The sequence below is a fragment of the Gadus macrocephalus genome, chromosome 4 (genome assembly GCF_031168955.1).
Source record: "Gadus macrocephalus chromosome 4, ASM3116895v1".
NCBI classification, from domain to species: domain Eukaryota; kingdom Metazoa; phylum Chordata; class Actinopteri; order Gadiformes; family Gadidae; genus Gadus; species Gadus macrocephalus.
The window spans coordinates 14,671,534-14,801,871 of record NC_082385.1 but is presented as its reverse complement, the minus strand read 5'-3'; the positions used below and the strand labels follow the sequence as shown (position 1 = coordinate 14,801,871).

The window sequence follows — 130,338 nt, the reverse complement described above, 5'->3', positions numbered from 1 at the left end:
TGTATACACACACATATTTAGACAAGGACTCGAGCCACTGCCTATAGCCCAGATATGTTCCCACTGTCTTCATTCCAGCTGCTTTGAGGAGAGACTGGGCGGGTGTGGGTGGTGGAGGAGAGTGTGTGTGTGTGTGTGTGTGTGCGGGGGGGGGGGTACACACTCATGGTGGTCCGCCCCACACGGCCCCACACTGTGTGGTTTGTGCCCTACATCTGATAGCTGTGGTGCTCAGCTGAAGCTGTGGAGCGCAAACCCTCCGCAGAGTCCCGGGCCGTCCCCACCAGCGACCAGTCTGGAGACCCCCGGCCTGGGAGTGTTTACCGGGCCGTGTGGCGCAACGCACACTCGCTGTCAAAGTGGTTCCCATGCACAGACCTGGAGAGATGTCCCTCAATTGCTAGGAAAGAAGAATAGTCTAGAAGCTAATAGGAAAGGGAGACGTTCGTATCAGAGGCAAATAACAGTGAACAAATGGCGTTTGCTGTAATTGTGTTGTGCTTTATTTAGATTTGACCTGATACCTCTGCACAGATGTGGTTTGTTTCATTGGCACGTTTATCCACGTTTAAGGTAAGTGAGCAGTAAACGTTGAATAGCTGCGGTCATTTATCTGCACAGTTTGGGTTTAAAAGCGAATTCCACGGGCCTTACCACATAATTCATTTTTTTTTTGGGGGGGGGGGGGGTGGAAATGAATGAATTGCCTTTGGGACAGAAGGTTTTTCAATGTCCACAACGATGATCGCTATCAGATTACAAAAGTACTAACTTTTTGGCCGATAAGTGACAAGGCTGTGAGATTCATTCAGCATCGATGGGGAATTATTGTCAAGCCCACACATACCACATCTTATTGCTTTTTATGGGCCTGGCTGTGGTGAGATCCTGCTCACAGAGGAACACTGCGCGCTCCAATACACCATCGCCTTTTTTATGGTTTCTATGGAATAACCTGACCGATACAGCAGCACGCAGGACAGACGGAGCGGGTGGAAGTAGTTTTTAAGTGTGATCCCTTCGCACACTTTCACACACTGCAGAAAGAGTCTTGGGATACTTTATCCTCCCCATGTAAGTCTCTCTTCTGCCCGGCCCGGCAGTAGCTATCATCCATCTCACCCCATCATCGCTCGCACAGCCAGGAGGTCACAAGAGATGTCATCGTAAATTCAACCGTGGGGGGGGGGGGGGCCTACTCCAAGGTCTCGCCACTGGTAGGGGGAACAGTCCAGATTATTGATTCCTGTGATGGTAATGTGTTCATAATGTGTCATAAGTTGTTCATAATGGGTTTATAATGTGTAAACATATCATCCCATGGAACAAACACGTGACACAGACACAAGCAACACGTAATCATTCATGCCCACATGCACACAAACGACCACACACACACACACAAACACACACATGCGCTCACATGCACATTCAGACACACCCACGACCACGCACACACAGATTTACTGCAATCACACGAGGAAATAGACACGTACTTGAGGGCAAATCTGAAACCCTCTCCTGATCAATAAAACCCATGAGTTATGTTTAAGTATACTTTCATACAACAATTCCTATTACTTTTTGGAGGGCTTAAGTTTAAGTGCACGCTTCCAAAAAGCACTTCAAAAGAGGTCTTTATTGAAAGGACATGCCGGAGAGACTGTTTTTACATATCAAACACGGGGGAAACGGTGGTTAAAGACTTGCTGACAGGCTAATACGCATTGTCGTCTTGAAAGGATGAATTGATAAAATGAGTGTGGTGCGTTTACTTGTCAGCCATGCTGTTTGGATTTAACTTTGATGCGCCCTGTTTATTCCCCTTGCTAAAAAGGGCTGACGTTACTCTGATTCTGATCATTAATTTGAAGTAGGCCTCACCCTCAAGGCCCATCTCTCTCTCTCTCTCTCTCTCTCTCTCTCTCTCTCTCTCTCTCTCTCTCTCTCGGTCTCTTGCTCTCTCTTTCTCTTGCTCTCTCTTTCTCTTCCTTCTCTCTCTCTCTCTCTCTCTCTCTCTCTCTCTCTCTCTCTCTCTCTCTCTCTCTCTCTCTCTCGGTCTCTTGCTCTCTCTTTCTCTTGCTCTCTCTTTCTCTTGCTTCTCTCTCTCTCTCTCTCTCTCTCTCTCTCTCTCTCTCTCTCTCTCTCTCTCTCTCTCTATATATATATGGATATATGGATATGGATATATGTTATATTTTATTCTTAATATTTATTTATTTATTTATTTGTGTATTTGTGTATGTATATCTGGAGTTCGTGACAAAAATAATTTCCCTCTGGGATTATTAAAGTATTTATCTATCTATCTATCTATCTATCTCTCTCTCTCTCTCTCTCTCTCTCTCACACACACAAACAGAAAGAGAAGGAAAGTAGAAGCGTTTTTATGAATGATGTTTCATGAATTTGTTCTCAATTGAAGATGTATTTCAGATAATCATGCATGTCATGCAGCATAGCAACATGCACGTGTTCACACACATGTGTGCATGTTTGTGTGTGTGTTAAGCGATATCATAATCTGCATGGACAATTTGAGAGACAGTGAGTTTAAAACTGACTACAATATGCTGAAATCACACTCGCTGAAATCGTACAGTTGTCATGGTCTGACTCTGTGCTTATGTTGTTCAGTGTTCGTTCTCCACCTGTCCATCAGATGTCCTCAGACCTTTCCCCTCACTTCACATATCCTCCCTGCAATCACTTCATTTTCCTCACCTGTGTGTCTTTGACACAATCCTCCACCTGCCCCTCATTCCCTGATCAGTCTTTTTTACTACCAGTTCGTGGAATGTGATCTTTGATTTCCTTTATTAAAAGCTGTTACATTGTTACATTCCCCAGTAGTCTGGTCTGGTCTGCATTTGGTTCCCATCTCTTTTTGTTCCTGCTGCCCCACCAGCACTGGTCGTGACAACAGTAACAGACAGATGCTGAATCCCAAGCATTCAGTGTTTTTGTTAGCTTCAAGACTTTCATACTCTCACCAACAACGAAAATACATCAAAATAAACAAACAAAAGGAATGTTTGTCAGAGAATCTGTCTTTGTCTCTGTGGTGTGGGCTGGGGGGGGGGGGGGGGGGGTACATGATTTCAAAGCAACACAAATGAAACCTTAAACGTGAGCAAAGCTGACTAAACAAGCGCTCCCAGGTGGCTAATAGGGCCGGGACCCGCGGTAGGCCTGGATCACACACACACACACCGTGTCCTTCCTGATGTGGAGCTCGCTACCATCTGCTAATTATTACACTGCGAGGATCTCCTGTTTGTGGACCATCCCCCCCCCCCTCGACCTGAGACGCCATGACACCAGGTCACCAGACCTGTTGTGTTTAGTGAGTTACGCTACAAACTGCTCTCACACACACACACACAGTTTACCTCACCCCGTGTTCCCCATGCTTCTGACTAATCCAACTTAGCTTGTAACCACCTATCACAAAGTTTCCCATACAAAGGTACTGTCCTCCATCGTCCTCCTGTGAGGCAGATAGCAAGATAGCGATAGCGAGGTTATCCAGCGCTAATCCCGCCAAAGCAGATATATAACGCTATGGGATCCAACCAGAGGGGCAGACAAAGACCTCCTCACAAAAATCCAACCCACGTGCAATCATCATTACAACCATGCCATCCCTTATCTTATTCACAAGGCACACTGCCTTAGACTTAGTGAAGCCATGCCCGGGCCGGGGATAGAGGGACTCCCAGGTCCCGGGGTGTAAGAGGTGAGGGGTTGGAGGTCCTGCTGGGAGCTGTGGGTGGCAAGCGATGGCAGCCCCCTGTTAGCACTTAATGAGGGTCGAACTGACACACAGCTCTACCCCCCCCCCCCCCCCCCCCCCCCCCCCAGCCCGATCCACCGACGCAATTTGTTGGGCTAATCACTCAATAGTCCCCTTGACAAGAGAGGGGAGATTACAAGCCAGACCTCAGTCTGTTGGACAATGGAGACCTACCATGTAATGTCTCCACTGAAGGCTGGAGAGTGAAAGGGGGCTGATGGTTGTGGTGGCGGGGTTGGTGGGTCATGCCATGGGAGTTAGGCATCAGGAGTGAGGAGGAGAATGGAGACAGGGGGGGATGAGACACACAGTCCTGAATGGGGGGGACAATGCAGGGATGAGAAGGGGAAGGTTGAGCGAGTGGAACGTGGACTTAGGCCTAAAGAGAGAGACTCTCTGTATCGGTCAGCTGGTGACCTCAACAACATACACACCATGGCTTTAGAGGGTGGTCCTTGTCCTTGTCTAAAAAGGACGAGTAGGGTGCGTGCTTGATTGCAAAGATCAAAGCGGTTCAACTGAATTGAGGGCTGATGCCGTGTGTGTTGTGATCAGTGTTTTGTGTTTATTGTGTGTGTCCTTGTCTTTGTGTGCTAATGTGTGTGCGTGCGTGCATGCTTGTGTGCGTGTGTCTGGCAAATAAGCTACTTCTTGAGAAATTCTGTACGTTAGGAACGATTTTAAACAGGAATATATGTTATATATATATATAATACCATATAAAAAAGTCTAAATTTAAAATTATATCATATTCAAAAATGACAAAATTATATTATTAACCATGATGTTCCCAGATCATGAGCCATCGTCGTTTGAGTAGTTTGCCTCCTTCTCCATCACTAAACTTTTGGACGGATCTCATTGTCAGCACATGGAAAACCCTGCTCTTATTGCGACAGACGGACGCAGTTCCAGTGGTTTCACCGACATTAATGAGTTTTACAGGAACCATATATATATATATATATATACTTATTATACATGTGTGTGAATAGGGCATATGAAACAGACCGATCAATCCAGTACCATGGTGGTCCACCACACAATGTACATGACATTTACAGAGCCCTTAAATAATGATCAAATAAGGGGCCTTTCCCACCTTGAGTCCTATGCTATATGTCATTCCTTAACTTTTCCAATCTGCTTTCCTGTCCCCCTCTTCGGTCTCCAGTCCATAAAGGCCACAAAAAAAACATAAAAAAAAAGAAATGATCAAATATGGGTTCTTTGGGTGATGGGGTCAGCGCCAGAATCAGGAAAAGGAAAGGAGCTGGTCTGGGATTCCACTCTGACACCGTGTTCAGTTCTGTACAAGTAGAAAACAAGACACAGTCGCTTGGTTTGGAGATGTCTTTCTCCTCTCCTCGAGAGATGCACACTGCAGCATCTGTCTGTGATATTGATTGTCAAAATGTATGGAAACTGAAATGAAAAGGAGTTGACATCATTTTTTTTTGTTTCAAAAGAAAAGGAAAAGCCTGGTTCTTCAAAAACCGCGAGGGTCAGTTATTAAAGTGGGGCCCAGGCGCGGAGCCATCGATGAGGCCCGACTGTAAATGTTTGCAGCAAAACATCCACAGTTGGTTTGGTTTACTCCAGCGCGAGGGTCCACTTCCTTCCTTTTTTTCATATCTGCGTTTCTGTCTTCTGTCGCCAACCGACAGTTTTCTTGTCAACAACTTGAGAGTTCTTTGATACCGCCGGGTTTTCACTGTGCCAAAACGCCTCATGGTCTCTGCTCTGAGTTCTGTGAGGAGGACGAGGAGATGGTTTTCATGTCCTTAAAGCGTGATTTCCTCTCTGAATGCAAAGACCACCGGAGATCTTGGCTTTAATCAATGCTTCAAAACAATTATAACGCCAGGGAGCATTCCAACACGCATCGCTGATACATTTACCACTGTCACATTCGCTGGTGTGTGTATGTGTGTGTGTGTGTGTGTGTGTGTGTGTGTGTGTGTGTGTGTGTGTGTGTGTGTGTGTTTGTGTGTGTGTGAGCATGTGTTTGTGTGCTTTTATGTTTAATATGTATTTGTGTGTGTGTGTGTGTGTGTGTGTGTGTGTGCGTGTGTGTGTGTGTGTGTGTGTGTGTGTGTGTGTGTGTGTGTGTGTGTGTGTGTATGTGTGTGTGTGTGTGTGTGTGTGTGTGTGTGTGTGTGTGTGTGTGTGTGTGTGTGTGTGTGTTTGTGTGTGTGTGTGTGTGTGTGTGTGTGTGTGTGAGCATGTGTTTGTGTGCTTTTATGTTTAATATGTATTTGTGTGTGTGTGTGTGTGTGTGTGTGTGTGTGTGTGTGTGTGTGTGTGTGTGTGTGTGTGTGTGTGTGTGTGTGTGTGTGTATGTGTGTGTGTGTGTGTGTGTGTGTGTGTGTGTGTGTGTGTGTGTGTGTGTGTGTGTGTGTGTGTGTGTGTGTGTGTGTGAGTGTGTGTGTGTGTGTGTGTGAGCATGTGTTTGTGTGCTTCTATGTTTAATATGTATTTGTGTGTGTGTGTGTGTGTGTGTATGTGTGTGTGTGTGTGTGTGTGTGTGTGTGTGTGTGTGTGTGTGTGTGTGTGTGTGTGTGTGTGTGTGTGTGTGTGTGTGTGGTGTGTGTGCATGCGTGCATATGCATGTAAGTATCGTGTGTGCGCATGTGAGGTGTGTTTGTGTGCATGCGCATGTGCTGTATGTGTGTTGTATGTGTGTGTGTGTGTGTATGTGGGCATGCGTGCATATGCATGCGCCTTTGTGCGCATGTGCAGTGTGTGTGTGTGTGTGTGTGTGTGTGTGTGTGTGTGTGTGTGTGTGTGTGTGTGTGTGCGCCTGTGTACCGTGTGTGTGTGTGTGTGTTGTTTGTGTCTTGCTTGCCTGTGTGCTTGCAAGTGAGTGAGAATGCAAGTGTATTTGTCAGTTTGGAAGTTATTGATGACTTATTACTTCTGGAGTCACCTGGTGGTCATGTGTTATAAATGTCAGTGTTTCTCTGTCAGAGTTCACATCTAAAGTGACCTCTCAGAGATATCTGTCAGCAGGTTCTCCTGTTCAGAGGGAGATGGCAGTGGAGCAGGGAAGCAACACTGTGCTAAATAAGTCGTTTTTAACGTACATTAATAATAATTCAGTTAGTGTGTATTTACACACATGCATATATACATGCATATACACACACATTTATAAGTAAGTACATACATACATACATACATACATACATACACACACACAAGTACATACATGCACACATAAGTACATGCATACATATGTACGTACATACATGCATATAAACATAACCACACATAAGTCTGTGTGTACATATATAGGAACATGCATACACAGTCCTGCCATCAACACATATAATCTCTTATGAGCCCATTGAGAGCGGGGTCTCGGGGGTTAATTCAGCCATCACTCCATGTTTGAATCAACTCCTGACTCACATTGAGATGAAAGCCGGGCCGGTCCGAACTGAGGCCCGCCTCCGGACCCCAAGCCCGATGATCCCGGCCGACTGGAGCGGATTACTGCGTGTTCGTCTGGTCGGACCTCCGTCGCGATGGGGAAACTGAAAAGAAAAACAATAATTAGAGATAATTGCTTGTGTCCAAACACAAGCATTAAAGCCCCCCCTTGCCCCCCCCCCCCTCTCTCTCTCTCTCTCTCCCCTCTCTCCCCCCCAAGTCTCTTTTGGTAGTTTGTGAGGTGGAATGAAAAAGACACCCCCCTGTTTTGACAGCTGGGCAGGCGGACATAATTTGTGACAGCTGAACTGAGACGTCTTTAACCCACGGGGGAGAGATAGAGAAACAGAGAGAGAGAGGGAGAGAGACCCACGGGGGAGAGATAGAGAAACAGAGAGAGAGAGGGAGAGAGAGAGAGAGAGAGAGAGAGAGAGGGGGGGGGGGGAGAGAGAGAGAGAGAGAGAGAGAGAGAGAAAGAAAGAGAGCGACAGGGGAGAGGGAGAAAGAGAGAGAGAAGGAGAGAGGAAGAAGGAGATCTAAAGACGAGATCTTCCCTTCAAGAAAATAAAGAGATGTGTGGAAAGTAAGACCAGGAGGGGGGTGAGGGGTGCGTGGAGGGGGGAGAAATGAGGGAGGGGGGGGGGGGGGGGGGTATTTAGATGAGGCGATTGTAACACAGTGCTAAAGGGGAGGGGATTTCTCTGGAAAAGATGAGGAGGGGAATAAAACTAAAAGGGGAACAGTATTAGTCACACACCAGGAAGCTTTAAAGAGAGGGTCTGGAATGGAGCGATCGGCGGTGATCTGCATAGTGAGCGACTCCACGTGGAATGTGTGTCACTGAAGACGCTGGGACGTCACAGCTCCACTGACCGTGGTGTCATGCCCGCTTTGACACATTGGGTTAATTTGCTGCTCCCTGCCAGTGACCCTTGAACTCAAGGGGGACCTGAGGTCAAACTAAACTCAGAGTGAGGCAGCCAAAATCATGTCAGTCTCGGGAGCCGGGGGTCAAGGGTCGGCGCTGCGACTCTCGGTATATAGGCCAAAAAACCAGGACCATATGTGGACGGAAACACATTTGAGACAAAAATAACTCGTGATTTTCCGTCTTGGTTGCGGAGCGGACCCTTTCCCACCTCTCCACCCAGCGAGGGTTTGGACGACCCACCGCAGACATTCTGCCCTAATTCAATAAAGTCCTAAATACCACCGGAAAAAGCAAATTGACACAAGGTTGGCTGCCTGCCATTTAAATTGTCAGTGACAGACGTTTTCCCAGCGGTAATAAATGAACACAAACATAGGATATATTTTTCCAAAATCCCGCTCCCAAATTCTCTTATGTTTACTTTTCGAACTTGCTCCTAATTTCTGTGCGTGTGAAATGTTATACTTACTGTTGTATCTACTGACGGGGAGGGGAGGAAACTAGGGAAGGCAAGGAACAGTTCTTTTGGGGGGTCCTTTGGGGGTGGGGTCCCTCAGTAGATGCCTGTCTTCTATTAATCCATCATAGAAGATCCTTTTCTCCGCAGCGAGCGATGCATTACTTGTTATCTGATAAACAGACGCAAAGCAATTCATGTTTGGCCACTGTTTGTGTGTTTGTGCTAACTAAAGTGCACTTTAGCAGGCTTTGAAACAATTTAACACTCGATTTATGATCTATCATAACTCATTTGTAATTAAAATAATGTGTGCATTCATTAATAAATAAACATTCAAATGTATTATTTTGAATAATTTCATAACTAAATAAAGAATAAATAATTAAATAAATACATTAATTAAATAATTAATAACTTATTTAATGTATTAATAATCCAGCAAACATTTTTTTACGGATAATGTTCTGGTGTATCCAGAACAAAATGTCAACCAAGGTATCTGTTCCAAGATTGCCTGTTCAAAGAGCTTGTCTATTATCATACATAGGGGATGTGAGAGGTGGGCATAAATCTTTCCCATGCAAAATTTCTTGACTGGGGTGGTAATATGGTTATTTGCTAGTTCTTTTATTTTTTCCCAATGAATTTTTTGTTACTGAGAAACCTCTATGTTATTTATTAGATGTAATTACCATATTTTTTAATTATTATATTCCTATGTTATTAATAAGTTATTAACAATAAAGTATATACATTTTTGGCATATTACTTAAAACAAAAATGGTGTTAAAAATATTTCCCACACTATTAACCTTATATGTAAACAGAAAGTATGATGTTGTCCAGTCCATCGAAACTATACGGTTTTGACGAACGTATAGACGGCATAAACCGTGTGTCACTACACATATCTGAGAATGTGTGTGTGTGTGTGTGTGTGTGTGTGTGTGTGTGTGTGTGTGTGTGTGTGTGTGTGTGTGTGTGTGTGTGTGTGTGTGTGTGTGTGTGTGTGTGTGTGTGTGTGTGTGTGTGTGTGTGTGTGTGTGTGTGATTGTGTGCGTGTGTGTATGTTTGTCAGTGCGTGCATGTGTTTCATATACAGTGTGTATAGATACACGTGAGAGTGTGTGCGTTTCTGTGTGTGTGTGTGTGTGTGTGTGTGTGTGTGTGTGTGTGTGTGTGTGTGTGTGTGTGTGTGTGTGTGTGTGTGTGTGTGTGTGTGTGTGTGTGTGTGCGTGGCGCGCGCACCTGCGCGCGCCATGCTTACGTGCGTGCATGTGTTTTCTGGTGTTATTCGAGTCTGTAGCCCAGCTCCATATGAGGACGGCTATGTAAATGGGGCATTATGCTGTGCAGGCCTGCAAATAATTTCCTGTGGACTGACTATTTATCAGATCCGCTTGAGGTTAAGTCTCGATGCTCTTCACACAGACCTGGCGCGTGTGTTGTGCGACTGCGTAGCCCGGAGGGGAAAACTACAAAGTCCAAAAGAAAAGATATGCCGAATTGGTTGTTACGCTGTCTTTGCTTTTTATTGGTTGGAAAGGATTTACTTAATAAATAATCAATGCTTGTTTATCGAATTTGACCAAACAAAACATGTGATGTGCGCCTGCGTGTGATGTCGAGGCGGGTGTTTCTCTGCGTCTACGCGGGTGTTTCTCTGCATACGCGCGTGTTTCTTTGCGTCTACAGGGGGGTTTCTCTGTGCCTACGCGGGTGTTGCTCTGTGTCAAGAAACAACGGGTGTGTCTGACTTAATCGTGACTCACAACAACAAACCATACCTTCTGAAACGCTGACCTGAGCTTGCTGGGTGGTTCCACGACTGGCAAGGCTAACTAAAAACGGCAAACATGCTAGAACAACAGGAAGATAATTCAGGTTTGATTGGTCGCATGTGTTCTTCATAAACCACAAAGTTTCCCTCTGCCTCCAGCGTGTCTCCCTGCCTGCAAACACGGACGCCATGTTGTTCCCGTCCACGCTCCCCGTCGTTACGCTGACACACGGAGCAAGTGACGCGCTGGAGGAGCTTTTCCCCTCTTTAAATTGTTGATACCTAATCACACAGTGCAAAATACTAATTCATATGACTTTCATATGATCTAATTTAGAGATGCAGGATTAATATCGAATAAATCCCACGATCACATCTTGTTAAATATTGTTACCTGTGCAATAATGGAGTAGATTTATTTATCGGTCTATTACATGTGACAGTGCAAGCATAAAAACAGCATGATAATACACTCTCCATATAGCGGAGGCCTGCCGGACACGCACGCACGCACACACACACACACACACACACACACACACACACACACACACACACACACACACACACACACACACACACACACACACACACACACACACACGCACACACACACACACACACACACACACACACACACACAAAGGAAGTGGCAATGGGACATGTTGAGGAAGTTAACTATTAATTATGTATTTATTTATTTACATGTCATTATTACGTATTTATTCAATTGTAATCATTTATTTGTTTATTGAAAAACTAGCAAGCCTGCATCACAACTAGTAAAGTATGTCTATGTTTACATTTCGGCCTAACGTGCAATCTTCAAGATGTAGCCTAGACTAGATAGCAATCATTAAAATAAAACTTCATGATATATTTCACGGTAAGGAATTAGGCTACTTAAAAGTCGGGAAAGACAACAACTTTGGAAAAAAAAAGTGATCTGGAGAAGTTTTCCCACCACGGAATAATCACAGGGCCTTGGAGAGCTCTGAGTTCTTCACTCCTCGCCGGGAAATATTATGAAAGTGCCGCAAACTCTCCCAAATGTCAAAACAAGTATTAAAGTAAAGAATCAGCCACGTCGACCACACGTCTTTCACTGTGCAGCAGGCCTACAATCCATCAGACCTATCAAATGCCTTTATTTACTCCTATTGACCACATCTCTATCCAGACGAACTGCAAATGAGGGGTAGGACACATTACAGCTTTTGAAACAAGACAAAATGTTTGGAGAAAATATGGCCAGAAATATTGTCGAATAGGCGTAGGGGGTTAAACTATCAAGTGAATAACTAAGGTGCTACACAATTAGGCCTGCACATTATTACAATAAAACAGTCTCCATAAACTTAGCCTATTCTTGATCATACTGAAAAGTAATTTTAAATCAAGGTTATAATTAAACGGTTATGCCTGCTGTGCTGTAAATATGTTGTGAATGATAAATAATAACTTTATTTGTAGGTTATTTTTAGGCTATTGTTATCATAGTTATCATTGTAATAAAATAAAAAAATAAAAAAATGATAATAAAAAAATAATGCAATTATTATTATTGTAATAATAATAATAATGTTAATGATTATAATAATTATAATTATTATTATTTGATGGATAAATAATGTGGCTAACTTCCTCAAAGTTAAGGCCTACATAAGGAGCCGGAGAACAAGTCAATTCCTCCGTCGTTCTGCCCCCGTGTGGTGAAGAAACACTCGAGCCTGCTGGAGAAAAAACTAAGAAGCAGCCCTCGCCATGTGTCAATTATTTTTATTCTTAGACAGCCATATTCCCCACACACTCACACGAGTCAGGCGATGGGCCAATTCAGCCCAGTTTGGGTGAACTAAATCCGATTCTTATGAGAGAAGATAATGTAAGGCAAAAATATGAATAATATATAAAATACAATGAAAGCCAAAAAGAGAAACCCACGATTAATTACAAAGTTTATCATTATTAAGTACCAGCCTACATTATTATTCGTAGGCCTATAACATTTCTGTATCATTACATGTGGCCATTGGATGCTGATGTGGGTTAGGTAAAAAAAGTAAACAGCATATTATTTTGTATTCACGTTCTATTTCCATACATTCCTCAAAATTTTGTAATTTCTTCGCACACCCACTGCACATCTCCAGAGGCAGGGTGCCAAGCCAAACAGGGTGTCACGCTCTAGTTTATGGGCGCGCAGCCTCAGGAACACTTCAGGATCATTTCAACATGTGCCTCCATAAACAGCAGACAAATGGTCAACATTACCTCCCCCCAAGGTGCAAATACTTCCCTCCTCGTCTGCGCATGAGATGAAACTCATTAATTTCAGTGATTTATTCCACAAACACAAGCAGGAGAAGCTCAATCACAACCTAACCTAACGGACTGTCAATCAGTGAAGAACACAAAAAAGGCAGACACAGGTCGCAATTGTGAACTGAAGACACAGACGAGCAGCTGGGACAGAACAAGACTATAGTGTTGGTGCCTCTGTATTTATGAACCAGGCCCTGCGTACAGGCGTCGTTGTGGTTATGCAGGGGGGTAGATGTCTTCGTATGCAGGTGGAGGAGGAGAGCAGGTGGAGCTGTTGTCTTCGTCTTTCTCCTCCCCCTGCTGTCCATCCAGAACTCTGTAACAAGCGTTAGTAACATATGTACACGTTAGTATGTTACTATTAAAAAAAGATAGCGGCAATATTGCAGAAATATGAACTGTGTAGTCCTCTATGTCTGTTTAAATCGTTTCTTATTTTTTAATTCAACTGTGTTCCAGTGGGCCTATTCTTTGAGTCATCATAGTTTAGTAAACAGATCTGTTTACCCATGGAGCCTCAAATTTGATTAACTATTAACTTTGGCTGGATTATATGACCTACCCATCATTGTATCTTAGACGAGGTGCTCCTGTGTTCCACTCCAGAGTTTCTACTTCAGTTTTAAACTCTATCTTAATAACAAGCAGGGACGCGCTTCATTCAACTTCGTCTCTCGCATCGAATACTCTCAAGTATCCGACAAAACATTCAGCAGACGCAGAGGCAGTAAAACAAACTATGAAGCTCAGACGCTGTTCGCTCCCCAGAAACCTGAAGTAACATTGACATCGGAGCGTCTCCCCCCCCCGACACAAAACAGGGGTCGTTCTCCTCCAGCGCTCACCTGCTCCTCGCTGGTCTCGTTAGCGCACGGCCACGGCCGAGCGGGAAGCCGTCCTCTGAGGTGAAGGCGGCGTTCTCCACGGGGAACAGGTGGTGGAAGCAAGGCGGGGGTGGGCCCCTGTCGCCCACTGGGTGCAGCTGGCGGTGCCGGTAGAGCTGGTGGTGGTGCTGCTGCTGCTGCTGCGGCGGCGGCGGCGGGGCCAGGGAGTCGTACGGCGGGGGGCTGAACTGTGCCGCGCAGTGGAACACCACGGGGGGTTGGACGCCGTTGAACACAAAGGAGAGCTCCGCCGCTCCTCTGTGCTCCGCCGCCGCCTCCTCCTCCTCCGCCCTCTCTCCGGTGAGCCGGTGCGGCAGGCAGGGGAACATCCGGAAGCTGCACGTGCGGATCAGCATGAAGACCCCCCCGGCGGAGAGCATGATGGGCCCCAGGAGACTCTCCCACTCCAGGGGGTGGTCGCCCCCTCCCTCTCCAGGTCGCTCCAGACAGCCCGTGATGGTGAACACGGAGCCCATCAGACACAGGAATACCCCCAGCAGCAGAAAGACGCCCCTCGTCTTCTCGCCAACCAGCCCGGTGTGCGGACAGCCCGTCAAGGTGGTAGGGCCGGTCTCCATTACCCCCTCACCCACCCACCCCCCTTCCCCCAAGGCCGCCAGAGTCCTGCGAACCCCCAGAAGCCCCTTGGGTCTTCGCGGGATGAGGTGCACTTGCTAGATTGCTGCTGCTGCTGTGTGTGTGTGTGTGTGTGTGTGTGTGTGTGTGTGTGTGTGTGTGTGTGTGTGTGTGTGTGTGTGTGTGTGTGTGTGTGTGTGTGTGTGTGTGTGTGTGTGTGTGTGTGTCTGAGAAAGTGAGTATAATGAAACAGAGCATGAATTCCTAACTGCTCAGGAAACTAACTGCTACTCTGTGTCTGTCCGTCGGTCGGTCTGGTCGGTCTGTCTGACGGTCGGTCGGTCGCACAAAGTGACAACGCAGAATGTCCTGATGGCGTGTTTTTATAAGTTAGACTCTAACTGAAGTGCCAGGTTATAGGTTAACTCATTCAGCCATTGAACTGCTTGAGGTTTGTTGAGAACTCATGCCGACATGGGAATCAACATTCAGTGTCACGGTCAACCGTAGACGTAGACGTTTGTTGTACTATTGATGTCATTGTTTATTCTGTTGCTGGGTTTGAAGTGACATTGCAACACAAGGATAAGAATGCAGCATCACGATAGCACAGCACAGCTCACTTATCAAAGTCACACACTGGATCCTATGAACGACATCGATAAAATGCTATGAAAACATCACTTTGAGACGGTGCCGAGGGGAACTCGAGGGGCGTGCTGAAAGAGAAACGGGCCCGGGAACACTTGTCTGCTCACACGGACCAAGGGGTCTGTGTGGATCCAAACATGTCAGACATGGCTTCACACGGACACCCACGTGGCCAGCCACAGTGCGGTATGCATAAGTTATAACCTATGACTTACATAAGTTATAACCCACCGCCGCGTGCTGCGCTGAGTGAACAATGCATAGCAGGAGCAGGGAGAGCTGCAGCGGATCACGCTATAACGTGCTCTGGACAGAGCCGCTGGCGCCGCGCAGCACGCAGGCCTGCAGACCGCTCTGATTGGCCGAGCCAGCAGGAAGTCAAATCAGGATGCAAATCAGGATATCGGTACCGTTCTATAATCTAAATGTGGTACAGTGAACTGCAAGAAACGAGTATGAGTATAGTATAGTAGGATAAGGAGCATAAATACCTACCTCATACTAGTAAATACCTAATAATTCTTACCGATAATGTGTATGATACCGTTTTAGGTTATTTCAATTCAATCACTCAAACCCATGCATAGAGCCACGTTGTTTTTATCAATAGTAGTCATAGTATTGTTTCCTTTATGTTGTAGTTCACACTAGATGACTAGTCGGTCATGTGTGGTCTCAATAATACCATTCAACTATAGTTTTCACCTTTGTCCCTCACATTTTTTTACACATTTTTCTTGAATCAGGTTACAGGGTGTTAGGTTAAGGATTCTATGTGTTTATATATCCTTTTATTACACATTCAGTCCCTATGGCTTCACAGGTCCACACACACACACACACACACACACACACACACACACACACACACACACACACACACACACACACACACACACACACACACACACACACACACACACACACACACACACACACACCACACACACAGACTGACAACCACAAAAGCACACACGGGCACACACAAACAGAGACACACACACACACACACACACACTCTCACAAACACACACACACACACACACACACACACACACACACACACACAAACACACACACACGCACACGCACACACACACACACACACACACACACACACACACACACACACACAACCGATATCCATAAATGTATGGCAGTAGAATACACTTCAATAATGTATATTCTATGTGTATTTATGAAGGTATATGTATCTGAGCATAGCAGACATAACATGGTAGTAGAACAAAAACAGAAATAAGTAAACATGGACAAATATGAGATAATTACTACTATTAGTAGTAATAGGACTAATAGTACTGCATGGCATATTTTTTTTACTAATACTGACGGATGCTTTGATCCATTCATAGCAATCTAGCAGCTTTAAAGTGATACTCGATATTACACAATTACGGTGAGAGTTATCTCAATATGTTAACGTTGTTTAGCCAACCATTCAAGATAGGATTATTGCCCTTTTTCCCCTATATATTCTTACTGGCCTTACTGAAATGAAAGGACGCCTTTTTTTCTTTCAAATGTCTTCCGTGTGTGTCAAGCACAAGGAGCAGGGCAGTCTGAGGTACAGCCAGCCATATAAAGAAACCTTTGATTATGAATTGTTCACTTCAAATGCAAACATGTTTTCAGTGGACTGTCATATCACCCTGCTGTTATCTCAGTGGAAAGTTGCCATTCTGTCCCTAAACGCACACCTAAAAATCACATGGGCCACAGGTCCACCAATAGAACATATTTTTTTATGGAAAGGAAAACAAAAGTTTGTTAATTATCAAACACACATCATTTGCCCATGACCTTTACCTCAGCACCATCTGCTTTCAAATTAAAATGCTTTAAATGAATTACCAAAGGGAATTCCATGAGTGAATAGATAGGATACTCTAGATATAATACTCTTACTATTGGTAATCCTTTAATCCTATTTAAGTAGATAGGTTTGATCTGTTTACCAAACAGATAGCTTATCATGATTATATCTTATCGTAATGATTCCCTCTGCATTTGCTTTTGATTCATGAAAGGTTAATTTAGAAGGTTCAAAAGTGTGTTTACAAGTGAAAAGACAGTGAATTAGTAAAAATGTTGCCTCAATTCTCATGACAAACTTTTGTTTAAAGGTTAATTATTAAAAAAAATACTATTTTGTAGCACTTATAAATAAGGGTACATTAATTAACCACTAATAAGCATTAGTCTATGCAGTAATAAGCATTATCATTGCATTAGCATAGGGGTAGGGTTAGTTGTAACACTCTAGGAATAGGGTGAGGCCTAGGTTATGGTCATTAAATAATCTAAAACTGATCGGAGAAGGGTGTCAGATTCATGTTAACTATTGACATTTTCACTTTTATCGATATTAAGTGCCTATTACAAATTAATAACGCCAATTATCTTTTGTTCATTTGAGATTTACTGATGTGAATTTTTAATGAGGGGGGGGGGATTGAGAGGAGAGGGGGCAATAAACACAATGATCGCAGACACACACACACACACACACACACACACACTGAAGCTCTCAGTGACAGATCGCCTGTGACGTGACTCTGTGATGGTGGCACGAAGGGGTCCGCTCCTGTTCCCGGGGCGGAGAGGCTGAGCACTAGTGAACGTGCACACTCATCATCACCCTCTCTGTATCCTCCCAGCACTGCATCTCAACACCTTCACTTAGAAAGAAGATCTACTTCCATCGTAACTCTTTAAGGTTAATGTTAAAGGGTTGCAATCTACTTTCCTTCACCTTAAAAGTGAAAATAACCTACCCTTAAAATGTAAAAAACAAATAATTGAACTCTGTATTTCAACAGTGGATTATCACCTCCACTTAAAACCTAAATTAAATTATTAAGTAAATCAAGTAACTCAAGTTATATCCTATAACAATATCTTAACACTTCCACTTAAACTGGAATCTAGTCATATCTTCATTTTATCTTATAAGGGATATCCTTTAACTGTCCCATGACCCTTTAATTGAACAATGGCATTGTCTCACTGTGTGTTTAGACTATCATAACCCTTTCACTCAAAATGGTATCTATAAAATGTCTCTGAACACTGAAACTGTGAAAACAACAACTACAACATCAATGTATGTAGGATAATGTATGTATCTGTTCTTTCAACTTCTACGACACCAAAGTACCACAGAGCAACTGTTTCATGGTATTGGCAGATGGTTTAGGCTTTCAACTTTCTGGCTTTGGGTGAAACGCAGACCGCTGAATGTGTTGGGTTTACGAGAATGGTCTTCCTACACACCAGGGGTCATAGAGACCCTTTAATGAGTGAACGAGTCCAGCCCTAGCTAACGCAACTACTGCTGATATTACACAATGTGACACCATGGACACGGATTAGAGTATTATGGTCTGTGGGAAGGGCAGGAGGTCAACTTTAGCACGGTGACAAACGACCATTGACACCTCACACACAAAAAAAAACAGGAAAACAGGACATTTATGGATTGTTATATTAGGTGTTTAACTAAAAACAAGCATGTAGTTCACATAAAGTTGAGCAGCATCTCGTTACTCGCAGACAAGTTACAAACTGGTTATCCCTACTGGAGCTGAAGAACAACAGCGCCTCAGACAGTCCTAAACTGTCACACAGGACATACTTTAGAGGCAATTGGAAAATAGGGAATATTCCCTGGACCAGATCCGACTTGCTCTGAGTTTGAGTAATTCCAAAGAGGTCTTTTGGGCTTTGTATGGGAGCGGGAGAGGAGAAGGAATGGAATCCATATTAATGCAATAAACCTACAACATCCTTGTTGACTCAGATGGTTTTCCACGTGTATGAGAGTGGAGATCAAAAAGGGCACATCAATTACCCAACGTCCATAAATGTTACTGATGTTGTGAGAGCTCTCTTGGATTCTAGAATAACTCAAGTCTAGGGCACCGCTGGGCCTCAGGATAAACACATACGTGATGGTGGACAGTAGCGGCCAACAGCGCCTCTCCCTCTCGCTACCCCCCCCCCCCCCCACACACACACACATTCTGCTCTCTCTCTCTCCCTCCCTCCCTCTCTCTCTCTCTCCCCCCCCGCCCCTCTGGGACGTTTCAGTCTCTCTCTCTCTACTCCAGGACGTTTCAGTCTCTCTCTCTACTCCAGGACGTTTCAGTCTCTCTCTCTACTCCAGGACGTTTCAGTCTCTCTCTCTCTACTCCAGGACGTTTCAGTCTCTCTCTCTCTACTCCAGGACGTTTCAGTCTCTCTCTCTACTCCAGGACGTTTCAGTCTCTCTCTCTCTACTCCAGGACGTTTCAGTCTCTCTCTCTCTACTCCAGGACGTTTCAGTCTCTCTCTCTCTACTCCAGGACGTTTCAGTCTCTCTCTCACACACATGGCTTTCGCTGGCTGAACTGTTGTTTTGATTCAGCACTGTATAATAAACCCTTAGGAAAAACTGACAAACCTGACTGAGTTCCCGCACAGGGATTAATAAAGTCTTTCTTATCATCTTCCTTGCCACAGTATATTATTTAATGGATTTATCTTTGGATGTGTGCACTACAAATATTTATCTACTTTTTATAAGTTGTTATTCCTTATAAAAAGCACTTTTTTTTGCTGATTTGTCATTTCTAATATCAAATTCTATAATGGCCTGATTATGTTATTTATATAATAACAATATTTTTGCACTTTTATATAATAAAAAAAAATTGCTGCAAAGGCTTGAAATCTGAGAAAATTAAGTACAATGAATCGAAAATATTCAACCATAGTGAAAACAATAAATTAATTAATACAATTATAACAGCAACACCCACACTCTTCAAGGCTTGTCGGGCAGAGTAGAACCGCTCTGCAGTCGGAGCAGTCCTCATACAAAACCATCTGCCACTGTTTGTTTTCAGCCTGGATTTGGGTATAAACACCCTGGGATCTGGATAGGGCCCTGCCAGAGGGACTGAGCCTGTGACTTCTGGCTATTATGGCATTAACGGCTAAAGTATCACAGGGGATAAAGGTAAAGTATTACAGTGGTTAAAGGGACGGTATCACAGTGGTTAAAGGGATGGTACCACAGAGGTTAAAGATAATGTATAACTGTGGTTAAACGGATGGTATTACAGATCAAAAGTAAAGTATCCAAGAGGTTGAAGGTACAGTATCACAGAAGGACATTAACCTATTCAAATATATAGCTTTATCTGAAAGGCGAGGGAGTTTAATGCGAATTGTAATAATGCAAATGTCCCATCATTCCTATACTTTTGTATAATAATACGGGTTGCAATACACTACATGTAGGAAAGCCTATTCAATCTGCATATTACAATTTGACTATAAGATAAATCATAATACAGAGTAAAAATTGCTATGTGGCATAGCCCTTCAGAATGTGAGGCAGTAATCCATCCATTGATATATCAAGTTATTTCTGCTAGCTGTTTCAGTTTCACAGCCTTTGTACTGTTAACGAACGTCTGACAGTATGCCATCCATGGTCAATATATTAACAGCAATACATTTAATCACACAATCATTCCCTGCAAAGTTCCCACACATCTTTGCTTACCAATAAAAAAAGACACAGAAGACATGTAAAGTAGTCATATTCATATATTTGTATATATTCATATATTACACATTTAATACAGGCACAATGAAATTAAATCATAGACATGAGTGGCTGATATAGCTTTAAAAATGTCCATTTCATGAGAATCATGTACACAATTTTGCTTTTCTTTTTAAACTCTTATTTTACTAAAACATATAAACAAAGGAAAAGTGTGAAAGTGACAGAAACGAAAGCCTCGACGATTATCCGTTTTTACGATTTCTGCAGAGACAGCAAGAACCAGCTTGCCAAGATCAACTGCAACTGAAAAAGTTGTGTTTCTTTTTTTCTTAAAGGGACGGTCTATTCTAAAGCATTCGGATCCATGGCAGACTTTGACTTTGACACAACACCCCTGTGTACTTGTGCTCAAACGAGGACAGACGATTTGAGATATACTGTATTTGAAACGGAATGCTCCACACACTGTATGTAGATCTCGGTTTTAGAAAACAATAATACTATGATATTTAAAAGCATGAAAAATAAAGAAATATTAATCTCATTATGTATCAATGCGCCCTTATACGTACAACCATGCTTGAGGATATCAAGCGTATCAATAGCCATCCAAAAATAAATCATTAGTGAATAGTTTCTAAGGAAGATGAATCACAAGAGATAAGTTGCGGGTTAATTCGTCAGTGTATCAGACAAAGGTAGCGATATGAATGATAGCACTTTGAAATTAATCCACCGTCCATTCCAACAGGGGAGATGACACCTTGATCCGTAGCAATCCCAGCCTCAAGGGGTCATTAAAAGCCACATTTTGTATGCAACGACAAGAAAATAAATCACATTTCAGGGTAAAAAAAAGCATACTTGGGAAAACCTTAAAATCACAACAGCCAACCCGGCAAGGTGAGAGGTGTTTTTTGGGGGGTTTGTGCGTTTCTTCCTTGAAGTCGGATTGTTGTTTTGTTTTCAGCCACATCGATTACAATTGAAATCCCAACGCGGTTTACAACGATATCTGTGCCCCACGAGCAACCTTTGAATATTTCTTTGCGGCAGTCATTTTTTGATAAGGCATTTATGATGCTACTGCGCCTCCCGCAGCCCCCCCTGGACCGCGGGGTGAGGAGGGGTCGAGGCCTGCGAACGATTACCAATTAAAAAAGAGGACTTATAAAAGACTTCAATAAAAAATAAACAAAAACATTGGTGAAGACAAACGTGTCTTATTGGCCGATTGGACGACAAGACTGGGGGTTGTATAAACTGGAGGCGTTTTCCCTTTCTCATCCTGATCAAGGAGTATAAAATGACTAGCCCACGACGACAGGCCCTCTGCTCATGCGCTGTGCTTTGGCACGCAAACGACGGAAGGAAGGCGAGATTCAGGAACGTTTCTCCGTACGTTTTGGCGGGCACGCGATGACACTGTTTTGAATCTGCTAAAAAATGTACTTGAAAAAGACACTTGTTTCATGCAAAAAACTAATTGTTCCATTTACCTTGCTGCCGTTTTATAATAAAAGGGGCTTATTTAAAATACGTCTACCTGGACTACACGGAAACTTACATTTATACGAAACGTAATACGGGCATGTTTAAGAACTTGTGCTAGCCCTCCGAAGACCCGGTTAGTAACAGTGTTGAGGATTAGCCCTGTTGATATCCCCATGGATACGGAGAAAAAAGATGCATAAAGCTGAATCATCAAAGCACAAACGAGGACAGACATCGGTAGGCACTGGATGTTTCTTGTTTTTTTGCGTTCCTTTTTTGTCATTAAAGCAATTTAAAATCTTAGATGCCCACGACTTCAAACTGAGGGTGTGCCCTGGCATGTTCTGAGAGACTCTGAGAGGATTTATAGTGTTTCAGCGATCATTTGTCTTCATTGTTTCATTGCACGTGACCATAAAGAGAGTAGAGAGAGGAGGGGAGAACAGGAACCCAACCTGAGCACGGGTTGGGCTGAGGCTCGCAGCACATACTATTCAGTGCATCTATTTACAGTGGAAAGGGCAGAGAAGCATAAAGTAGGTGTTCCTCTTCCTCAGAAAACATTGGTTTTATACATTCCTCATAGAAAAGAGAGGGGAGGGGGGAAAGAGGGTATTCAAAAATTGGCCGGAAAGATTGGTTAGTGCACATTTTTCTTTGCTTTTTTTGTTTTCGTGATTTCATATAATATAGTTTTATTTTTTTACCTAATCCATAAAATTGTTTGTACAAAAAAAGTGATTTGATCAGAGAGCGTGACACCTGTACAGTTCCTGAAGGCTCGTCCCAGTATTCATACTCTGGTTCACTTTCTATTAAATAGTGTATAGTACTCAGTGCTGCCTCTTTACTGTAGTGAAACTTTCGGTTCCGAGGAAAAAAAAGGAGGGATAAAGAGAGCGCGCTCAGGTGTTCCGACTGCAGCGGGAGGCAGATCCAGAACGTCCAGGGAGGTCGTCAGGGCAACCCTCAGCATTCTAGAGAAGCTTCCAATCAACAGTCAGCCATGTAGCGTCCTGTGGAAGCGAGACGTAGGATCAGATGATCACGCACAGCTCCTTCGACGACGTTAGATGACATCTGAACATTGTCTTGGTATATTGGCGGGTTGATACCAAAATGATATATAAAACAAAATAAATTCAGATAAAATAAAAACTGGGCCTCATCGCTGTGACCTCCTGAGAACAAACTTTGCCTTTTCCATGCTAATGCTAACACACTTATGCGCTAACACGACACGGTCTTAACACACAGACACATACTTACGTGCCGTATGTTATGAGCACGTTAGCATGCTAACGGTGTATAGCATGCAGGTGCGTGTTAGTGCGTTGGCATTAGCATGGTCAACTCAGCATAAGCACATGTCTAAAAAATATATAGTCGTTACCATACAATCCTGTTAAATGTTTTACTCCTTCATTTCGAGGAGAGGGAGCGGGCGGCCGTACGTACCCGTGGCAAACCTCTTCTTGGTGAGGGACAGCCGGTAGCCAGGCCCCTGCAGCTCCATGTCCACCCCCGACAGGGTGCTGCCCTCGTTCATGAACTGCACCGCCAGGGTGGCCGGCGTGGACGGCCCGCTGGACAGCTCGAACTTAGCCCTGAGAGAGCCCGCGCCTGGGGCACCACACACACGCGCGCGCACACACAAACACACACACACACACACACACACACACACACACACACACACACACACACACACACACACACACACACACACACACACACACACACACACACACACACACAACAGTAAAACATAAATAACCCTAAATAACAAAGATCTGAACGCAGGACAGAGAAAAAAAACGTCAACAGATCCAACAGAGCAGTCGTTGCCGTCAACACTGTCATGTTTGCGGTAGATGTGGCGGGGGAGGAAGGGAATCCCCCAGAGCGGACGCCGAGGACACACACACGTGACGTTACCTTCGTTGTCGCTCTTGTCCGAGATGTCGCTCAGCTTCCACAGGAACTTTTTCTGCTCTGCATTCCTGAAGGGGCGGAAACAAAAGACACACAAAAAAAAACCTCTGTTATTCCTGAGGTTTTAATTCACTCCCTCTCATCCACGGTGACATGGCTATTTGTGCATTTGTGTTTTCCAAATGTATGACGTATTTGGTGACACTCCCCGACAGGCGACGCAACACAGCGTGCCGACCCGGGTCTGAGCGGTAACGTTCGCCGAAGCGTCGCCGCGACGACCCCATGCGAAAGCAGGAGGCTCGGTCTCACCAGATGCCGTGGGGCAGCGCCTGCATGCTGGTCACGCCCCCGTCCACGGGCACCAGGATCTGGACGTTGGCCAGGGAGCCCGGGCCGGACATGGGCTCCGGGTTGAAGCGGTAGTCCAGGCAGAGGTCCGTGGTGCCGGCCGCGCACTTCCAGTACACCGCCAGGTTGAGCGGCGTGGACTGGATGCCGCTGGAGTGCACCTGGTCAAACGCGCACACGCACACATACAATACAAGCTAGCGTTAAGGCCAGATCTCAAGCGCCGCTTCATATTGGTAGCAGGAAAATCTATATAATGATATTTATTTAATGAATGAAGCACTTTTTCAAAGACTATTTTTGACACGAAATAGACTTGAAGAGTGTGGGCACTGTTCTAATGTATCAGGAGCATATTGCTTACAGCAGTCGCCATCATTATGATGTCTACCATTATTTTAAAGCTAATTTCATGTTGCCTATTCATTTCCTTGTTTATTTGTATTTATTTAGTATTGCTGTTTTGGATCAGACTTCTCGCAGATGTACAAAGGTGCTCATATAAGACAATGTTAGCTGTGTTGATGAACCCCTGGGTAACGGAGCTGAATGGTGTATTCTGGGGTGTAGCTCCACAGACCTGGTATTTCAAGATGTCCACGTTGTAGTACGAGGCGGTGGGGTTCTGCTCGGCGGCCTTCCTAAGGTAGGACATCAGCGCCGGCATGTTGAACCAGAAGTCCTTGGAGTTGGAGTCACTCTGAGAGGCGTCGCTACACACACACACACACACACACACACACACACACACACAGGAACAGAGTCACACATACACACAGCGATCAAAGGCTCAATTATTCATCAGGCCCTCTTGGCTTTCAGTGTAAAGCTCCAACAGCTTGGAAAGAATGACCGGGCACGTAACCGAGCGGCCCATTAAATCACCACCCCTTTAATTCAATTAGTCAGGCCATGAGGCCTTGGAATAACACACAGAGAGAGCGAGAGAGAGCGAGAGCGAGAGCGAGAGCGAGAGCGAGAGAGAGAGCGAGAGCGAGAGCGAGAGACAAAATAAATCATCTTGAGTATTTGATCTGGTCCACAAAATAAATTATCAAAAACCTTTGTAAGACTTACTACCTAACTACCTTGTTAGCCAAAACAAATGTCTCTGGTCTATTCGTCTTAACACTTATGAGAGAAAAAACCTGAGGCCAAAAACGGGCAGTCTGTATTGATTTAGATGACTGGGAATACGGGATACTGACGATTTTTTTTTTTTCTTCGGTTGAGGAATAACTGTTATTCCACTGTGGCTGACAGAGGCTGGGATTAGCCGTGTTAAAACCAAACCGCCGTTATTAGAAGCGGGTGTTTGGAAAATGTTTTTTTTGTATTCCACATTCCTGTATGGAGGATCCTCAGGCAGTACGGGGTTATGAATGTTGATGAACGCTACAACCTAGCGGCTAAGCCTACGATGACAGAGATGCTAATTTACCTTCCCCATGTCAACACTGACTCAACATTCATGTCATCTGATGCCTCATTGTAACACCGAGCCAGCTGCGCAGGCAAATTAAAACAGTGCTACGTTCAAGTTTCACATTCAACACAACATTGTCCTGGAAAAACACTACAGAGTTATGGGTCCATGGGGAGAATTTATTGCGTTGCGCTGCATGTATGATGAACAGTATAGCGTTGTGCTTACATTTGTTTTCTGAAAGACTTCAATGGTGTAAATTATACTGCCCAAACCTGGTTCAAGTTCAACATCATGAGACAAATTCAACCTAGTCCTGATCGCATGGATTAAAGATAGGGTTGGCAATCCAGCCAGAGTAAGATATCATCTGAAAGTATGAAGCCGGAAGAAATCCCATCTTCCATCCAGGCCCCCCGCCGGAACCACTACCCCAGAACACAGGACTAGCTCGCTAGCTTTAGCAGTAGGTCTGTTGAAGACTAGTCATGCACAATGAGTGCTGAAGGAAATTCAGCTAAAAACATTTCAGTTTTTGTTTTGTCAGAGCATTAGATGTATTGATCGCTGTCGGGTGTAAAGAGCACTTCACAAGATCGGATAAAAATAATGCTTCTAGAAAAAACGGCCTACCCTAGCCGTGTGACGTGTCAACGTCTACAGCCCTCAGGAAGCCCCGCCTACCTGTGACACGTCAACGTCTACAGCCCTCAGGAAGCCCCGCCTACCTGTGACACGTCAACGCCTACAGCCCTCAGGAAGCCCCGCCTACCTGTGACACGTCAACGTCTACAGCCCTCAGGAAGCCCCGCCTACCTGTGCAGCAGCTGCTGGTTGGGCAGCACCTGTTCCAGACGGCTGGTGTTCTTCAGCCTGAAGGTGAGCACGGCGGGGGAGGGGTTGGAGGTGAACACCTTGATGATGCCCATGGGGAAGGACAGCGTCATGTCCCCCGTGATCTTCACGATGCACCTGCAACACAAGACCGAGGCGTGAACCCCCGACCCGTGGGAGAGACGAGGGGCAGGGGGCGGTGGCGCTTGGGGTTCTCGACCCGCAGGGTGGTCATACGGGCTGACACAGAACACATCGTTGTTCAATGATCTGTGTTGTCAATGGTAACCCAAGGGGCCTACTGTGCAAACCGCAAGTGGCAGCATAAGATTATATTATATTGGCCACCATTAAGACACCCACAGGGAATGTTAGGACAAATGTTCAGATAAGGGTTTATTGTCAAACGTATCAGAAGTGTTGTTTTAGTCCAGAACTTACTGAAGTAGCATTAAGTCCGTTAGGGTCCACAACCTCAAACGAGAGTGTCAACCCCCTGCTTTAAACTTAATTTGTATAAACATGCCTTTATCCATGGCACCGTGCTATCGTACCACGAGTGCGTGCCTTACAGCACGGCGGGGCCCCCGGTGGGAGTCAAACCCCTAACCCGGGCAGTGTTACCGCCATGCTCCGGCCGTGGAGCGCGATGGGGCCAACCTGCCGCATGCCTCCCAACGCTGGGCTTATTCAGATATGTTCCATTCGCTCTGCCCCCCTCCCCCCACCCGCACCACCACCACCACCATCACTACCCTTACAAAAATAACATCTTTCGCTTTTTCCACGTCGGCAATTGAGCAGCAGTTAACCAATAAAAAGAGTGCATGTTTTCTCGGCATGGCCTTTTAATGTGCCCCATGTGGGCCGTCCCCCAACTGAGGAACGGTGTCAGACTCACACAAATCTTCTACGCATTCCATGCATGCAACCGAGGGGCACACACACACACACACACACGCACACACATAAGCACTCAAACACATACATACGCAAAGACACATAATCGCTCACACAGACACACACACACAAGTGCTCTCACTCACACACAAGTGCTCACACACACACACAAGTGCTCACACACACACACACACACACACACACACAAGTGCTCACACACACACACACACACACACACACACACACACACACACACACACACACACACACACACACACACACACACACACACACACACACACACACACACACACACACACACACAAAAAAGGTTTTGCCCACATGTCAGCATTCCTAATAGGACTCTCCGAGCCTCTTTGAAACAGGAATAACTGAAAATGACGTGCAATTTGTCAACAGCTCGCCAACGTTTTGGGGGGGTTTCAAGACCGCTGGCATGCGACATACTTGCTGGGGTCTGCTCCTTTGAAGTAGGCGTTGACGGACTCTGTGAACGCAACGGCGATGGGCAATGCATCGTGGGACGCCAGCGTAATGGGACTGGGGCCGCGGGACGTTCCTGGAGTGAGAAAAATGTAAACACGTGTGTTATTGTTCTGCTGATGTGGTCAGGATTAGGTTATGGTGCAGGAGCTACATGAGTCGAAGAGCCTGCTCGGTTTCACAGGGCGGCTGAAAATCGTGCAAAGAACCTTTATTCAATTCATATATTTGTTATTATTTATGTTTAGTTTTTCTTTTACTCATTCGAACACGTCAGTCCTTCAGTATGAAACTTTTCAATACAAGAACAAACAAAACAAATAAGACTTATAAGAAAAGATACAACAACAAAAGTGTTTGCATCCAGTAGAGCTTAAATCCATTAATAAGTGCTTTAGTCCATTCAATACAGTATTGTATGGTTCATCAAAAATAAAAGCATATCAAACAGTTATCACACATCCATAACAATAATACAATAAACAATCTAATGACAATCAACATAGAACATGGATTAGATATAGAGCTACAGATGCAGATAACTTTATTGATCCAGGACCAGGAGGAGATGATGTTAGAAAGTCACACAAACGTTAAACAGACACTTCGATGAGTTCAGGTAGAGGAGTGCCCACTTAACTGGTGAGTCACATGACACAGTTTCACCCAGCGGGTAAGACAGACGGCCGGCACGAGTGTTAGTCGACGAGAGCAACGCGGGGGGTGCAACGACTGTGATTAAACACCCAGAATAGATGCAAAACCTAGAAGGTATCACCTCCTTTTGGGTGTTTTACACTATCAACGTTTTGGGAATTCCTGTACGATGTTATGCTTTGAGTCTATAAGGAACAGTGTATGACAAGGCCTTGATTTCATTATTGTTTTGTACTTGAAGAAAGAAACTGGTATTGGATTTAAAAATATATAATTAACATTTTTGGAGGATTGGAATGCCTACTTAGTGAAGTACTGTGTAAGTCGTTACACCCCCCGGTTAAGATGAGCCCTTCTCTATACGGAGCGCACCCCTACCTGCAGGCGTCTCAGAGCGCTTCTCATAGGTGGGCAGCTTGGCTATGAAATCATCATCCTCTTTACCAGCCAAAGTAATGAACAAAGCATAAACACAATGAATGAGCATGAGAGTGAGAGGGAGAGTGAGAGAGCGAGAGAGAGAGACAAAGCAAAACCGAAGAAGCGATGAAATGTACTCGTGGAGATGACTGAGAAGATGAAGATGAAGACATTGCTTGGTTTAGCATGGCACTGCTTCTCTGGTGAAAGGGTTAGGGTTTGCAACCAGTGGTTGTAAATGGTTAAGCCCTAGGGTCAGGGTGAGGGGTCAGGATCAGGGTTGGGGGTCACGGTCAGGGTCAGGAGGCGGGGCCAGACTCACTCTGGAAGGCGGGGAGGGGAGGGAGGAGCTGCTCTGGCTCCAAAGAAGAGAGGGCCAGGGGATAGAGAGGCTCAGGTCCTGAAACAAGCGCAGAGGAGGAGGTCAGAGGTCCCCATGGGGAGGAGATCAGAGATGGAGGAGGAGGGGTGGAGGAGGAATAAAGGGGTCTTGCAGTGGGAAAAGGTAGGGTTTAGGGCAGTGTAGAGTCTAAAATAGAAACAACAATAACTTTGGAACAAGAGTAAATAAAGAAGGAAACATTTTGATGAAAGGATGAAAAGCACGGCATGAAAGAGCAAGGGCGGCAGACCAGATCAATCTGGACAGCTTCATTCCGCCAAGTGTATGTGTGTCTACGAGTATGCGTGGGCGTGTCCGTGTACGTGCGTGTCCGTGTATGTGTATTTGTGTGTGTGTGTGTGTATATGTGTGTTTGTGTATACGTGCAGGGGTGTATGTGTGTGTGTGTGGGTGTGTGCTGTGCACGTCTGCGTATGTGTGCAAGAGTGTGTTTAGCTGCATGTGTACGTTTATGTCTGTGTGCACGGGACACGTGTGTGTGTGTGTGTGTGTGTGTGTGTGTGTGTGTGTGTGTGTGTGTGTGTGTGTGTGTGTGTGTGTGTGTGTGTGTGTGTGTGTGTGTGTGTGTGTGTGACTCACCGACGGTGGGCGTGTTGCTGGCGCTCATGGAGGCGTTGGAGGACAGCGAGGAGGAGCTCTCGGCCCGGGCCAGGGGGGCCGGGGAGGGCGGGCTGGCCCCGGCCGTCTTGGGGGGGCTGAAGGGTCGGACCTGCCGGGGGTACGGGTCAATCAGCGCCGCTCAGACCTCAACGCCAACTCAGGCGCTTCAACGGCGAGTCAGCCATTGGACGGCTTTTAATCCAAAGCAACATTTCTTTATAGATATTAAAGGTACCATATGTAAAAAGAATAGTTTTGAAATGTGCACTGAAACACATCTGCCAACTTGACGCTAGCTCTAAGGCTACAGGGAACCATATTAATTACTCTGACTCTGCACATAAAGCTCATGTTATGTTTTCATAGTGAGCGTGGGGGCTGGGGTCTGGAGAGAGGAGGGAGACGGCTGTTTTCTACTCAAATAAACGTTCCTTTCTCGAGGATGCCTACTAATGTCGCCATCTCGTTCATTTGGGTTCTCTACTTACAATTACTGTGTATAATTATATGAACAATATATAATGCTATAGATTCATATTCATGTATCAATGTATATTGATAATAAATGAATGCATATTTTTTTATTCATTTCATAAAGATGACTTATTTACATGTACAAAACTTTCACCATTGGCCCAGGGCCGAGGGATTTGAATCAACAACCTCTCTTATAGGGGGTTCAAATGGTCCCTGGGTACAAGAGCACCCCATCCCATCGCGTTGCCCTGCTTACGATCTCATTGATCCCGCTGAGTTTCCCGGTGGGCAGCTTGGGTCTGGACGAGGGTCTGGGGGGGGGCACCAGGGCCCCAGCCGTCAGCGGGGTGGTGGGTCTGGCGAGGGCCGGCCCTGGGAGGAGAGGGAGGAGCGGGGGGTCAGTACGTAGAGAGTAGGAGGGAGAGGCTGGAGGAACAGAGTCAGAGGAAACCACAGCAGGCGTGAGGAGTCAACGCACTCAGGGCATTCACCAAACAAACTGAAACACATGCTTACGTGGCACACACACAAAAACGTAATCATAACGCAATCGCATGAACAACATTAGGAAAAAACTGAAAATAAACACCAGAAAAACAAAAGGAAATCGATAAGTACGTGTTGCAGGAGTGAAACAATACATAATAAAACGAATGTAAGAACGTGACAACTCAACCCAAAACAAAATAAAACAAGCAAATGAGAAACCCATTGAAAACACAACTCAGAGTGCAGTCCGACGCTCAGGCAGGCATACATCTATCAGAACCAGTGTTACCGGCGCTCAGCGGCCCGGCCGGCGCCACGCCCACAGACGCTTGGCTTTTATTGGTCACAGGCGCGGACGGCGACACGTCCCGGACCGGGGGTTTGTCGGCGCCGCCGGCGGCCATCTTGCAGTCGTACGAGCCGTCGGCTGCGCTGTCGGACAGGAAGCGCTTGGCCCGCCCCCCACCGCCGCCGCCGCCGCCGCCACTCCACTGGGGCTGTCCGTCGCTGAAGGCCATCCACCGGCTCTGGGACCAGGACAGCGCAGAGAGGGCGTCGCCGCCGGCGGTGCGGGGCGGCGGGGGCCCGGCGGCCGGGTCGGGGTCGGTGTCGGGGTCGAGGAGGAGGGGGAGGAGCGGCGGGAGCAGGTCCCCGGGGGTGTGGGAGGTGATGGGGGCGCTGCGGGCCCGGGCCGCCAGGGGCCTGGCCCCGGCTCCGATGGGGATCTCCGGGGAGCCCAGCGAGGAGGTGGGGGACGAGGAGAAGGATGAGGAGCAAGGCTCCAGGGGCCGGCTCTCAGTGGGAGGAGGGGGAGAGGGCCGGAGCGCCACTGATAGGAGGAGGGTGGAACAGAGCGAGGTTTAAAGGGAGGAGAACGCAGAACCAGCAGAGCAAAGCGGTCAACACTTGATGAGGTGGAGTAAAGCCAACACACGGGAGCTCAACACCTTTGGATCGTGAAACGTTCAAATGCAATCATAGAGGAATCAGTTGAACGTCAGACAAAACTGTGATTTGATTGGATGCTGAAGAGGTCAGCGTCAATGGGGTCAAAGTTTCAATTGTTTGAACTTTGAGTACAGCGTCCAATGGGAGGATCAGAGCTGTCTGCTATGATCTGACTCATCGCGTGTTGACCGTTACACTCTTCAAAAGGCACAGAATGTACGAATCCTTTGCTGCAATGTCAAACATCAATTAAGTAGCAGCGGTTCTTTGAAAAAGCACTTTCATGTTAGTTTGTTAAGACGTCGAGCGTTTTTAAATCTGCAATCCAAAAAAGATTAACTGCAGCATCATCTCTTGCCACTCAGTTGTTGGCGTAAGGATGTTATTTATCAGTCATCAAATACAATCAATTATGGGTCCACTCCAAATCCAATTAAATGGTTTTCTTAAGCAAATCATTGGTTGGGGTACGCAAGTCAATGAATACTCAGGGAAAAGTGCTGTCAGTTCAGTTGGTTCATCAAAACTGACATGTCAATCAAACAATCAATTCTGAGAGCAGTGTTCATCAAGATGGACCACTAATCAACACACACACACACACACACACACACACACACACACACACACACACACACACACACACACACACACACACACACACACACACACACACACACACACACACACACACACACACACACACACACACACACCATCTATCCAGTAGCAACACAGATAAACTGTCATCAATGTGTGTAATCCCATTATAGTTAGTTTTAAACCTGCACTATGTAACTTTATGTAACTACTGCAGCTATTTACTCCATAAAACATATCTGATGAAGAAATGTTCTGAAGAATAAAATGTGCCCTTCCATGAGTCAGTCAATCCAGGGTTTAGCGACAACTGAATCCACTAAAGGCTTCTAATGAGAAACGTACATAGTGCAGCTTTAATATAAAGTATTAACTAATGTTATTCAATAAAAGTATAAATAGCAACAAATCAAAAGTTGGAAATTCGATAATGCGATAACATGCATCAAACACTTTTATGCTCCTACATGTACCAAACATACTGATTGTACCTGGTGCATCTGGCAGAAAGACCTCTAAGTCATTCATCAGATGGGAAGGGGATGAAGAGATTTGGCAGAATATAGAGGCAAGGTCTGTCAAAGACAGATAGATAGAGAAGATACAGCGTCAGAAAAAACGGAATCACAAATCACAAAATGAAAACGGAAAGTAACTTAAAACAAAAATCCAAAACAAAAAACATAATTTAAAGGTGCACATTGGTGCACACGATGGTGCCATTTCAACCTTTAATGGTCCTCTGGCGGAAACACACACACACACACACACACACACACACACACACACACACACACACACACACACACACACACACACACACACACACACACACACACACACACACACACACACACACACACACACACTCCATCTATCCAGTAGCAACACAGATAAACTGTCATCAATGTGTGTAATCCCATTATAGTTAGTTTTAAACCTGCACTATGTAACTTTATGTAACTACTGCAGCTATTTACTCCATAAAACATATCTGATGAAGAAATGTTCTGAAGAATAAAATGTGCCCTTCCATGAGTCAGTCAATCCAGGGTTTAGCGACAACTGAATCCACTAAAGGCTTCTAATGAGAAACGTACATAGTGCAGCTTTAATATAAAGTATTAACTAATGTTATTCAATAAAAGTGTAAATAGCAACAAATCAAAAGTTGGAAATTCGATAATGCGATAACATGCATCAAACACTTTTATGCTCCTACATGTACCAAACATACTGATTGTACCTGGTGCATCTGGCAGAAAGACCTCTAAGTCATTCATCAGATGGGAAGGGGATGAAGAGATTTGGCAGAATATAGAGGCAAGGTCTGTCAAAGACAGATAGATAGAGAAGATACAGCGTCAGAAAAAACGGAATCACAAATCACAAAATGAAAACGGAAAGTAACTTAAAACAAAAATCCAAAACAAAAAACATAATTTAAAGGTGCACATTGGTGCACACGATGGTGCCATTTCAACCTTTAATGGTCCTCTGGCGGAAACACACACACACACACACACACACACACACACACACACACACACACACACACACACACACACACACACACACACACACACACACACACACACACACACACACACACACGCCTTCACAGCTGGCCATCAGACGCTGCAATTGGTGCCAATTAACAGGGGATTACGACTCACCCAGGAGATGGGTCAATGCTAACACAACTCTGTTTAAACAGACATTGGAGTCACGTGTGCATAAAGTCACGCTAACTAGCTTCCATGCTAACTCTGCTATATGGCCAATGTAGAAACATGGCTTCCACATGCTAATAAGAAGTAGTTTTCTTTCAACAAGGAAAATAAACACCTGCTGTTCACCACAGTCCGGTCATCTGTAACGTAACGCGTCATAACCTGTAAAAAACTCTTTCACAAGATGGTGGCCACCGCCACCAGTTAGAATTCCCTCAAGTCAAGTGTTTTAGTTGGCTTTCAGGGGTCAGCAGCCTCATTCGGCCAAACATTAGAGGAGAGGCTTCCAACTGAGTCGATAGGAAAAAGAGGGGGGGGGGGGGAAGAGAGAGAGAGAGAGAGAGAGAGAGAGAGAGAGAGAGAGAGAGAGAGAGAGAGATATAATGGAGCATGGACAGAGTGGGTGGAGGGGGGTGGCGGAGGCGGTGAGCAACGGAGAGTGAAAACGACAGAGTAAACAGTCGTAAAACATCGCTAACGGCCCCGCAGAGCACGACCCCCTTGAACGCCAGACGTTCAGGTTTCACCACATTCTCATCTTCCACATAAAGTACGACCTCACGGGGATAACACACACCGCAAAGTCAGCCGGAGAACACCAGCGCTTCACAAGAAATAGGAAATCGCTTCTTAGGGCCAACACACCATTTAAACCAGTGGTCATGGAGTCGTCACTGGAGAACCGACGGAGGTTACCTGCTGATGAAGACACAGAGGAAGAGGAGCCGGCCAGGGTGGGGCTGAAGGGGTCCAGGGACAGCAGGTCATTGTTGGTCAGTTTGCTAAAACGCAGACAGATAAAGGAGGTGGATGAGAGGGACTGCGGTCATCTGAGGCTGGTGTTGCACCACAGTGCTGCTGGTCTGGTCGCCACACATATACTCACTCGTTAAAGGACGCTGCCGTTCTGTTTTTCGACAGCTCATCGCCTACAGAATAAGGCGTAAATACATAATTAGATGATGAAAATCGAAAATATAACAAATCTACAAAAAAAACAGTTAGATGGGGAAAAGCCACATTTGTTATAAAGTTCAGTGTTTTTTCTACACAACTCAAAGTTGCACTATTAGAAATCATACGAAAATGTGGTAAATGTGATAGGGTTAGCTACCACATTTGGTATAATTTTGAGGTTTAAAGGTAGAATTGTTTTTGACTGATATACAGGTAGCCGGTGGATTAGATACAACCCATTTTAGGCTTGCTTTGAGCAACTTTTATAGTTCAATCCCTTCTGTTCAAAGTTATTTGGAATGATAATGTTTAAAGCATAAAAGCCTTCCACGCACGACTCGCTCAGAAACCAAGGGGTTCTGTGCACAACCATTGCGGCAAAATGGCCACGCAGTCTGGAGCCGTGGATGGGATGTATTACCATTACCAAAATCACACGTCATTCCAAATGTTGACCAAAAGTGTTGGCGGTGGAGGTAAATAGCGTTTAAAGTTCTTCCATTAGCATACTTTTGATTTATTTGTTGCTAGTTTGCTAGTACCAGAGTTATGGAACGAGGCGGGAATAGTCGGAGCACCCGCAGAAACCCAACCCGAGTATCAGAATCACTAAACAACAAGGTGTAGCAGCGAAGCACCGGGAGATAGCATGTTAGAAGGGGTTAGCTGATTGGGTTTTCTGTTGTTCAGTAAAACGCACCTAGCGTCAATGAAAGGAGACTCACTAGAGAAGACATACTCACCGGGGACCTGAGGCTTAGAGCTTAACGAAGACATTCTCGAGACCCCTAAGCGTACATAGAGTGTGAATCTACCGGCGCCATTAAGGGACATTCATCAACTGCACAAATAAACAACGTTGGTTTAGTGTTCCCTGAATTGTCTTTTTTCCAGTAAGGAAAACGGAACTGCCTGGTAGAATCAAATATGATTTGTTTTTCCTTAAAATTTTATTTAATTGTATTAACAAATCAATTTTTAACATCAGTGGGAGATAGATAGACTGCATATCTTGGGCTCAACCAAAACGTATCTGAAATGAAGCGTTGGAAAACACACATGGCAGTAGACAGCCTTCAGTTACACATCTATACAAAAATGTTGCATTCAAAATAGCTTGAGTTGGGAAGAGGTGATTTTAGCTTAAATTTGTGGCGATTCCCTCTTTTTCCCCAAAGCCGACTCAATGAAGAACAGCTGGGGCCGAGATAGATATGTCTGAAGAGTCCCATGCTCAACCCCCTTAACAACGCTTGACATCACGCACGCACGAACAAAGATCTGAGAAAATCACTCACTGGATTGGTTCCTCCGCATCTGACCCTAAAGAAAACACAAAGACAGAGAAGAGCCTGGATTAATCACAGCCAAGACAAATTGGAAACCGCATCTTTAACACCGTACTCCTTTTGGGGGCGTCTCAGAGAGAATAGCCAAATATAGCAAGTCTTTCTTTTCACATATTGATATATATACCAGGGAACAGGACCGTCTAGTCATTAGGGTGACTCCCTGCTGAAAGGTTCTGGGTTCGAATCCCCAACGGTGGCATGGTACCGTTAGGCAGCCTTTAGCAAAGTGTCTATAACTCCTACCTGCTTATTAAGGACACCCAGAAAGTACATCACAAAATCACTGCGAGTCGCTTTGAATAAAAGCATCTGCTCCATGAGTAAAGACCAATAAAGCACACGAAAAGTGACTAAAACAACAGGTAAAGTACATGGCCAGAACAACTGTGCACTACATCAAGTATTTCCACCAAGTATGCAGTGTTATTTACTCGTGTATGGCGGTGCGTCAGGCTTCCCGTGTTATGGTTCATTCTGAATATCTCCACAGGGACGACGTTCGGCGATACGTTATGAGACAAATGAGAGTCCGAAAGGGGAACCATACATCTCCCCCCATCCCCAGTGGCTGACACTACACGTTTCCCGCTTCGGAACAAGCAAAAAAGATAAAAAAAAGAAGCCGACATAAATCTCAGGTAAACTCTGGGCTCACACATACCAGACGTTAAACCGAGGCTGAAGAATTCATCAGCCCATGTTCCTGACCTCCACTCGCCCATCCGTCACCGGGAGCAACGAGAGGAGGGCAAGGGGCCCTTCACACACTTCACCCAGGCCCCCAGTGCCGAGCGGGCCCCGGGACATAGATCCAACAAGTCTAACCCCCCGCGCACACGCACACGCACACACACACACACACGTACAGGCTACCGGCCCATTGCATGTATATTCACTCCATCAATTTCAATAAAGAACTCATTCCCACAAGGAGGTGAAGGAGAGGGAGAGAGAGAGAGAGAGACAGTGAGAGAGACAGGGGGGAGAGAGTGAGAGAGAGACACACACACACAGGGAGGGAGGGAAAGAGAAACAAAACATTTTTTGTTAGCTAAAGTGCTAAAACCGGCGCTTAACTTCTGCAAGCTCAATGTTGCGTCCCACGGGCGGAAAATGGGTCAATTACAGCTCTCACACACACACACACACACACACACACACACACACACACACACACACACACACACACACACACACACACACACACACACACACACACACACACACACACACTTCAATAAAGGCACTCCATGGAGGGGAACAGAGTTACTAGGAAAAGACAATACAGATGAAAATGAAAACTGGAGAGAAAATATAAAGGAGGACAAAGTCTCCATAATTTCCACCAGATGATGCAAAACTCGTCATCACCTAGACTACAAGTTTAAACATTTACCCCACAAGACTTCTTTTGAACTTTTAAATCAGAAAACGGTGCCTCAAAAGTCTGGGGACAGTTTAAAAAGGAAGACAGATATTATTTGCCAAATGTATTCCATTTTTCTCATTTTTTTTAATTATGGGTGTCAAACACTGAGAAAGAGAACGCAAGAGAGAGAGTGGGGGAGCATAAGAGAGAGAGAAAGTGACAGAGATCAATGGACAGAGAGAGTGAGAGAGACAGAGACTGAGATACAGAAAGAGAGGTAAAGAAAGCTGAAGCGAATGCAAGCGTTATTGAATGAAAAAGAGGAGACAGACAGAAAGCCTTTGTGCAGCACTCGTAATTTACAATTCACTTTATTTGTACCTCCTCTTATAGTACTTTGCTATCTTCCCTTTCTTTATTTTTTAAACTGCCTTGCCAATGGCAATGTCTATTTTCCACGTCAATAGAGCTCTTTTGAACTGAAGGCAGAGTGGTCCCGGGCCGGTGGGTTCATGCACAGTGCAGCAGCGGTGGTTGTAGTAAAGGTCCTGCTCAGCACACAACCTCTCCTCTCACAAACTCCAGTGTGTTTGCACCCGCTCTGCGGCGGCGTTAAACTTTAATGGCGGGGGGGCTATTTTTACAGACCATCAAAGAGCGATTCACAGATCGAGCGAGAGGCGATGGTCTGAATGGGGAAGCCCGCTCCAACCATGATGTCATTCATGCCTCTGGATACCCAGGGTTCGCTTCCTATAGGCCGCTTTAAACCAACGGCGGCCTCCCATTGGCCGGGATTCCACTCCGCTTTCCTCTTGTGGTTTTCCTTTTTAACTACCAAGCCCAAAGAAATGCACGCCTACGATAAGTACTATTTACAATTTTAAAATATGTAACACAAGAAAATCCCTAACCCTTGCCACAACACAACACAATGTTATCCTTCCACAATCTAAATAAACGCAACTCGGTTAGAAATGTGTTTTAAAAATAATAATTATTGTCATTTAATTCTAACGGTGGAAAGATAAAAACCCTACCAACGTGTGAGAGAGAGCTGGAGCCTGATCAGCTCCAGGAGGAACAGACTAACTAACGTCGCCCCCTAGTGTTGCAGACATGCCGCAACAGACTGACACTACTCAGTCAGCCCCCCCCCCCCCCCCCCCCGACTCCCTGAGACCCCAGCGGGGGACTACGTACCAGGGCGGAGGGCGATAGGACGATGCTCCCGATGGAGGCCTTGAGCTCGTCGATGGCGGCGCCCTGCGGCCCGGCGGCGGCCTGTACCGGTTTGATCTCCACGCGGAACTTCCTGGGCTCGTCCTCGTCGTCAGAGTCGCTCGACGAGTAGAACGAGTTCTCTTTGGCATGTGGAGGGGAGGGTCAAGGTCCGGCACCACACACCTCACACGTTGACACACGTTAACACTGGGTTGGACTCCTGTGTGCTCGTCTATGGGGGTGCCAGCGTGTGTCTATGATATACCGTTTAGCCATCTGGCAGGTGTCTTCCCATTGGAAACATCTAGGACTCAAGCTAGCACGGGACGTAAAGCACCTCACTGTGTGCTTGAAGGTACACTGAAAAGTCCTCCAGGCCTTACTGAAGTAACCATTGGTTTCTTGATGTTTTTAGTTTGTCAATAAGCAGACTCTTCTCTAGCCACTAACGCGCCGCTTTAACGCGTGTAACGCGTCTACGCGCCTACACCAATGGTTCCCTATGCAAAAATGCAGATTTTCAACGCCAACGCGTGTGCAGTGTGGCCTTACCTTTATCTTAAGGGGGTCAGGGGTCTTGCTCAGAAGGCTATGTGTCCATAGGGGGATAGAACCAAGATCCTATCTGCTGGGCGTCAGACGACCTGTAGTCACTGCACTACAACGCCCCTAAGATGTGTTTATGTGTTCATCTCTGTATAAATATAATACTGAGGCTAACTACGGGACAGAAAGGATATCATTTTCATTGGCTTCTGGTCTGATGCAGAATCCCTCTGCATCCACCTGGGGAACGTTCTGGAAAATAAAACACGTAAACGACCTTTAGGGGAACACAAAGTGACTGACATGTATGCTGGGTTACGAAGGGTTAATGATATCGAGTTATTTAGTATATAGATATATATATCTCTCCTTACAGCATTTTGGATGTCGATGGCTCCATAGTAGCCAGGGGGGGCTCCGTTCGCAGTATTCTAGCAATACAAACACACACACAAGCATCAATATATTCATACTTTTATAGTAAGATATGCAAATGGAATGATATGATTTATGTAATCATAAGAAGTATATTTAAATAGGATTATGTAACATAATATAATTATAATAATAATCCCATCCATCTTGTAGTGTGATAAAGAAAGAACAAATTGGAAAGGGAATGTCCAAAATGTAATCTGAAAATATTTGAAAAAACTCACTGCAGCTTCGACTTCCGTGGATTCCCTGGAGGAGGACAAGAGACACATGATAAGAAACATAACCCTATGATTATAGTGAAGAGAGAGCGAGAGCGAGAGAGCGAGAGAGCGAGAGAGCGAGAGAGCGAGAGAGCGAGAGAGAGCGAGAGAGGAGCCACTCACATGGAATCTGTGTCCTTGTCTTTCCGCCGGCCTGGAATGGCAAACGTTTTCCTCTTCCTGGGTTTGGCACCTGAAACGAACACCACACGAAGTGAGAGAGGGACAGAGAAGGTGTGAATTGGTCTGTGAATGTTATTTAATTCAGATAGGACATGACACGACACAGAGACAAAGACAGGAAGTCACCTTCAGTGGCGACGGCTGCGTTGCATTCCTCAAACTCAATGGAACCTGGTGGACACACACACACACACACACACACACACACACACACACACACACACACACACACACACACACACACACACACACACACACACACACACACACACACACACACACACACACACACACACCAAAGATGTTATCGTTTATGCTCAATGTCAAACATTTGTATACGTTCTACAATTTTATATTGTCGGTACAATCCCTTAGAGCCCAAAACACACGGCCATGTCCGGAGGGAGAGAGACATTTTGCAAATTTTTTTGTGTTATTAATCAACTTGAGCCACCAGGAAGTGAGATACGTGCATCCCAGTTCCCAGTGTTTCTTTGACCCCCTCTCCATCTAGGAGGACCGCCTGCCCCGTCAAGAAGACTGTGTGGAGGAGACACGGACACGAGCTGCCCCGTGAGAACCCTCACTGCACCAGCATACCAGATCTCACACACACACACACACAGACAAAAAAACACTCATTCAAACACACACGCAAACCCCGATACAAACATTCACGGTCACACGCGCACGCACAAACAAACACACGCACACATGATCAAACACACACACTTGTGGTGTGCCACCCCAGACAGGGCGGATCTGGGAGGGCAGACGAGGTCAGCAGCTCCGTCGACCGGGGGTCTGGGGGCCATTAGCCGTCACATCCTCCCGGGGACAACACTAACCATAACAGAGCATGCCAGGCTCTTTTACTGAAAACACACACACACACACACACACACACACACACACACACACACACACACACACACACACACACACACACACACACACACACACACACACACACACACACACACACACACACACACGGGGGGGGGGGGGGGGGGGGGAAAGGAAACCCAATATCTCAAAGGACAGGGGCCACACAACTAGCGTTGTGTTGACAGACCTACTAAAAGGGAATTCAAGAACTGGCAGGACACTTCATTACTAGAAGACAGAGCAGCTGATGTTACGGAGACCCCACAGTGTGGGCCGCGGGCCCCAGCAGTAAGGACCAGGAGGCCCCCCGACAGTGGTGGCTGTGGGGCCCAAGCAGTGCGGACCGCGGGGCCCCTGCGGTGCCAAGCAGTCCCTAGTCTCACAACTCAGACGCTAGATAAATATCTCAAATCAAATCTGGGGGAACAGGGCGTTGCGCTTTCTTTCGCTTCCTATTTGTTTCGACCAATCGTGTTGCGGGAGGCGAGGGTCTGTAAGCAAGGCATTGGCTAGAAGCCTCTTCCGAAGCTTGATCCACTCGCGTGGATGAGATTCTCTTGGGGTGGAGCACCTCGTAATGAAACAGGAAACAAGGGGTAACTCTCCCCATTTCAGTTTGTGGTTCCCAGCCCAGGCTCTGAGCCAGAGGTTCTGCTATAGCGTGGTACTGGATCTGAGCTGGTCCCTAACGCAGGTGGTAAGGCTTTGCACCTGGGCTTCATGAACCTACACAAGGTCCTGACGGCCTCTGAGTCGTCTCACCGAGGAAGAGACAACAGGAGACGATGCAGATGTTCCGTAAGTGAGTAAACAACGTGGACTCATTTCCTCTCGGTCTCACGGCGGGCCCCTCTTCATAACGCGCGGAACAGAGGAATAGTGACACGCACAAACATCTGTAAACATGTGGGCGAGGGCAAGACACACACACACTCACACAAAGACCAGGGCATGTAATCCGTGTTTGATTTAGACTATAAATAAACCTAACTAACGTGATTGAACTGCGATACATCTCACGCTTGAAATGCCTTTGAGTTTGTCTCTGCAAACAAGTACAGAGGACTCTCTGTGGAAGACGGCACACACATGCAGGGGCTGCTTGGCTTGCACACGCACACCCTCCACACAGGGGAAACCATGGGCATGACACGCAATGACCTCACACGCTAACCAACCACGTCTATGGGCTGGGGGGAGGGTGTCTGTCTGTCTGTCTGTCTGTCTGTGCTTGTGTCTGTGTGCACGTGCATGTGTGTATGGAAGAGAACAGGTACAAATGGCTGAGTAATTAAATAAGAGTGATGGGAGGAATACAGACAGACAGACAGAGGAACAAGAGATGCAGCAGAGACAGAGACCCACAGAGTGAGGCCATTGGAAAATGAAGGGAGAGATGGAGCGAGAGGAGGGGCTGCAGAAGATAGAGACATGTTGTTGTTGTTTGCGTGCCTGTGTGTGTTTACTATTTTGGTTGAATTTCATATGCCTCACATGGCCCTGGCACTGGGGGAGTAGTGGACGGGGAGGAGAGCCTGCGTGTCTGGCCCAGCGCCAGTTGATAGCTCAGCTGGACTCTCTCTCTCTCTCTCTCTCTCTCTCTCTCTCTCTCTCTCTCTCTCTCTCTCTCTCTCTCTCTCTCTCTCTCTCTCTCTCTCTCTCTCTCTCTCTCTCTCTCTCTCTCTCTCTCTCTCTCTCTCTCTCTCTCTCTCTCTCTCTCTCTCTCTCTCTCTCTCTCTCTCTCTCTCTCTCTCTCTCTCTCTCTCTCTCTCTCTCTAAAGTGCTCTGACTAGGACAGTGACCGGAGACAACATTCATGTTGTGTGAAATGAGTCGGCGACAGGTTATTTAGCTTTTGTCCGACTGTCCAGTTGAGCGTGTGTGTATGCATGTGTCGCAGTGCTCTAAAAACGATTCTCTTGATTACTGGGGCGAGACAAAGCTGAGCCCTCTCTCCCCCCCCCCCCCCCTGTGGGTGTGTGTAGGGTACTTGTGTCAAGTCAATTGTATTTGCAAAGCCCTTAATCACAGTTCCAGTCTCAAAAGGTTTTACCGGCCATATCTAATTATGACACCCCTCTAACCCTAGCACCCCAGGAGGCAAGACCCTTAATTAACAAGGAACAAATCTGGAGAGGGAATGCAGAGTGGGGATGACTGTATAAAAAACACTGTGTTGTAGCTGTCAGAGTAGGCTCACAGCAACCAACTGTTTTTCTGCCTTTGCATATCGAAATAAAAAAAGCATGAATAATATTAATAATATGCATGTAAAAAAAATATATATATATTTTATATATAATGTTATTTTGTCTGTTACATGCTGCGTCCGATTATAACTTGGATGTCGAAAAATATCTTATAAAACTATAACAAAAACACCAAACATTTTATAAGATTTAAACTTAGTATGCTTTCAGAACAATCAGCATACCAATACTGTGGTTGGTTAAACCAATTACCTTAATCAACGTTTATGTTAGTGTGAGCGTCCATGTTTTCCGACTAAATAGCTTGAACGCACGATATGACGCCCGAACAGAACCGAACGCAGCATCACGTGGGTTTATTAAGATCCTATCGTTTTGGTTTTATTTGTAGTGTGTTGTGTTGTAGTGTGTTGTGCTGTAGTGGGTTGTGCTGTAGTGGGTTGTGTTGTAGTGGGTTGTGTTGTGTTGTAGTGTGTTGTGAACCCGGTGCGTTACCTGGCCGCTCCTTGCCGGTGCCCTTGCTCTCGGCCAGCTTCTGGACCAGGCCCTCCAGCGACGTGTTCTCCATGTTCCCCACAAACTCGGTGTGGACCTGCAACACAGAGCCATGAGGGAACCCAGCGTTTAGAATTAAGAATTAAGGTTAGAGAAGCAAACAGGGAACGGATATAATTACAGAATTGTCATCCATTTATCAGTCGTCAATTCAATCAAAATTGTGGACCAAGTGGAGAGCGTATTTATATTTTGTTCCATTCATTACCAACAGGATTGATAAAAGCAAAGAAGACAAACCACCCCCATACACACTCATTCAACAAACAAATGCCGAGTGACTAATGCGGCGAAGCTGGTTCTGTCCGATACCGTCCCCCCCTTTGTTCTTCTCTCTCACAGAAGAACACGGATGGGACTAGCTCCTTGTGTGTTGATTGAGTAGTTGTTGTTGTTGTAGTAGATTTAGTTGTTGTTGTTGTAGTAGTAGTATTAGTAGTGGTAACAGTAGCAGTAGCAGTAGTAGTACTCGTACTAGTAGTAATAGTAGCAGTAGGAGTAGGAGTAGTCGAAGTAGCAGTAGGAAGAGTAGCACTAGTATTAGGCCCCATGGTCTGTCTTGGTGCTCTTCGGGTGCTGCCCTGCAGGCAGGGAGTGGTGTGTTTGTGTGCGTGCGTGCTTCTTTGTTAAAGGAAGTGCATGCGGGGGGCCGTGTGTGTATCCAAGGGTTAAGGGGGCGGCGACGGCATCACGAGCGCCATATGACGATGACGCGCGGTTCCATTAAGCCATTTTGATGTGCGTGATGCTGCCAGCAAACAGGGAGGCTGAGCGACTGTATCACACACACACACACACACACACACACACACACACACACACACACACACACACACACACACACACACACACACACACACACACACACACACACACACACACACACACACACACACACACACAGGTCCCTTCCCCCCAGGCACTGTCGTGAGGTCTTGTGCATTAGCCTCCTCTGCCCCTGGAAGGAGATGTTTGGGGGAGGGGGGGGGGGGGGTTGTGTGTGTGTGTGTGTGTGTGTGTGTTAAGTGAGTGAGAAAGATACACAGAGAGGGAGAGAGAGAGGGAGAGAGGGAGAGATAGAGAGGGAGTGAAAGAGAGCGAGAGGGAAAGAGAGCGTAAGAGTCAGTGAGTGTGTGTGAGGGTGTTTGTGTGTGTGTGTGTGTGTGGCCCGTGCCTGTGTGTGTAGCGTGTTCCAGCCCGACACCACACGCGATCACGCTAGGTGCCATTAGGGTGGTCGCGGCTGATGATGTAATCAACCTGCGTGCCTCTGTCCAACGCATCACAACACAACCTGCGCCTTCTTCCGTGTGTAAAGTGCACACACACAACACGCATGCATCCCCTGACCGGTTAAACGATCCACACTATAAATATATATTCCCTGGCGACACAACAAACACAAACAGAACAGGCCAGAGTTGATATCCGAGATATATATTATGATTATTTCTTTATGTATTTCTGTCTTTTGTCTTGGAGATACTTAATGAACTTAAGAATCAGAAAATGTTCATTATTATTTAATACATATTCAGGTATATATGAGGACCTATTTTGGGATGTATACGATTTTATGTGATTTCTTATGGGTTGACCAACTATTCTCCAGTTTTCTATTCGGCAAAGATCACAAATAATACTCTGCACATGAACTGTTCATGACATCGCACCTTCCCGGCCAGCCTAGCGACTGACAGAACGAAAGTGAGTTCATGTCTCCCTCTATGGACAGGAGTGGTGTAAGAGTGTGGTCAGAGGTCAGCACAGGGACTCATTATGGACCGAAAACAAGAAATGTGGATGAGAATATATATATATATCATACTTTTATTTATTTATTTATTTATTTATATATATATATATATATATATATATATATATATATAAATAAATAAATAAAAGTATGACTTTGGGATTCAACCCAAATTAAAGGAAATGCAATTGAAAATTTTGCTTGTGTTCTTCCATTAACAATCCAGCGTTCTCACTGAGAGGATTGCTCTGTGTTTCAGCCATAACTGCATATCGTTTGGCCTCGGGAGTTGTTGTTGAAAAACCCTGGAATTCATTGCCGGCGTGGGGCGGAGTTTACACCAGGGCCCAGGAACCTGAATGGAGGGCTTCCTGGAGTCTCATTAAGCCATTAGGGAGATCAAAGAGACGCTAATTGACGCCAAGTGGCGTGAACCTGTCGCCTCGGACGTGGTGTCACGCGCATGTCAGTGCGTGTGTGCGTGCGTGTGCATATGCGCGTACTCATCCGTTTGTGTGTGCGCATGTGTGTGCCGTGTGTGTGGTTGCGTGTGCTCACCTCTCCTATCTGGACGTGTGTCTCTTCGACGGACTGGGAGTACGACTGGATGATCTCCTTCATGTGCAGGACGTGGCTCTCCTCGATGTCCTGGAATTTCTGTGAAAAAAATAAACCAGTCGGTGAAGTGTTTCAGTTAACCCCGGGCCGCCGCAGAAAAATTAGGTTAAAAACGATAAAAAACAAGAGGAAGCCTAACTTCCTCAACATGTCCCATTGCCACTTCCTCTGTGTGTGTGTGTGTGTGTGTGTGTGTGTGTGTGTGTGTGTGTGTGTGTGTGTGTGTGTGTGTGTGTGTGTGTGTGTGTGTGTGTGTGTGTGTGTGTGTGTGTGTGTGTGTGTGTGTGTTCTGGGTGGTCTAGAGACGAAGACACACACGCAACACGGATCCACAACACCAGGGGCCAATTAACTGTTGTGGCGGTTGTGCAGTATGGAGGGGAGAGAGAACGAGAGAGAGGAGGGGAGAGAGAACGAGAGAGAGACGGGGAGAGAGACGGGGAGAGAGACGGGGAGAGAGACGGGGAGAGAGACGGGGAGAGAGAGAGAGAGACGGGGAGAGAGAGAGAGAGACGGGGACAGAGAGACAGAGACAGAGAGGAATCCCTCTGGAAGGAGCACACGAGTCTGAGAGGCTACAGTGTGTTCCCTCCACTCTCCTCTCTGGTCTGGTGAACCCCAACCAGAATGACCATCAATCAGAATCCTAGAGCGGAACATCACAGGGCACTGAGCCTCTTGGGCTGGGAGCACACGCACATAGAAAGACAAGACACACACCCGCAGACAGAAACACACACAAAGACAGAGGCACGCACACACGTCACACCGCACACACAGAACACACCCATACACAGACAGAACACACATGCAGATGTGCGCGGGTCGTCAGCCAGCAACATGTGTGTCGTGTTTACACAGTTAGTCAACGGCTGAGATCTGGGGAAGGGGGCCGCGATGCTGGGCTTATGCTAGCCCTATTGCTAGCCCTATGCTGGCCCTATGGCTAGGCCCTATGCTAGCCCTATTGCTAGCCCTATGCTGGCCCTATGGCTAGGCCCTATGCTAGCCCTATGCTGGCCCTATGCTAGCCCTATGCTGACCCTATGGCTAGGCCCTATGCTAGCCCTATGGCTAGGCCCTATACCTGCCTTATGCTGGCCCTATAGCTAGGCCCTATGGCTAGCCCTATGCCTGCCTTATGCTGGCCCTATGGCTAGGCCCTATGCTAGCCCTATGCCTGCCTTATACTGGCCCTATGGCTAGGCCCTATGGCTAGGCCCTATGGCTAGGCCCTATGCTGGCCCTATGCCTGCCTTATGCTGGCCCTCTTGTTTGGCCCTCTCAGGGATAAAAACCAAAGCGTTAAGTGGAACCATGACTTCTGGGTCTGGGTCTGCAGCCACTCTAGGAGGATATGGATCCTGAATTCTGTTGATCTGAGTTCAATTTGGAGTTTATCTAATCAGCGCCGTCAGATGGACCCAATCACAGCTTGCCACAACAATTCAGAGGAAAGACGGGGCAGGAAACCCCAAACAAAAACAAAAACACAATCTGGAGCTGTTACAGAGCTCGGAATGCAACACACACACACACACACACACACACACACACACACACACACACACACACACACACACACACACACACACACACACACACACACACACACACACACACACACACACACACACACACACACACACACACACACACAATGAATCAGAGGAGCAGACACACAGAATAACAGCACTTGGGACCACTGTTTACAAAAAGCTCTGTTTAACACTGAGCAGAAAACTCATGACAACCAGGTGTGGCTGCAGAACGCCTTCCTGGTAGACGCACGCACCCCTCCTCCACATGTGGCCAGACGGGGCACGCTGGACTCATTACCTGGGCCGTTTCCGCCATCTTCTGTTCGAATTCCGACTTGGCCGTGGCGTACTTCTCCACGTAGGACTTGTACGTCTCGGTGGCTTTCTTGGCCTTCACCCCGGCCTGCGGCGTCACAGAGAGAGTACGGTTACACGCTGGCTGCTGCGCTACACACAGACCCCCTGGGGACCGGAGCCCAGGGCTCGGGTTACTCGGGGGCCGCCAGGGGCCTGCGGTCGGTGACGGTACAGAGCTCCTGCTTCAGATGCCGTGTGTGTGTGTGTGTGTGTGTGTGTGAGCGTGTGTGCGTGTGTACACTAATGTGCATGTGTAATTGCGCACATGTCATTTTTGTGTGTGCATGTGCGCACACACTGTGTTTTATGTGTGTGAGAAAGTTCATGTGTGTGTGTGCGCATGTGTGTTTTTGTGTGTATAAAGTGACCAATTCCACACGTGTGTGTGCATGTGTTTAATGTGTGTGAGCAAGTTCATGTTTTTGTCTGTCTGTCTGTCTGTCTGTCTGTCTGTCTGTCTGTCTGTCTGTCTGTCTGTCTCTTTGTGTGTGTGTGTGTGTGTGTGTGTGTGTGTGTGTGTGTGTGTGTGTGTGTGTGTGTGTGTGTGTGTGTGTGTGTGTGTGTGTGTGTGTGTGTGTGTGTGTGTGCGCTCCCACCTTGTCCACCTCCCTCTGCGTGGCGCCCTCCTTGCGGAGCCGCTCCTGTTCCACCGTCTTGGCGTTGTACGCCTCCTTGGACTTGGTGAGCGCCTGGGAGGTGGTTTGGATGTTCTGGACCGCCTCCAGTGTGGACGCCACCTCCTCCTTGGTCTGCACACGCACGCAGGGAGACACACACACAACCACACGTATGTACAGACAGAAAGACACACACACACACACACACACACACACACACACACACACACACACACACACACACACACACACACACACACACACACACACACACACACACACACACACACACACACACACACACACACACACACTGATCAGTGTCAGATGAAATGTTGACATTTCATACTTCTATTGTTTCGTTACTTCCCTGATGCGATGGGTTTCCCTTTTACTCTACGTCCTACATTTTTTATTAACTCAATCGCTAGTTGTGGGCCCCCATACCAGCTTTTAGCCGGTGCATACGCAGGGCCTGGCGGAGACAGAGTCCTGGGTCTCCACGGAGCCTCTCCGTTCAAAGCAGGGGTTGATGAAGCTGACAGTGGATGCCCTCTTCCCTCCCTGCTTTTTACAGTTCACAGGTTTTACAGTCTTCCACAGTTATAGTAACGTAGTTATATTTCCGTTTCATGTCTTCTCATGTACAAGGTGGCGTCACTGGCGTGCGCCGTGCCTCTTACGGGTTCATTAAAACACTCCCGCTCGGTAAACAACGTGGGAGGCTCTCTGCAAACAAGAGGTCTCTCTCTGGTTCCCCTGGACGGTACCTTCTTGTGGGCCTTGGCCTGGTCGTCCACGTACTTCTGCACCTCCTTGATGAGCTCCTGCAGCTTCCTCACCAGCTCCAGGTGGCAGGCGGCCAGCTTCTCCGTGGAGCTCCGGAACACGTCCCACACCGGGGCGAACGTCCTGCAACAAGGGAGGGGGAGACAACAGGGATACGCGCAGCGTCAGTATGGGGGAGAGCCGGTCAGGGGAGCAGCGCTCGATACAAACCCATGAATCAATGTACAGCAGGTGAGGGGTGGCGCAACGTTCACTCACCCAAGTGGAGAGAAGTTGCCTGCAGACTTGGCGAGTTTGGTGACCGACCGCGCGTACGCCTCCTCGATCGCACTCCTAGGACAGAAGGACATGAGGTTAGTTATCATTCGAGGAGAAGATGGTGTCATTTATACTAAATAGGGCAGAGATTAAGCTTAAAGTTGAAGCAAAACAAGGCAACAATATTGGTTTAGGTAAACACAGACAACATCAATGTTCAACCACACAGCTTTCTAATGTCTGTGCCCTGTAGCGTGGCATTGCCATTATCCAATTGTTTTGCTATTGGACGGATCAATTTTCCTCTGCATGCTTTTGTATTAAATTCATACAATAAAAGGTTGGTCTGTGGGTGGGTGGTACTGCATATCCTTTTCGTTTTTGGCCAGGGCGTGGCAGAACAACCATAACACAATCAAACACACACAAGAGGCACATGTACACAAAGACACACTAATAAAGCAACCCTGAACAAACTTTAAAACACACACAATACACAACAAATATAGGCATGCATGCAATGACTACAGTGCTTTTATATAAATCAAACAAATGCATTCTGCAAATGGTAGGGAGTTATTATACATTCATGTTTTAAGGTTTTCTTTTGTTGTTCTACTGCAAGGTTTAGTGGTCGAGGTTTATTAAGTAAGTGCACGTACACGTGTTGTCCACTAGAGGGGGTCATCGTTCTTCGGGATGGATATGCAGTCGGAATCGCGGAAAGCGCTGCCGAGTGGTCAAAGATAGCCTACAAGTCCTACTCTAATTATAGCGACTATAGTATTCCATCCATCCTAGCTAACCATTACCGCAATGTGCTGTAGTGCAAACATTCATATGGACAGACATCCTAAAGATGCCGCGGTGGTGAACGGCTGCGTGCTGTACTCAGAATGTAGGAGAGCATGTGTGTGAGGCCTGGAGGCAGATAAGAGAGAGACAGGGACTTTACTGCTCCCCGGGGAGGAATTCAATTGTTCCAGCAGCAGTGCACGTCAATAGCAAAGTGCAGACATAATAATAAACAAATTGGGAAAAGGGGTAAAGTGACAATAAAATAACCATCAACCATGTAAACATCCTGCAGATGAGGTTATCCTGCGTCTGTCTCTCTGTATGTCTGTCTGTCTGCCCATCTGTCTGTCTGCCCATATTTCTGTCTGTCTGTCTGCTCGTCTGTGTATCTGCATGTTCGGCTGTCTCTGCCTGTCTGTAAAAATGCATTGCACAATCCAGTATGTGGCAATCCTTACAGTAACAGTCAAATTCTCAAAGTTTGTTGCAGTGTCATTTTCTTATTTGTATTTCTTCCCCCATTTGAACCAAGGGAGGTAGGCTAACCACAAGTAACGCCATAATGGGTTTGAAGAAGACATCTGCTTAAAGCTACAGTCTGCAATTTGGAGGAACCAGCTAGAAGAAGCTAGAATCGGAAAGTATCCAACCGAAAGATATCCCACCCCTCCGTTCAGGCCCCCCCAAACAACCCCCTAAAACACGTGACTAGCTCGCTAGCTTTAGCAATGCGTCTGCCTGGCCATGTGGAAGACTCTGTTCATGGGCAATGAGTGTAGGGGCACAGGCAGCCAGGCCTGTGTCAGCTACAGGGAAGTATTTTTATTTTATTTTTTAACAATTGATTCATTAATTGCTCTCAGAAGTCCAAAACATCGGACAAAAAATGCTTCTAAAATATATTTCCTACCCCAGATTTAAAAAATGTACATCTTCCAACAGCAAGACGGATAGGTTATATAACAAACAAACATTGTTTCTATAATCAGAAGCCCTTGTCTCACCTCTCCCTGATGAAGTCTGTCAGCTCCTTGGATGATATTTGGCCATGTTTCATGTTGTGGTAGAGCACGTCAAATCCATTGTTTTTTTCGCCCTGCATTTCAAAACATAACAATTGCAAAGAAAGAAATGACCTTTAGTTAGACTGCAGAGTAAATGACACATAATCAAACCCCTAGGGCCTCATGCACTAGGGGACATGTTCTGAGAGCCAGGTTGTAGTCTACTGTGTGGTGGTGGAGCACTGCATTAAATGGAAAAGGGTTTATTTATGAATTCACTTCAGATCAAAAAAGTTGAAACAGAGAAGAAATAACAATCTTTATTCACAGGAACAACCTGGCAAAACCTTTACAGTCAAAATTCCTAATTATCTCATTGTTTTATTAGGCTTAAGGAATACACATCTTGGGTTAAGATATTCTTTCACAAGGAGAGATATTCACACACACACACACACACACACACACACACACACACACACACACACACACACACACACACACACACACACACACACACACACACACACACACACACACACACACACACACACACACAGCGAGAGAGAGCGAGAGAACATGAGAGCAAGAGAGAGACAGAGAGAAGAAGAGAGAGTGCAGAAGAAGATCTAAAGAAGAAATCTTCCCTTTTAGAAAATAAAAAGATGTGTGAGGGAGAAACAGGTGAACAGCATTACCGTGAGGTATGCGTGATGTTCTGTATAGGTAGGGCTCTCCTTTCTAAAACCAGGACGGCCACGTTAGGGTTACTCAACCAGATTCTTTAACACCAAATTCCTGATCAGCCTACAAAACGGTCTATAGCGCTTACAATGCTAGAGCGAGGAAAATATACAAGATATCAACTTTGCCAAATATTCAATATGTGACATGAGGCTCGTGATAGTCCTATCTTTACTAGTTGACTCTACTAACACTGGTTCATCAGAGGACCATTAATTAGTGTTATGAGCCACACCTGTAACTTTGCCCAATGATGAAGCCTATGTGAATAGGGCCAATATACTCGTATACATTCAGACTCAGTACAACTAGGTCCAACATGAAAGTGACCTCGGTGAACCCATCCATGTGCGTGTGCCGAAGCATTATTTCTGTCCGCTAGCCATGGGTCTTCCCTTTCTCATGTGACCGCCACACACAGATTTCCTGGTTCCTGGAGCAAGAACCAAGTCAGCGTTTTGCACACACACACACACACACACACACACACACACACACACACACACACACACACACACACACACACACACACACACACACACACACACACACACACACACACACACACACACACACACACACACACACACACACTCTCTATGGCCAGATCCGTGTCCCTATTTCACTTTCCCGCAAAATGACTTCCTGGTCAATACATCAGCTGAAATGATGCTGGGTGGAGGAGCAGCCCTTGAGTTGTTCGTGCTGTTCAACACAGTATGTAGTGTTAGGAGCCGTGTGTTGCTGTGGAGAGCAGAGCGGAGGAGAGCGCTCAGTGCATGCTTCACATCACCGCTCTGACCACAACACCAGAGTCTCGGTTTAACCCCGCGACTTCCGTCTTCATTTGAAAACATATGGGTGGCAGCCTGCGCATGCCGTGCATACCGGGAGGGTCCTGGCGGGCCCGTGGAGGCAGGGGTGGGGCTGTAATGACGTGGCCAGCAGTCTGGCCCAGAAGGCTCTCCACACACCTATACGGTACGATCACAACGTAAGTCAGACCACCTCAGGATGTGGTCTAGCTTGTCGGACCGCAGTCTGAGCCAGATCAGATCTGGAACTTTCCAGACCTGAAAGTCGCCTCTTCCTGGCGTGATCGGACGCTGAGAGTCAAGTACAAGTGCGACGAGGCCTGCGCTGTACCGACATATTTACAAAGCAAATAGAGGAAGAGAAAACACAGAGAGCCGCTGGTCTGGGAACATCTGATTGACTCACATTATGTTCAACCTCAGCAAACACACCAGCCGCGTTTCCAAATTGAGCGAGAGCTTTCTATTCGTATTAATTTAAAAAGTCCCCTTCGGTGGCACCGAACACAGAATGATCCTATGCTCTGGGTCTCATTGATCGGGCTGACACAGAGGTCCACGTTGCACAACATCAGTGCATGATTTGCTCAAACACAGCGAAAACCATTTTTTCGGGGTCCACAAAACAGGGAAGTTGGGAGAACAAACTGTGCAACAGGAAGCAACTCTGGTTCTCCACAAAGAGAAGTGGTGTGTTTATGGAACGTGATATGAAAGAATTCAAAGAGAAAATGCCAAAGAAAGACAGGAAACAGACAGAGGGAGTTGTACAGGTAACTATACAATGGACGCCACTGTGGCTCCAACTCCTGATTAATGCATGTGAACCAAAAAACTTGAAGAGACGTTCAAATGGTTAAACTATTTTTAAGTGTTCTATGTATCCCTTTAAACATTGTTATCCTTGCGCCTGATTGGCTTAGAGTCAAAGTTGACTTAGAAGGCATGCGATAATAGGTAACCTATTCGCTCCCTTGTTCGTCAATAAGTCCACCACTACCTCTATAGGCTTACCTCAAGTGCTCCACAGATTAAGAAGTTAGAAGTTAAACCAAAATGCCACACATTTCTGGTGGAACTATGCTGCTCCCTCTCCCTCAACAGGCTCAGGGTGGGTGCTTGTTAATGGGGTTTGACACATCAACGCTACGTGAAATGCAGATGTAGCTAGCAACCACATAAATCTAAGAGGGACTTGTTGTCTTATCTCCGAGCCAGACCTTATAGATTAAGAATACACAAAGTGTGAGCTCATAACTTCTCTGTTCACTAAACTGAGTATCGGCTGTTTCAAATAGTGTTGCCGACGGCAACGACAGTATTTAGCTCTGGTATGACTGAGGCCGGATTCTGGCAGTACAGCATTCAGATTCAGAAAAGTTTATCGCAGTGTGGTGGCTATCTAGCAATAGATGTCATTGATTAATATAATGTGTAGTGTATGCTGAGGAATATTATTGATATGATCAAAGTATGATTTATGATCAAAGTTATTTTCCTTTTGATCAGTGATTGAATCTATATAAGGAACTAGACGTGCGTGTATATAACAGCATTACTTATTTATAATATATAATACTAACAAAATACTAACAAAATACTAAACAAACTTATTGTCTGTCTGTCTGTGTATGTGTCGCCAGAACACGGTTTATTAAACCCCGCATTCTGCCAGTAGATACAGCCTGGAGATTGGGTGGTGACAGACTGTAGTGGATGGGAATAGCAGTGCGTCGCGTGTTGACTCTGGTGACTAAGATAGTACCCATCCTGGCTGCTCCAAATAGGTACCCTTAAAAAGAAAGATGTGTAAATACGTCTGTAACAGTATCAGGCATGACTTTGTGTTGGCAGTAGCTATAGCAGCTCATAAAGGCTGATAATACCATGGTACATTTTTGATCGTCAAGACAAATAGCTCTTGTTTGACATACTATGAGCCAGAAAATACTGTTGAAATGGGCAAAACCCAATCAGACAATAGACAGGCAGGCTAGTAGGCTAGTATGCCAGGAAGACACAGGGGGTTGTGCTGTATAAGGCCACGCCGTGACGGTTACATATTCTTCCCAACAACGGGCACCCATCTGAGTGCCCGTGGGGGGCCCGGTTAACAGTTCATGCTCCGGGACAATGTAGCCACCACACCAGAGAGCTAAAGACAATGGAGTGTCTGAAAATGTATGATGATTGAGTCCACTAAAGTGGCAAGCAGATTATGCTGTTAGACTTCAGATCCATAATATAGCTGTGCCGAGATACTCAAGACATTCAGCTTGATATCTAAAACTACAAATGGCCTCCTCCTTGATGATACACCCAGAACAACAAGAAGATTACAGAGGGCTAATTCATTGAGAAGAACAGCTTCCCCAGTCACCCCATTCCTCCAGGAACAGAATGTAAACAGTGGCTTAGCGTAGCGGCCTAGCATAGACCGGAGGCCTCGGGAGTGGAACTCCCCTGCCCCGGACCCAAAGAACAACGCAGCCCGGGTGACCTCACTGGGCCCGGCCCGGGTGACCTCACCAGGCCCACGGGGTCCTCCTGGGACCAGGCGTGGGAACAAATCTTCCATCACTTGTCACCACCAAGGGTCTCCAGGAGTTGAGGCACTGCGACAACGCGTGTCAGCATGCACTGAGGATATTAGGGCCCGACCGATATTGATTTTTGAGTGCCGATGCCGATGCCGATTATTTTCAGAGAAAAATTACGATTACGATTTAATCGGCCGATTAAAAAAGACGGTCTATAGGTGCGATGTAACATGGTAGCGGTTTCACCCTTTATTCAGTGTAAGCGGTTATTAAATATTCCCAAAACGACTCTACGAAATGCATTTTAAATCAGAAGAAAACAGTACTAAACGATAGTTCAAAATAAATGTGCAGAGATCATGACGCTTACGTCATTATTTTAATGGTCATAATTTCTGTGTGTGAGCTTTTTTTATGCATTGAAATTGTTTTGTAATTCAATGGTTACACATAAGCCTATCAACAGAAAGGCTTAGTATTTTCCAAAAAGGCATATATGTAATGTAATAGTATATGCATTATCATTCCTTATCTAAACCAAATCAATACTTAGGAATCTTTAAGCCTAACCTATGACTACCGGCTAGGTTAGGTTGGAACAAGGTTCCACTGAAAGAGCGATCATTTGTTGACATAGTCAGTCAATGCAAACATCATCTAAGAACTCTAAGAAGAAGATCATAGGGTTTCAGAAATCACATCTTAGCCCCGGGGACCACCCACTCTAAGTGAAAGAAATCTCAAAACTGTGTGTGTGTACACAGTGTTATAGAGCCCCTTTTTAAGAATACAATAAGCCTGAGAACCTATTAGACCCCCCCCCCCCCCCCCCCACACGCACGCACACAAAATCTACCTTGCCCTGGGGTTGTAAACAAAGAACGTTTACTTATGAAAACCATCTAATTGCCTAAAACATGCTGGAGGCTAACAGAGTTATCCAAACAGAAGCCCATCAATGGTTCTGTTAATAGCTAGCAAGTGGGCTGGCTAATTACTGCAATTAACAGAATTGTGGATTTGAGATTCTGAGTTTAGCATCACACACACACACACATACGTGTCCTGTGAAAAGGAGTTCAACCATAACAATTAACACCTTACAGGGACCTAGAATAAGGAAACAAGAGGAAGTTAGTAAATAAAAACCCGCCCCCCTTCAAGTCTTGGCCCATAGCACAGACTAGAGATAGGGAAGTGTTGACCGATGTTGTTATGATGCAACCTGAGGCAGAGCTGTGGTTTACAACTTGTTCTGCAAGGTCCTTGTCTACAAAGCCATGAATCTCTTTGTTGCCAGCGGACATTTGACTTGCTGCCATCCAGCAACACACAAAGACAAGTTCACGATACTACCAGACCACTGCACCACACTGTGTTTCTGTACCCCATTACTGATTCCATAACTGATTGTTATTCAGCTGGAGAATGCTGCTTGTGCAAATGGACATATCCACAACATGGCAACATATGACTGCTCTTAAAGGCCTCATGGAGAGTAGGGAGGAAGAAGTATAACTTGTCTGAATCTGAAATGTAGTAGAAAAATAGAAACAGGCTACTATAGGACCACACTAGCTTGCAATGGTTCCATTCTTCATCTTGGTCTGAGCAAGCGTCTTAACGCACCCTAGCAGTCTAACGGAGTGTGTTTGGCTAAACATTAGACAAATGGGATATGCAAAGTTAAGGAAATGAGATGGAATGGAATCTCTAGAAGCCACGGTGTGTGTGAGAGAGAGAAAGCCAGAGTGAGTGAGTGAGTGTGTGTGTGACTGTGTGGCCGCGTGTGCTGCATCGCATCTTAAATACACAGCTGATCCTTGCTGTCACTGGATTCGCTTGTGGCTCATTTCGGGGCACAAAGGGCGGATTGAGGGATGGAAGGGGTTGTCTGCCCCCACACCCCCTCCCATTGACTTATTGATCGAAAGATAGAACGTTAAATAATCACACCACGGTCAATGGGAAACGGTTACTTTCAGAACTAATCATCAAATGTATGTCACTCTCGCCTACCAACTTTAATTTGAGGTTAATTTCAATGTGAATTTGACCGTTCATTCCCACATAAAGCGTTCATGCATCTGGAACGATTGTTGTGAAAGGACTACAATTACACTACCATGTCAACAATCATACAAGACGGGTGGTTTAAAACACGGACAGAGTTTACCCTTATACAGCCAACCCTACCAGTTAGTGCTGAAACTAGGGTACCTCGGGGACAATGCAAAGAAGAGTGATTTCAATATGTTTATAGGCCCACACACCACACACATTTAGAAGGCTACTGGGATTGTAATGGTTTAGCTTGCAGGGGCCTAATTGTAAGCTTAAGGATGTCAGATTGGTTGAACTCACTCACTAACTGTTACTCACTTGCCTGTCATGAATTTCAGGAAGGAACGCTATGCAAATTACTGAATGGTATCACCTTGACGTCCCAGCCCTAATTAGTCCAAGGCCTAGTCTATATGGTTTTCACCAACAAGCCCATGGATTCATATTTGGACAAATAAATGTAAGACAGGATGGGTCTGGTCTGTGTGGTGTTTGTATACCATGCAGTATTATATAGTAATATAACAACCAATACAGCAATGCATAGTAACTAAACATGGCACCACTGCAGTTATATCAATGGCAGTGCCTAAGAAGCCATAGTAAGATTTAACCCTCGCTGAAAAAAAAACTAACAACTGCTGTTAACGTTAAGCACGTATTGGTCACAAAATATATCAAAATCAATTTGACCAGAAATAACATCAAGCTCCGTTTTCCTTTTCAAATAAGCGTTGATAACATATTTTGACGTATATGTTGACCTTCTACATTCTAACAAACGATGATAATGATAAGTATTAAATGAAGATAATGGACATGGAGAGTTTCAGCATCACAATATTGCCATACAGTGTTATTAATGTGTAATAATTACATCTCTAATATAGTAACCACGGTCTACTCTTTTTGTTAAAACTATTCTTCAACTTGTTCAACATCTGGCCTCTCACTAAAACTTTGTTGCGGAAGAATATGACGTGTACGGCAAGAGCTGACCGACAAGGAAGACGTCCAATGGTATTTAAGGACAGGGTCCTCCACATTCCAGTCCGCTCCGTCACAGCCAATCGGAGCAGTCGGTAGTGGTTCCTTGAACTCCCAAGTTAGATTGGTTTACAAAGGCCCAATCCCGGGGCGGCAATATAGATCTCCAAAATTAGCACTTATTAACGGTCTAAAACCCGGCGTTCAATAATATACCACGGTTTGGACCATGCCGTATTTAAGCACCGGTGTACCGTCCAATATCGTTCATTCTTGTATAATTTGAATAATAAGCGAGCTCACAACACAGGGGTAGTATGGGGTTTAAACCCTGTAATAATAGCGTTACTTACCCAGAAACTCTCCAGGAAGTAGGGCGTTATCATCTTGTCTTATCCCCCTTGACCGGGCCACTTTAATGGTGCGAATTCAAACCGTAGGGACGTGATTTCTCCGCCGTCCTACCCCGTTCCTGTTGTGCCGTTTCACTGCTCTCCTCCAGCCTTCCTCTGCCTTCAGACCAGACTCCACCTCCGTGTGTTTTCTACTTCCCAACCTCACACACGCACGCACACACACACACACACACACACACACACACACACACACATACATACACGCACACGCACCGTGAGAGTTGGGTTTGAAACAGCGCTACCAATGGCACATTTAAATACATAATAGAATATCACTGTTGTAGGCGGAAGCTACGGTTTGAATTTGCTTTATTTGTTGTGGTAACTCGTATCGATGATTTATTTTCCATTTGGGTAACTTTCCAAGGAATCAGGGCTTTTACTTTGAAACTAGAGAAGTACTTTTACTTTGAAACAAAGTAGCTGTATGCAGTTGATCAGAGTAACGTGTAGGCCATGCGCTGTCATTGGGTTTGTGATCGGGCAGCAAATTAGGAGGCCGACCAAACGTGACCGGTCTACTCCCTGCGGGAAACGATTCGTATGCATGCAAAGCATTTGATATTATGCCGACAAATCAATTGTATTAATTGAATACCCCCGTGTGTTTGTGTGTGTCGTTCATTTCCTTATTCACTTTTTTTCAATTAATACAATCTCCAATTTTTGTTACCTATCCAATAGTAACATTCTAGGCTAGATATATTGTTGTCAGACAATTCTTGCAGATATATACAGTGGATACAAAGGTCCACAGCTACCGGTAGCTAAAATAACTACCGTTGGTTATTTTTTTGTGATGTCATTAATACTGATATAACTTTTCTCCTTATTGAAGTAATTGTTTCCATTGAATCATTAAACACCTTGCAGTTATTTTAATCAAATCTTTAGAAAACACGTTTGTTGTGTTCTGAGGATAGGCTTACCCAAAACATTATTTTTAATTAGCTGTTAAATTGAATATAAACAAAAACGGACAGAAACAATGTAAACAATTTATTCTGAACAATGTAAAGATTCAAGCAATGGTAACCAGTCACACCCACTTGATCATTGTACAAATATTGTTACAAAAATTACTACAGTACAATATAGATTCTTTGCATGATCCAAAATATTTGGTGGCCCCAGTAGTACTAATTTTACTTTATAATTCAGCAGCTTATCAAAAAAAATGCATAACAAGTTTATTGAAATGAAATGCCTCTAATATTAGCAAAAAGATGAAGGCTAAATGGATTTCCAAGGCTAAATGGCCATCAAAAGTGAGGAGAATAAGGAACAGACATTCAATATTATTGGTTGTCGCTTTACAAAATACATTTAATAAAGCTCTTGAGTAAAAATTCTAATTTGGAAACTATACTACTTTCATGGCAAGCTCTTATTTCGTGACGTTTTTCTTCTAGTTACTTTAACTAAAGGACTCTTTATCCCCTGCAAATACATTTCTATTGACACCGTCCATGGCTATGATCTCTCATGGCAGTGTGTACACATCGCTCTGAATTACAATCACTGTGTGAAAATACATTTGTGCAAGTTACCTTTTATTTTTCTACATCAGTTCTCCCCACTGATGACCATTCATTTGTTGAACAACCTACTGTTTCCTATCGCTCCATTCCAGAGGCTGGTAAATCTCATTTTGTAAAAGATGGACAAGGCAGACATGGAGTGCAGGGGGGGTGGGGGGGGGGGGGGGGTGGGAGAGACCCCAAAACACTAAACGCAAATCAAACAATCGACTCAGACAACCTGAGGTTTACGAAAACACTGAATTCAAGTCGTGTTACAAAACTACAATGCATAGCAGCAGTCAATTCACAAATGCAGCCCATTAGAGACAGTTTGTTTCGGTGTCTCAGAGACCAACACAGGGCTTATACCAGGCCAAGGTGTATATGTTTGTTTTCAAATGCAAAGACAGCTGGAATGTGACACAGACTACACATTTACTTCCGGGTAGATGCAACACAATGTGGCAACAACAAAAAAGGTATAAGTGTTTACCTACATCTGCCTCCACTATATTCCATGATGTGATACATACTGAATGGACGATTCCTTTAAAATCTAACATCTGGGATTTTCGATTGCACAACAACATCAGTTCAATATATATAATATATGTTAAGTATGTATACCAAGTTGTCCAAATAATTTATATCGAAAAAGAATGGCTAAACAATTAGTAACAAGTATGGGAATAAAAGTTTTGCAGAAAAAAAACAATTGTATTATGTGTGTACATTGCCGCAAAACTATACTTAGGCTAAGTAGTGCTATAGTTGCTATTGAAGTGCTTGGCATTTAAAACACAAAGTAAAAAATACTGCAATTATTACTCTGACCTGCAGAGAGAGAGAGAGAGAGAGTGTGTGTGGAAAAAGAAGGTTGTAAAACATAAAATGTGCTCCCTAATCATTTCAAAACATCATGGAATACGTTCAGGCTGTGACATGAAACAAAAATAAACAGACAAAAGCAACAACAATATTATGTAGTTTCACAGTATTTAAAAGGACGCAGAGAAGCAGAATACACCAGCGCTCTCAATAGGATTAAATCTCATTAAAAAAAACTTTTAAAAATACCAGTGTTGAAATAAACCAATGCTGAGCAAGGCCATAATATACCTTTTATACAGTTTCCTATATAGAATTAAAGCCCCCCACCTCCCTGTCTTGATTATATTCCCCTATGGGAAGGGGGCCACCAACATGTTAGGGATCAGCTACTCCACAACACCCAACCACAAGCACTCGAAACAGTTCACAATCATCCTCAAGACCATGCTTTAAGAAAAGCTACCAGAAAAACTAAACATAAATCAGAATTAACCGTTTTTAAAGAACCCCTCAGTACCCTTAAAGATAAACATTTAATTGACGTCGATATGAAGTTCCCTAGGTTTGAACAGCCAACTGATTACACACCTCACAAAGAAAGACACGACTAGCTTTCGTGGTTTGTATGGAGATAAGGAGATGAATAGGTGAACACGGAAGCATGACATCATCCATCTTCACCCCCCAAAGGCTCGGATGTCAGCAACAGCTGATGAATGCACAGAGCTGCGTTACGTGGCGTTTAAATGTCACGACACAGGCCCACATCCCACCGCCAATAAAGAGGAGTTAGCTGGGAAGCCAAAACATCTAGAGCCGTGGGCCTGGCCCAATGCTAGAAGGTCAAGCCATCGAGATCAGATCACCGTTTGTTGTTTGGTATACCCGCTCATGGTAGACTACAGTAGTCACTCTCTGCTAGAAGACAAAGAAAACTTAAAGAGTACCCGGCTTAAAAAAAAAAAAAAAACGTTGACCAATGACCAATCAAATTCAACACACAAACACAGCACTCTTTTGCCGGGCAAATTCTGTTATGATGCAAGCATGCTGTCAAACTGAGAAAAGACAATCGTATTCTCACAAGAGACAAAGAACATCGACAGCTTCTGCCCTGGTGACCAATGGGAACCTGTTATTACTCCTTCAATCATTAGAGATTATTAGAAAAAAACTCAGTAACCACTAAAGATGGCAGGCTGTTGGGACCTCAGATATTCAGAAGGTTTGAGTTTCACTAGGACACCACCGTTGGTAGACGGGTTAATTTAAGGATCAGCTACATGATCTGATTCACGGCAGGTCCAGGATTATTGACTCTAATTTAAACGAGCTATTTCCCCGTTGTAAAGAACCCTCTACTCGAGTAGTAGGACTCACCAACACTGTAACATCGATTACCTTATCTTAGATTGGTCTTTTTATATACGTTTTAAACCCTAAACAACACTTGTATTTAATACCCAAGTAATAATGAAGGCAGGTAAAAAAGAAAAAGAAAAAAAAGTTATTATCCTAAACGCGTCATTGGTTGACTGCTGAGATGAGACGCAAGTTTTCCTCCCGTGATTTAAGTTGTGCAGCCATTTATTTTTCCTCCATTCCGCGTATGCTCGCGGTGCATGGAATACGGCGGACCTCCCCATTCCTCCCTCCCTGTCCATGTGGCTATGAGGGGGCCCTCTCTCCCCACCCTGTCCCTCCCTCCCTCCAACCCTCCCAGCAGGCAGACCCTACCCCCTAATGCAAAGGGCAATGTGTTCCCTGGATGAAAGAGGCTCCCTACAACGTCTCCAGATAGTGATTGACCTGTAGAAGGAAAACACAAAACAAGGACTCAAAATGGAGAAAAAGAAAAGTATTCAATAAATAAATCAAAAAGGAAATATTTGAGGAAATGAATAAATCAAAACAACATTTCTCGAATTCTAGCTAGGTTTAGGTTCTCTGAACGAGACGAAGATATGAGGTAGCCGAAACTGGAATGATGAATGAAAACAAGGTCACAGGACGCACTGACCCGACTGACTGGGCCCTGGGCTCGTGAGCGCTACACGCCATAGAGGGTGGACAGGCGCTCCTTCAGAGGAGCAGGGAACTGATCCGAGAACCGCTGCCAGTTCTCCTCTCCAACCTGGTTCCTGAAGCCGTGCAGGATCTGAAACCACAGGAGAAAGGAGGTTAACGGGGCTTCAAATTAACGTTAAGTTGCAAAATAAGCCTCACGGTTGATGTTAAAAACAGTTGCATTTTTTGTTTGTTTGAAATGTGGCTTAAAACACCCTCTGTGATATACATTCCAACTTTCCAGCAGCGTAGAAAAATCTCAGGTAACTTTTGAGAGATGGGAAAGATTTAGAGGGTTGAGGAGCAGAGTTTGAAGATGTTCAGTGAAACATTTGCTTAGCAAATGTAAATGTTGTTCCTTCAAGTCTGATCATGACCCAAAATAATTCAAATCATGTGTATAAGATTGCAAAAAAAATAATGACTTTTTTTTACCTTACAAAACATGTCCCGTAGATCCTCCTTCGGATTTACCCAGGATGCAACTGCATCACAAAAGAATATAAAATCCTAGAGGTGGAAAAAAAAAAACAGGGTGTGGGGGAAGGGGGAATCGAAAGAGATGGGGAGGCGGAATTGAAGTAGCACACGATTTGGGATCATCTCATTGCTATGTACTCATGAGTTCTAGAACATTAGAGTTCCAGAACTTAAGAGTTCTAGAACTCCAGCGTTCTAGAGCTCTAAAACCTTAGAACACTAGAACTTTAGAGCACTAGCCCTCCATCATTGGCGAGCCACTCACCTGCACTACACCTCCGGGGTTTACACTTATCATGGTGCAGATTCCCCGGAACGCAGAGTCTTTTTCCTCATTGTCTCTTATGTTCCGTAGAGACGTGCACCTGGGATAGGGAATACCTCTTTTAAAAACACCACACACATAAACAGAGCAATACTTTCAGGAGACAAAAATTAACCAAAAGCGTGTTCGATTTTTAAATCAATTAAAAAAAATAAAATCTTTAAATGTAACATATCACCAATTTATACTTTCTATCCGTAATCCTGAAAAATACTGCTTTGTTTAAGAGTCTTAAGCATTATTCTTAACCTTATCTTAAGTTAAAATGAACTTCAAGCAAAAATATCAAACATTCTTGGAGATAATAAAAATATGCTTTTGCTCTTAAAATAATGAATAAGGTAGAAATGTAAGCATACACATCGAACACACCTTCAGAAGCTGCATATTTATATTAATATAAAAATCATCCTTATGTCTCTGTCATCTTACTCTTCCTGTTGTTTTTGGTTATGAGTAAAGTATTGTGTAGCCTTATCTATGAGCACCCCAGAAACATAAATGTACTTATCTAAACTGTCAGGGGACTTCTGAGAAAGCCACATGTAGCTGGTGGTCTAATAAATAAGAGAGGGACTTGGCCATTTTCAAAATAATGCTCCCTTTTTTTATCTGTATGTACTTTTGTTTATATACCAGCAGACATGTGACACTCCCCTGCACTCTTTAGATCATTAGCGACAGATAACGATGACAAGAACTGAAAATTAAATGAATTAATGTGTAATACGTGAAGGTGCTACTGAGGCAAAACAACAACATCACAAGTAAGGCCTTATAAGTGAGGACAGGGTTAGTCACATGGTTGGCAATGATTACAAACTGATCCATACACTAAATAAACAGAAAAGACTTGAGGTCACAGGGAGGCGAGAGAAAGACGACAGTAGCAGGGGGAGAGAAAGAGCAACAATTCTCAGGAGAGGAAGAGGAGGAGCAGGAGAGGAAGAGGAAGAAAGGGGGAGAGGAAATGAATGAAATAAAAGATTGAATAATACACACCAGGGTCTTATAAACTGCTGTAGCATGGGTGCCACCTCTTGAGGACAAACGTAACCAAGACGACCAATTGTTATTGCTAAGGTAACGCAACCACGGTTACACACCACCAAACGCCAACCAAGACATGAGCAATGAGGAGGGGGTGGGGGGGTGGGGAGAAACAAATAAAGAAAAAACAAAGAACTCAGAAACATGAAAATCAACAGAATCTGTATGTGAATAAACAGACGGTTTCACTAATGCAGATTATTACAACCTCCCCCCGGGGTAAAAGAGGGGAGGAATGCAAAATATGACTATAAAACACAAACACGTTTAAGGGAGATCAACGTTTTTGTTGTTGACAACACGGTCATGAAGTCTATCAAGAAAATGAACTCATGCCACTCGCATAAGAGGAATCCTAATAGTGTGGCAAGGTTGGAATAACTTTGGGGATCGAATTGACCAGTTACAGTCCAGTCGACCATTTATTTCAGAGATTTCTCCCTTAAACTCACACAGACACACACACGTTAACATAATTGTTTTTCATCGTAAAAGAAAAAAAGAAGATCCAAATTGTCTGTTCTCTCTAACGGACAGATTTACTCCCAGCCACTAAGATGGAGGGCGACTAGTCCCGCCCTGCAGGTTGGTATGAGGCAGAGAGGAGGAAGGAACCTACGTTTAAGAGACACAAAACTATGCAACATTCTCATTAACAAACAGGCATTTATGAACAGTTAAATGGTGCATGCAGAAAGCAGATGGTAGGCTCATTAGAGGTACAGTTCAGTGCAGGATATATATACGACCAGACAACATGACGTGGTGCAGTGGGAGTGGGATTAATCTCGTTAGTGTGTCGTTATCATTACGTTTTCGGCCACTTCCACCTTCCCTCTACGTTTGTTGTGTGTAATGGTACATAGTACAAATTGGTTCCCAATACTGTCGATTGCTCGACAGAGGTATGGCCTCTGATCCACAAAGCGCTGTTGCATGTCAGGGACTTCAATTTTGGTTGAAGGTGGAAGTGGGAGAGAATCAAAACAATAAGAATGTGATTGGACAGTTTGAACGGACATTGTTATTTTCTTTTGGACGTATCCTGCATCAAACATTTGCTATCCTTAACAACATTCAACATCTATTAGCAGAAATGCATCCACATTTAAAGAACAGTAACTAAAAGCAACAAATAAATAAACTGACAACGAAAAAACAGGTACACATCTACAGAGTCCCTATGGGGTCTCAATTTAAGTGGGGGACATCTCCTTGAACTAGATAGGCTTTTGATTGGTTATGGTTCATTTTAGCTAGTCAATAATAAACCCACAATTTAGTATTAGCTATATGAGCAAAGGTTAACATTTTTAGCCTGGATTAAAGGTGCTTTATGACTATAGGGGGATAATTTAAGTATTATATCTGTCCATGTGCTACAAAAATCGTATTTTCCTCACAATATGCCAAATGCTTTGTTTAATTCCAATACAATACCTACATTCAATGTACAAACTTTAGCATTTTATGTAATTTCAAGCCTGGCAACTAACATGGCTTGTTTGTGTCTTTTCTAGATATAAATATGTCTGTGAGCTTGCTAATCAGTCTCTGAAATAGTTATATGTTTGGTCCAAACCTGTATGCATATATTGCAGATGTTTCTGAGAACAACATTAATTATTACACCAAGCTACAACATTCTGAGAACCCTGGCTGTGCTTGGCTGTGTGTGTGTGTGTGTGTGTGTGTGTTTGACTGTTTGTTTGACTGGGTGCGTGTGCATGCGTGTGTGTGCACCAACCTTCATTTGTGTCACTCCCTGGTTACGTGTGTGTGCGTGATCCGTATGTGTGTGTGGGCGTGTGTGTGTCGTTTGTGTGTGTGTGTGTGTCGTTTGTGTGTGTCGTTTGTGTGTCGTTTGTGTGTGTGTGTGTGTCGTTTGTGTGTGTGTGTGTGTGTGTGTGTGTGTGTGTGTGTGTGTGTGTGTGTGTGTGTGTGTGTGTGTGTGTGTGTGTGTGTGTGTGTGTGTGTGTGTGTGTGTGTGTGTGTGTGTGTGTGTGTGTGTGTGTGTGTGCACCTCCCTCAGCAGCGCCACCATGTGGTACCTGTGTTCTCCAGCAGCGTCTTTGGTGTGTTGGGCCTGTTTATGATCTCCACCAGCAGACGCAGTGCCTCGGCAACGTACGGCTGCATCTCCAGCCCTGCGTGGTGGAACCCAAACAACACACCGCGTCGTTCTATAGTCCGGGACATGCATGTACAACCCATAGGTGGAATGTGACCAGTCTAGAAGGAGAGGCACGTACCCATTTGTATCGCGATCTCACCAATAGCCCAAGTTGCGTTGTTGCACACAGATATCAACTCAGGATTCAGATTAGTACCGAGTACGGGAATAAAATCAGCTGGAAGGAGAGAGGGGATACACGCAGACACAGATTGAGGAGCACACAGGGTACCGATGATTTCTTTATGTTATTGTTATTATATACCATTAAGCAGATTTTTTTTTGCTCTGAGCATGACGATATATTTGATATTTCCAGTTAAAGCGAAGCCAACAGTAACTGGTAATAAGAATCCCATGGTCAAGAATGTTCCTGAGTTTTACTGAACCCTTCATAATGAAACCATTTGACGTACCGATGCAGGGCTTCACATGGTGGAAGCAGGCCTTGGTCAGATCCCCCAGCAGAGCAAACGAACTCTGGCGGACTTCAGGCATCTTATCCTGGAGGAAAGAGTGGGTTAGCCCTGGATCAGCAATTGCGCATAATCCATTCATAAACTAATCCAGGAGATTCTACAAAGGAATATACTGCAACGGGACGCTGACCACACCTTGTGCAAACAGGCCATAACCTGTTCACAAAGGACGTGGTGAGCACTTTGTCGCGGCTTGGCACGGCAAACTCACAGCGAACATCGGCAAACACAAGCATTGGTCGCTAGGCGACTAGCATAGCGTCGGTTTCTCGAGCCATTATCATTTTGAATTGTGTTTCGGTGGCAACTCGTCTAGTGAGTTTGGTCCGATGTATGCAAAAGTTTGCACTCCGAGGATAAAACAAAAACCTCCACCGAAAGCTGCGTTCAACACCGTTGTTCGGCGGTGCGCAGCGCTTTATCGTCACCGCCCGAGGCATACACATGAATGGAGTCCTGAGCGCAAGCCACGTCCAATGGGAAGAGGACGGGCCTTCACTCTGTGTTCTACACGTTGGTCTGTCTTTGTTGGTTCACCTGCATGCACTGGTACATGAGCGTGAGGATGTTGCTGCGAGCCACCAGCTGCTCGATGTTGCCCCCCAGCCCCTCAGCCAGTCCGCTGAGCAGATCCAGAGCTACGATCATGAAGTCCTTGTCCGGGGCCTCGTACTGCTCTGGCTGTGATTGGTGGAGCTGAAAAAGAGCGGGAAAAACAGAGTGGAAGAAGGAAGGAAAGACATTTAGGAAACAAACCCTTGAACTTTAGTAGGTATAAGTAATAATAATAAAGAATATTTTACACTATGGCACAATCAAATTATTATTCAAATAAAAAACATTCAATACATACAAAATACAATTTATTGAAATTGAAATTGAAATACAAGAGATCACAGATAGTAGAATATTGTGTGTATATATATTAACCGTACAGAAATGCCTCCAGAATGTCCTCCTGTGTGCTGGGTGCTCACCATGGACTGGGCAAGGGTCTTCTGGACCAGGTTCACACAGCGCTGGTACACAGGCTCACAGTACGGCAGGAAGCCACTCTGGAGGGCCGTGGCCACCGACGACAGACACTGAGGAAGAGGATGGGGGATCACAATGTGGCAGTGAGCGGGTGCTCGACTCCCAGCCGCCAGGTCTGCGGTTCAAACCCTGACCCCGCACAAGATGCCAAACTCCAAATAAAACATAAAATGTAAAGTCTTAAAGAAATGTACTTCTAGTAAAGGGAAGAGGTCTTTGTCTTCGTCCTTAAGTTCGTTCCATTTCTGGATCAGAGGAGGCATCAACATCTGGATGTACTCCTAACAACAACAACAGGAATACAGGAGACATGCTTATTAAACAACCATGAATCTATTGAGAAGGCCTAGGACATGCCGATGATGAATCTATGACATCTTGAGAGTTTAAACATAAGGATGGAACTTAAAGGTCATTATGAATCAACAGCAAATAAGCTTTTTGTTTAATGCATAAATGTGAGGAAGAGTTGAGCAGTATTTGAAGGCAGACTGGTCCCTCGGCCCACTGCCCTAGCGCCCGTGCCCCCCGGCCTACCGGCTTGTTGAGGTGGTGTCCCACCGAGTCGGCCAGGGTTCCGATGGCGTCGTAGAGGATGAGCAGGTTCTTGTGCTGGTACTTGCTGAAGGCGAACACCAGCGTGTCCAGGATGTAGGCCAGGTAGGGAACCAGCTCTGTGCACGCCTCCTCCTCCAGCGTGGCGAACGCACTGACCAGGGGAGCGTTTAAAGAGAGAGGAGGAGATATAGAGTCAAGGTCTTGTGAACTCTATTCAAACTCTAATCTGATGCAGTTTGTAAAAATGTATTATGATGAACTTTATTCATCCCATAGGTATCCCAGCAGAAGTACAGGACTGCAATAAGAACTGAAAAGGGATTTTAATATTCAAACATCCAAATATGGATCTATGAAAAATATAATTACACAATGAGTAGTAGAAACAATTCACAGTGGATGTAACGACAGTTATGGTATGGATAGAAGAAGCCTTTGAAGATGGCGCTATGTATTTATTTATTTTTTAATTATTTACACACTTTTAAGTTTTTCACCAAAGTGGTGTCACATAAAAAAACTGAATCCAGGTACACAATAAAAAATAAATAGAGTGTCCTCAGGCATAGACACTCCCACACTCAGACACCTACAAACACACAGACACATACACACACCCACACGTGTACTCCTACACACAGACCTGCAGGCAGCCTCCTGGACCCTCTTGTTGCTGTCCAGGATGCGTTTGAGCAGCTCCGTCATCAAGGGCTTGAGGTAGGAGTCGGGGGGCTGCGACACCACCCAGTGGGCGTAGCGGCTGAGGGTCCAGCAGGTGATGGAGCGCACCAGGGCATTCTTGTCCGCCAGACACAGCACCAGGTGGGGGATGAGCTCCGGCAGGTAGGTGATCATGCCTTGCATGCAGCCTGGAGGTCAACACAACAAGACCGTTAAACATCTAAATGACACTCTTCTAATGTAGCTCTTAATAACCATATCCGGAATGAAAAGTTTCTCAAGCACGTCGACTAGTCATTCTGTCAAAGGAGCTTTTCTCTGTAAATAGTCTCTTTCTGGGCCACTTTTGCCCTATCAATGTTTTCTGAAAACCACAATAACTGCAGCTACAACTCAAACCACTAGACGCTGCTTCTGGAACAACTCATAGTGCAGGTTTAAAAGAAAACATTTAATTCAGGTATCAAGCCAATTGATCGAAGTTGACAGGTATAGTCTCAAAGGACTTCACAGGCCCACATTATACGAAAACCCCAAACAGAAGAAATCACTCCCCAAATCCAATGGGGAGGAGACCTTGACAGGGAACCAAGATGTGGGAAACCTCGTCCGGGGACGGTTAGGAGGGAATAGGTGCAGAATGGGCCGACATAATAAATCATCATCGTGTTAGTTCCTCTAACATTCAAAACAACGTCGCTTCAGTACATGTTTTGCATCTTCTTCAACTCTTCCCCGATTTCCCACCTGTGATTCTCAAATGTCCCTTCTGAGATTTCCTAAAATTTCGAACTTGGATTACCCAATGTCACTCCTAGAATTCCCAAATTCCCTTCCCGAGATTCCCGTCATTTCCCCCGTGGGATAATAAAGGTTGACGTCAACGTACCCTCTGCGATGGCTCCCAGGACCAGGATGCCGGACTCTTTGACGACCCACTCCGGGTGGAAGAGGAGCTCCTTGAGGAGCGGCAGCAGGTGAGCCAGGAGGTCGTCCCGGAACACGTTGGCCAGGACGTCCAGCGCCGCCGCAGAGCACTTTCCTGTAGCGCACACACACGCACACACACACACACACACACACACGTGACATACAAGTGTGACTGAGAACAATGAATTCATTCAGTCTCAATGTACATGCTGCAGGACATAAACCAACAATCGCCAGTCCCTTTTCACAAATGGTCATTAGTATGCAACCACTCAATTCATCTTTTAGATTTCAATGGGCCTTAATCAAAGGGCACAGTCCAAAATCAAACGAGGACCAGAGTAAAACAGAGACAAGCAGTCCCTGTACGGATGCGGCCCTTTGATTCTTGAGAAACGTTCTAGTTCACGTACTTTGAGCAAAAAGAACCGCCGACCGAGAGGGCGGAGCTCCGAGGGAGGCACTCAAAAAGGGAGACGGCGGGAGAGAGTGGCTCACTCACGCAGGTTCCAGTCCGAGATGGTCTCGTCGTCGTCCAGGTCGTCGTCGTCGTCGTCGTCGCCATCGTCGTCGTGGATACCGCCTCCCTCGTGGTGCTGCGCCACGGTGCGCGAGCGGTGGAAGCGCGGGCGGATGTCCTGCTCGTTGTCAGGGACGGCCTCGTCCTCCTCGGTGTCTCCCTGAGAACACACCACTGCTCGTCATCCTCCCAGCAGACCACTGAATACTCATATAGTGTCACAGTGATGTTATTGGTAGGCATCATCGTTATTAAATAGCCTTATTATCATTTATTAGAGCTAAGGTAGGCAATTTGGAGACGTGCCAGAGTAAGCTTGATTTTTGAAAGTATCCAAGTGAAAATATTCCCCCCCTCCCTTCTGGCCTCCCTCCAAAGCCACTCCCACTAAACACGAGACTAGCCCGCAAGCTTTAGCTATAGGTCGGCCTTGTGGAAGACAAGGGTCATGCACGATGGGTGCACGGGCAGATTGGGTGCAGGTAGCATAGGAGGTATGTAGACGGACAGGTAAGCAATCCAAACATTATATTCTGTGCATAGGAAGATGATGGTTGGATGAGCTTATTACAGGCCCGCAACAGATACTTATATCGGCTCTGACAATGAATGAACACCACCATTGTCTAGTTAGATTCGGGGTCAGTTTTCGGTCTAGCTTGTTGGTCTTGTTGGACACATTTGCGCCTAAAGGCTGCCTTAAGCAACACTACATTCCGAAGTTGTTCTTGGCAGATGATTACAGGCGGTCTACTGGTAAATATGAACAGCATCCGGAACAAGTACCCCATGTCACCAACCACGCAGACTCAGAGACTGGTAGCACTGGTAGGCTCACAAGCGTTTGGTCATAGATCACTTGGATTTCTGATCAGTAGCATAATTACTGATGTTATTCACCAGTTATTATTTAGCTGATCTTGTGTTGTTGCAAGAGGAGGGGGGGTCTTGTGTTACACGGGGCTGTCTGTCCCTCTCCTGCACGTGCACTACATGTACTTTTATTGTATTCTGTCATTGCGCTAATAAATAATCTAATAATCTATAATCTAATAATCTGACTATTTCAGATGCTAAAAGTAACATATATATATATTAGTGCTGTCAGTCAAACGCGTTATTAACGGCGTTAACGCAAACCAATTTTAACGGTGTTATTTTTTTTATCGCGCGGTTAACGCAATTTATTATTAAAAAAAAAGAAAAAAATCGTCCTTTTTATTTTTGCTTTGGCTCAAAACAAAGAAGCAGTAGCCTGACTGGTATGTTCAAGGCAGCATGATTGTATGTTCATCGTTTAATTGCACTATAGGCTTTTTTTTTTGTATCGTCCTGTTTTGATCATTATATGCCAATGTTGTTATCAGTAAAAAAAACATTTGCACAAGGCAAGCCGATGCACTTATCCATGTTGATAAGAGCATTAAAATGAGACCAATTAATGGGACAAAGAAATCAAGGGATATTTAGCATAGAAAAAAGATTTGCGATTAATCGTGAGTTAACTACGACATTAATGTGATTAATCGCGATAAAATAGTTTAATCGCTTGACAGCACTAATATATATATATATATATGACCAAGGCAATAGGACAGCTCTGTGGATGGTTATAATGTGCTTCTGCATAACAAGGGAACCATATACCGGTCTTGCTACAGAGACAAAAAACAGGAAGAAAAACTGCGTTGGCCTTGGTGTTGGTTAGCAAAAAACACTGAGAGAAGCCAGCACTCTGGTGTAGGCGTACTCTAAACTTAGCTTCTGATGACACAGACGTTGTACCATGCTACAATCTTCCTGTCAGCTAACATGCTATCTGTTTGACGCAACAAATGGGCGAAGTTTTCAATTATTATCATTATTAGGAGATACATTGTGCAAGGAACATACACATTTTAACTGCATAATAATATATCAGCAATACATCCCAACATATCAATCTAAACGCTTTATTCACCTAGTAGCCGTCATGGTCCAACATGCAACCTAAGGGTGGCAACCAAATGTAGAATCGGCGTTCCATTAGGATATAGTTGTAGATGAATCAGACCCAATGGACTCACCCAGCTAGTGTTTAGAACCAAGATGGCCATCAGGGGATTCAGACCGTATGGACTCACCTTGAGCAGAATGATGTCAATCTCGGAGTACTTCATCCCGTTGACAAGCACAGGGGTGAGCCTTAATCAGAAACAGACAGCACAGGGGTCTCAGCCAATCAGAGGCCAAGGAAAGGCCAAATAAATCTATACGTTTTTTCTAGCGTGGAAGGATACAGATTAATGTGTCGGGGGCGGAGAAAACTGTAAAATACAGAAAGGGGGGGGGGGGGAGTGAGGTGGTAGGTCAAAGGTCAGGAGTACCAATTCTGAGGGACAACCCCCTCAAGGTCTCAGGTGAGTTACTACCCTGGTCAAGTTCACCTCCTCAAACGGTTTTCATGTTGGTTCCACGCGTGTGCGTGCCTGCGGCTTGCGTGTGGGTGGGTGTGTCTGCGTGTGTGTGCATGTGTGTCGGTGCATGTGTGTGTGTCTGCGTTTGTTTGCATGTGCGTGTGTCTGCACGTGTGTGTGTATGCATGTGTCTGCACGTGTGTGCATGTGTGTGTGCGTGTGCGCATGCATGTCTTACAGATGGAGATGTCCGGCCAGGACCTCCTTACACACGGGCTGCTCGGCCAGAGTGAGCCAGAACTCGCAGGCCTCCAGCGCCACGTTCTCGTCCTGGTCCTGGGTCCGCTGGAGCATGTACTGCAGGGACAGAAACACAGGGGTCAGCTGAGCCTGAAGCACCACGCAGTACGGTACTGTACTGTACTGCAGGGACAGAAACACAGGGGTCAGCTGAGCCTGAAGCACCACGCAGTACGGTACTGTACTGTACTGCAGGGACAGAAACACAGGGGTCAGCTGAGCCTGAAGCACCACGCAGTACGGTACTGTACTGTACTGTACTGCAGGGACAGAAACACAGGGGTCAGCTGAGCCTGAAGCCCCACGCAGTACAGTACTGTACTGTACTGCAGGGACAGAAACACAGGGGTCAGCTGAGCCTGAAGCACCACGCAGTACGGTACTGTACTGTACTGCAGGGACAGAAACACAGGGGTCAGCTGAGCCTGAAGCACCACGCAGTACGGTACTGTACTGTACTGCAGGGACAGAAACACAGGGGTCAGCTGAGCCTGAAGCCCCACGCAGTACGGTACTGTACTGTACTGCAGGGACAGAAACACAGGGGTCAGCTCTGGGCCTGTAGCACCACGAAGTCCCACGTAAGGCAGGGTGAAGGGATGTGGTATTTGCTTGGATGATAGGCATGTGACAGAAATTAAAAGGCACACCAAAGAACTGACACTTCCTGGGTGCCACTTCCTTCTTGATCGGCCGATTGGGAAACCCGCAGATCAAGATCAGAAAAGTGTGTCTGGGAGATGAGGGAGATCCTTCGCATTGGCTGTGAAAACATGATTACTGGGGAGACTATGATGATATTATTCACACTCACACTCTCCACTGCCCAGTGGACAGAATTTCCCAGGGGATTATTAAAGTACTCATTCTGAATCTGGACCAGATGGATGAGAGAAACATGACTCAGGATTCAGGCCATATTTAGGGCTTGGTAATAATTAAATATTATAGTTTATCCTCTTTGAATGGTATGTATTGTCACAAAATTAATGTAGACTTATCGTGATCCACAATTGTTCTGGTCTAATTGAATTACGATTAAAAGATTTGCACTTCAAATGACCCATAATTATTGTGATGAATAAATGTGTCGATATCGCCAAGCCAAAATTCCCCATTTACGCTCAGCTGACCACCGTGTGCTCTCCACTCACAATTATGATGCAGTGCAGTACTCTCAGCTCACCTGTATGATGCTGTGCATGTGAGGCAGCAGTCTGTCCATTCGGACCTCCAGCAGCATGACCAGCGCCCGGCACACGTTCTTCCTCACCTCAGGCTCCTCATCTGTTGCCAGGGCAAACAGGTTCTGGAGGAAAGCCCAGAGCGGTCACACGGTCACACAGTCACACACACACACACACACACACACACACACACACACACACACACACACACACACACACACACACACACACACACACACACACACACACACACACACACACACACACACACACACACACACACACACACACACACACACACACACACACGCGTAAGTCAAAGTAACTTATACGCCAATAGATGTGACATTATTTTTCAGAATTTCAAGTCGCCACAATTGATACATTTTCCTTCCGGTCACATGAAGCACTTTATCAATGATGATAAACAATGCTGTTTATCAGCATCGATTCATCTGTAAATTCACCGAAAATCGGAACATACATAATTGGAATAGTCACCTGCAGTAAGTAATGTCACTCCAACCCCAACACAAAAGATTGATTACCTCCCTCCCCCTTCTATGACAAACTAACAGGCCATGAAACTGATTGATTTCCTGCTTAGAGAAGTAGGTTTATCCATGGCCCATCTGGGGCTCAGGGCCGTGTCAGGGTCGTCCGAGAGAGCAGGGCCGCTATTAAAATAGAGGCACATAAATGTTGTTTGTGGACACGGCAAGAGACGGCCCGAGAGCTGGCCGGTTTTCACGCCTGGTGAGTTTAAAATGCAGCAGGGAGATGAAATCCTCTAAATGAATTGTATGGATTCAGGAAAAAAGGCCAAATGTTGCTCTATTGGCAAAGCGTGGCACTATAAGGAGAGGGTTAGTGTTTGCCCTCACAGGATAGTCCGTCATACCGATGATAAAAGTGTCCCACGCAGGGCATATATTTAAAGGGTGTCCTGGTTACCATGACACCGGGTGTCAGGTTCATGAGCCATTAAGCCCGAAGCACACGGCCGTGTCAGGACGAGCTGATATAACATACGTGTACATTGTTAAATAAAGGCTTGGGAATGTCCCAGGCAAATAAAAAAAGACTTGAGTACTCGACGGAGCAAATGATATAAATAGAGTGGCCGCCCCATTCACCCTCCATGTGCGCCACTCCATCAGAAATATACGATTCCATGAGTTTTTTATGGTGGACTTCGATTCACACTCCCTGCTGTGTGCTTGGGGCTAATGGTGTGTGTTCCAGATGCCTCAGACACCAGCCTTAGGAGTTGCACTTGTGACGTAATTTCCTGTCTTTTGTCACTTATAGCGTTCCCGTTCGTCTTTGTGATTGTGTCTTGTCATCGGCTAGTCGTTGTTTATTGTTAGCTACATTAGCCTCTTTAGCAAAACAGCTTGAATAAAAACAACACAACTTTACATTGAATTGCACGCACAGCAAGTCTGTGCAATGCATAAATTGGTGACCGGAATAAAGTAGCAATGTAATCAAGTGTGTAAGACCATTTCAAATCAACATTAATATGAACAACGTGGTACAAATACAAAGAAAATAAATCTCTGTACGGAGGCAGCCATTTTTGTTGAGAGAGTCATCAATGAACTCGGAATTCTCTCAGAATTCCGAGGGGGATCGAACAAAAGGGGGCGTGCCTCCGTGAATTGCGCAAGAAAGCTTCGAGATTTCCCCACTTGCAACTCGGAAGGCTGCCGTCCGAGGGATCAGGAACAAACCGTAACTGAGCCATTTCAATGTCCATCACATCGTGACATCACAACGTGGGAGTATATAACCGGTGGAGCTTGTTTATGGTAGACTGGGAGTTGATCTGTCTAACGTACAGATGGAGTGACTGACATGCCCAGTGTTGACTTAAAAAAAAAAAGCATAGATGACGAAATGGTGATTGCTATTACTTATTCACATGGCGGTGTAATATAGGCCCTTTAACTTTTTGGTGGAAGACCCAATGCATTTTGAAACAGTTGATACTTGCCTCCACGAAGGGGTCGATGTGTAACATCAGAGCCTGGGTTCGGCTGATGATGAACTGATTGACACAGGCAATGGCGTGAGACCTGCAACACACAGACGATACTTCACAAAAACCATAACCAGCATGCGTCTTCATCACTTTAGCAGTTAAACTTCAAGGTGTAGCGGTAGGTGTGTCCGAACACTGTTCATGTCGAGGCCTGGGGAATTATACTTCAGAGCAAGGTAAGGTATCTTACAAGTAAGATAGCATTCCTAGGATAAGATAAGATACGGTCCTCTCAAGAGTAGCTTGTTTCCGAGCTACTGTGCGAACATGGGGGTGAAGCATGGCATGTAAACAAAGAGAAGTACGGGTCAGGCAAGTGTAGATTACATCAGTTATAGGATGTGATTTAATTGATAACATTAATGAAATAATTATGGATCAACATTGAATTTCCAGGTCTATTTTAAGCTAGTCCATTTACGAGCTAGTTGTAATTTGATGTACTGCAGCTTTATCTTGTAATTTACTGTATTGTCGTATTTCAGGAACTGATTTCAAGTTTCAGATGCTGGTGAGTTACTATAAAAACAACCATATCAACATCACTAATTGGAAAGTCAGTAAAAATGAAGCCCACCTTATCTTAGGGCTGATGTGCTTGAAGAACTGCAGGAACTTGGGAATCATGATGTTGAGCGGGCGGTCGAGAACATCGCTGTCCAAGATCTCTGCAGAGTCCTCACAGATCTTCTGCAGCGCTCCGAACGCACCCTGCCAGACGAAGATGAAGAACAGATCGGCCCTCTTTAAAGTCTTTAAAGTTTAAAGTCACCGTGCATGAACTGTGCTCTGCGACATGGACAAAAAAGGGACATAATCGCGGCCCTCATACCACAATTTGTCACCATCTGTTTTGATAATCTATACTTAAACAATTGCAGTATTGAGGCCCACTACATCTGACTGGAGTTAAATAACATGGAAACTAGGTCAAGTCTAAAGATCCTAATCATGTAATTACACTAACCTCACACGTGTTGTAATCCTCAGAGTCCAGCAGGAGGCACAGTTTAGGCAGGAGCTGGGGCCAGTTCTGTAGCTCTCCTTTAGAGGCGATGGTTGTGATGAGGATACCTGGCAGGGAGGAAGGGTTATGGGGAGGTCACCTCCAACACAATCATATGGACACAACATTTGATGATTGACCGATTAGAGGAAGTGACTGTCTTCTTGCTAACGTTATTATTCAACTCTAGCCCCCAACCGAAAAGTGTACTAAGGCTCATTGCATAAATAAACACAACACAGTTTACCGCATATGTCTCATCCTGCAAGCATAGCTTTCATCAATGAAGATCTAACATAACATGGTGTGCTTCAAATGTTGAAACAATAGTCAGGTCAGGGTTTTTTATATACCAAAGAAACTACCATTTGTTCTTGTATTTCGGTGTTGGATTACAAAATGAGAAACAGTTTGGGATTATAAACTAATCGAGCCGGCATCCGCATCGTAACACAGTGTTACTAACTTTAATAAAATAAATAATTTCTTAAATAAAATACCAAGTTGTCTTACCACCCAGGTCATGGAAATTGCAGACAGTTAGCAGCATTATGAAGAAATATTTGTGGAATATAATACTTCTTTGCTTTGCAAGATTCTTCCAATAACATGTTACTGGGTCCTTAACAAAGGTAGTTTCGTTTTTAAACATAATTAATCTTTCATAGACAGATCATTGCTGGCTTGTGTTCAGCTGTTTCAGATGGGGAAAGGCACACACTGTCACAAACATATTTGCAATCTCCAATGTGCTAATATTACAAGCTGTGCAACAGCATTCTTCATCTATTACTGTTGCATTACCGATTTTGTTTTTACAACCTTACTAATTTGACTAAGTTTAACATTTAATCTTTGAAACTTGATCGGATCTCTGTGTTAAGAGTCTGTAGAGAACAGGTATAAAGTTCAAATATAATTATTCTGTAAGAAAGAGACACAGGTAAACTCTAAGCAAAAGGCTAAACATGCAAACAGTTTAAGTTTAAATAAAAACCATGGGGCTACTCACCCACAGTGGCCCGGATAAGAGGGGAGGAATCGCCAATGTTTTGTAGACATTCATTCTTGATGAAGTCTGAGACGCCGTTAGGAAACGACTGGTAGTGAGCCTTGACATTGTTCTTCAAAATCAGTCCACTCAGGGAGCGAGTGGGCTCATCTTAGAGGGAAAATAATCCAGTTAGAGACTTTGAGATATATGATACACAAGGACACGATCAATCATCGTTGTCCTGGAATAATCCTGGCGCTTTAGCACGCATAAGGCAAAAAGAGAAAATAAAGAACGACACACATCCATTAGTATGCTACAATCTGTGTGGGTTTCTGAATAAATATTTGAAAATAACAAATGTTCTGACAAGTGTTAAAAACATGTCATGTTTATCGATTGATGATTCATGTTGGGAAAAAATAAAAAATACATAATCGAAATATAACCTCACAGGCACATTTTGCAAAACAATGGGGCCACTATTTACAAAACAGTTTGGTTAGTTAACCAGTTGATATCTGATTTGATAATTGTCATATAACCCCGTCACCCTGAATGTCTTAACAATCAGGCCGTCTACAGCACAGACAGCCTGGTCAAGAGTTGAGCGTTGCTAGGCGTTAAGTTTAAATTTAGAGTGACCCATATTCTGAGAGCCCTATCATCTGAGTATCCACGCCATATCCAGACAGACCGGTCACTCAAGAAGAAGCCGATTATATCAATAAATGTACCGCTAGATTAAGGAGATGGCAATATTAGTATTCTTATTTTTATAATCGTAAACTATTAAAATGTATAAATAAATACTGTGTGCTTTGAGGAACATAGCTGAGATATTTCCCATTGAACACATTGTTTGATATTTCAGAGCCAGTTTTCTTTTCTGTAATGTTATTTATCTCTGTGTTCAGGTCCTTTGCACCTATTTACCAACCAGGGTCATTACAATGTCTTGAAAGAGTTAAATCTTACCTTCTGATTTTAACTTTGTGAGAACGAATATCAAATAGTTGTTAAAGTCAGGATACTGGTTGAGCTGTTCTAGTCTCTGGGAACAGGTATTAAGGAAGACTTGTCAACATTTATCAGCCACAAAACAGCTTTCCGTCTTAATGCAAATCAGTGAATTAATCATCCACTGCGTATGAACATGATTTCTTTTGAATCTCTGCTATAATATTCAATGGTTAGAGATGATCAGCAATTCAGAGAAGAGTCATTTGTTTTCAAATAAAAATATGCTGCAGGCCTACTTAAAAGCCATTGATGTATTTATTTTTTCTTGGCTGATGCTAAAGGGGACAATTCATAAAAATATAAAAATATACGAACTGATCATGGGTCCATACCCAAGGGCCATAGGTAGAGATCTGTCATGCAGTGGATCTTCTACGATGCATACAACTCCTACAAAAAGGATTGTAAATGTCAAAGCTAGCTGGCTAGTTAGCTTGTAATGAGATTTGTATTCTGGCCAAGTACAGCTGCTGCAGCTAGCTAGCCAGAATAGGAATCTAATTACAACCCTCCCTCCACTGAACTATACTACAACAGTGTACCGGGAACCACCAGATGGACCTAGGATCCGCAACCTCTTTGACTATTAATCTATTGATGCAAATTGTGATAGAATAATAAGGTGAAGCCAAACAACGGTTAACAGTAGGCCCTGAAAACACTGCCTGTCAGAATTAAAATGATAACTATAAGAAAGGCTTGTTAAGAATATTGATATTATAAACTCAATCGAATTAAAAGGGGAAATTAAAAAAGGGAAAATCAGGTACAATGGATCCTATTAATTAAAAAAATAATACAACAATAGTGAAAAGGAGAAGACATACATTCCTAATTTAGCATATCAATAGTGATGACAGATGTTTTCCTCCTTTCATGGCTTACTTGGTACATTATGTTTACCCTGTGTTTATTGAAAAGTGATTTGTTGCTTGAATAGAATAGCTATCCAAGTGTATCATAATGTTCATTAATATGTTTGTAATTTTGTGATTAAATTAAATATAAAAAAATCGGAATGGCAAGGACAACAGCAAATCTTGAGAAGCACTGCTAATAACAGATGGTCCAAAGAGGTTGTCTCTATCATGTTCTTTTGCAGCTGGGAACGCAGTCGACTCTAGTGACCTAATATCGGTAACATTAGGTATATTATGTTGACATTCAATGCGAAAACATGTCCCATTCCAGATCAAGTGAAACACACCAGTAACACCATAGCAAGACATAGGAAATATGCAACATCCTGCCTCATCATGAGCCAACAATAGGACGCACTGGATAGGAATATAAACCCAACAACACATCTGCGCACTGTACAGTAGAAGGTTAAAGTGGCGTAATGTTGCAGTTATTACGGTATTGGGATTAAAATATCCCCGTATAAAGCTTAGCAACCCCAACGTAACGTTAATTAAACTAATTCCATTTTCCTCCACGAATCCTTTGGATTGATTTTTTTTATTCAGATAATTGAGGGGCGATCATCTATCCCTTAATCACGAGCTGAGAGAGGGCGATTGCAAGGTGACGAATTCCCAAATGACAGGAGCGACCCTTAAGCCACCGTGGTAGTCAAACCCTGTTGTTTACAACACACACACCCGACACAACGTGCTGTTTAAAAAGACATGTTGGCTGCCAGAGAGCTTGGGAACAACACACTAACCAGTCTGGTGTTAAATCGTCGGGTGCTTCTATCAACGGAACAACATGCACACTAGCACACGTCAGAATAGCTGGCCATCAAGTGAACCCAGTCCCGTCAAGAGGGGCCTGACTACAGAGGGGATCGAACCCATTCCTGTCTAAAGAGGAATCGAACCCAGTCCTGTCTAAAGAGGGGATCGAACCCAGTCCTGTCTGAAGAGGGGATCGAAACCAGTCCTGTCTAAAGAGGGGATCGAATCCAATCCTGTCTATAGAGGGGATCGAACCAGGTCCTGTCTAAACAGGTGATCGTCGGAGGCATGGAAGGATACTTGCTGGACGGATCTCTGGGTTGACGTGTCCGGCGACTGGGACTCCTTCAGGAGCTGTATGATCTGCTGGAGCCCCTGCTCGTCTGGCTTCCACTCACACTCCATCTTGATTTGCTGCAGTGGAAAAGGGCAGAGAATGCTTATGTCAACAACACATAACCCTTCGGATTAAAAACGCGAGTCCATAAAGGTGTGTTCCGGAGAGCGACAGTAGGCCCCAATAACCCCGACACGTTGTCTAAGGACGAGCCAGTGAATATGATTTATTTTACCTAGCTAACACGCCACTCAGTAATGGGCTTCCTCAGACATCGACCTGTCAACCTCGGAACATCCGTTTTCGCAACAAGCCAGCTATTGGCTGTTAGGTAGCTGGCTATAGACGGGCTATAGTAGCTTCCAGGGATAGCGGCTGAACATCACGTTCATCTCGCGATAGGACCGTTGCTAGCATGAGGGCACTAGCTGCTCAACGTGCATCCGCAGAGGTCCTAGCGCCCACCGTTTTACTTTACATGTCTCTCATATTGAGGACCAACCATGAGCGCAGAGAACACCTCTATGAGAGAACACTAACATCTTTAAACAGACGTGAAAATTTTAATTAATTGATTCATTCAAATACAAGAGTAAATGAATAAATAATGAAATAAATAAACAAATAATTAAATTAATGCATCCAAACATTGCCCCAATGGTCTATGCATCTATTGCACCTTCTCACGTTTGACAAGTGCATCAAACAGTGTACAGTGGTCGTTTTTTTTGGTACACTTTAGTCAGTGTTTAGGTTTGTTGTGTATTGGTTGTATGGTGTTTGTCTTTGCATATGTTGCTGTGAACTGTGTATATGTGCGTCTTCATAAATATGTAAGAATAAGAATGATAGTATGAGGATATGTATGCCTTCATAAAGTATGGGTATGATACACAGGAAGGGTCTATGTTTATTTATTGTTGAATGTTTATTGTTCATTGTATGGCACGCAGCTTAGTTACCAAAACAAATTCCTTGTATGTGAAAACCTACCTTGCAATAAACTCCTTTTTGATTCTGATATTATGTGTAATATGTGTTGCATTGAATGCAGATTTGCGCTAACAATTAATTCAAAAGGCTATTGATATCTTGCCTGAACCCAGGGGCGGTTCTAGGGGAGGGGGGCGGCAGGGGCCAGTGCCTCCATAAAACTGAGCTTGTACCCCCCAGTGGCCCCAGCTCCAAACGTTTTTCTTTTTACCTCCGTCCGGACGGGGGGTCGATTGCTTGCGATGGTGTGGCACTGACGCACAAGGTGGAACTTGAGATGCATAATATATATTAGTGCTGTCAGATTAACGCGTTATTAACGGCGTTAACACAAACCAATTTTAACGCTATTTTGGCATGGCAAACGCTGTTGTTTTTTCACCTGCTGCCGTAACAACTAGTCACATTAGAAAAAACTACAACACCATACCGGATCTAGCTACACTGGAAACAAAACAACAAGCACGCCGCACAAACATGTTGGGGCAAGCAAGGATACGGAGCGGGTGAAAAACTCCTTAAAAGTGTGTGTGTGTTTGTGTGTCACTCTGTTTGAGCCTGCAGAGTTCAATGGTTTCATTAGCTGTTATGTCTTTCTGACCAATCGCAGTTCAAGGCCCACCTGGACTGTACCACCTCGGGAGGGGCCGCTCATACTCCCCTCTAGACAAAATCGACTTGGCTGCGACGTTGACAGATTGTGAGTGTTGCGTCTGTTGAGTGAGTGAGAGGTTGCGGGCGCACAGCTCAGGCTGCCGGACGGCGCTGCAAGGAACTTTTATAAACACAATATTGTTATCCCACAGTAATCAGCCTGACAGCCTCGAAACGTTAACGGCCCACCGGGAATTCTCCCGACTTTCCCGATTACCACTCCGCCACCGTGTGTGTTAATGTGTGTGTGTGTGTGTGTGTGTGTGTGTGTGTGTGTGTGTGTGTGTGTGTGTGTGTGTGTGTGTGTGTGTGTGTGTGTGTGTGTGTGTGTGTGTGTGTATAGGCGTTATTCGATAGCCTGGTAATGTGTATAGGCCTACGTAGTACGGTAGGAATATTCATACTGGTTTAAATAATAAATGTTATAGTATTTCCCATCTTTGCTGAGCAAGAGTTTTGTTCGAAAGTTCTGTGATTGAAACAAATAAAAGCCTGGGCTATTGAAGTGTTACGGTAGGCCTACCACTGTCATGCACCCAGGGCCGTGGCACCAAATCCTGGGCCCTTTATACAAGAGGCACTGATGGGCCCCCCCCCCCCAATTCCCACTACCAGCCCCCTGCGCTGAATTGTTGACGGGGGGGGGGAGGGGGTAGAGAACAATTGTTGACGGGGGGGGGGGGGAGACGTGGCCGTGTGCGACTCCTAACACTATGGGCTGGTGGATAATTCAAAATAAATAAAAAACTTTTTTTTTTTTTTTCTTGCCATGGGCCCCCGCTCTGCCTTGGGCCCCCCCAGGGTCTCTCTTCTTACTGTCCTTCTCAATACTCTCTGATCTCACCTAAAGGCTAGTAACACGAAATCAAAGAATATTTAGAATAGAAAAAAAAATGCTATTGATCGCAATTAATCGCAAGATAACTATGACATTAATGTGATTAATTGCGATTGAATATTTCAATCCCTTGACAGCACTAATATCATACTGACTTTATTGCTTTGGTGATGTAAGATACTGAGTGGTTTGGTGTCAGTGAAGGAAACCCAAAATGTTGTAATATTGACAATTGCTTTAACCAATGAAACATTTTGAATGTATAACATTGACAATTGCTGTAACTGAAGGTTACAGATATTATGCTACGGAAATAAATGCTGCAACAGATTTTTTTTTTTTAATTGTATGTTGTGTTTTTGAATGCCGTTACTTAGTACTAAACTAAATATCTTGCGTCCTGGGATCGATTTGCCCCTCCAACAAAACAAATGGCCCCCGTCTTGCCCCCCATGAAAATTGGTCTAGAACCGGCCCTGTCCTAACCCTCCTATTAGTGCCGCGTTTCCACTGCAGGGTGCGGAACGGACAGGAACCTGTGACTTGAAAACCGTCTCCAACCCATAGGTCCACGGACTCCACGCTCCAACCGCACCGCGCTCGAAGCCTGTACGGTAACAGAAGGGCTCCAGGAAATCACGCGAGAGAACGAGGCTTCATCATATCCAGTACCAGATAGGCTGCGGGAAATCACGCGAGAGAACGAGCCCCTAGCAGAAGTACATTTCACGTAACAAATCAGTCATGGCATGTAATGAATGCCTCCCCCGGTTCGCCTAAATGTGAATAATATGAGAAAATATGATCTAAAATTGTCAAGGATTAACGAATAGTACTCACAGATATATTTGTGTGGTCATTTTTAAAAGGGTAAAACAGACTGGACTACTGCAGGTCCCTTATTTGACCACAAGATGTCGTTACAGATCGGTGTGAGTTGGTTCTCGCTGTTGATCAAACTAGAAGAAGAACCAATTGAGTGCGCTGTTTCTTCTGGTTTGTGACTGGTAGCACTGTAGGGGTACCGATTCTCAACCAGCCCTCCGAGTATTTCTGAACGATTTTATGATTTTGTTACCGGAAGGAATACAACAAGGTCTCTCGTCGGTGGCCGGTTTGTTTCTGTCTGGTGGCCGTGAAGAGAAACGGAGGAGAGCGATACTTTGTCCCACCATCTTACTGGAACCATTCGGTGTGGTTCGAAGAAACATGAGCTTTCTTTTGTGAGTTACAATTCAATCCATCAGTGTATATTCAAGCTCGGATATTTAATATAATGTATTTTATTGTCAGCGGCGTTAGAGTTTAATGTAATGAGCTCATGGCTAACGATGGTCAGGGTAGTGCCACTTCCTGGATCGACCCCATAAGGCTCCTAGTCACCCTCAGGGGGGCTCTTCATGACACACAGGACCCCCAAACACAGTGGACTGATGTTGTGACATTTTCTTCTTTAATGTGTCCCGAAAACCCAACAAATGACATGATCGTACATGATCTTGGATGTAGATGACAGGCCCGAATAATAGTTTGTTGGGGACACTCGAACCCCCAGCGGTTGGAGAACACCGTTTCGGTGTTATTAATGAATCCATAATAATATTGTTTTAATGAGATTATCTTCATTATGGGGGCTAGAGGGGAAGACATAGGATTGTTGGAGGGACAGGACTCCTGGATGCGCCGTGTTGCGAGATTACGAGCGATGTAGGCGACAGATTTTAATCAAAAATTCTGGATGATTGGTCTGACGCATTTCATTTTTGAATTTGTTTTTTATTTTACTGTTGCATTGAATGGGTTAGTGAGTCCATCTACAATGGTGGAAATCGGGCAGCCAATTATGTAATGCACTGTACTTGTCAACGGATAAGTTGGACTACTTCAGATGAATCAGTTCACATATCGGTCTACGGGCCCAAACTTAGTGTTGTGCCTCTATACACTAGGTTCCAATGGATTCAATGTTGGGGGTTTGACAAGCTGATTTAGACGAAATTAGGTGTGTGTGTGTGTGTGTGTGTGTGTGTGTGTGTGTGTGTGTGTGTGTGTGTGTGTGTGTGTGTGTGTGTGTGTGTGTGTGTGTGTGTGTGTGTGTGTGTGTGTGTGTGTGATCATGGGGACAAACAATACATAAATAATTATATTGATTGATTTCTTTCCCCAGTGGAAATCGATCCTCCAAGACATTCAAACCCAAAAAGAATATTCCGGAGGGCTCCCATCAGTACGAGCTCCTGAAGCATGCGGAGGCCACGCTAGGCAGCGGCAACCTGCGCATGGCGGTCATGCTGCCGGAGGGGGAAGACCTGAACGAGTGGGTCGCCGTGAACAGTAAGAGAGAACAGAACTCCACTTACAGGGCTAGGAAACCCAACGTCTGGTCCGAGTGCAGGGAGTAGTGATTGAAATCAGGACAACAAGGAGATTAAGGGAGTGTTCATGTCCTCAAACTGCATTGTTACTTCCTCACATTCAATTTAACCACATTTAAGACCGTACAAAAACTGAGGATAAATAACAAAGTACATAAGTTATTACATATATAGGAAGTGTATATCATCTATCCTTCCTTTTAAGCCTTTTTATTTGATGTAAATAATGTTGTGATCTTATGTAAGAGGTGAGCTTTCTTGTGTAGGAGCCAACCATTCGGTATTCAATTGTTCCCCTTCTCGCTTGCAGCTGTGGATTTCTTCAACCAGATCAATATGCTGTATGGTACCATCACTGACTTCTGCACAGAAGTGAGCTGTCCAGTGATGTCTGCGGGTCCCAAGTAAGAGACGGGAAGGAGGTCCTTATACACCCTTATTAATGTGTTTGTGTGTGAGTGTGTGTTTGTGTACCCTTACACACCCATCAATAAGTTCATAAGCGGCGGCTTGTGTGTAAACGAAGATCAGTTTCTCTTAGTCACTGTAAGGACAATGAAAACCACCTGTTCAAATAGTCCAACTCGGGGTGCTGCTTAAGCTTTTAATTGCTGTGTATGTCATGGAATTGCTAAACTCCAATGATGCATCAATATAGGACAGTAGTATGTCAGGAAGTTACGGGCCGGCACTTAACAGTTGGGAAAGAGGTGTTCCAAATAAAATGTGTATACTATTACAAAATTGGTATTGCACACATTTAGGAAGTGACCTAGTCAAATAGCAGGCGATGCTAGATGTGCTTGCTGTCTGTTGTGCCGTTTCCTTCTACTTGACCTAACTTAAAACTAAAATCTATATGGAATAACAGCATTTTAAACAGTTTTTAAAATGTTTTCCATCCGTCACTTTCACAGGTACGAGTACCACTGGGCCGACGGAACCAACATCAAGAAACCAATCAAATGCTCCGCTCCTAAATACATAGATTACCTCATGACCTGGGTTCAAGACCAGCTTGACGACGAGACACTGTTCCCCTCAAAGATTGGTATTTATTTCTTTATTGACATCGTCAACAAAGTATCCCTGATGAAAGCGCTCTCGTGCTCCCTAACGTCGTCAAACACCACTCCTCTAATAGTCACTCGGCATCACCATAATCATAGTTCACAATCATATTGGGCCCTTTCCCTTGCCCAATTTGTCTCCACTGTAGCCAAGTAAAGGTGAAAAAATATTATATTGCTCTACTAGGTAAAACAAAAGTAGTCTGTTTGCATTAACCTTGTTATATTCTTGCATAACAGTGTAGAGCCCCATAGCCACCTCATTGTCTATGTTGTGCAATAACCCTTCTTGTGTTACATAACATTAGCCATACATGCTTTCCACTCAGAATTTTTACCAGCTATCTCAATAACCTTGTTTTTCCTCCTGGTATTTCTTCTGTTGACTCAAGGCGTCCCCTTCAAGCGTAACTTCATGTCGGTGGCAAAGACCATTCTGAAGCGTCTGTTCAGGGTGTACGCCCACATCTACCACCAGCACTTTGACTCTGTCATGCAGCTCCAGGAGGAGGCCCATCTCAACACCTCCTTCAAACACTTCATCTTCTTCGTTCAGGTAAGACCTGCATTGCAACTCATTGGGAGTCAAGGAAGGGTGTATTCCCTTTAATCTCTTTGAGGTTGTCAACTGACTGAGCCATGGTCTCTCAGAAACAGCCATCATTCATTTAGAAACTCTGGAACAGCGTTGATAACTGTGTCAAGAGCCGCCTTCTTATCAGAAAGAGGTCTTGATTGACATGCAAGGGCGGCCAATCACTGCCCGTTCCATGTGATCAGTTCTTCTAGAAAAACAGACCTATGGTGGAAAAAATGTGAATCATAATAGCTCAGCTCTATACGAAAAAAAAAAGAGATACGCCAGACTTTGATAAAGAAATATAGGAATAAAACGGATTCCCCGGTGTCGATCCGGTCTACATTTCTCAGAGTGTCATTGCTGACAGCCAATGAGGATTGTGTCTTGAGTTTCAGGACGGGTCACACAGTTATATAGTGCTGAGGAATGGAAGAGGCTGAGACTAATAGAGCCGTGACTAGCTATTTTAAAACCGACCCTATCGTTGCATGACAACACAAAGATCAACCTTTCGGTTCGTAGGGTCGACCAGGGAGGACGGTCTGAGGTTGGTTTCTATCATATATCCGGGTGGACGTTTCCCCTGCAGCTATAGGATAGATTTTGATCTATAAATGTCTTGTAAAGGTTAATCAACATCACACCTGGGGGTAAAACATGAGCCCTTGTAATAAACTGTCGGTCACATAGGATTTATGAACGAGTGTGCCCCCTCGTCTCTTGTCTTCCAGGAGTTCAACCTGATCGATCGGAAGGAGCTGGTGCCACTGCAGGAGCTGATTGAGAAGCTGACCACTAAGGATAGATAAATAAGCCCAGTGGATTAGTCTGTGGTCTCCTATATATTTTGCACAGATACCCACCCCCAGCCCCCCACTACCCCTGGCTGTATGTATGCAGTAAATACTATATTTCCATTTGGGGAAATGTTTTCTTAAGGCCAGGAACATGGGCGGATCTTGATAGGTTAAGGCAGCAGGACTAAAGTCATCAGGGATTATGCTCTAAATTTGAACAAACATCTGAGTTGGAGTTATTAGATCAAATCTGTTGGCTCTTGAAACAGATACCAGTTATTGTTTGGTTAGCTTTTCTTTTGATGTAAATAGTATTTTGTGTTAGCTAGAGTTATATTGGCCTCTTCACAGCTTTCCTTTCACGCAAACCTTTCAGCAAAACTAGAAATAACTTTGGACTTTTAATTTGCGATGACAGTAGAGAGTAGAGTGCACTAGCTAGAATATCTTGAGGATGTTCATTCAGCAACCCAACAACACACTTCATTAAAATACTAAAGTTTATATTGGATCCTAATTGTTATAGTTGTTATATTGGTTTGGCCGTTGCACTACAGTACAAACACAAATATCAATATGATTTTGAACAATGGACCAATGGCTGGTACGGCTCAAAACTTTAATGAAATAGTACAGACTTAAAAACAAATGCCATGCTCTTTAAGGACCCTTTACAAAAACAAAATAAATATTAAATGTTTGACTACCATGGAATGTATGCGCTGGAGTATAACCTATTTATGCTGATTACTCTGTTTTGAAGAATTATGAATTTTGTTTAATCTGAAACTGTCCTACCCATGTCCTGTGGGTAGGATGAGGTTAATGAATGTGTTAAGACATAAGGGAGACGAGAAATAACTCGTTTAGCAGCAACTAAAATGGAATTGTCTCCTTTTTGTGTTTTCCATTGACGGTGGTAGTTTACCCTTCGCACCAAACTTGTCTCAAATGGTCACTGCAAATATTGGCCACGGTTTTGGTACTCTGACATTCCATAGAAAGTCATCAAAAAAATAGGTATATCAGACAACTTAACCCTACATGCTGATACATGTACTGTTTATAGTCAAGAATTGTCCCCTGGGACATATTGTGCTGGATAAAATGCTTACGTCATTGGAGTATGCTGGAGCACTTTTATTTTATTAGCCATAACGCACTTTGAACTATTTACCTGAATGTTTTACTGTACAGAATTTGGCTTTTTGAGAAGCTGTTACTGTGTTGGATTGTTTCACCCTGCTCCCCCCCCCCCCCCCCTTCATTGTGTTTCCCACAAATGAATGTGATAGAATGTGCTGGAACAACAACAACATGGGGTACAACAAGATGGTTGGTTTAACTTAAGCCAATGTTGAGTGCCAGGCTTCAGACCGTGGATACATTAACTTTTCCTCTGGTGTGAAAGTCTTGGTTACTATGCAATAATTGACAACTAAAAAACACTTCGTATATTATTATTTATAAGTCATCTGATTCATGTTTGAACCCTCTCAGCCTGTTTTTGCTTCATATCGCATTGACTTTTATTCTCAATGTTATTTTTTTACACACTAAGGTTAAGTGCAGTTGATGTATTTATACATTTACCATTATAATATATTCATGGTGGTATTAAAGGATATGCAAAACATGTAAATATGGAGGGTCCCCCTTTCTTAGAAGTCATTTTGGACGGGCATGAAGTGATGGCCTTTGGTCGCAGAATGCAAATTTAAGGTAATTTGTCTTAGTACTTGCCTTCTATCCCCGTTTGGATGTGACACTTTTTATCCGCTTAATATAACTTTTATTAATTTGCTTCTACAGGAAATCAGAAAATGTAAGAATTGTTCTTATGGCACATTAGGCTATTGACCATATCATATCCTGTTGCATAGGTTTTTCCTCCTTGACTGTAATACTGGCAAAATGTTTGTAAATATGTGCTAGGTTGAAGGTTTTTGATGCTACTGACATAAGTTATGCCTTTGAAAGCCAAATAAAGATCTTTAAATCCTGAAAGTTTGCAAATTTTTTGAGACCTCAAATAACCAGACAATTAGCCAAACAGTTTTGCAAAACATGCCTATTATTGAAATGTCCAAATCTTTACACGTTAATAGCTTTCCAGGTACTACCTATTGACCTGCTGGTATGTGAGAATACAAAAGATTCTCAACGTTTGTGAACCATGGAAATAAAACATAATACTTGTAAATAGAAGTTGATCACATTAAAATAATAAGTAAGATGTTGAACAAATAGACCTATGCAAAATAATTATGTATGTAACTTTTTTCCTATAAATATATGCAAACTATACTATCACAATAATATTCAAGAGATAAAGCCGGTAAACAGGCAATTACTTTTGTTTTTGTCCTAACCTGGAATGAAATTCAGAAAGGAATTCAGAAAAAAACTAGTTTGAGCAAGGTTGGTCTGTTAGTGCGGAGTAGTGACGAGTGCTTGACGACACTAGATTTACATATCGCCAGACCAATGGGTGAAGCATACTCTGCAACCCGCCCCTGACCCATAGCTAATCAGCTTGATGCGCCAAATTTTGAGAGAGGGCTCCAAGTGGGAAACAACAACGCGTTAGAGAAGAACCTTTATCCTATTCTCTGAACATGTCTCCCTCACCACCCAAGAGAGTCCACACCGATTCAACGAACAACAGTTCGGAAAAGAGAATAATGCGGATCTCGATCGAGGGGAATATTGGTAAGTTCAGCATTGGGGTTTGTTTATCAAGTTTAATTGAGAGCCAACAAAATATATCGGTCATTCCTTCTTGCCTTATTATTCATCATAGTTGTCACTCTTTTGCTAGCTGAAATTCAATATTGGGATTGTTTTATAGCCATGTTCAATTGGTGAACTATATTAAAGGGTGATTGAATACAAACCTTCCCTCTTCATAGCTTCTGGTCTCATCGATCTTATTTTACACGGCTGGGAAAGTAGTTGTTCACGGTTATCTTGACCATGCTGGCCTTATGTCAGAAATAACGAGGGTGTTTTAAATGTACTTAATGAAACTAACATGATCCTTCTGCTGTCACTTCCTGTATCGCAGCGGCGGGAAAGTCTTCGTTTGTGCGCCTCCTGGAGAAGGAGAACAGCGACTGGGCTGTGGTGCCCGAGCCCATCGCTAGGTGGTGCAACGTGCAAACAAAGCAGAGCGATTCTGAGGTATCAGTATATCATTAATTTAACTTTTCTCAAGTGTAAACTGTAGAAGAGACATGTGTGTAACAAAAATAAACGCAGTGCTGTGGTTGAATTAACTTAAAGTATAACTTTAAACAGCGATTGTTGAAACGTGTAATGTTACATTTGACTCTGGGGAATTCAACTGTTTTTAGAATGCAGCTGCTATATGCCGAGCTGAGTAACAGATGGCCTCACAGAGTACACAGACAAGCCCAGTAACGTTAGTCCCAGCATCGCACCCTCAACCACTCCTATAGGTACAAGATATGCTGTCTCCACAATACTTTCTCAGCTATACCCCATGGAAAACCTTACCCCATAGAGGATTGCTAGCGAAGTAAAGTCTTTTGAATAAGGACTTGGCTAAACTTGTACCATAAGTGACTATACTACCTTTTAATAAAATAATAATAATATAATTTATATAAAAGGGGTAACCATTATATTCCACATTTCTAGCTCATCATAAACACTTTTTTGAAGAACAAGCCTTAGGCTTACACATACTAAATAGTTTTGATGGTTTCCTCTATATTGTGTAAACCATGATGGAAAAACATTTATTTTTTTCCTCCAAAAAAATGGAGGTGTGAAGCGTCATCTCCATCTTCCTCAAGCTCTCCGCTCCCATATACAAATACCTTCAAGTGTCCGCTAATCAAAACAGCTCACTGTGTGTATACGAACAACCATTGCACTGAATGTAACCCTGTGAACTCTGCGCCTGGAAAGCAGCTGCTAAACGGGGCCTTCGGTTTTAAAGAGCCAACTGTCATTCTCCCCATCCACTCTGGTTATCCCCCCAGAGGAACGCTCAGCACGTCCTGACGACGACTGTAACTGAACGGACCTGCCTCTCTCCCCCCCCCTCCCCCCCACCCCCCAGGAGCTGACCCAGTCTCAGAAGAGTGGTGGAAACGTGCTGCAGATGATGTACGAGAAGCCGGCGCGGTGGGCCTACACGTTCCAGTCATACGCGTGCATGAGCCGCGTGCGCTCCCAACTCAACGGGCTCAACGGCAAACTGCGTGAGGCCGAGAACCCTGTGCAGTTCTGCGAGCGATCCATCTACAGTGATAGGTAGACACGCACTCTTTTATTCAAGGGATGACATTATACCACCAAATGTGACTGTGATTAGCCCTTACAGGCCGTTTGAATATCGGCCATTGTCTGTGTTTTTGTGACATCTTAAGTGAGTGTCCACCTAGATGTATGCTGGATAGATGAGCCTATCCAGTGGAGTGAGGCAAATGGCCGCAGCTAAACCGATATGTATCTATTTGCTGCTGTCACTGGTTGTTTCGCAGACGCTTTTATGCAAAGCGACTTTGTGACCATTGTTTTCCTCCCAACAACGGTGTTAATTTTCTTCGCTCGCACTGTGTGTGTGTGTGTGTGTGTGTGTGTGTGTGTGTGTGTGTGTGTCCCCTTCAGGTACATTTTTGCAACCAACCTCTATGAGAGCGACTGTATGAATGAGGAAGAGTGGGCCATCTACCAGGACTGGCACGGCTGGCTGCACACTCAGTTTGGCAAGCAGATCGAGATGGATGGCATCATCTACCTCAGAGCTTCTCCTGAGGTATGTTGTTGTAATTTTGATGATACAGTCCATCCATACGCCAGTGTTTGAGCCGAACGTTGGGGTGAGGAGCCCACTTGCGATGGCCGTCTGATCATGCCTATGGATTTGAAAGGTCCGGTCGACGCTGACGGACTTGGGCCAAATGATTTTATCGCTGCAAACAAACTACGAGTAGTCGTTTGTTGCGGTGCAATGTGCATATGTTTACTGGACGGTTTGTTTCGCCGGGCATATGTCGATTGGTTTAAAATGTTGTCCTTGTGGGATGGCAGAGGCATTTGGGTCAAAACTAAAGATTGGGTCGCGGCCCGGGCATAGAAGTGTGTGTGAACTAACACAACCAAAAATGGGGGGGAAACTTTCATTAGCTCTCGACTCAATTCTATTAATTCTTCTTGGTCACGATTTTCATTAAAAATCGTTTCTCAATTTAGTTTATCGGCAAACTAATTTCAGGATGTACTCCAGTCCGCTGTGCGCTAAGAAGGGCATTGTCGTATATGATGGCACAAAAACAGATTAAAGTGTGTATACGATTATGAAGCCCTGGAAAATGCTACACGACACGTAGGTGGCTTTAACTGGGCTCCTCCAAGACCAGGACACAGGGTGGTGGTGTTGGAAGCCAGTTGATTGTAGAGTTTGAAGTCAAGGACACATGCAAATGGTGATGCATGTAGAAGATAGCCTTGGGTGTGTTTGGTTATGGCTGGTTTAACCTGGGCACATTGATAGCTCAATGCACAACAGGTGTGCAGCCTCAACCAGCCCCATCCACAAGCACTCCACAGTATGTTCATATCTTTTAAAAGTCATCTAAACTGATTGCCATAATGTTAAAAGACAAAGGCAAACAAAACATTTTTTTTTGTTTTTGGAGTCTCGAAACAATTCAGAATCCAAAAAGTGTCAGAATTTTGTAACAAATTACAAAAAAAAATATATCCTTCATTATTATGTAATGTATCCTCGTTTTTCTAGGATAGATTGTTTCCCGACCTCAGGTCATTGGATGTGTGTGTGTACAGAGATGTATGGAGAGACTGCGCAGACGAGGCCGTACGGAGGAGCAGGACATTCCCCTTGAGTACTTGGACAACCTCCACTTGAAGCACGAGAGCTGGCTGCAGCACAAGACCATGCCGTGAGCTCATGCGAATCAGCTGTGTGTGTGTGTGTGTGTGTGTGTGTGTGTGTGTGTGTGTGTGTGTGTGTGTGTGTGTGTGTGTGTGTGTGTGTGTGTGTCGATTGCCCTTACCTAATGTGCCCCTTCATTCTTAAGACTTTTGTTTCAGAAGTATTTAGAAATGTCTTTGGAGCTCCATCCTCTGTACAACTTTGGATAATGTCAAAAAGGACTACAAGTCCCTTCCATTTATCTGAATTATTTGCATTACCCGTAATCTTTAATACATAAAACCAAAAAAATGACTTACTGTTACAAATTACTTAAGCGCTCCAACTCATTGAAAAGTCAAATGTTTTTAATTTCATTGCCAAAACTAAATCTGTTTCCTGTTCAACAGGATGGAATTTGAGTTTCTCAATAAAGTGCCAATTCTGACACTGGATGTAAACGAAGACTTTATCTGCAATGAAGAAAAGTGCAGTAACATGATAGAGAAGGTGAGACGGTCAATCCCATAATTGGAAATGATTGATCACATTAAAAAACAAACAAATAAACAGTTAGACTAACGTGTTGATCTGTTTTCATATTTCTTTCTAGGCGAAGGAGTTTTTAAGCAGCATCTAGAAGTCATCTGAGGAGAAGGAGAGTGGATTTTATTGACAACTGTTAAACATTTGTGTGTGACAATATTTCAATTATTTGATGTTTTATATTTTGTATTGTATTTTCATGTGAACACTTCCATGAAATTCTTTTAAGTGCCCAGTACTAATAAAGATGTATTTATTTTATTTTACTAATAGATTGCCACATTGCATAAAAAGGCACAAACATTCTGACCATATTTTGTGGGCCCCCTCTACCAATTTCCAGAAGATGGTGCTAGACTTAAAAAACATCTCACCTAACTTTCTTTACCTGGACAGTGTTCAGGTTGACGTTACCAGAACGAAAATAGAAATGTACAAATTAGTTCATGACTTCAATTGACTAAACTGAATAACAAAATAAAATAATATATTAGGGTAATCATTTAGTGATATGAAAAGCCCTGACACTGATTTATATCAACCTTAACTGCTTGAAGATTTCTATTACCGTCTCGGGTTTTCCTACCATCTAATCATCTGATTTGGCGCGTTGTGAGGCATGAAGCGTGAGAAGTCGCTCAGGTAGAGCAGAGGCGCGCCTCGCTTTCTGACCTCCCCTTTACGCATGCCATGGCGTCACGCTGAAGGAGGGATGGCACTATATATCGGGACATTTACACGTTGAGCTCAGACCAGAGCCTCTTTATACAGACTTGTTTCTTCACGATAATTCCTCGGACGGTGTTTCTAGAACATGGGCTGCTGGATTATACAAGGTATCAATAGAAGCCGAGGTGTGGGATATACTCGGGGATAGAAAGGTTACTGTAAGGATTGACATCTTGATCTATGGTACCGACGCGCAACAGCGGCTGAAACTTTAGAAGATAAAGTTTATTAAAAAGTCAGCCAACCTATTGCGCTCCTGCTGGCTCTGAAGTCTGGATCCATGATTTAAAATAGATCATTCTAGAGAGGCCACTTGGACAACATGAGTTTGGACAAAACCAAGTAAGTCTCCTATCATCATATCTACCGGCATATGATCGACATGCCCACTACACCAATGCAGTCTTGCATGTCATTTTGTTTTGTAGGCTAGTATTAATCGAATTATTGCTGTATTCGCTCTTTAACCCCGGATTGGAAGTATGGTTGGACGGGGTGGATGAGGATCATGTGCGTAATCTGGTTGTCGAGTTGCGTCCTCTCCGGATAAACACCATGACACCCCCTTCCACCATGTGCTCCACCCGCACTGTTCTCCATGTAATCCAAGACAGTGTTCTTTTCCACTAACCATAAAAAACAACAACACTAGACCTAAAGCATCAACCCTCAGCAACACTACTGGTCCTACCGCCGTTGTACTTAAATGATTGCTAATCTATTTTCCGAGACCCTGTCATGATGAATTACGTCGACATTAGGATCCCCTAGGAGCTGCCAAAAGTAGTCTTTCGGTTAAACGATCGTGCTATGGGGTATGTGTGTGTGACCTGACCTGCTGGAACGGCTATGCGAACCAAAATGCACTCTGTTTATACGAACGTAGCTTCCTGCATGTTGCATTTGCTCGATAGAAAGTCACTGGAATAATTGCAATAGCTGGGGAGGATTCCACCGTTGTAGTCACTCGCAAGACACGCTGGCGACATTGCATCGGTTTCTGAAACTTCCACGAAACATGCATGGATAGCTGATCGAAATAGTGCATGTTTTGCTGCATGCATTGAGATGTAGCTCCCAAATTGCGCAATGGCATGGAGCCACTGCAAAGAAACGTAGCGTAATTCACGGAACACTGGGCGTCACTGAACTCTGAAGCAGCTTAAGTGGCAGTATGTAGGCTAGCTAGTACCTGCCTATTGCCAAGGGACCCTGGCAAGAGATTGTAACAACAGTCCACACTGTGCGCGTTTACTATGCGCCCTAGAATCCTCCAAATATATCTTGACGAGAGTGGTCGACGCACACTTTTTAACCTCGCTGAGATTAAACTGGCCTACGGAAACGGTTTGTAAAGACATGCATCTCACTTGGTGTAAGAACGGCAGACGACTGGAAATTAGGATTTATTTCCTCATTGTTCAAATTGTTATTTGTAGGCTCCCTCTCTTCCTGACTGTCTACAACTGTCTGTGTTGTATTGCACAATATTCCTCTATAGCCTATGCCTGAAAATGTTATTGTGGCCAGGCTTCAGACTGCAAAATTCCAATGTCATGTTATCGCCAACCCTCGGCCCATGGAGGTTTACTTGGGGGTCTTGAGTGAAATGTTGACCCCATGGGTGAGGTTGGGCTCTTACAGGTGAGGCTGGCCCATCTTACAGGTGAGGCTGGCCCATCTTACAGGTGAGGCTGGCCCATCTTACAGGTGAGGCTGGCCCTTCTTACAGGTGAGGCTGGCCCCCCTTACAGGTGAGGCTGGCCCCCCTTACAGGTGAGGCTGGGTCCCCTTACAGGTGAGGCTGGGTCCCCTTACAGGTGAGGCTGGGGCCCCTAGTACAAGGGGAGGATGGGCGACTTCTAGAAGTAAAGCTTTGGTAGGAAAACCCTCTCCCTGCACTCCATCACCTTTCCAAAGTATACAGATTAATTAACCTCACCTGCCTGAAGCAAGTGAGTTGGTTGGCTTATACCGACCTAATCTGCTGATCACTCGATGAGAGATGCTGCTGTTTGTCCCTCGGTCAGTAGCCTGTCCCCCTTACTGGTCAAACATTGTTCCAGTTTGAACAGTTTATTTAAGGATATACAATTGCCCCGAGCCATGCCGTGTTGAACAACAGAGGCACAAAATCTATGCACAGAATTATAACTGGATATGGGCCGGTGGGTGTTTAACCCGTTTTTAACTTGTAGTTTTTGTTTTGTAACTATTTATATTTTTCGGTATATAATGTTTTTAAGTCGTTTTCTGCAACTTCCCTCTGATCATCCAAGATCTAGCTTGGAGCCAAAGCCTCTTCGCTGGCCACTCTCACCTTTTAACCTGTCCTCTACTCAAGGGATGTCTTTTTGAAACAACTTCTCTTTTTCATTTAGATTTGTGTACATTAATGATCAGTACGATCAGTATAGTCCCTGTATTATTGCACTTTCCACATGCATCCATATCTTTTCAAACCCTTTCTCTTGCCTTTCAAACTGCGTTTTGTTGCCCTCTGTTGGCATTACGCCCCACATCAGTCCACCAGAATCATACATCGGAAATCCAAGAACTTCATGGAATGCAACTCGTCAGCTGATACTGCCATTAAGTGACAGTCCAGCCAGCATCTTCTTCATAGGGGAGGGAAAACTAGAAAGTGCATTCTCTGGAGAAAATGTTTGGCTGTCTTTGCCAATTGGAACGTTAACAACCTAACATGCTTGCAGGCATGTTCTATAGCATAATTTTGAGCGTGGTCAGCTTAGCTGACTCCAATACCATCTCCTACCTGCCTACTTTCCTATGGGGAATTGCTGAATCAGCATAACAACATTTTTGTTGTTTGGAATCTTAAAAATCTGTAAACCACGCGTGACTAAACATGTCCGTACATTTTGACAATCGGTTAACTGCTGATGCCACTGTAGGAGGAGAGTATGTTTATAACCTCAACCAGACGTGCAAGGGATTGGATAGTCTCACAATTTAAGATTCTAGTCTGATGATGGACTGCCTCAAATCTGGGTCAACGGGGCGTTTTGCTTTCTTTCACTTCATATTTGTATATCCAAGCATGAAACTGGCAAACCAAAATTTGGCTTGCAGCAGCAGAAACACTTTTTGCTTGTAACTGTTTCCAAAAACACTGCAGTCCGGCCACTGTAGAACTACACCGAAAACCCCCTTCTGAAATTGGGGATTATAGTAGGGGAAGATATTCGTAACCAAAGTGAGAATAACATGTGACTCCAACCCTTGCAGTTTCATGGTTCCCGGGCCAGGCGCTGTGCCATCTCCACCCAGAGGTGGGAAGATGGTGGTGGTGGTGGTGATGGTGATGATGGTGCTATAGCATAGTAGGACCTGAGGCGCCAAACGGTTTGTAACACAGAACCATCTGGGAAGTCCTCCATGGGTACTGTTCCGGATAGGGCCAGGCCCTTTCAAAAAATATTTGTCAGGTGATTGGATGAGCCATCTGTCTATCAATGTCTATCATGTAGATCACGTAGTTCCGCGTAGGATGCCGATTGGTCCGAACCACTGTGATTCGGCCAAAAGCATTTACCTTGAGGACTGGCAAGATGGATTCTCAGCCATTGATCCTTTACCATTAGTCTGAGGCACACGTACACTTAAAGACAGACCAGCAACAAGACTTTCAGAGGAAGTTGTTGGTTAGCTGATACAGACCTAAAGATTAGAGAGAATTAATTAATATTTGGCAGACGTGTCACATCACTTTGTAACAAGACGGATGATTGGATCATTCTAACGCTATATCTGTATAAAATAACCTTCAGCTTGATCAGTGATATTTGGTAGGGACAAATCAATGGTTACCTGACTTTGGTACACTAAAGGATACGTCCTTTTCTTGTGGGCATAATCAGGTCAGCGGTGCTTTTGGTTTGTAGAGTGCCAGAGAGAGAAGAACAGTGCAGTCCTGCAGGTCAACAACGCTCTCGACTGGCGGAATGCAGATGAGCTTGCAGCCGTGCTATCAGGGGAAACAAGTTGTTGTATCCTTCCTGACTCTGTTTATATAGTTTGTGTACACCCCCACTCCCACTCAATCTCTAACTAAACGTCCTGTACCTCGGAAGTTTGTCAGTCACAGCAGATTTGAAGGAGAAACCAAAAATAAATGTGTCCAGTTATTGGTATACAGCCATTTTGTTTCCAACCAACCACCCTCTATTGTAGCAGATGATGGAATTTCTGAAAGGTGTGGATCTTTATTAATTTCTTACTTCTTCACTTTATCTACTAAAACAGGCACAGGCTAAAGGAGGGCATACCCCTTATTTCTTATTTAAAGATAAAAGTATAGCCTGAAGACTTTATTTTGACTGGAGAAACTACATTGCTTCTCATTACTCTGAAGAAGGTGATTGCTGATTGGATTTACCCATTCAACAAAGTTTGCAACCAATTCAGTTTATACTGGTATTGGTTTCATTACATTCTTATCTAATCCATCGCAGCGAATGCTCCCTCTCTCTCTGTTGTGGTACAAACAGAGAGTTGCACGAGCAACACCTTTCAAAGATGCTACCTCCTGAGCTCAAAGTAGATTACACATGTAGATTGAACATTAAAACCACAGTTCTGGCACAGGTTTTCTCTGCTCCACTTCTAAGGCGTGCAATGGGCCTGACGTACAGTAAGTGGCCATGTTTTAACACGCTGCGTGACCAAATCAAACTAAAACCTATAGTATCAATTCACATTCCTCCTGATTCTACCCCCCCCAACTGTCACTTAATAACCAAATTTTCCTGCAAACACGCCAATATTTTACAGTATTACGGAAGTGAGTCAGAATTCCTGGAGGTTGATTCTTCTATCTGTAGCCATAGCAATACCAGTGCATCAGGCATAGCAAGAGTAAACAATAGAGACAAAAATGAGGAAAAAGTGGTTTGACTGCCACAGGACAAGGAACTAGAAAAGGAACGAATCAGTCTTTACAGTCTGCCGAGACACTCAACCTCATGTGGCTTGGGTGATGCCAAGCTTGTTTTACGGGGATTGCCAATGCGTACTGTCATTGGACAAACGTGCTGTCCAATATGTGCTGCTTACAACACAATGATTTTCAAGCCTATAGAATTGCAGAAAACTAAGACTTAAAAGGCTGCACACAACCCCCAGTAAACATAGGGTTAAAGGCACCCAGTGCAACTTTCGAGGCTTAAAAATAAACATTCAATTTCTAGTCTTTTTTACATGTAGTAAGTTTCAATAACTCCATACCATTACATACCGACATTCAAGCAGCAAAGATGAGACGTCGTTGTGTGGTGAGAACTGATACAAAATCGATAACAACAACAATGCCGCCATTTTCTTTATTTTTTGTAACCTACAATAAATAAAGCAGGCTTCCAGTCAATGGAAAAATGGCTTCTCCCCACCGGCGATTGTTGTTGTTTACGATTTTCTATCAGTTCTCACCACACACCGACGTCTCATCTTTGCTCCTTGAATGTCGATATGTAATGGTATGGAGTTATTGAAACTTACTACGTGTAAAAAAGACTAGAAATTGAATGTTTATTTTTCATTGAATGTTTACATAAAGTTGCACTGGGTGCCTTTAAATCAACATTGTATTATTTGTATTAATCACATCTTGGTTCTCGTTGAAGGGTGGAGGATGAAGCAGTCCTGGATAGAGGAGCATCCTTTGTCAAACATGTCTGTGATGAAGAGGAGGTGGAAGGTGAGGTTCTGCGCCCTCTGCTACGGGCTTAAACTATTGACGGATCTGTCCCTCCCTGTAACTTGTTTGCTCGTCCTACTATCTGACCAAGTCTATCACGCCAATTGCTTCCTGGATACATTTACCCATCATTTCCTGTACGCACTGTGGTGCAGGAAGTGATTATGTGAGTATGTTTTGTCTCTCGCTGCTGAAGGCAGCGAGAGACAAGTTGGGGAATGCTAAACGTGTTCCATTCTAGTTTTAAATAGTAAAAGTACATGACTTCCTCCATATAAAGTTATGTTTAGTTCTACTCTATTGTGTTGTGTCACACCAAGTGCACTGGTATCTTATAGCTACCAGTGCATTTGGTGTAGCTTAAAAATGTTTTTTTAATGTTATTCATGGGTGATTTGTCAAAATTGTCCATGTAAGAACTTGCAAAGAGCATTTATTTACAGGCTCCCTGATGACTTCAATGGCATAATGCCATACAACTCCTCAAGCTATTGTTTCTAGACCTAACTTATCAGCATCACCGGTTCCCGCCGATGCGTGTCACTTCCTTTCAGTGACCCACAACTCTTTGTGGTGTGCGTGTGCGTCACCCCCGCAGGCCACCACACGGTGTACGTCGGCGTGCACATTCCCAAGAGCTTCCACCGCCGCCGCCGCCACCGCCGCAAGTCCAGCCACAAGGAGCGGCGGGAGAGGCCGGCGGAGCGCAGCGCGGACAGCAAGTCGGACGGCGAGGTGGTGGACGAGGCTGCCATCGGCATCCTCAAGCCTCTCAGTGAGTTAACACGATGGGACCGAAACCCCGTCCCCCCACCCCCCCCTCACCGTCTCTGTCACCATGCTGCGTGAAGGCGCGGCGACCGTTCCAGCGTCGACACAACTTGGACAAACGCAAGAGTAAAAAGCGTGTGGTTCTGGAAGTCGGCCAGGCTTGGCTTTACCGGAGCAGAGCAGAGAAGACGCGGTATGAGGCAGAGATGGTGCTCGGCTCAGCCGGTGTAGCCAGTGCAGCAGCTTAAGACTGAACCAGTGCTAACAAACGCTGGACTGTGCTAGCTTAGCCAGAGCAGCAGAAGTAGGGCAGTAAGGCCCTCTAAAATGCTCTGACAGTTTTGAGTAACAAGTGGCGGGCTTTTGAATGACTGGGTATGTGTGCGGGAGGTTGCTGGGTGGAGCAGGAGACCCAGGAAGGAAAAGAGAACGGGTGTGACCCCTGGGGAGGGCCTACAGGGAAAAGGCGCAGGCACAGGAACAGACGATGGTGGTGATTAGAAAGCGGCTGTGGTAAATCGAATAGGCAGCGTTCACCTCTGGTCCTGGGAATGTTGTTGAGGATGTCGTGAGGTCTTTTTTAGGAAGGGAGAAGGCGGTTTGAAAAGGAGATTTGGTGGCTCGGGGGGGGGGGGGGTCGATTTTTACACGGATTGAGGAAGCATCGTTTGCATATACTGTAACATGATCCTGATCTTTCTCACACTCGGCGTTGAAGGAAAAAAATATGCAAAGTGTGAAAACGGAGCTGTGTCATAATCACAGAGGCTCGAATGAAACCGTGTTTAACAGAGATTAATGTTTCATACAGGAAGAGCAAGCTGAGGTGGGCTAGTGAATTACTTAATCCCGCAGATCATTGTTGTCACACGACGGATCAAATTAAAGTTGAAGAAAGGCGTGACGAAAGTGTCTGGAGGTTGGCATTTCCCAGAAAGTCTTAGCAAGAGTTATTTCGTTAGTGTTTAAAGTCTGGGTGGCACTGTAGCCAATATAGACCCAATTAGAGCGTCTTGACTCTGCAAGTCCTCCACAGCAGGAGGCCTGCGCCTCTGCTAATCCCCCCCCGAAGCAGGCCCCCTGCCTGGCTGTCCTCCGGCCTGCAGCCGCCACTCTGGAAGTTTTTTTTCCAGCTTTTGTTCTCCCCTGGAGATGCCGTGTTATGGCGTCGCTATGTTCGTATATTGGTTTCACAGACACGCGTCTATGTGGGATACAGTTGAAGGCTTGTATAGCAATGTGCTAATTCATTACGTTGCTTTATTTCAGTTCACTCCTTGGGAGACATAAATCCTTTTTGTTTATTGTTTGAAGTAAATTGAACGATTATCATCTGTTAAACCGTTAAACACGTGGCTGTTTCATAAAAGTTTGGTTTCGCACAATAACTCGGAACAGTACGTATGTATAGGTGATTGAGTAATGCAAACAATGACCCGCTCACTTTAGTTCCCTGGCGGTCTCAAACATTCCTCCACAGTTGATTAACACCTTATCGCACACCTGAAGGTATTTTGATCGGTTTAAGTATTTCCCACCACCTAGTTCTTCTGCTTTGCATAGAGCTCTTCTCCGAAAGTCAATGTAGTGTAACACATAAGCGTTTCCTATCTCCCAGCCAGAGCACTACTTGCCTCCTTAGTCAATGCCCACAGCCTACCCACAGATCCTTGTGTAAAGTGTCTTACCCTTATCTGAATTCACTGTCAGTCGTTGTTTGATAACAGCTGAATGTCTATTGATTACGGTAAAGTGGCCTATTCATTGATACATTGGTACTGAGAGGGGGGAAATGCTGGGTTGGGTGATGATTTGTGTTGACAGCAGGCTCTATGCCAACGATATTCACTCACCGCGACTCTTATAGGTTACTGTGACTTAAAGGTTATGTGTAGCAATTTGGATAGGAACTGAATGAAAGAAGTTTGTACCTCTCAATCAAAAACTCAGTCACTCAATCACACCGATGACCTCAATCTCGTTTATGTTTTTTTATTTTTGGGAGAATTTCCCATCAGCTGTCCATTTACAAGGTTGTGTGCAATAATGACAAAGCATGGGTTTAATTGAGAACGCTGTGTGTGCTGCATTGTGCGCATCATGTGAACATGAGGAAGTTTGCTATGACATCCAAGCTTATTGAAAGCCTATCTTAACAATAAAGTCCTGAGGCATGTCACTTTGATGTAGAAATTATTGCTTTGCTTGAGTTAAAGTTTAAATAAATTTAAAGAACAATAAAGTTTTTTTAATTTGTGTTGACTCTCTTTATCATAATATCAAACGAGGGCAGACTACAGGGGAACCGGTCAAGCGGGTTCTTTGTGTGTATTCAAATAGACCGGCTAAATGAGTCTATTCTAATTGGGGCTTGCTATGTCAGGATTAAAAGATGCCCGTCACTGTTTGGCCGCATTAACCACCCGCTGCCACGCTCCTCAATGAAATATCCAGCGAGCGGCGTATAAATAGAGCCGTGCCTGGAGCTTAACTGTAACTTACGGACACCTTGGTGGCTCCCAATCCTCTTTGCCTCCGGAGTGGAGTTAATTGCTACGGCACATGGTCGGGACCCTGGGTTGGACGAGGCTGTCAGACCACACTGTGGAAAACTGGAATAGATTGGGGCCTGTAACAATGAGAAGATCCATCTCATTGGAAATTGTTCTGATGGTGTTTTGTCATCAAAATGAGGAAACGGCCCCTTATCACAGATGGGTCGTCTTAGGACAAACACGGGTGTCGCTCATAGTGCTAATTATGGGTCCGCTACTTTGATGTACAAGGAGACATGGTACATGGTCTCTGTCTTATCTTCACTAGTTCAGTCTACTTCCTTTGCCCTGGTACATAAACCGAGCAGACCTTTGCCTTTCATTTCAAAACTCGTACTACCAAACTGTTTTGTGTGCCAGAAATATTTTATGTCCCAATGCATAGTTTGGAAAATGCAGTATGCCAAAAATACCAGGATGTTGTACTACATCCGGTCGCATATCGCAGTATGCAAGCCAGCATGCTTTAGGCTATTCACAATCCTCTGCGCAGCAGAAGATATGTCGACTGAGCCTGTCAAATCACCGGTAGTATGTCCCAATATATGACTATCCTGGTGCAACAGTTTGTGCTTTGTAAGGGTAGCTGCAGTACAGACTACAAGTACAAAGAAAAAGTTTCATTGGGAACGCAGCCCTAGTGTGATTAGTGAGGCCTGTGTTTATCCTACGATGCCTATGGGGTCTTTTCAGAACTCTATTGAGACCTACAAAGTATTTGATTGTATCCTCATATGAACTAGGTGTCAGATTCCTAGTGTGTAGACTATCTTGTAGGTGTATACATTGCTCTGGTGTTTACTTTTCATGTTTTTTTTAAAAAAGAAAATTGTAGGTAGATGATATACGTGTGGATAGAAGCAGACATTCTAAACGCACATAGCTTACAAAGAGCTGATTGTTAAACAACAAGGTAGCTGATCTTCAGTAGCCTTGTGGATATTAAATATCGCTGCCTGAAATTTTTTGGGAGTAGAAGATATACATTTCTTAATTATAGTGGGCACACTGTTTCAGCAACACTTGAACCCACATTTAATCCCAGACCACCATGTTCTGCTCTCGACTTGAGGTGAATGACTTGATTGAGATTCACACAGAAGCATTCTGTACTTGCTCCGTGCATTGTTCAGAACTTTAAACGGTTACACTCTTCGATTAAGGTACATTAATGAACCATTGATTCACGTTAGTTAATTTAGCTTAAGTAATAACAAGCATTAACTTGGTTAATTAACATATAGTTAACTTATGGTCTAGTAATCATTTACTAATGGTGTTCCCCTTATCTTAGGTTATGGGGTTAATGCTAACTAAGGTATTCATTTAAACATTATTTAAAGGTTAGCCATGCTCCATGTTATACTAATGCTATATAATAATGCTTATTACTTCATTAACTAAAGATAATTAACAGTTCATTAATGTACCTTTTTATTCAAAAGGGTTATCCTTTTAGCTTGCTGATGTCCTCCATCTCTGCCTCATTCCCCCGCCCTCCCTCCCTCCCCAGTCACCCCGGCCGAGAGGATCCGCTTCATCCTGGGCGAGGAGGACGACGGACCCCTGCCCCCGCAGCTCTTCACCGAGCTGGACGAGCTCCTGGCCGTGGATGGGCAGGAGATGGAGTGGAAGGAGACCGCCAGGTGAGCCCGCCAAGCTAGGTGTGTGCCCCCCCCCCTCTCTCACACACGCGCGCACACACACGCACACTCACTGACGCACAAGCGCGCCACAATGGACCCACTGTGATGCGAAATGCAATGAGGATGCCCCTCCGTCACTGGAGATGGTCCCTTGGTTTAAAGCGCTGACATCAGCACATGTTATTATTGATTTAAATATCATAGGATGAATGTGTCTGTCTGCACTGGGTTACACAGTTACATGACATCACCAAACTGGAATTCCATTTATAAGTCAACTTTTAATTCATGCACCTGGGCTGGATTTCTTAGTTTTACTGGCAATTTAAAAACAGAAATAGATTGACATGCCTATGGCTATGTGCGTTTCAAACCTACTACATGGGTAGCCTTAATGACACGGTCCTCTGAGGTCTCGGTGTCCCTCCCTTACGGAGGGACGGTAAGCGAAGCCTCTTACCTTCAGGTAAACCAGGCCCTTGCTGGTCCGGCCCCCTCCTCACATGGTGCTGGTCAGTGGCCTGTGGAACAGAGTCAAAGGACACTGGACCCAGCCAGAGGAAACCCCATCCCCAGGCCCGGGAGAATGGGCCCTTTGTAGTGGTGACATTCATAAAGGAAGCGCCGGACAGCCTTGGCTCTCCCCTCACCGGACTACCGCCGTCTTATCTCGAGCCTGTGCTATGTGTAGCTTGTGACGTGTTCTGCGTCGCTTTCTGTTTTAAAATAGTCTGAAATGCATGGGAGTTTGTGATTTAAATGAAACCCGTTGTCCATGAGGAAAGGAAAGGTTTTTTTATTTTAGGATTAATTTGTTTGGTAGGAAAAAAATCTTTTAGCGGAAGTGATAGCCGCAGAGTAAACATGCAGCCTAATGTAGGCTGAGAGATTAGCTTATCTCCGTGTGGTCTGAGAGTACCTGAAAAGTGTCTGGGCTCGGGAAAATGCCTCTATCTACAGCCTTAAGATTAGTTTGTTTCCTGGATATTCTGTCCTACTAGCCCCAGTAAGTTCCTTTTCAGCACTGACCGATTCACATGTCAAATCCGTGAACCCTTTTTTCCCCAGCCAAACTTCCCTATTTGCTGTGGAAATATTCAGAGCATTTCCCTGTGTGTTGGACTCGGTGATATAGCAGCCATACAGATTAGGCCGTGGTCAAAATAAAACTTTGACTATTTCATAAGGTTCACCAAATGAAACGTGTCAATTTGTGTGACGCATCACATGTTCTGACAAATCTACTCAAGTAAGTCGCTTTGAATAAAAGCGCCTAAATGAAAATGTAAAATGCATCATCTTCACATGATAAAGATCATAGACGGTTATCTGTGGTCAAGATAAAACTTTGACTAGTTCAGAAAGTGCACAAAATTAAGCACCTTCACCTTATAAAATCAGAGATGGCTATCTCTGGGGCCTCTTCGTCCAGTTAGTATAATAATCACCCCTGTGTCCTCCCCCATCCAGGTGGATCAAGTTTGAGGAGAAGGTGGAGGAGGGGGGCGAGCGCTGGAGCAAGCCCCACGTGGCGACGCTGTCCCTGCACAGCCTGATGGAGCTGAAGACCTGCATCGAGACGGGCACCATCCTGCTGGACCTGGAGGCCTCGACGCTGCCCCAGATCGTGGGTGAGTCCCAGCTTGGGGCAAGGACCGATGTTCACAACCTTTCAATTGATTGAGTTTACATTTTCAAATGTAAGTCGCTTTTATTCAAAGCGACTTGCAATAAGTACATTTGTCAGAACGAGAAACTACAACAAAATATCGCTGTCGGTACAGTAAAGATATTCATAGAAACGAGTGCCAAGCACTTACAATTGCTAGGTTCAAATAGGAGTTCACAGTGAGTTCTAAGCCAATGTCCGTACTGTGTTTGAGTCCCAGCTGAGTGGTGGTGGTTTGATCCCCAGTGTCTATAGTCTTGCTGTAAGGCCCTCCTTGCTTGTTAGTGACATGTAACTTAAAAAAAAATCCACTCTAAGTTGTTTCAGAGAGAAGGGTCTGATATCTGACAAAATTATACATTTTTGTAATCAAGTTTTGATGCTTTCTTTTTTTCCATCTTTCTCCATCTGACAGAAATTATCACCGATGGCGACCAGCTGAAGCCCGACCTGAAGGAGAAGATCATGTACACGTTGCTACGGAAACACCGACACCAGACCAAGAAGTCAAACCTCCGCTCTCTTGCTGACATCGGCAAAACGGTTTCCAGCGCTAGTCGGCTGTTTTCCAACCAGGAGAACGGTAATTTGAACGCATAGCCTTATCTTGTCCTTTACTCTGACGAGATGTGGGAGAGAAAACAACCATTATTTAAATACATTCCACCATTTAACTTGACAATCAAGATCGATTTTAGCAGTTTTGTTTAGTAGAAATAGCTCAAGGTATTAAATCTAGCACTACAAACTTTCATCAACAGTTTACATTTTCTTAGTCCCCTTTTTCTATCTATCTCATGATTTCCTATCTATCTTTAAACATGGGTACTAAAACTTTCTGCCTGTTTTGTTTTTAAACTCTTCCTCTATTCTCTTCTTCTTTTTCTGCGCTCATTTCCTCTCTTGCTTGGTGCCTGCCCCTCCTTTTCCCCCGTTGTCGTTGAACTTCTGTGTGGAAGCCCGCAGTACTCTTGAGTCCCCTGGGCCTTGTGAGGAACCATGCGATGGGGCCTTCAGGAGGTCTAGCATGGGATACGTCTGTAAGTCGGGACCCCCTCCTCTGGATGTAGTATAGCCACAAATGCTAACCAAAAGGAGCCTTTGAAATAATAATAAATAATACAAATTATTATAGTAGTAGAAATAATTTGAATAATTATTAAATCTTAATTCCTATTAATATTATGGAATGATAACGATGCCTTTTTAATATTACTACTATAAGGTTCTAAGGAGGTTGTCGGAGCATAAGAGCATCTGCTGTTTTAGGTTTGAGCTGAGCTGAAATCGATGCTATAGAACATGAAACAACTAAAAGTACTTTACTACCACTAAATATAAGGAAAAGCTTTCTCGTTGCCACAGTTTTTACTTCTCTCTTTTCTCCTAAAAAACGTTTGGGCGCTTTTGCGTGTGTTTTCTTGCAAAGGATCCAGGTGATGCTCTACATTACAGGTCTGAAGTGAAAAGCTTCCTTGCGTCACATTAGATTACCTTTCATCCTAAGTAAGGCCCTGGAAGACGTTTGGTCGCTTCTCATATCACATCAATCCAGATGATTCTGGTATAAATTTATAAAGGACAAAACTTGTGATGATCAGCATATAGCGGCATGGCCGTGTGTTTATGGCCCAGCCTGTATCGTAGCCCACCGTGTCAGATCGATATGACCTTGGCTGAACGTCAGAGCAATGCCTTCAGTTCTGTGGAAGTCTCTGACTACACGAAGTCTGACCTCACCGCAAAGCACACTCACTGTTTGTTTAAATCGTCATGAATATTGTTACCACAAACGACCCTGGAATATCCTGATACCATTCTAAGGCCGCTCTCCCCCTGTAACCTCCAGTATCTGTGGTGATTTTACTGTTCTATTTCCTCAACCACCGCAGGTAGTCCCACCACCACCCATCGCAACGCCACCTCAAGCAGCCTCAGTGACTTCTCCGAGAAGGCTGAGCGGGACCAGGTATGCTTGTCTTTCTTTTCCTCCATGTTTTTTTTTTTGCAGTTCCACAAAATCCGTCTCCCCCCGGCGCAGTCGTCATCACCCCCGTCACGCTGAGTCTGCTCGGCCGGGGCTCAGAGCTCATGCACAAGGCCAGAGCTGTGCAGAGGTCAACCTCTGAGTGTGTATACATGAGTTGGTAGCCGGTGACGGTGCTGGAAAGCCACACTCCGAAAGATAAGATTCCTCACACTCTCCCTGCTGGGTAAACACGGGGTGGAAACGGGACAAGCGTATCTCCAGTGATTACCTCTATCGCCAAATTCCCACTGCTGCTCTCCGAAACAATGTTTCTTACATCAACGCCAGGGGTTTGTTTATTGCCTTATTAATATTACTAGAGTTTTCGCCAGGATATGTTTTTCACACATACGGCTCATCAGGAGAATATCAGGACTTACACGTGTGTCTGAAAGAAGCTAGTGTGTGAGCATTTGATTATAAAATTTGTCAATTTATGGCAACAGGGGTAATTGTTCAATGGAAAGTGTAGCATACTATGCATGCAAATCAATTATTAAACAGCTTTTACTGTTATTCAGGGTTGAAAAGTGCATTGACGTTTTCAAATAGAAGGCAACGACTATTGGTTAGTTGAAAATAATAATCATTATTGAGATTAAACATCTCTTCCAGTGTCCTGACCAAGACTGGCAGCAGTAGCCTACAGTCACACAAAGCATACACACAAAACATAAGAAGAATAAAACAACTAAAACAGTCCGCAGGGGGGATATCAATATCGCAAGACTTTTGGGGAGGCTCAAGGAGGAAAAGTAATATTACGTTTGAACAACAAAGTGTACAGACATTTCGGGAGGCTCAAGGAGGAGAGTAATGTTACATTTGAGCAACAAAGTGTAGTCTTGTGGTGGACTCTATAGATGTTATTCGTCATACTATTTCATTGACATGTTTTCGTTCTGTGTTATAGGGACACTGTCTCTTTAAGAATCACGTGACGTCTGTGTTGATATGCCGGTCGGTGCAATGTTTGAATTTAACGTTTTTTATATGACAAAATGAACGACCCGCCGTTGCTTGTTGTGGTGAGAAATTGTCTCTTCCCTTATTTTATCGCAATTTATACAGTCTACAGACAGAACGTGTTACCTGGGAGAGTTTGTCGACGGGGGAGTAGTTCTGTTTAAAAAGAAAACGTCTTACCTGGGCGAATGTCGCTGCGGTGTGTGTGCGCTTGCGTGTGTGTTCTAACCTGCGCGTGTGTCGACGGCGGAGCCGTTATGTATAAAAACGTAATGAATGTCTTACCTGGCCGAGTGTCGCTGAGTGCATGTGTGTTCTTACCTGCGTGTGTGTCACTGGCTAAGCCGTAAAGCTTGGTGTGTGTGTGTGTGTGTGTGTGTGTGTGTGTGTGTGTGTGTGTGTGTGTGTGTGTGTGTGTGTGTGTGTGTGTGTGTGTGTGTGTGTGTGTGTGTGTGTGTGTGTGTGTGTGTGTGTGTGTGTGTGTCTACTAACCCTCCCTATGCTCGGGTCTCCAGGCGAAGAACAAGTTCATGAAGAAGCTGCCCCGGGACGCGGAGGCCTCCAACGTGCTGGTGGGAGAGGTGGACTTCCTGGAGACCCCCTTCGTAGCCTTCGTGCGTCTCCAGCAGGCGGTCATGCTGGGGACCCTGACGGAGGTCCCGGTGCCAACCAGGTAAGGCAGGAGCCGGAGGAACCTCCGCCCTGACCCCTAGCGCCACGTGGGGACGGCGTGGTCGGCGAGTCCGGTGCCCTGATTCGTGTTCTGTCCCTCTTGGTGGTGTTCAGGTTCCTGTTCGTTCTCCTTGGGCCGAAGGGGAAGGCCAAGTCGTACCATGAGATCGGGCGGGCCATCGCTACCCTGATGTCAGACGAGGTAACCCGGGAGTCTCAAGTACTTTGCTCTGATTGTGGATATGGGGTTGAGTGACTGCTCGGTATGGACCTTGGAGAGGAGTGAGGCGGTGTTATTTACCTCACAAAGTAATCTTTAGGCCCCGTCTGAGGTTTTCGGTACTTTTGACACACTCGTAACATGGAGGCAATAAAAAGTTTCATAACAATTCCTGTTGAGTTGATAAGGCATTGATGAGGGCATGTTAACCCTTTGTGGTGGATTTGACGCAAACGGTTATCAGGTGGTGAAATGAATATATTGAAAATCCTTGGAATTCCTTTTGTAGTTGGACGGAACGACCCTGTCAGGAGGGCTCCTCCTCATGAGGATGTAAAGCCCTGATTATAATCTAAAGTTGCTGACTTGTGTTTCCTGATTTTGGGACATACCGTCCATGGTTAATATAATTTCTCTCTGCTCCCCTGGCATGTGTTGTACTTTCACAGTCCGTTCTGTGGACCCTCGTGTACGCACATCTCGTCTGTGTGCGTTCAGGAAGAGCCTTCACCTTTAGTGAACCCTCCTGTCCAGCGGTAACGAGGAAGGACCAACAGCCTGTACTCCCCCTTTTCCACATAACACCAGCTGCCGCTGGCCGAGGAGGGTTCCCCACGTGGTTCCCTTCTCCTCCTCCTCCCACCTTCAGCTCCCTACTCCCTCCAGCCCCCTCCTCTCTCCAGCGCCCTACACCTCCTCCTCCCTCCGCCTCTCCTCTCCCTCCCTCCTCCCTGCTCCCCCAATGCCATCTCCTGCTCCCCTCCGCTCCAGCTCTCTGCTCGTCTAGCTCCCGGCTCCCCTCTCCCCTTCATCTCCTGACGAAGGATCACAGTGTTTCCTCCGATGTTTTGGTCCAGGATTTCCCTCCAGTTAAAGTGTAACGAAGCGTGGGTCTTCCTAGCACCGTTTGGAGATAAGGCTTTGAGAGGTCGACCCCAAGGGGCGGCCTGGTGGTGTGGTGGCGTGTGTCTCCGTGGCCCCGGCTCCATGCTGTGGTGCCATAGGTCGAGGGGTTAGGGGAGGGGGGGGGGGGGTGGTTGTCGGGGATGATCTGTTGCTCAGGTGTTTTTCCTCTACGGGTGTTTGGGGGGGCCAGGTGTTCCACGACATCGCCTACAAGGCCAAGGACCGGCAGGACCTGCTGGCCGGCATCGAGGAGTTCCTGGATGAGGTCATCGTCCTGCCGCCTGGGGAGTGGGACCCGGACATTCGGATAGAGCCGCCCAAGTCCGTCCCCTCCGCAGACAAGAGGTAGGGCTTCACCTTTCACCTCAGTTCCACCGTGGGGTCTCATCATTCACCGTCATTTTGTAGTGTTTTGTTGTATCATTTCATTTAATTTATTTATCAAAATATTTTTTTTGCGATGACCCGTTGCTATGTAGAAAGTTGTCCGCTGTAACGTTCAGCCAATGACGTCATAGTATAGCTCCCCTTGTTTGACAATAAAAGGGGTGAAGGGTCAACTGTGTGTGAGTGAACACCACTCACACACTGCTCGGGATACGCCCACTTTTCCAGGAGCCAATCCTGAAGGATCAATAACGTCCCTCCTCCATTTTCTTCCCGCCATAACTTTCCTGTTTGTTAGAAAATTAGTCGTATTACGATGACCCATGTTTACGTTATTAATCCGAAAATTACTGACATCTCACATTTGCCAAGGATCATATGACCATAAACACAATTATATTTCAAGTATAATAAAAAATATAAATAAAATATATTATATAAATAAATTGTACAGAAATCCCATTACATTTTCTTTACAAAATGACATGCAGTGTCATTTTCAGAACCCCCCCTCAAGGCTAATACCAAATAACCAGCATGTCCGTGTTGTGTTCCCAGGAAGCACAACTACGCCGCCGTGGAGATGCCCCCGATGAACGGAGACACGCCCCACGACATGGGCCCCGGGGGGGGCGGGGGGCACGAGGTGGGGGAGGAGCTGCAGTGCACCCGGCGGTAAGGAACTAACCCTCCTCATGCACCTCCTGCTCCAGACCCTTCAAAGAGGACGACGGGTGGACCTGGGGACGGGTCTGCTGGATGGCGTGAGGTCTTCCTTGTGTGTTCAAGGACCTCTAGTCCTCGACCAGGTGTGAGGTTGAGGGTTGCTCGTAGGCTTGTCAACATCACACCTGGGCGGAATCCTGAGACCAACCAGTCGTGTGTGTGTGTGTGTGTGTGTGTGTGTGTGTGTGTGTGTGTGTGTGTGTGTGTGTGTGTGTGTGTGTGTGTGTGTGTGTGTGTGTGTGTGTGTGTGTGTGTGTGTGTGTGTGTGTGTGTGTGTGTGTGTGTGTGTGTGTGTGTGTGTGTTGGGTTTTCTGGTTGTGTGTATTCTGGGTTGTGTATGCTAAGATCTATGGTTGTCTTAAGGTTTTGCGGGGGCCTGATTCTGGACGTCAAACGGAAGCTGCCGTTCTTTGCGAGCGACTTCTACGATGCACTGCACATCCAGACTCTGTCCACCATTTTGTTCATCTACCTGGGCACCGTCACCAATGCCATCACGTTTGGCGGGTTGCTAGGCGACGCTACGGACAACATGCAGGTCAGTTGGCCCTCTTCATCCTCAGTGGTTCTGTCTTTCGGCACTGGTGTCATAGTGGTGTGGTCCTGGTCGATTATGGGCTCTCTGCATGTTAAATTGTAAATGGACTGCATAAATATACGGCGGTTTTCTAACCAGTTGCCGCTCAAAGCACTTTATCGCCTAACATTCACGCATTCATACAGCCATTCACACACCGACGGTGGTGTCAGCCATGCAAGGCGACAGTCAGCTCGTCGGGAGCAGGTAGGGTTAGAGGCGTCTTGCTCAGGGATACCTAGACACTCAGCTAGGAAGAGCCGGGGATCGATCTAGCAACCCTCCGGTTACAAGCCAACCCGCTCTACCTCCTCAGCCACATGCCTTGTTCTCGTTCTGTCTTTGGGCACTAGTGTCAGTTGTGGTATCGGTCGACGACGGGAACACTGCGTGTTCTACACACCAGACATCAAGAGGCATACGTTGTCTCATCATGTCATCCTTGCCAGCAACCGTCCACTCTGTCCCCGCTTCACTCTGCATCATGAGCCCGTGTCAGGGGGAATTAGCTGGCCTCTAAATAACCCGCCAGCCAGATTACAGGAGCCCTTCGTAAGGCTTGTTATGGCTGCAGCTCGACCTGACCCCGCAGCCTCTTCTAACTGCTTACTCATGTGTCCGCTCCCCCTACACATTGTGTCCTCCGGCCCCTGCAGCGGCCCTGACTGTTAACACTCCGATGTAGCATGGGGCATGTGGGGGTTGTCTTCACTAGTTTCAGTCTACCAATATGTGCCCTGGTACCTAGAAGGAGTGTTAAGAGCCAGGCCTGGCACGCATGCGCGTGTGCGTGTGAGTGCGCGTGTGAGTGCGCGTGTGAGTGCGCGTGTGTGTGTGTGTGTGTGTGTGTGTGTGTGTGTGTGTGTGTGTGTGTGTGTGTGTGTGTGTGTGTGTGTGTGTGTGTGTGTGTGTGTGTGTGTGTGTGTGTGTGTGTGTGTGTGTGTGTGTGTGTTATGCTAAAAGAATCAGGAAGCACACTGACTTCTAATACTCGCATGAATCTACCTTTTTAGTTTGTCCCTGGAGTGTCACTGTATGTGCTTTGGTTCTGAGGCTGGGTGAAACAGGAATTCACGTCAAAGTGCTGCTGCGTTGCAGGGCGTGCTGGAGAGCTTCCTGGGAACAGCCCTGACGGGGGCCGTGTTCTGTCTGCTGGCCGGACAGCCCCTGACGATCCTCAGCAGCACCGGGCCTGTGCTTGTCTTTGAACGGCTGCTCTTCAACTTCAGCACGTGAGCGAATGATCTCGTGAGAGTTCAACCCCATCGGTGATCATTGGCGAACTCCTGTACCTTCGGCTCACTCTCTAAAACTGGGTTCATCTGACCGTGTCGTTAGACGTTATATGCATTGCATCAGAATCTGAGTTAATTTTATTGCATCTTATTGTAGAAGTACACAAGGGTACAATTGAACAACACAAGAAAAAGTAAATAAAGATAAGTAAAGTACCTGGACATAATCGTGTAGTAATGTTTTGACTCTAACTTCGTATCTGTAACGTAGTGTGGAATTGGCTTTTTTGCCTATTCCTTCCTAAACCCCCTTAATCGCAACGTGTAGATGCATGCTGTTCCCGAATGTTGCTTATAAACTAAGTGTGGTTACACACTGCTTATTACACAGTATGTAGTTGTGAAGTTACCCTGTAACACGTCAATATAAAGTGTAACAAAACTTTTGTCTGAGAAAACGTATATAGTAACTAGTGTATTGTGGGTTTTCTACAGCTCATAATCGTACTGTCTGGCAGTTCAAAGGCTGCAGGCCTGTTTGTTGGTTTCCTCCTCTACCCCACTTCTTCTACATTCACTTCCCGTGCGATGTGACACTTGATGACATGCAGGCTCCCACATGGAACTACAAGCTGGAGAGGGAGATGATAAAGATAGTTTCCTCTAACACATTGCAACCTGAAAGAAAAGCAAAATGCACCGAAATGCACGCTTCTCCCAATTCCCATTGTAGATTGTGACCGCCTCTGAATAAAGAGTGCATTAATCTAAATCAACATCCTGTGTCCAGCCTTCGCACGTACGCACGAGCATACGCACGCACACACAGCCAGCCGAGACCAGGTTATGTTCCATGATGAATAATTCATTCTCTTCTGATTTCTCTCTGAATAAAGGCGGGGCCAAGCCCACTAGCCATGTTTCCATTGCACGCCTGAGCGGTCTTCTTGTCCCGTTGTCTGTAAGCGCTCGTCTGTCCCCGGCAAATTATGTCTAATTGAGTCATGCGCACGCCACCAACTGCAGCCCGGGCCCGGAATCCTTAAAAGAAATTGGTAACAATATAACATTTGCCCTGTGAGGTGTGTTTGTCAGACATCCACAAGGATGATTGACAAGACATCTTGGCAAAAAAACCAGGGTGAGGAGGGAGGAATATGCCAAATCTCACCTGAGAAACGCTATGTTGGTCTCAAACGCAAGCAGAGGTCCCTATAATGACAAAAGAATCCATGATGATTTACTAAACAATGACCAAAAACATTTACTTCCAACACAAGAACTCAGTGCAAAATGGAGGCGTCATTGCGATGTCCAAGCCCTGTACACATTGGGCTGCAGACATGGGGGATTAAGTCCAGATTAAAGATTAAACCCAGTAGTTGGGCTGGGCGTCCCGACCCCCCCCCCTTTCAGTATGGTCTGTGACTCCTCCCTTCTGGCAGGACCAACGGCTTTGACTACCTGGAGTTCCGTCTGTGGATCGGGCTGTGGTCGGGGGTGTTCTGCCTGGTGCTGGTGGCCACGGACGCCAGCTTCCTGGTGCAGTATTTCACCCGCTTCACCGAGGAGGGCTTCTCCGCCCTCATCAGCTTTATCTTCATCTACGACGCCTTTAAGAAGATGCTGAAGCTCGCCCACCACCATCCCATCAACACGGGCAACCTCGTCCCGCAGTACGACTGTCGCTGCATACCCCCCTTACCAGGTAGGCCCACCCTACCGGGTAACGCAGCCCACTCTCCCCCACGTACCAGGTAGGCAACCCTCCCCCCCGTACCAGGTAGGCAACCCTCCCCCCGTACCAGGTAGGCAACCCTCCCTCTACCAGGTAACACAGGCAACCCTCCCCCCGTACCAGGTAGGGTATGGGGGATAGGGTATCCTCCTTACCTCTCCCGGTACCAGGTAATACAGGCCCCTTCCCTCAGGACAAGGTTATCATAGCAACATCCTCCCCGTCGCTGTTTAAAAGCTTCAACTTCTACTTCCCCTTATGATGAGTCAATGGGGGGGGCCTTTAAATGGTGCTTTTCTGAACTGCGGCCACTCAAACCTAGTGCCTGACATATGCCCATTCCCCAATTCATGCACACATTCACACATTCTGACACACATTCACACACCGATGCCGGTGTCGGCCATGCGAGGTAGAAACCAGTAGCTGGCAGGCACACTGCAAGGTGTCGGCCATGCGAGGTAGAAACCAGTAGCTGGCAGGCACACTGCAAGGTGACGGCCAGCTTGTCGGGAGCGGTAAGGGGGAGGTGCCTTGCTCAGTGACACCTCGGCCCTTGCCAAGACAACCCTTCTTCCCCTGAGCCGGCCCCGGCTCGGCCATGCCCTAAGTCACAAGCTTTGTGGGGTTTACTGACACGAGGCCGGAGAATAAGGCAAGGAAGAGGCAACATCCAATCACACCCTTTTAAACACTCAATAAACTTTTAATAGAAGTCGAGTTGTTTGGCTTCATGAAAAAGAAAACTGACAGATTTTAAATATTCCTGTATTAATTCTGAATGCTCGAATTGTCAAATTTGATTCCTTATCTTCTATATTGTGTTTTTTGACCAGGTAATTTGACGGATCTATACAGCAATGATACCTCCTGGGGCAGCACTACTCCAATGGTAGGTCGTGTTTTCAGTTTTCTTTTCAAATTTTACTCTTTGCGAAGCTGTGCATGTTCCATTCCCCCCTTTTATCAAAAACATGAAATAAAGTAACATGTCCCTGGTGTGTGTTCCTAGCCGGGGAACGTGACGGTGAACGTGAGCTGGGCGTCCCTGGACAAGGAGCAGTGTCTGGGCCTCCGGGGCTCGATGGAGGGCAGCGCCTGCACCTTCGTGCCGGACATCACCTTGATGTCCTTCATCCTGTTCTTCGGGACCTACACCTGCTCCATGTGCCTGAAGAAGTTCAAGACCAGCCGCTTCTTCCCCACCACGGTGAGTGCTAGAGTGTAGACGCTCTCTGCTGGATGCGGTCCGGCCGGCACTTTGGAGTGGCGTATATGAGTCACAAGGAAGATTAAAGGTTTAGCTTGAACAAAGTTTGCTCATCGGATCGTCCAGGAATTGGTTCTCGGAAATACGTAAACACCTATTTGATCAGTGACTAGCTCAGGAGGTAGTGGTTTGACTGGTAACCGGAAGGTTGCTAGTTCAATCCCCGGTGCTCCTGGCTGAGGGTCGAGGCGTCCCCCGCTTCAACCAAAGCGTGCCTTGCATCTCGCTTTGGTTGAAGCGTCTGCGTAATCCCCTCAATGTGAGTGGACCCCAACAAGCTGCTCCCTGCTGGATGCCTTCGCAGTCCTGTAGCTCTTTGAAGCAGGTTCTGTGTAAATTCCTCCAGGGGAGTCGTTTACGCCTGACTCTGGGTGGAGTTACTTTGCTCTGTTGTGGAATCTGCATTTACAAAAAAGAAGAAAAACAACCTAACTAGAGGCCATGGTCTTTCGTGTCTCTCGACCTGAGTTGCTTGTTAAGACGGGTTTCACAGGTGACGCCCAATGCTTTAGTTTCTCGACGGCAGTGTAAATATACGTTCATGAAATGGTCTGTTTTAATGAAACGACTAAAAGAATACCAACTATTTGATCCCCAGGTCAGGAAGCTTATCAGCGACTTCGCCATCATCCTAACCATCTTCCTGTTCTGCGGCGTGGACGCCTTGGTGGGCGTCAACACACCCAAGCTGCTTGTTCCCAGCGAGTTCAAGGTAACCCCCCCTCCCTTCCTCCTCCTAGTTTCTGTTTGGTTTAACTCACACTGATGATCATATCTTGCCAAGTTCCAAAATCTCCCCAAAACCCAGATCACTCCGATTTCCCAGAACACATTCTTCTTCTTCTTCTTCTTCTTCTTCTTCTTCTTCTTCTTCTTCTTCTTCTTCTTCTTCTTCTTCTTCTTCTTCTTAATACCGTCCCTTGACACCATGCCAGGATGAGATTAACTATTACCTGAAACTAAGACTCTCCTCCTCACTCCTTCTCCCCGCCGCGAACCGAGCACAGCCAGGGCTGGCGCAGCTTTCGATAGAGCGAGAGCCAAACGAAGAGGTTCTTTTAGAGAAAGAGGACATGATAGGGTTTCAGGCGAGCGCTTCACGCATCACGTAACAGGGTGATTAAGGGGCTGGGGGGAAGGAACGGGGTGTCTTATGGCTCCGCACAGACGCAGCTTTGTTAAGGCCGCACACGTGGCCGTCATGCAACCGTACTCCAGTCCTTTAATATCCCCCGTGACTGCGGGCGTTTATTTTACAGTCATTTATTGTGTTCATCATGTAAGGAGGATATAATGATCATGTTTGCCTGACAAACGTGGACATTGGGTTATTGGATACAGCTGTTAGGATTGCACAAGTTCATTGAGGGATAGACCAGCTGGCATTAAATACGTTTTATGTACTATTTACTTTTAATATACACTACCGTTCAAAAGTTTGGGATCAACCCGACAATTTCATGTTTTGCATGAAAACTCACACTATTATTCAGAAGTTTTCTGCTGTGCTAACATAATTGCTCAAGGTTTTACTCATGATAAATGTCCCTTTTATCACGATTATCGAAACAATTTCCCATTAGAACACAGAAGTGATGGTTGGTGGAAATTGCCCTCTGTACACCTATGTTGATATTCCATAAAAAATCGGCAGTTTCCAGCTAGAATAGTCATTTACCCCATAAACAATGTCTAGACCATTGGTTCTCAAAGTGCGGCCCGCGGGCCAATGGCGGCCCGCGGAATCATTCCTGGCGGCCCGCAATAACATACATAATTATGTAAGTTATAAAAAATATATATATATATATATATTTTTATTATTAAATCAATATTAATTTAAACAAATATAAAGAGAAAATTCGACTCTCTCTAGCTTTCAATTAAATCCTTTTAAATGTTTTAGTTTTAATCCGGCTGTACATTACTTTGAAAGGGTGAACCTCAGTTTCATGATTTAGACCTCACTTGACCTCACTCCCAGAGGTCCACGGTGCGGGTGCAATGTTTTTTTTCACCACTGGGATGCTGACGGCCCTCAGTCAAATTTTGGGTTCCTAAATTGGCCCTCAGTTGTCAAAACTTTGAGAACCCCTGTCCTAGACTGTGTATTTTCTGATTCATTTTATTTTATCTTCATTGAAAGAAACTGCTTTTCTTTAAAAAAGAAGGACATTTCTAAGGGACCCCAAACTTTTGAACGACAATGTATATACTATTATTGTCGTTATTATTTGACCTGTGGACTGTGTGTGGTCAGACCCCCCCCCCCCCCCCCCCGTGTGTTCCTCATCAAACACGCTGTAGGGGTATGTCCTCCATTCCAATCCATCTGCCCTCCCTCCCCCTGCTCACTGTGTGCCCCCCCTGCAGCCCACCCACCCCGGCAGGGTCTGGTTCATCCCCCCGTTCGGAGGCAACCCCTGGTGGGTGTGCCTGGCGGCGGCGCTGCCCGCCCTGCTGGTCACCATTCTCATCTTCATGGACCAGCAGATCACCGCCGTCATCGTCAACCGGAAGGAGCACAAGCTCAAGGTGGGTGTTGGAGTTTTCTTTTGTTGTTAATAAGTTCAGCATCTGCTTTCCGGCACATGCTGAACTTGAATAAAAGGCAACCTAAGCAATCAATCCCTCTCCTCATAACAGACCCCTCCCTTGAAGGGAAGGATAATACAATAATGATAAGAAATAAAGAAAGTAGAATAAAAACAACAAATGTTTTTGCATCTAAGGCTGCTTGTTTAGTCTGAATTTTGATGGCTTCAATCGGAGTGTGACTTCTGACTAACGAGGTTCTGATTGGTCCTCCTGCAGAAAGGGGCGGGCTACCACCTGGACCTGTTCTGGGTGGCGGTGCTGATCATCGTGTGCTCCTTCACCGGCCTGCCCTGGTACGTCGCGGCCACCGTCATCTCCATCGCCCACATCGACTCCCTAAAGATGGAGACCAAGACCTCCGCGCCCGGGGAGATGCCCAAGTTCCTGGGAGTCAGGTGTGTGTGTGTGTGTGTGTGTGTGTGTGTGTGTGTGTGTGTGTGTGTGTGTGTGTGTGTGTGTGTGTGTGTGTGTGTGTGTGTGTGTGTGTGTGTGTGTGTGTGTGTGTGTGTGTGTGTGTGTGCTTAACTCCCCTGTTCTCCACCTCTCAGGGAGCAAAGGGTCACGGGGGTCATCGTGTTCATCCTGACCGGACTGTCTGTCTTCATGGCTCCCATCCTCAAGGTTGGTATTAGGCGGGTAACCATGGGCAACGTGGATTACTGTCCAGCTCTTTTAGGATCGACTCGCTGTTGCCCTTCATTTTTATTTGATAACCGTTTTATATCTTGCCATCATCCGATTATGTTTGAGGCCGGTGGTTGGGGATAACGGTGATGTGTTACACACGTGTTCTTCTGGGCTTAAGATCAGGTTGAAGCTCCTCTCCAGTTTCCATGACCACCCGCCAAAAATGTGACCTGAGTGACACCCGGCTGTGGGCAGGGCTTGGGCTCCCTCTAGTGGCCAAACGATGAAATCATCAATCAAATGGGGCTCTTCTTCTGGAGTTTTGCAGCTGTAAATGAAATGATGATACAAAAAGAGCATTTCTTTCTGGTCTTTTTAGTCTTTATCATTTATACTTTTTTCCATTCTCCACTTTGTGGTATGGATGTGTTGTTCAGTCATTGCCAAATAACAGCAAAGACCAAACACAATCATTTGATGTTCTTTATCAGGACCATCAAATTGAGACCCTAAACGTGCTTATTATAATCCTAAAATGAGATGCTGAAAGCCCCAAATCCCAGACTAAAAACCTATCCTATCCTAAACCAATCCACCGGCTCAACGCATACCTTCTCCTCATCACAAGTATTTAAAGCCCCGGGCTAACGGCCTATACGTACATAATGCAGGTCATCTCCTGGTTGGTAAGGTTGTCTCTGTTGTGTTCCAGTTCATCCCAATGCCCGTGCTCTACGGAGTGTTTCTCTACATGGGAGTGGCGTCGCTCAACGGAGTCCAGGTGGGTCGCCAGTTACATCTCACCACCCTGCTCTACCGAGAAACACCCAAACAAGCTACACTTTCACATAACCAGTAAATGCACACCCTGATACCGATCCCCAGCGTACGAACAAAGGCGTGTCTCATTGGAAGGCATTCTTTCCGTCTCACCTTCCGAGACTTCATTGGTTTCATTATCTTGAATCGTATCTCTTCCATGTCAGTTCATGGACCGCCTGCAGCTGCTGCTGATGCCCGCCAAACACCAGCCCGACCTCATCTACCTGAGGCATGTCCCGCAGCGCCGCATCCACCTCTTCACCTTCATTCAGGCGCTCTGCCTGGCCCTGCTGTGGATCCTCAAGTCCACCGTGGCCGCCATCATCTTCCCTATCATGGTGCGTGACCGACCGAGGGGGGGAGGGGAGGGCGGGGGAACTGTACAGAGAATATACATCTGTAAGGCTTCAAATACAAGTTTCATCGAAAAGTTTCATCCACTCGGTAGAAGATCTATATTAAATAAATGGGGAAACAAGATGTAACTTTGCCCCTTTCAGTTTCTGGTCCAGGCTCTGTGCCGCCTCCACCAAGAAGTTCTGCTATAACACAGTAGGCTTGCTGGATCACAGGTTCTGCTATAACACAGTAGGACTGCTGGATCAGAAGTTCTGCTATAACTTAGTAGGACTGCTGGATCAGCGGTTCTGCTAGAACACAGTAGGACTGCTGGATCTGAGATTACTAAGGAGCAGGTTAGGGGTAGTGTGTCCCATTTAAGAATGCCTACAGGTAGAATGTGGAGATCAGGGATCTAACCCAGATGCATTCAACTGTGGGTCGAACCCACCCCTCCTCAGTACCCTCACTAATGGCCCTGATGCCCCTGGCCTCTCGTCGCTCCCTGGCCTCTCGTCGCTCCCTGGCCTCTCGTCGCTCCCTGGCCACTGGTCGCTCCCTGGTTGGGTTCACGCAGTATCTGTACAGTGCAGTGACAGACTGCTTTGTGCTCAGATCCTGGCTCTGGTGGCGGTCCGCAAGGCCATGGACTACCTGTTCTCCCAGCACGACCTAAGCTACCTGGACGACGTCATCCCCGAGAAGGACAAGAAGAAGAAGGAGGACGAGAAGAAGAAGAAGAGCAGCAAGAAGAAGGGGAGCATCGACAGTGAGATCGACTTTGTGAGTTGACCGCGTTCCTCTGGGTTTGTAGCGTTGCCTGTGTAGTGAGCGTTGCCTGTGACATAGGCCTCTAAGAGAAGGGTGTCCGCTCAGTGATCTGTTAGTCAGATGGCTATGGTCGGCCAGAGTTATGTTTATTTCATAATGTTGATCCATTTCTCCGTCAACCCTCACAGTCTGAGTATCCCTCCCACGAACATATCCCCGGTATTAAAATCTCTATGGATACTATGGAGCAGGAGCCAATGTTGGGGACTCAGTTTGATAGTGAGTACCTGTACAGCTATTTGGTGACCTTTTGGGTTTCTCAGAACCCAAAACATTCTCTGGGGAATAAAGACTATCAATCTTCTTCCTCCTTCCTGCTTTCTTGAGATTTCTTCACCCTTCCCTTGCATGAGAGGAATTGGACAAAAATACAACCGGTCCTCCGTCTATTTCTGTTTCCTTATGAAAGTCTCGAGGCTTATCATAACCATTGCGTAAATACGACTCTTACTTCCTTAACACCTGTGGTATGTTTCCTTTTGTTGTGTTTGTATGCACCGTCTCCGGTGTGAAACAATGACTAACCCATTAAAACAAAGGACTGCTTTCACCGTGTGTGTTGCGCTGTGCTTCATGGGAGGTCTGGCTCTCAGGGGGGGTTGAACATTAAAAGCTTTACGTCGACTCTCCGTCCTCAGGAGATGCATCGAAAGCTTTCCTCAACCCGCACTCAGCATGCTGACCCCTACTTTGACTCCCTCACACTGGCAGAGTAAGTAACCGCTGGCTCCCTGCCCCGCACTGCTTCTGATAACTGATGAATCTGTATCGATGTGGGATATCTGCAGACGGCATGACCTGTGTTACTGCCTGATATTAACTAGTTGTGTTGTTTTTTTTTGCCATTTAAGAGAAGCATAATTGCATACACATACGCATGTTAAACTGTTTTCATGACACAGTGATGCTTTCAAATGGATGTTCATATTGTGTCGGGAATGGTGTGACCCTGATACCTACCCAGCACGTTGCATTGTTGAAGGAAACGTGAAACGCAAGATGTGTATCCATTGGTCATCAGGTAAGCTATAGCATTTCTGCCATGGAGGCACATTTTAGTAACCCTGGCCACCTCTCCCTTCTCCGTTCCAGTCTCGACAGGGATCCCCATCAGAAGTCTGCACCTCAGAGCCGAATGGAGCTGGCCGCCGAAAGCAACGGGTTCTGCTGGAGGAATAAAGGCTCTGAGACGCCCATGTAAACCCGTCCACCTCCCAGCACTGAGAGAACCAAGGAAAGCACATCTGCATCAAAACCAGCACCGCTAGCCAACCCAACCAGGCCCCACACTGCATTACCACCCCTCTGCAAGCAGGGGGACGGGATCTTTGTTTTAAAAAATGTCCGTTGTATGTCAATGTGAAATGTGTGCCGGTGGCACTGAGTGCGTCACTTGACGGACGTGGTTTATGAGGACAGCGGTGGGCCTCCTACCTCCAAGTGTATTTGAGGTTTTTCATGCAAAGTCATTAATTAATTTGAAGGCACCCCTCAAAAGCTGTTAATTTTTTATTTAAGGTAAATCTGGAAAACAAGGTGTTTCAGACGCTGATAATGTGACATGTGGACTATGACTGTTCAGACCAAAGCGACGTCCTTGCGAAGGGTTTTTATTTTATGTTTATACCCGTGTAGTACTTTTCCAATGTTCGTGATTTTGTATTTTGTAAAAATGCATCCGCAACAAAATTGGACTCTTCATTTTTAATTTTTAGGATTGTATCGTGTCTTAAGCGTTTTTTTTATATTAGATCTGTACTTCTAGAATCATTTGCTTTAAACCATAAAAACACAGCTTTATTTAAAGGGTCAAGAGTCCAAGGTCATAGCATGTATCTGTTGTGGGGAAATATATAGTGCATCAATTTTTTATTAACGTGATGCATATGTAATTATGTTCCATTATATTTTAGAGACATCAATGATTAAATCATCTCCTTAAACCTGCCGTTATGAATACAAATGTGCAAAGCATCCTAATTATAACTTTTTTTTAAAGCTGCAAACTTGCAATTTTTGTGCAATCCAGATGACCACTTTCAGTCTCCCTTTACAAACAAACCAAGGATTTAACACCATGACCTGTATTCTACCACGTAACAATCCTTCTCTTAAAGCACACCCTAATCATGTAGTTTACTAATGTGTCTTAATAGCTTTAGTTCTCCTTCTATGGAGGTGCCAGGCTCAACACACTGAGAGAAGTGAATAAAACCGTTACCTGGAATACTGTTTCATCTATTAATGGCTTTTAAGGTTTCGGTTTTTTTAATGTTGCAAAAATGGCGTATGCATCTGCAGCCATCAAAAATCTCTTTATTTTGAATTAAAACGTAACATTTGACCAGTGTTACATTTTTACCAATTTTTTTTTTTACAATTTCTCACAAAGAAAGGCAAACTGCTTTAAATTGTTTCTTATTTACAGTTATTTATCTTGATTACTCTCAATTTTGGAAAACTTTTAATTTTCTCAGGCCAAATACTTTGAAACTATGCAATTCTTGATGTCGAACCTGAATGTTCAATTTTTTTATAAGTTTCAGCTGTCTGACTTTTTTTTCCAAGGATATTTGTATAGATTACTGCCAGAGATCATATTTCATATTTCCCATCTAAATTCTTAGATCTAATTGGTAGGCTACTTCTCAAGCAAATGTATCAATGTGCTAATTAGTAATTTTTTATTTAATGTGGACCTAATACTAATCTATGCAGTTATTTATAAGGTGAAGGACAACACCCGAATATATTAGTAGCGGTAATATTTAAACCTGAAGAGAGTTAGACTCGAGTTGTTATTTAGATTACCAGTGCTTTACCTGTATTTATATTATCTGGGCTTCACAATGAATGTACAATTTTCTACACAGAAAGAATACAAGCTATCAAAACTGCAGAAAGAAGGCAGAGGTGAAGACTTGGGTGAGAGTACTTCATGCCGTAGTTTTTTTTATTGAATGAATTGAAGTATCAAAACAATAAAAATAAAAAAAGTAAATGTTGTTGACATTGCAGTGCTTACGTAATTTGAAATTTGAGGTTTTGATGGTAACTGAGTGTTTTTTAATTTGATTCAAGTTCAGACCTTTGTACTATTTCATGAGACATTAAGGGAAAGTCTTGGCCCCTTGAATACGTATTTGATAAGGGTAGAACCTAATTCGAACATAATTAGATTGATATCTTCGGTCATATTTTCGTTCTTGCCAAAGCATTAAATAAATTGAAAATCAAGGAATGCAGAAGAATGCAGGGTCCAATCTGTGATAACGTAACCAGAGCAATAGTAAAGTGACACACACCTATTTATTAAGGATACTCTCGACAGGTTAAAGCTAGGGTGGGTAATTTCTTTACTGTAATATTTGGCAAAACTGTCCTAATAGCCAGTCAGCTATATGTAGGTGAAGTTCTCTGAGAATATCTGCTCATAACTTTGCTCTCCCCTGCCTCTGTGGGCCGCACCCAAAAATTGCCACCGCTCATGTACACTTTGACCAATCAGAGCGAGGCTCCGATTCTCCGTTCTTATTGGCTGTGGGACTGTCCGGTCACCTTGGCAACGACGTTGGTGCGTCCCTGCGTGAGCGTTCACGAGCCTAGCGGTCTGACAGTTTTGTACTACTACGGCGGACAACAAATGAATAGCCGTGTCTTCATCAACGGCCCATAAATTTCCCATTCCCCGGATACCATCAACTAACACCACTAAGACAGAGAAAAAAAGAGGAAAGACACTTGTTGAAAGGACAGCTACTAAAAGGGAGGCGGAGAGAGCTCGAAATAAAACCAGAGTAAACATCGGCGTGGCTTATGAGCGATGGAGAGAGTTACGTGACCGGAGAAACTTAAAATCGGACGCTGAGATGGCTATATTTCTTATAGACAGGTAAGGAATTGTGCTATCCCTCCATGGTATATTGCGATGAATATGTAAAGTGTCGGCTGGTATGGTTTTTTACTAAGCAAAGCCACGATAACCGTTACATTACGGTTCTGTAATGTAACCATTTCAATACGGTTCTGTAGGATGTCTTGCATCAGCCGATGGTTCTTTTCCCGGTCCGTTTTATAGGTTAGTTATGGTCACACCAACCGTGGCTGTCGGAATAACACAGAGATTGTGCTAACACGTGGCCTAGGCTTCAACTCAACTGTGGATAATGTCCGAGTCACGTTTGTATAAAAGCTACGTTGACACAACTGCCAAGATAAGCACTGCGAGGGAAGTCTAGCATATGATATTCCATGTATTGTTATAACGTTGTTGCAAGCTAGCAGCAGCCTAGCTCAGTTTCGCGATCGCTTTGAAGTGACGGTTTCCTTGTGTGTAATCTGGCTTTCTGTGTTATTTTATCAAATATATATATTTTTTCAGCACAGTACTGTACATACACAATGATGGACAACGACAGTAAATAGATCATATCGATTGTCAATATTGATAA

At 44.9% G+C, this 130,338-nt stretch overlaps 6 protein-coding genes across 19 annotated transcripts; 3 read left to right on the top strand and 3 right to left on the bottom strand.

Annotated features, from left to right (window-relative positions):
- Nucleotides 1–12,164: 12,164 nt before the first annotated feature.
- tmem174 (transmembrane protein 174) lies at nt 12,165–14,210 on the bottom strand. The gene is made up of 2 exons (XM_060050427.1): nt 13,573–14,210; nt 12,165–13,043 (listed from the first exon to the last, which is right to left on the bottom strand). The coding sequence occupies exons 1-2, from the start codon at nt 14,187–14,189 to the stop codon at nt 12,944–12,946; spliced, it is 717 nt and encodes a 238-aa protein (XP_059906410.1). The 5' UTR covers nt 14,190–14,210; the 3' UTR covers nt 12,165–12,943.
- Nucleotides 14,211–20,438: 6,228 nt separating this feature from the next.
- fcho2 (FCH and mu domain containing endocytic adaptor 2) lies at nt 20,439–59,939 on the bottom strand. Of its 7 annotated transcripts, XM_060050420.1 has the most exons (29): nt 59,411–59,689; nt 51,908–51,999; nt 50,106–50,180; nt 49,829–49,970; nt 49,038–49,190; nt 48,383–48,487; nt 46,484–46,582; nt 44,110–44,206; nt 40,643–40,687; nt 40,457–40,526; nt 40,295–40,319; nt 40,010–40,066; nt 39,830–39,887; nt 39,069–39,238; nt 36,443–36,467; nt 35,888–35,932; nt 35,074–35,116; nt 34,884–34,969; nt 30,674–30,789; nt 29,920–30,049; nt 29,260–29,337; nt 28,896–28,955; nt 27,825–27,936; nt 26,439–26,594; nt 24,777–24,909; nt 24,158–24,357; nt 23,849–23,913; nt 23,369–23,533; nt 20,439–22,926 (listed from the first exon to the last, which is right to left on the bottom strand). In XM_060050420.1, the coding sequence occupies exons 1-29, from the start codon at nt 59,441–59,443 to the stop codon at nt 22,904–22,906; spliced, it is 2,658 nt and encodes an 885-aa protein (XP_059906403.1). In that variant the 5' UTR covers nt 59,444–59,689; the 3' UTR covers nt 20,439–22,903. The 7 variants fall into 7 exon arrangements, with proteins under 7 accessions (XP_059906403.1, XP_059906405.1, XP_059906406.1 ...); XM_060050422.1 differs by lacking the exon at nt 28,896–28,955 and having other exon boundaries at nt 59,411–59,680; XM_060050423.1 differs by lacking the exon at nt 29,260–29,337 and having other exon boundaries at nt 59,411–59,679.
- Nucleotides 59,940–60,459: 520 nt separating this feature from the next.
- tnpo1 (transportin 1) lies at nt 60,460–83,509 on the bottom strand. 3 transcript variants are annotated; one of them, XM_060050418.1, is made up of 25 exons: nt 83,333–83,508; nt 83,061–83,174; nt 81,034–81,109; nt 80,074–80,223; nt 79,023–79,129; nt 78,633–78,766; nt 78,008–78,089; nt 76,008–76,130; nt 74,760–74,878; nt 74,249–74,309; nt 72,108–72,285; nt 71,565–71,717; nt 70,638–70,863; nt 69,974–70,145; nt 69,631–69,717; nt 69,337–69,486; nt 68,939–69,097; nt 68,339–68,426; nt 68,002–68,100; nt 67,801–67,896; nt 65,702–65,777; nt 64,640–64,739; nt 64,330–64,404; nt 63,848–63,985; nt 60,460–63,636 (listed from the first exon to the last, which is right to left on the bottom strand). In XM_060050418.1, the coding sequence occupies exons 2-24, from the start codon at nt 83,163–83,165 to the stop codon at nt 63,878–63,880; spliced, it is 2,724 nt and encodes a 907-aa protein (XP_059906401.1). In that variant the 5' UTR covers nt 83,166–83,174; nt 83,333–83,508; the 3' UTR covers nt 60,460–63,636; nt 63,848–63,877. The 3 variants fall into 3 exon arrangements, 2 of the variants coding, with proteins under 2 accessions (XP_059906401.1, XP_059906402.1); XM_060050419.1 differs by having other exon boundaries at nt 69,379–69,486; nt 83,333–83,507; XR_009525391.1 differs by lacking the exons at nt 60,460–63,636; nt 63,848–63,985; nt 65,702–65,777 and having other exon boundaries at nt 83,333–83,509.
- Nucleotides 83,510–86,523: 3,014 nt separating this feature from the next.
- LOC132456163 (MOB kinase activator 1B-like) lies at nt 86,524–92,411 on the top strand. The gene is made up of 6 exons (XM_060050417.1): nt 86,524–86,805; nt 87,750–87,916; nt 88,268–88,361; nt 88,875–89,008; nt 89,420–89,583; nt 90,339–92,411. The coding sequence occupies exons 1-6, from the start codon at nt 86,648–86,650 to the stop codon at nt 90,414–90,416; spliced, it is 795 nt and encodes a 264-aa protein (XP_059906400.1). The 5' UTR covers nt 86,524–86,647; the 3' UTR covers nt 90,417–92,411.
- Nucleotides 92,412–92,834: 423 nt separating this feature from the next.
- Nucleotides 92,835–97,119, top strand: dck (deoxycytidine kinase). The gene is made up of 7 exons (XM_060050416.1): nt 92,835–93,116; nt 93,472–93,587; nt 94,495–94,688; nt 95,046–95,193; nt 96,225–96,340; nt 96,723–96,822; nt 96,926–97,119. The coding sequence occupies exons 1-7, from the start codon at nt 93,023–93,025 to the stop codon at nt 96,950–96,952; spliced, it is 795 nt and encodes a 264-aa protein (XP_059906399.1). The 5' UTR covers nt 92,835–93,022; the 3' UTR covers nt 96,953–97,119.
- Nucleotides 97,120–97,514: 395 nt separating this feature from the next.
- LOC132456160 (electrogenic sodium bicarbonate cotransporter 1-like) lies at nt 97,515–128,807 on the top strand. Of its 6 annotated transcripts, XM_060050413.1 has the most exons (27): nt 97,517–97,929; nt 103,230–103,303; nt 103,902–104,078; nt 108,143–108,275; nt 109,746–109,906; nt 110,360–110,527; nt 110,904–110,984; nt 111,837–111,913; nt 113,455–113,612; nt 113,726–113,813; nt 114,928–115,082; nt 115,683–115,799; nt 116,214–116,388; nt 117,526–117,659; nt 119,108–119,370; nt 120,237–120,292; nt 120,413–120,610; nt 121,269–121,382; nt 123,044–123,205; nt 123,485–123,663; nt 123,817–123,889; nt 124,608–124,676; nt 124,882–125,055; nt 125,672–125,839; nt 126,016–126,106; nt 126,526–126,599; nt 126,980–127,121. In XM_060050413.1, exons 1-26 carry the CDS (start codon nt 97,910–97,912, stop codon nt 126,567–126,569), a joined length of 3,309 nt encoding a protein of 1,102 aa, XP_059906396.1. In that variant the 5' UTR covers nt 97,517–97,909; the 3' UTR covers nt 126,570–126,599; nt 126,980–127,121. The 6 variants fall into 6 exon arrangements, with proteins under 6 accessions (XP_059906395.1, XP_059906392.1, XP_059906396.1 ...); XM_060050412.1 differs by lacking the exon at nt 126,016–126,106 and having other exon boundaries at nt 97,515–97,929; nt 126,980–128,807; XM_060050409.1 differs by lacking the exon at nt 126,526–126,599 and having other exon boundaries at nt 97,516–97,929; nt 126,980–128,807.
- The last annotated feature ends 1,531 nt before the right edge of the window (nt 128,808–130,338 follow it).

What these genes read in the sequence shown, in the direction of transcription:
- tmem174 (XM_060050427.1), bottom strand. Translation starts at nt 14,189, where the DNA reads ATGGAGACCGGCCCTACCACCTTGACGGGCTGTCCGCACACCGGGCTG. An exon ending in ACGAGACCAGCGAGGAGCAG is followed by an intron (nt 13,044 to 13,572) that starts GTGAGCGCTGGA and finishes CGCTTGTTACAG; the next exon opens with AGTTCTGGATGGACAGCAGG.
- fcho2 (XM_060050420.1), bottom strand. Translation starts at nt 59,443, where the DNA reads ATGATAACGCCCTACTTCCTGGAGAGTTTCTGG. An exon ending in ACAGACTTCATCAGGGAGAG is followed by an intron (nt 50,181 to 51,907) that starts GTGAGACAAGGG and finishes CTTCTGTCCTAG; the next exon opens with GAGTGCGATCGAGGAGGCGT. An exon ending in ACCAGAAGCCAATGAAAATG is followed by an intron (nt 39,239 to 39,829) that starts ATATCCTTTCTG and finishes CCTCCCCTCCAC; the next exon opens with ATGCCAAAGAGAACTCGTTC.
- tnpo1 (XM_060050418.1), bottom strand. Translation starts at nt 83,165, where the DNA reads ATGGAGTGTGAGTGGAAGCCAGACGAGCAGGGGCTCCAGCAGATCATA. An exon ending in ACATCGACCCCTTCGTGGAG is followed by an intron (nt 76,131 to 78,007) that starts GCAAGTATCAAC and finishes GCTTTCCTCCAG; the next exon opens with AACCTGTTTGCCCTGGCAAC. An exon ending in GACGCTGCTGGAGAACACAG is followed by an intron (nt 65,778 to 67,800) that starts GTACCACATGGT and finishes GCGTTACCTTAG; the next exon opens with CAATAACAATTGGTCGTCTT.
- LOC132456163 (XM_060050417.1), top strand. Translation starts at nt 86,648, where the DNA reads ATGATTTTGTTACCGGAAGGAATACAACAAGGTCTCTCGTCGGTGGCC. An exon ending in ACTGTTCCCCTCAAAGATTG is followed by an intron (nt 89,009 to 89,419) that starts GTATTTATTTCT and finishes TGTTGACTCAAG; the next exon opens with GCGTCCCCTTCAAGCGTAAC. An exon ending in ACTTCATCTTCTTCGTTCAG is followed by an intron (nt 89,584 to 90,338) that starts GTAAGACCTGCA and finishes CTTGTCTTCCAG; the next exon opens with GAGTTCAACCTGATCGATCG.
- dck (XM_060050416.1), top strand. Translation starts at nt 93,023, where the DNA reads ATGTCTCCCTCACCACCCAAGAGAGTCCACACCGATTCAACGAACAAC. An exon ending in CTCGATCGAGGGGAATATTG is followed by an intron (nt 93,117 to 93,471) that starts GTAAGTTCAGCA and finishes CCTGTATCGCAG; the next exon opens with CGGCGGGAAAGTCTTCGTTT. An exon ending in GCAGTAACATGATAGAGAAG is followed by an intron (nt 96,823 to 96,925) that starts GTGAGACGGTCA and finishes ATTTCTTTCTAG; the next exon opens with GCGAAGGAGTTTTTAAGCAG.
- LOC132456160 (XM_060050409.1), top strand. Translation starts at nt 97,910, where the DNA reads ATGAGTTTGGACAAAACCAA. An exon ending in CTGCATACCCCCCTTACCAG is followed by an intron (nt 119,371 to 120,236) that starts GTAGGCCCACCC and finishes TTTTTTGACCAG; the next exon opens with GTAATTTGACGGATCTATAC. An exon ending in CGTCGCTCAACGGAGTCCAG is followed by an intron (nt 124,677 to 124,881) that starts GTGGGTCGCCAG and finishes CTTCCATGTCAG; the next exon opens with TTCATGGACCGCCTGCAGCT.